The 144179-nt window shown below is 50.8% G+C and overlaps 1 protein-coding gene across 4 annotated transcripts; it reads right to left on the bottom strand.

Moving 5' to 3' along the window:
* Positions 1-24719: 24719 nt before the first annotated feature.
* ATP10A (ATPase phospholipid transporting 10A (putative)) lies at positions 24720-136396 on the bottom strand. 4 transcript variants are annotated; one of them, XM_019753226.2, is made up of 21 exons: positions 135770-136396; positions 82509-82713; positions 67096-67181; positions 60717-60823; positions 60375-60506; positions 59289-59419; positions 56996-57248; positions 55266-55465; positions 52653-52847; positions 49838-50387; positions 44874-44977; positions 44605-44731; positions 41088-41272; positions 37562-37889; positions 35006-35082; positions 31799-31924; positions 28228-28428; positions 26838-26918; positions 26655-26759; positions 26037-26224; positions 24720-25896 (listed from the first exon to the last, which is right to left on the bottom strand). In XM_019753226.2, the coding sequence occupies exons 1-21, from the start codon at positions 136186-136188 to the stop codon at positions 25335-25337; spliced, it is 4362 nt and encodes a 1453-aa protein (XP_019608785.2). In that variant the 5' UTR covers positions 136189-136396; the 3' UTR covers positions 24720-25334. The 4 variants fall into 4 exon arrangements, with proteins under 4 accessions (XP_019608785.2, XP_019608786.2, XP_074173872.1 ...); XM_019753227.2 differs by having other exon boundaries at positions 28228-28314; XM_074317771.1 differs by lacking the exon at positions 135770-136396 and adding an exon at positions 133346-133561.
* Between the last annotated feature and the right edge of the window lie 7783 nt (positions 136397-144179).

Raw genomic sequence — 144179 nt, 5'->3', positions numbered from 1 at the left:
CTCATCTTCAGTTTCTTAGAATGCTCGCGTCTACTTTCCAGCCTCATTTGGCGCAACCCGTGGGTATGTGTGGTCCGAAACCACGTGTTTCCCTTATTGATTTCACATGACGGATGTAATTCCGATGGGGATGTAAAAGGCATCAAAGAGCTACTTGCCAGCCAAGATTTATTTAGAGCTTCCTGTTGTATGCCAGGCTTAGGAATGCATACGCCCATGAATGGCACCGGTCTGTCCCACCACCTTGTCTCGGGCGTTCAGTTGTGGGGGGCTACAGCCTCCAGCTGCATGGACACAGGGCCTGGGGGAATCTGGGGCAGTCACTGGGGCTTCTCCAAGGCAGTGACATTTGTGTGAGCTCTCAGAGGATGCGTGGGAATGTGCCAGGTGGAGAATGGGTTGGCGTGTGAGGAATGAAATCTAGCATTCATAAAACCGGTTTCTTTCTCAGCAAGCCTTTAAATAAGATCCCACGTAAACACTCCACACTTGGTGGGGGCACGGAGATGGGGAAGATGTGTGGTCTGGGGCAGTCCAGGACAGACGACCTTTCTCTGCCCAGACAGACCTTCTGGAGAGCCCGGATGGAAAGGTGCTGCTGGGCTAGGGGATTCCAGGATTTTTGCATCCTGTCCTGGGTGAAGAGGCTTAATGGAAGGGGGGGAAACCAGCACTGGGCTTCCCAGGCATCGGCAGGTACGACAGAGCTTTGGAACACTGAGAAAGCCGATGGAAGCTGCAGGGTGGGACCCAGGGTCCAAAGGAAGGAGACGTGGAAATAGTGGTGACAGCAGGCCAGCAAAGACCCACCTCCTCAGGGCCCCCTGAGAGCCCCACATGTGGTCGGGGCAGTCCTTTCCGGCCCTTTAATTCTTGGGCTGTACAAATGTGGATACCTCCTTGAGGACTTTATTCTCATTTTTATTGGGAATTTATTTCCATTAGGAGGAAGTTGGAACCTCCTAATTTCTCTAGGCAGTTTGGCTCTTAGTCTGGGCACCATCAAGGCCATGGAGAAGCAGAGCAACGTGCCATGGGCAGACAGAAAGGGTTGTGATTCCTCGGAGACATCTGTGCCCTGGGCCGTCAGCCAGGGATGAGGACGCCCTGCCGCTGCCTCCAGTGCTGGGTGGCTGCCCTTGGATGGCAACTAAAGCTTCACATTTATTCATCCATCAATTCATTCAAGAAATACTTTGCTCATCTGTCATTTATAGCAATTTCAACATTCACTGAGTGCCTACTGTGTGCCCAATACCGTGTGCTGAAGCCCCAGGCGTGCCAGTGAGACATGATTGTTCCACTGAGTGACTTATGCGCAAGACCCGTGTTTTATTACCGTTCAGGTTAGTGATTGTCAGTAGCAATTGTGGGAGGATTGGTGTAGCAAATCTGCATGAGGCCTTCCTACCACCTCTCGCACCAGGTGGGACCGTCTGCTGCTATTCTCTATGGAAATGTGTCACGTTCCTCAAGCAGATTAGAGCAGAAAAAGAGTTGAGAACCACTGATTTAGGTGCTAAGGCCCAGCAAATGGAACGTGTATCAGGAACCGTAAGGACAAGAACCGTGTCCAGGGGGCTGGGCAGTGCTTCCCAAAGAGTCCTGGAAACACGGGTCTTTCCAAGGCCTGCTGTGTGAACGGCAGGCAGAGGGTTAGTCAGCAGATGTCACTTCTGTCCAGGGAGGTCAGGACAGCTTCCCGAAGGAGCCGGAGTGAGCAGATCCCCAAGGAAGGCAGGTTGGAGAAGAGCCTGGACTCGGGACTGGGACCGTGTCTGACCTGCCCGGGACTGGCCGGCATGGGTCCCCTGTGCTGCTTCTGTGTCCTCAGGGCTCAGCGTCCTCGCCTCTAAACCAGGGACTGGAGGAGGTTTATGTCAAAGCCCTTTCCAGCACCATGAGCCTGTGCTCCCAGCTGCCTGGCGGGGAATCGCGAGGGCGCTGGTGGTGTCCCCACTTCCTGGCTGAGTCCAACCTCCGCCACAGGGGTAAACGCCGTCCCTCGCCCCAGCTCACCTCCTTGGTCACAGCCTTCCTGTTCTTCCCTGTCTTAGGCAGGCGGTAGAAAGGCAGCCCTGCTCTGAAGGAAGAACTTGAATGGCAGAGAGCGAGCGTCTTCCCACCGGCCATCACTGGCAGCCTTTCCTTGAATCCTTGCAGATGTCCTCCCCGCTGGAACTGGGTGTGCTGCCGGAGGCAGTGGCAGGCTCTGCCTGGCACTCACAGGACACCAGAAGCACAGTGAGCCCACCCTCGGAGCAGCGTGAGTCTGGCAGGCCGCCTAGCCTGCTGCAAAGGCTCTGTCCAACCGCTCTGCTGACTTGGACCAGAGGTCTGTGCTGTCGCCACGCACGTGGCTTAGAGACATACATGGGACTTGCGCACATGCACACAACATGCTCTGCAGTGTGTATGCAGCATACAGGGTACACTCAGGTAAACCTTGTCACGAGCAAGGACACCTACTGGACTCGTAGACCTTTTATGTCACCTGACATTTTTTATATAAGGAAAAATCTCCAGAGCAGTAGTCCCCGCTGCCAGTCCCTGAACGGTGCCCAGTCTGGTGAGGATTTCACTGGCCTCCGTCAGAAAACTGCTGCCCTGAGTCACCGCAGTGGGGGCGTGGGTCCCGACCGAACCACGGCTCGGCCCCCACCACCTGTCCTGATGTGGCTGCTTCTTCCTGTCCTCAGATGTGGACATTCTGTTCAGCTAGGCCTCACGTCGTTCTCAGCGATGGCTGCTCCAGGCGTCGTTTTGGTGCGACTGGGAGGACCGACTATACCTGCTTTGCCATCTTGACCCAGCCTCAGATCCCTGTTCTTGATCACAAGCTTGGGGGATGCTTCTTTGCACAAATGGAAGACAGTGGCTGCTGAGGGCTGGGCTCCCTTCCTTGGCAGGTGAGGGAGAGGCTCACCTGTGGCTCTGGGATGAAAGGGTCACGGATGAGTGTGTTCCAGGAAAGTGGTTTTATTGTGGTTATGCTGACGGAGGGCTTAGGCTGGAACAGTGGATCACCTATTGGTCACACCAAGTCCCATGGTTCACTGGTCAGGAAGCATCTTCAGTTAGTACCTGTGAGGTTCTGCCCCCCACCGCCCCCAGCTTTGGCTGGTTGTATCAAAGACACACAGCCCGGAAATGCGCTCAAGGCAGCCAAACAGATTTTATTCAGAATACTGCCATAGTGGGGGGAGATTCCAGTTTACACTGAGCTCAACAGCAGCGAAGCCCTAAAGGTGACTGGTGGTTTTAAAAGAACAGAGAAGAAATAGAAAGGTGACACGGGAAGCAAAAAAATGGGGAAAGGAGAATGGGGGGCTAGGAAGACATGGAAAATTGCATGAGCAGGGTAAATGGAGAATCACTGGAAATGGTTGGGAAACATGGGACAATGTGCAGTCTGCAGCTGGCAGCGTCGTGTTCCCTGAGCAGGCTCAGCACGGTGGCGGGTCCCCTTTCGGGACATGGTCTCGTGCAGGCCAAGGTGTGCTCACGTCTCCTGTCACCCAGTTCGAGCAAACCCTTTGTGCTGGGCGGATGTTCGCAGTTCCTAGTGGGAGCAGCTGGGGTAGAGCCGGTGTTTGCATGTCCCGAGTGGGTACTGCTGCGAGTGGAAGTTTCCTTTCATACTGGACGCCTCCTGACGCTTCTTCTGGGGACAGTCTTGCAGGATCCTGACAATTACAGCCTCCATGTGAACTGCCTGCCACCACGTGTGAAGGGGAAAGGTCATATGCTGAGCCCTGAGGGGGCTGGGCTGGGCTCGCTGAGAGAGCAGCAAAGAGCACAGCAGATGCCTCTGGAGTGTGGGTTCGCATCTGCGCTCAGGGGAAACGCACCACCAGCCATATCATTTCCAGACGCTCCCGTGTGTCACCTGCTTTGCTGTGATTATCTTGCAGAAAGGGCTTCACCCGCTTTAACTTTGCTTAGAATTGACTCCAGCAAATGGTTTTGAGAATGACTCTTCGTCAGGGGACTTTAAAGATCAGGAGGCACAAGTCCTTGGTTTCAGGTCACGCGCGCGGGTGCTGTGTCCCTGACACACCGGGCACCCTCCCTCTTCCCTCCTGACTTCCCTGCCTCCTGCTCCTTCCAGCCTGGCCATCCTCCAGGACTCACTCTGCCATCTCCGTCCTGCTTGGAAAAGACTTTGCTGACACCCCTTGTCGCAGGCCTCTCCCCTGCACCCTCCACCCCCACCCCCCACTCACCTGCTCACTCGCTCTCTATACCACCCACTTGTCCTCGGCAAGAACATGCTTTGCTAGGGCTTGGGGGCTCCATCACATCTCTGGATTCTCCAGCTGCTGGACAGACAAGTCCCAAAGGGCAGACGCTTGTTATTACACTCTTCAGCCATTAAAGCTCCTGACACAGTCATAGATTTATTGCTTTTGGCACTGGGTGCGGAGCAGGCTGGTAGATGGCTGGGCTGTATCAGCAAGGCCCCCTCATGCAAGGACGTGGGTGGCAGCTTTCCAGGCCAGAAACTCAGCCAGGCGGCGGTGGGAGCAAAGACTGAGTGACATGGTCCCAACCACATTTGTTTCTGTTGCTCAGCTTTGTGCTTCAAAGGTCCCTGTGTCCAAGGCGGTGTGGGCACGGGTGGCTGTGGCTCTGAGGGCGCCTGTGGGGACAGAGACAGGAGTGCAGTTTCCAGGCTCTCGCCCTCACGTGGAAAGGTGCTGGCTCAGGTAGTAAATGGCCATCAACTGTGACTAGATGGCCATCAGCTATGGCTAGTTGGCCGTCAGCTGTAACCAGTGAGCCATTGGCCACTAATATAACTGCCGTGGCTACGCTAGCAGCAAATGGGAGCTAGCAAGAAGGTGGTGGCTGAGCTAACAAGAGCGGATTGCAGAGAGGCGGATGCCGTCAGAGAGAATATAGTGGTATGACTCCCCTACCTATGGCTCCGTGGCTGTTCCTTTTTGGCTTCACCATATCCTGCGTACCTATGTGGGGAGCGGGACCAGAGACCCCGTATGACACCCCGAATAACAGCACCCTTCCCTAGGATGCCCTGCCCAGACCCAAGCTGGGAACCACGAGCTCTTACGTAGTTTCATACACAGAGAAATGTTCCTCCTGATTTGAGCACCGTCTTGAATGTTGTGGCCTCGGCCACTAGACTTGGATGTAGGAAGGGCTCCATCTGGGAAGCGGCCAGACAGGAAGAAAGACTTGGATCTCAGGCCGAGAAGGAAATCTGGAGCCCAGCTCAGCATTCCAGGAAGAGGGGATGGGGCCAGCTGGAGGGACTATGCCAGCTGTGGAGTGAGTGGCATTAAGTGTCTTCAACATTCAGTGCAGCTGGGCTCAGGGGTTAGGGATGAGACTCAGCCTGTAGCTGAGACAGCTGAGCTCAGTTCTGGGGTCAGAGGGGGATGCACCCTGGTGCAGGCACGCGAAGTTCACGTGCAGCAGAAATAGCCTTTGTTTGGCCCACCCAACGTCACTCACCCCGCATCATTCACCCCGCATCACTCAGTGTCACACAGTGGAGGTTGACCCCTCTGCGGCCTTGTTCTAGCTCTGTGCAACCCACCAGGTTCTCTGGGTTACCTGTCTCCTCTGTGGCCTTAGGCTGGTGGCCGAAGAAATGAAGGGCTGCCTGCTTCCAGCTCAGGGCAGGGATGACTCAGGGAGGTGCCTGCACAAGGAGGATGGTGGATGGTAGGTAGATTGTGGCCTCGGACCACCCTCTAGCGCCCACTAGAGGCTCAGGGGTGTGTTGCAGGCTCATGACATTGGCCATGTTTTCTTTTCTGCCTGTTTGAGTTCTGAGTTCCTTTTTTAAAATTTTATTGAGGAATGTTGGGCAACAGTGTGTTTCTGCAGGGCCCATCCGTTCCAAGTCGTTGTCCTTCAATCTAGTTGCAGGGGGCACAGCCCACCATCTCATGCGGGAATTGAACCGGCAACCTTGTTGTTGAAAGCTCGTGCTCTAACCAACTGAGCCATCCGGCCACCCCTGCCTGTTTGAGTTCTGAAGCGCAGGGTGAGGTCTTCAGGAGCAGGGTGGAGCTGGCTGGCACTTCTTAACTGAGATAGTTTAAAAACGCAGGTCTGCCCCACCTGGCCCTTATTTGGTGTGTTAGAAGGCATCCACTGACTCAGCAGATTTTCCAGCACCCTTGGCTGAGTAGCAGAGGCAGGTCTGTTGTTCGTCTCCGGTCACTGCTCATGTTATCATCCGTGGGCTGCACGGTGAGACACCACTGCACAGATGAGAATGAGAAAATGCAAGTGTGGGCGACGGTGCGGGGCCACTGGCGGGAGTGTGCCAGGTATGGGGCCTTGGAAAGCCGTCGGGCGGTCTCCTAGGAGGTCGAATGCACCCCTGTCACGATCCAGCCATTTCACCCAGGAGAGAAGGAAGTGAGTGTTACGCAGAGACTCACACACAAGTGTCCACCACAGCACTTTTGTAATTGCTGAAAAGGGAAGCTTGCAAATGTCCGTGAAGGGGTGAAGGAAGACAGTCTTGTCTGTCTGCACAACAGACTGCTGCTTGGCCATAAGTGAATTATTGATACACGCAAGCACGTGGGAGAAAACATCTCAGAGTAATTACACTAAGTGAAAGAAGCAAGGCAGAATTTTAAATGACATGCTGTGTGGTTTTATTTATATACAGTTCTAGAGAAGGCAAAGCTATCTGCAGTGACAGAGAGCAAATCACTGCTTCCTTGGGGTGGAGGCAGGGGGGACAGATGGAGGAAACTTCCAGAAGCCATGTATACATTCACTATCCTGGTTGTTGTGCTGAAGGTTTCACGGGTGTATAGATACGGCAAAACCTGTCAGATTGTATAGTTTATAAACAACAACAAAAACCAGAGATGGGTGTCTGAATAACGTATATTGACACAGTAAAAAAAGTGTATACTTCATGTATGGTGGCGTATTGGATGCCAATTATACCTGAATAAACTGTTGAAAGAGAGAGTGTCTCTAATCTGTTGCTATTATACTTGTTTTCTGCGTTAAACTAAATGTTTTTTGTCTTCCTTAGAGCATAGATAATTTACATAAAGCGTGCAGTGGTTTCCTGGGGCTCCCATAACAAAGTGCCATGAAGCAGGCAGTGTAAACAGCAGGAAGTTGTTCCACCACAGTGTGGAGGCCAGACGGACATCTGAGGTGGAGGAGTGGGCAGGGCTGGCTTTTCCTGTGGCCTCCGTCCCTGGTTTGTGGACAGCCGCTCCCCGTGTCTCTACGTGCATCTCTTTCTCTTCACGGCACGTCCTTTCTGTGAGGTTTCTGTGCATCTCCTCACCTGGTCGCCTTGTGCCCTGAACGTATTATCTCCCAGGCCCTCTGACCAGGGCACAGGTTTTGGCAGGTCCCTGGACCTGGGTGGCCATGGGCACCTGCTCCGTGCACGGAGTGGCTGTGGGTCTCTGGGGCATTGCTGCTACGACTGTCTCATCTGTGTGCTGTAACCCTTCCTCTGGCTTTACCTTCATCCTCACAAATGAATTGCCCTGGAGACCGGCACTCAGAACGGCTCTTGAGGCCATGGCTCCTTCACCTGAAGGGGAAGTACATCTCCCGCAGGGTCGGAACCCCAAGACGGAATCTTGGATTTCTAAGCCTGATGATGGAGAAAACAATGGGGATTTTGGGAGAGAGGGAAGCTTTCCTTTGATGTGGCCCTGCACATGGGGACGTGGGGCTGAGACGCTTGTTCCCACTGGGGAGGCAGCTCCAGGAGCCCGAGCTGCCTGTGGGAGCAGGGGGACACCTAGACGACAGGACAGGTGTGTCTGGGGGACGTGAGTAATCGGTACATCTGTCCCAGAGCTTCTCCTTACTGCCACTGTCCTCCTTGGCAAGGCCGTGAGAATCGTGGCACCCAGGACCTGCTCAGCCCCTGTCAGCTTTGCACACAGGACACGCAGAAGGGATGGTTGGTCACGGATGCATGTGACTACTTGTTCCTTCAGCGACATCCCGATGGCCTGACTCAGTGCAGGGTCAGGCTGGACCAGTGTCCTCCACTCCTGCAATTAGCACCTCCCATGAAACCACTGAGCCTCACCTACCAGACTTTTTAATTTTTATGTCAGCCTACTTTTCTATTTGAATATTCTTAAAAAAAAAAAAAAATTGATGTTACTGTCACAAATGGAAGGTAATACATTGTGGGGACAGAGCCAGGAGAGCAGTTTCCAGGCTCTTGGCCTCACATGAGAAGGTGCTGGCTCGGGTAGTAGATGGCCGTCAGCTGTGACTGGTTGGCCATCAGCTGTTACCGGTTAGCTGTTAGCCACTAATATAACTGCTGTGGTTACGCTAGGGGGTGGGTTGGATGGTGGATGGTAGAGAAGCGGAAGGCGGATTGCCGATCATGTGGCTCCTGCTTCATGTGTCTCCAACCCAGCCGCCAGTGAGACTATAGTGGTATGATTTCCCTGTCCATTGCTCCGTGGGTGTTCCTTTTTGGCCTCACCATATCCTGCGTTCTTGTGTGGGGAGCGGGACCAGAGACCCCACATGACACCCCTGCATGACACACATTCAAATAAAAGATGTCTGTAACACAACAGAAACAGACTCATAGATACAGAGAACAAACTGATGGTCACCAGATGGGAGCAGCCGGGCGGCTGGATGAGAAAGGGGAACGGGACTGAGAGGGACAAATCGGCAGTTACAAGAACAGTCACAGGATGTAGGTTCAGCACAGGGAATATAGTCAGTAATATTGTCATAACTGTGCGGTGTCAGGGGGGCACTAGACTTCTGGGGGACACTGCATGAATCATATAAATATGTAACCACTATGCTGTACGCCTGAAACTGATACAGTATTGAATATCAGCTATAATTGGAAAATAAATGAACTGAAATAAAGTTCTGTGTAGCCCCTGAAAATATCCCGTGTCCCAGCAGCGGGATACACTGCCCTTTGGGAAATGGTGCCTGGTGGGTGTCTGGCCCCTCTCTGGGCTTCTGAACCCTTTATAAAGAGCCAGTTTGAATGAAAAGAGAAATAATTTTGTGGGTTCTCCTCCACGGTGATTGTCCTTTTGGGATCTGCCAGTTGAGAAAAGTATGTAACGAGCGAGCTATAATTAATTCAGAATGAGTTGTAGGATCCCCAGTCTGTGAAATGGGGGGTCAGAGCCCTACGTACTTCATACCTTTGCACATATTTTGTGAGGATAAACTTAAATACTGTTTCTGAAAGGGGAAAAAGTCTTATTAAATGTAACATGTATAACCCTTTCCCTAAAACATCAACTAGGATTCTGGGAGACAAAAGGGAGAGCAGATAAGGAAAGGTCAGTGGCGATGAGGACACTGACCAAAAGGGCCCCGTGTGACCGGCAGCCCTTCCTCGGACGGCACTGGGTGGCTGAGGCTGCTCAGCTGGTATATCACCGGGAGAGCAGCAGGAAGAGTGAAAGGACCACGTGACTCAGTGTGACGTCAAGGAGACCCAGCAGCTTTGGCCTTGGGCCTGGCCCACTGAAGGGAGGGCCATGGAGATAGGAGCGGGAGAAGGGGCTTCTCCCAGGCCTGTGTTACGAGGGAAACGGGCCAGGGCACCTGGTGGGGGGTCCCTTGTCCTCCTTTGTGGAAACCCACCAGGGCTGACTACACTGCAGCTGGCACGAGGGAGAAGGGAACAAAGGTCAGGGACCGGAGGACAGGGAGAGCCCTGCCTGCCAGGGGTGGGGGCTGGGGTGCTGATGGAAGAAAGGGCTCTCCAGTCCCCTGCAGAAGGCAGCCACCGGGAGTCAGCCTCCTTTTGTGTCTGCTGTTGCCATTCAAAGGCTGGGTTCCTCTGCGTGTGCTTTCCTAAAAGCCCCCCTCACACCGCTGGGACAACGTCTGAACACCGAGGAGCTGCGGTCTAGCCGTTCTTGGTATTCTAAACGGAGTCCGCAGTGAGACCCTGATTAAAACGGCAGCTCTGTTGGGAAAACGCAGGAAGCAGGACATTTAATATCCTGATGTCATCATCACCAGTGATCATTTTGTAGCTTTGGGCTGGGGGTGTGGGGACGGAGCATGAGTTGTGCCATCCCGGGGGACAGGCCGTCTGTCCACCACCACGCAGGGCACAAACATGGCAGCGGACCGTGGGGTTGAATTAGTGCCCTCAATATGTCCTGTAGGCGTTCTGTTTGGGGTCAACACAAAAGGCAGCAGGGGATTTTTTTTAAGCCCCTACCAGTTTCCCTAAATCTAGATTTTAGGTGCCAAGTTGAGAAGAACAGGAGGTGCAGGGCAGGGCTGCCCCGGGGGGGGGGGGGGGGGGCTGCAAGGGAGCCATACTGCACCTTGAAAGGGACAGGGGTCTGGCTGCACATTTTCCTCGGGGCCTGTCGTCTTTGTGACTTTGTAGTCAGGCCTCCCGCGCGTCCAGCAAGACTGGTTCTAGGAAGCAGGGTGGCTTGGATTTTTTTCTTCCTTCCACATTTGTCTCTCACATCCCTGCAGCGTTCAGCAGATGCCCCTTGGAGCCTGGGTCAAGTGGCTCCTGAGTCTGTCCACCTCTGGATAAGACCCTTACGACCAGGAGCCATGTTTTTAAAGCTGAGTGCTGGGATGGGTGCCCCAGCCTCGAGCCCCCATGTTGCAGCCCCAGCCCAGCTCTGTCCCAGGGCTCAGCACCAGGCAGGGCCTGCGGGGGCTTAGACTGCTGAAGTGCCCTGGTGGGAAGCTCGCTCTCCTCCCCTCCCCCATCAGCTTGTCAGTTAAGGCAGCTGAGGTGCCATGGCTGAGCTGCCACGTGAGCTGAGAGCCCTTCTGAGCTGGAACCACCCGGTCGTCAGAACCCTCAGCTCTGCCCAGTCCCCAGGTCTGCGTGGGTTAGGGCACAGCCTCTGGAGACCAGGGTCCTTGCATTCTTCCAAGAGTACAGTTGACTGGCTGGCCACAGGCGTTCCCAAGAAGTGTGCGTGGATTGGATGACTTGTGACTTCGCCAGGTAGTGACATGGGCACACACCGCGGGTGCACACATGGAGTGTGGCTGTGCAGGGGTGTCAGACGGGGTGCGGTGAGACATGGTGTGTTTCACTTTTCTTCTTTCAGCCACCCAGAAAGCCTGACTTCTCCTCCCACAGCCTGACATCCTAGACGGTGGCGGGGGAGGGTGGGGAGAACGCAGGCGACAGCCTTTCCTCCTGCCCTTGTGTCTTGGCCTCCGACCCCGGCCCCTCGGGGGCAAGGCCTCCTGTGCCCGACTCAGAGCAGCATGTGGCCGGAGGCCGGCGCCTGTAGTCACACCCTTGGCTGCCTCATCCCTTCGAATGGCCCTCAGGGACACGGCAGGCACGCGCTGCCTCTTTCCTGTGGCCCCAGTCTGGTGTCCCTGGGAGGCCACGGAGTCCAGGAAGTAGGCATGGCTAAGAGGTCCTTGGGATACTGTCCTCCCTTCTGAAAGTGCTGTTTGTCCTGCAGAAGTCTGTCCCCAGGGGGCTGAGCTGCAGGCTCACAGACCACAGGCCTTCCATCAGAGCAGGGACCATTCCACTGGGACCTGGGCAGGAAAGGCCGTGGTGAGGCTGCTCCTGTGGAGCTCAGCAGCCAGTGCTGCCCCCTGCTGGCTGCCTGGGAGGCCCTGTGGTCCACTTTCTAGAGGTTTCTGAGAAGGCCGACTGAGACTCCAGGCCTTCGGATGGCGGAGGTGGAGGTTTTGCTCTTGCGTGCGCGCGCGTATACACACACACACACACACACACACACACACACACACACACACCATATAGCTTTTGCCCAGGCTTGTCTACCATGCAGAACCTCCTTCCCCACCAGCGTTGCCTTTTAACAAACAAAATCACGATGAAAGGCAGGCCAACAGCCTTTCCTGACCCCACCGTTCCCCCTCATCTTCACCCAAGTCCTTCTGAGGACAGGCTGGATTTAAGCGATGTTGCTACAGTCATTTCACAAGTCATCAGATCACATCTGAATAATGACTGGGAGGTGAGTTATGTCAGTGGCACATTTACAAATAGGTATGTAGTAGGTGTGATCGTTTAAAAATTAATAAAAATGCATTCTAAACCAAAAGCAGGGGAAGGGCTGAGGGAGAGGACAGGGCTCTTGGGAGCACCCCAGCCATCTCTCTGGCTGTGAAAGTGTGTGTGTGTGTGTGTGTGTGTGTGTGTGTGTGTGTGTGTGTGTTTGATGAGATCAGCATTTAAATCAGTAGAGTTTGAGTAAAGCAGATTATTCTCCATAGTGTGGGTGGGCCTCGTCCAATCAGTTGAAGGCCTTAAGAGAAATAAGACTGACTTCTCCTGAGCAAGAAGGAGTTCTGTCTCCAACTCCTTAAAATAAATCTCTTTCAGTCTCTCTCTCCCTCCTCCTTTCCATCTCTCTCTGTCTGTCTGGCTCCCTCTCTTCCTCCCCCTCTCTTCTTCCCTCCCTCCTTCTCTGCTATTGGCTCTGTTCCTCTAGAGAATTCTGATTAATATACCAGCCCCGCAGCAAGTGTCAGTATCGTTCCAAGTGTGTTCAGCAGGCAGAAAACATGGGATTCTGTCCTAACATCATGAAATGTGTCCTATAAATAGTAAAACATGAGACACAATATGATTGACTGTATTTTAATTCAAGTTAGACCCTGAAGACTTCTGAAAACTTATGGGAGAAATTTTAAATGTGAGCTCATTCTATCCACTAGTTTAATTTTTTTCTGCCTGATTTGAAAGAGGGAAAATAATGTGATCCCATTTTAGCGGCAGAGATTCTGTCTGGTCCGCAGACACTGGGTTTGCCCAGGGCCAAGTCTGGGAAGCGGGGCACTAGAGTGGGGTTCTCACACTCGCTGGGTGCCACCCCCACAGGTGTGCAGGTCACGTGGGCGGGAGGATGTAGTGAGCTCCCAGGTGATTGACAGACCATCAGGATGGAGACTCGCTGGTTTCCAGGGTAGCCCTGTGCATGGAGGGGGGGGGGCTCCACATGGTACAGGACCCGGGAATCCTACGGGACAGACGAGCAGATGGCATGGGGCGAGACATGGGCGGTGACAGAGACAGATGAGTGACAAGGACGGGCTGGAGTCGGCGAGACAGGCAAGCAGGGAGCTTCTGGGCTGAGGGACATGCTCTGTGTCTTGATTAGAGTGGTTGCATGGTGTGTATTTTTATAAAAAATCATGAGCCGTGCATTTAAAACCTGTGCGTTTTACCCTATGAAAATTGTACCTCGATAAAAATGAAAGTTGTAGTGGTCATTAAGCTCCTCCCTGATGGCTGCAGACCTAGGGGGCGCTGGGCTAGAGGAGCCTGTGCTGCGGGACCTACAGCCCCCCACGGCACAGAAGTCAGGCCGCCCCATCGCTCCGGCGGAGGCTGCAGCCAGCACCCTGCGGCCCGTGGAACATGGAGCGTGGGCCCCCTGGCTCAGCCCTGCGCCCTGTCCTTTGTGTCTGCCTGCTGGGAGCACCGGCTTCCTGGGACTGGTGTGGTGCAGGGCCAGCCCCCACGTGGGCGCTCAGGGCATGGCTCTCAGTTCTGGGCAGCGGCTTTTCAGAGACTTCCTCAGTTTCTGCTGCATAACGTTTGTCTTTATTGTCTTCCTCCCCTCCTTCTTCTCCTCCTCCTCCCCCAAACAATGGATCCAGGGGTCTGTGGACTCTGGGAAAGTGAGGGAGTGGCAAGGAACTGGTGTGAAAATAGGGCAGATGGATGAAAGTGGATGGAGAAAGCCCTGGCCCCTTACCCTGCATTGCTCCAAAGCACAGTTATCCAGACAGACGCCAACACGGACTCCAGGCCGGACACTTTTCTGTCAGACCTAAACCCTGAAGAAAAGATGTAGTTTCTCTAATTTGGGGGCCCCCTTGAAACAGTCGGGTCTCAGCTCAACCAGCCTAAGAAAACCTGGTGACCTCCAATTAGGTTTTCAGCACTTTACTTTTAAATAAGTACAAACAATCATCAAACATTTGAGGAACTTTGCAGCATGAAAGCTGGAGCTTGAAACAGAGCGGAGCTTACTATCCTCAGAGAAATGGTCCATCTCTGAGAAAACAATATGGTGTCATAAAAAGTAAGGATCAAGAACAAAGTGCTTTCCAGAATGAAAAGTGAGGTAATAGGAAATTCAACAAATAAGTAAAGTCAAAGAAATATCCTAGAAAGTATAGGTTTAAAAAGACAAAGATGAAACTAGGAGAGAAAAGACAGGAAAATCGAAGTATAAATGCAGGAGTGAAATACCAGAACAGCAGTATTTCATAAAAAAGAAATGGAGAAAATAAAGGAAAGGAATTCCAACGTCAATAGAATAAGACATGAAAGTTTGTCAAAAAGAAGAGACATGATTGTCAGATTGAAAGCGTTAATTGTGTTTCTTAGGGAACCACTGAAAGATGGCCACGCTGAGGCTGTTTGTCCCTGAGAAACTTCGGCACCAGCTCTGAGAAGGGCGGGAACACTTCCAGAGAGAAGAGCCTGGACTGGGCCCAGGATGGCCTGACTCCTGAGCAGCAGCGCTGAGCGCTGGAGAGCGGTGGGGCTGGAAATGATGCTAGGCCCTGATTTGCAACCTTGAATTAATTAATTCCAGGTTTACGTCAACTATCAATCACTTATGAGTGAGACTAATAGCATGTGAAAGATCAACCAGTTTTCCTCCCGTCAACCCAGCTGGGGAAGCTGCTGGGAAGACTCCAGTTGTACAGGGAGTACAGTGGGACCTCGGTTTTCTAACGTAATCCATTCTGGAAGACCGTTGGAGTTCTGAAACATCCAAAAACAGCCGACAGCTAGGCCTCAGGATCTTGCACTCAGTGGAAGCTGCATGACATGCTCGACTTCCGAGGTGTGTTTGAAAACTGAAGCATTTACTTCTGGGTTTATAGCATTCGTAAACTGAAATGTCCGTCAATGGAGACATTAAAAAACCGAGGTACTACTGTAAATCCAAAAGATACACCTGACCCAGGAAATGGGGAACCGTGTGGTGGGTGGGGGTGAAGGGAGCCCTGGAGTAATAGAGGAAGGGGGGCAGCTGGGCAGCCTGAGGCAGCAGAATGGATGCTGCAGAGGCGACGCCCCCAGGGAAAACAGAACCGAGAGCATACTATGTGGGCAAACAGGCTGTGTGGACAAAACAACAAAACAACAAGAGGCCTTGACTCCTGACATTGCCGATTTCTGTAACATGAAAGCTCCCCTTATGCTGAGGTCAAGCTCCCAACACTTTAAGGACCTGCTTACAACATTCCTGAATATTTAACAACCAGTGCTCCCCAGCTGGTGGGAGCTGGCACCAGCCACTGTGTTGTTGCTGTGAAGGTGGTTTTCTGGATGCGATCGGCATATGAATTGGTAGTTTGAGTAAAGCAGATTACTCTCCATAGTGTGGGTGGGCCTCGTCCAATCAATTGAAGGCCTTAAAAGAAACAAGACTGACTTCCCCTGAGCAAGAAGGAATTCTGTCTCCAACTTAAAACAAGCACAGCGCTGAACAGAGACATCACTTACGACGTGTTTGTGTGCAAAATAGCATCGAGAGGCATTTTTTTCTGTCCTGTTGTTACTGGAGACTGGGCCCTTCTTGGCGTGGTATCCAGGTTCTTGGCGTCTCGAGCAAAGAATTGAACAAGACACAGAAATATAGTGGTGAAAGAGTAGTTTATTAGAAAAGATAGTACACTCCAAAGACATAGGAGTGGACCCGAGCAGTAGAGAATGGCTCAAGGGCCCAAGGTGGCATTATTATGAGAAAAAGTACACCCCAAAAGGTTTGGAGCAGGCTGAGCAAAAAAAGAGGCTCAAAAGGGGGCTGACTGGCGGGGACTTGGAGTTTTATCCTTTTTTTCTTTAGAATGGGCTGTTCCTTTCTGGGAGTGGGACCATCTGATTGACACCTGTGATTGACAAGAGACTATTACCTCATCTTTTTAGACTGCGCATGTTTCTTCCCAGCATTCAGTCTGTTATAATATTAATGAACTTCTGGGCATGTGCATGATACAATGAGGCCCAGGTGAAATGAAGGTTGTCGTGGCCTTTATTGCGCAGGTGTGAGTGACTGTTTTAATCTAGTTGGGTGTTTTGTACCCATTTGTTTCCTCATAGGTGTAGATAATTACAGTGAGAAGGGGAAATTCTGGGTGGAGAGGGGAGGTCTTTTTGGTGGTCGCATTCTGTGGGTTGTGTTTGACATGTAGGAACGCAGAGACCTGATGTCTGTCTCTAACTGCCTGCCTTGTTTTCCCCTTGAGAGACGTGATCCCCATAAAATGGGAAGTTGAGGGACAGAAGGTCTGTTCTTCTGTATCTGCTTCCTGCTGGGCAGGGGCATAGAGCTGTCCCCGCCTATTGGGGGATTCATGGAACTCTCGCCCTGTCTGATTTTAGATGACAGGAAGGAGTTTCGAGATCTGCCTGGAAGACCATGTTGGCTTCTTTGGTTGCGACCGGCAATCTTGTTGGGGTATCCTCTGTATCCCCAAGGCCCCTAAATGAGGAAAAATAGATTTTAATTAATAAATCCGTTAGCTCTATAGAGCCTGTGGCCATTCAACCAGTTGTTCAGGTGGCGCCAGTTGTCCAGGTGCTGGGCCCAGAATGGGTTGGAAAGAACATTAGGCTTCAATGATTACAATCAACAAGTACAGTAGTACAGTAGTACCTCGGTTTTCGAAAGTCTCTGTTGACGAACATTTCGGTTTACGAACGCCCTAAACCCGGAAGTAAATGCTTCAGTTTTCGAACACGCCTCAGAAGTCGAACATGTCACATGGCTTCCGCTGAGTGCAAGATCCTGAGGCCTAGCTGTCAGCTGTTTTTGAATGTTTCAGAACTCGAAAGGTCTTCCAGAACAGATTACATTAGAAAACTGGCCTGGGGGAATGTTAAAACCTATTTGGTCTCTGGGATGGAATTATCCAAGAGTTAGGTACAGAATGGCTTGGGGGATGTTGAGAAGTCACAGGCTTTTAAGTAGTAGTTATCTGAAGCAGGGGTGAGAGACATTCTGTGATTCAGGCTAGGAGCCATCTTTAGTCTAGGATTCAGTAACTGATTAGAAGAGTAATCAAAGCCGGGGGCTAAGGAGCTAAGAAACTAGGGAAAAGGAGACTTAAAATTTCTATAGTGAGGGGGCTTTCCCATATTATTGTCAGACAGGACGAGATGAATTAGGGATAGATCTTCAGACAATGAAGGAAAATGAATAATAAGCAGTTATTAACTTCAACAAAAATATTTTTTATAGTTACATAAGAGAGGAAATGTAATTAGCTCAGTAGCAGATTGGACTCAGTGTTGAAAACACAATGTAAGCAGAAAACAGAATGAAAAATGACCCAACAGAAATGGCAAAAATAAATGGAAGAATGGAGGCAGAGGACAAGGGCATGTGAATACTAGGTACTTATGGGGAGAGAGCCCCAGAGAGCAGTTTTCAGGCTCTTGGCCTCACATGGAAAGGTGCTGGCTTATAGGTAGTAGATGGCCATCAGCTGTGACTAGTTGGCCATCAGCTGTAACCAGTTAGTCATTAGCCACTGATATAACTGCTGTGACTATGGTAGGGGGTTGGTTAGTTGGCAGAGAAGCAGATAGCAGATTGCGGATCGTGTGGCTCCTGCTTCACTCAGCTGCCAGTGAGACTATAGTGGTATGACTCCCCCATCTATGGCTCCATTGCTGTTCCTTTTTGGCCTCACCATGTCCTGCGTTCTTGTGCAGGGAGCGGGAGCTGAGTCCCTGAATTACATACTCGTTTCACAGCAGGCAGTTGATGGATAATGTGTGAGGAAATCAATCAACAGACAGCAGTGTAAGCATTTTTGTTTGAAATTTGGAAGAAACTGTCGAAAGTAGTCACCTTTGCAGACTCCAATCTTGGGGGGGAGGGAGGTGCTGGGGACTGCCTTCTTGTGATCTCATGCTGTTAGTACTCAGGCTTTTTAATCCGTGCACGTGTAGTCCTTGGGGGAGACACAAAGGTTGATTTTTTAAAGGCAGTCGTGCCCGAAGAGTGGGGAGAAATGGGGCAGTCAGTCGGAGCATAGATGATGGCAGCTCTCTGAGAGGGCGACCGGAAGTTTCCATTTCATCGGTGCCCTCGGTGGCTCATCAAGGTTTGTAATCGCTCTGATGAGTTAGAGATTTCCTTTCTCTTTTATATATATTTTTATTGTGCTAAAATACACATAACATAAAATTTATCATTTTAACCATTTTCAAATTCACAATTCAGTGACATTAAGTGCATTCATATTGCTGTGCAACCATCACCACCGTCCACCCTGGGAAGTTTTTCATCTTCCCAAACTACCCATGTCAACTGAACCGAAGTCCACATGCCCGAGGCTCCGAGAGGCCAGAGCTCAAAGCGTCCGAGTTCAGGGTGAGCAAAGGTTTATCGATCGAGAAGACGGGAGACCTAGTGGTGCCTCAGATCCGTCCTGCTCGCTGGACCAGGCCCAGGCTTTTAAGCGTTTAGGGGACAGGCGTGCAGACAGACATGCTGGCGGCGAGTTTTAACTGGAGGCCCGGGAGCCTGGCCGTTTATGGTTAAGGGGCGTCAGCACCGACCTTCCTGGGCAGCGAACCCTCTGCTTCCGAAAGGTTCCGGTGTTCGATTCCGGTCGTGTCCGGGCCTTTGGTTCCGTGTGTGCGTGGTGGGGGCGAGACTTTGGTTCCGGGCGCAGCTGAGGTCCCAGTTCTGTCCTGTGGCAGCAGCTGGGGCTCCCTGACTTGTGGGCCTGGTCAGCTGTCCCTGAAAAGCAGCCCAGCACCTTGTCAAACAGGATGGGACCATTTTGAGCTGGTTCTGTGGTTTCAAGAAGATGCCCAGGACCTAGTGGCAGTGCTTACAAACCTGCAGGCCATTATAGGAGAAGATCCAATGTACCGCATGTAGCATTAAAGTAGGACATGTGTCACTGACAACGGTGGTCTCCCAGCGAGGCGTCCAGGGACTCAGCAGCAGGCGCACCTTCTCCTTCTGATCCAGAAGCACGTGGCTGGGGAGGCAAGCACTAGGCAGGCTAAGAAAGGTGCAGAGCTTATATGGTGTCTATGAACAATTAGTATTATTGTTGAACAATTAACACTTAACTTATATGTAGAAATGAGTGTTCATGGAACATTTCCTCAACCAAAATCTTGTGGTGTGACTTAAAACTCACACACCAGGCTGTCCACACTCAATGCCAGCTCTGCCACTTAGTGCTCTATGACCTCAGCTTATCAGTAACCCTCCCTGAGACTCAGTTTTCCCGGTCTGTAAAATGGGTGAAATGAGAATAAACCTAACAGGTCTTTGTGAGGGGTACGGGGTCCATCTATAGAAATCACTTAGATGGATGTCTGGTTCAAACGAGCATACTTGTGGATATTGCCTTACTTCCTTTTAAAATGTGTTAGTTGTCACATTAAGTGAATGACCTAATGGCCCTAGTGGAGGGACCTGGATCCTTATTCCCTTCCCCAGTTGGCTGATTCCAATGCTTAGAGATGTAGAGAGATGAAAAATGATGTAAAATACATTTAGATATGGGAACGCAGTATGCAGCCTCTCACACCTCTCTAAGAACCAGATTGTTCTACACACAAAAATTTGTGCCTCTGTTTCAAGAGAACCAAATTAATATCATCTCCATTTTAAACAATTCAATTAAAGCCACACTCCAGAGCACTCACTGTCCTTTGCGTGTGTTGGGGTTAGGGACAGTTTGTAAAGACCGTCCCTGCGGTTACTTATTGCACCTCCCCCCCCCACACACACACCCCTCCCCCATCACTTTCCTGGAATAGACTTAATACGCTGCTGTGCTTCATAAGTTAAGAATGTAAAGAGATGCTTTTGTAAAAAGTGATTATACTGCCTATAACATCGTACTCGGATAGATATTCAGGAAAATACAGGACAATTGTCTTCAGGACTGCATCCTTATTTGAAGACATTTCTCTTAGCCCCAGGTTGGGGTCTCTCTGTTTCCTCCACCTGGTCAGGTTTGGGAATCCCTGTCAGAGGAAGGGAGTGAGGGGACCGCTGCCTTTGCAGGGTCACTGGCAGGAAGCTGCACACAGCAGTACACCCACGTGGCCGGTTCGCGTGACGAAAACAGCTCAGAGCCTCACACTCACGGAAGCACCATTTTTCATCCAGGCTTCTGAGTGGCCTTCGGCATGCTCTGTGCACAGCCCAGGACATTGTGAACACCAGAGGCTTTGCTTTATTCTCATGTGCACACTGGAAAACACCTGGCTTTTCTGTTAACTGCTCTGCCTTTTGATGCAATCTGGGGTGTGCAACTGGGGGATGCCAGGCTGTCCATGGGGCTCGGGGAGGGGTTTGAGACTGTGAGGAGGACCTCTCCTCCAAGCCCCAGAAGGTGACTGGGCTCCTTGTACACAGGCGCCTCCATCTAGAAGGGTCACGGGTCTTAGAATGCATCACGTGGGCACCTTGTAAGGGATAACTATGCAGCTGTGTTTTTAGGTGTAGCCAAGAGTCACATTCCTTTTCCACTCGGCGGAATGTAACTTTACTTTTTTTTTTTAAAATAATGTATGTTATCTTCAGCAGTATGATTGCATGGTTGGCTCCCAGGGTACGATTCAATAAGAAGAGACCAAAAAAGGACGTTTTGGGTAATCTCTAAAAACATTGGTATTTTCAAGAAACACCCCACACGGGGTGTTTAGTGTATCTGCTTATAAACGCTAATCAAATCGCTGGTTAAAGCTGAGATTTCAACACCAGGGAGCTGGTGGTATCTGTGCCTGTATTTCTTTAAAAAGGTGAAAACCTGAGGAGCATCTCTGTGCTCCCTGGTGTGGCATGGTGCCGACTTCCAAAATCAAGTATCAAAATGATGTTTGTTAATTATGAAAATTATCCTCAATTAACTGTGAGAAATACTGTCTCCTCTATCAGATAATGTTTCTATCCCTCTCTCCATCTGTCTCCCTCTCTCTCCATCTCTCTCTGTCACTCTTTTTCCTGGGATTTTTGAGAAGAAAATTTCCACCCACTTCTCAGTGGGAAGGGGGGAGGAGGGAGAAACTAATAACAAGCAAGTAAAAAGTGGACCAGATAACGTCACAAGGTGACAACTGTGTGTGGCAGGCAGAGGATTTCTGCTTTGGGATCTGGGAAACCACTTGGCAGAAGCTGGGTGCCCCACTGGAGCTGTCCTGAGATGGCCTGAAAATCCCAGCCTGGACCTCAGGCATGCAGACCCCCAGACCAGGGTGGAAGCCCTTTCTTCTGAGAGGAGTGCGTACTAAAAATAGGAGAGCAGCCTTCCTCTGGATCGCCATGGCCCAATGTTTCCACTTCTGTGGCCACAACTCACTGCAGAGATCAGAGATTTATGGCCATCTGGTTCCAACAAGTTAGAGCTGCTGACTCAGAGTGGACCCGCTTGGTGTCATGCTTATTTTATGAGCAGATAAACCCTCAGACCATCCAAAAATGAAGGAGAGTTCTTCTGAACTGTCTCATCTTCTTATGTTTTGAAAATATTTTCATCTAAAATCGTATTCTCCAAGGTGCTCATGACTATTTAAAATTATTGTGGTAAAATACAAGTAGCATAAAACTTATCATCTTGGAGCAGCCGGATGGCTCAGTTGGTTAGAGCGTGAGCTCTCAACAACAAGGTTGCCGATTCAATCCCCGCATGGGATGGTGGGCTGCGCCCCCTGCAACTAAGATTGAAAATGGCGACTGGACTTGGAGCGGGGCTGTGCCCTCTGAAAGACACTTTTCCCCAATATTCCCCAACAACAACAAAAAACTTAAAAAAACAAAACAAAAGAAAGACAACCAAAAAATACCACTTTTCTTAACCCTTTTGAGGGAAGTTTAGTGGCACTAAGTACATTGCTGTGTGACCATCACCACCCTCCACCCATCCACAGAACTTTTTCATCATCCTGAGCTAAAAATCTGTACCTATTAACATATAACCGTTCTCCAGCAGGGGGCGCTGGCATCGCCTTCGCCTAAGAGACCAGTTACGTGGATGCCACCATGCTAGCTCAGGCTTGACCAATCGAGTGCCGGAACCTCCTTCTCCAAGGCTGACTGATCTTCGACTGTGTCTTGTCCATTCATCAGTTGATGGATGCTTGAGTTGCTTCCACGTTTTGACTATTGTGGATAATGCTGCTGTGAGCGTGGCGGTGCAAATATCTCTTCAAGTTCCTATTTTCAGTCCTTTGGGTCTATACCCAGAAGTGGAATTGCTGGAACATACATTAATTCTGTTTAACTTTTGAGGAGGATCCACCTTACTGTTTTCCATTTTCCGCAGTGGGTGTAGCATTTTACACGCCCACCAGCAGTGCCCAGTGTTCCAGGTTCTCCATATCCTCGCTGGTGCTTACTTCTCTTTTTTGGATAATAGCCTTCTTAGTGGGTGGGAAATGGTATCTCATTGTGGTTTTTTGTTGTTTTTTTTTAAGATTTTATTGGGGAAGGGGAACAGGACTTTATTGGGGAATAGGATGTACTTCCAGGACTTTTTTTCCAAGTCAAGTTGTTGTCCTTTCAGTCTTAGTTGTGGAGGGCGCAGCTCAGCTCCAGGTCCAGTTGCCGTTGCTAGTTGCAGGGGGTGCAGCCCACCCTCCCTTGCGGGAGTCGAACCGGCAACCTTGTGGTTGAGGGGACGTTCTCCAACCAACTGAGCCATCTGGGAGCTCAGTGGCAGCTCAGCTCAAGGTGCCGTGTTCAATCTTAGTTGCAGGGGGCAGAGCCCACCATCCCTTGCGGGACTCAAGGAATTGAACTGGCAGCCTTGTGGTTGAGAGCCCACTGGCCCATGTGGGAATCGAACTGGCAGCCTTCAGCGTTAGGAGCATGGAGCTCCAACCGCCTGAGCCACTGGGCTGGCCCCTCATCGTGGTTTTGATTAGTGATGTTAGGCATGCCTTGACTATTGGTATAAAACTTTAACAGAGCTCTCCTAGGTTATACTCAGCTTTGGTGTCTAGGTGGAGGCTACGGGGGAACCATGGTGTCATGCAGGGTCTCTGGTCCTGCTCCCCGCACAAGAATGCAGGACATGGTGAGACCAAAAGGGAACACCCACAGAGCCATGGACAGGGGAGTCATACCGCCATATTCTCGCTGGCGGCTGGGTTGGAGACACAGGAAGCAGGAGCCACACGATCCGCAATCCACCGTCCGCTTCTCTGCCAACCAACCAACCCCACTAGCTAGCTGCAACCCACACTTGCTAGTTTAGTCATAGCAGTTATATCAATGGCTAATGGCTAACCGGTAACAGCTGATGGTCAACTAATCACAGCTGACGGCCGTCTACTACCCAAGCCAGCACCTTTCCACATGAGGCCGAGAGCCTGGAAACTGCTCTCTGGGACTCTCTCCCCACACATGGTGTTTGGGAGGGAGAAGGGCTCCCTGGGGCAGGACCAGAGGCAGCTGAGTTTTTTTTTTTTTTAGAATACATATACACAGTGGTACCTCAATTTTTTTAATGTAGTCCATTCCTGAAGACCGTTCAAGTTCTGAAACGTTCGAAAACCAAGGCACAGTTTCCCCATAGAAAGTAATGCAAAATGGATTAATCCATTCCAGAGCTTTAAAATCAACCCCTAAAACTGCAAATTTAGCATGAATTTTACTATCTAATGATACCATAGATCCATAAAATTTACAGCCTTCGTAAACTGAAATGTTCGTCAATGGAGACGTTCGAAAACTAAGGTACCACTATATATATATCCCCCCCCCTTCTTCCGCCTTCCCCCCACCTACTCCGGTTCAAGCCATTGTTTCTCAGTCTAGTTGTGTAGGACTCAGCTCCCTGGCCCATGCTGGTATTATGAGCCATGCGCTCATGGCAGCACACAGCAGCCCAACTCCAGGGAGAGTCGTTCACAATCTTAGCTGTAGAGGGCGCAGTTCACTGGCTCATGTGGGAATCCAACCTGTGACCTCGGCATTAGGAGCACAGCGCTCCAACCACCTGAGCCACCGGCAGGCCTGACAGCTGAGTTTTGTGCAGAGGGATGACAGATCTAAGAACTACCCTACAGTCATCGCCCCCAACACAGACACGTGCAGGAACGCATGCTCAGTCACACCCCATACATCACAGTTGTGGGGGTCGGGGGAGACGACAAAAGCAAGGTCCACAGGGAGTCACCACTGAACAGATCACACAGGCCCATACCCAGGACCCCACTGGTGGTTCTGAGGTTATTTAGGGTGGGCCTTCTGCCCCAGCAGTCAGCCAAGGGAAGGAACGTGTGATCTGGTTCCAACACAGAGGGTGGGACGGGCGGCCACAGGCACCCGCAGTGGGGAGCACAGCCTGCTCCCCCACATCCTAGACTGAGCAGAGCAGGTGACAATTGCTGGCAACATGTACAGAGGGCTCTGAACAGGAAGCAGTATATCATTGCCTTGGATTTTTATCATTTTTCCTCCTTTCTCTGTTTAGAGGGACAGAAACAATGACTCATAAGACAAATGCCTAAAAATACACTTTAAAAGCCTGGCCTCTTGGCAGGAAGGGTCTGGTGGGTGTTGATGGCCTGGTGCAAGGAACTGTGGTGTATGTAACCCAGTGTCACAACGTGCAGCCTGCATGTCACCCAGCTGTTTCCTGCATGGTGTCTGAAAGTACTCGCCAAGAGGAAGTGCCCCCTCGGTGCTCGGTACTCAGAACATGTTCGTCGGATCACATATTAACAGTTTTACACAACAGTGGCAACGGGACACGCTCTCTTTGCAGAGTGAAGTTTGTTTATTGCTTGTTATGATTTTGACAGTCAAGACCCTACATAGGGACAGCAATTCCTACAAGGTGATCTTTACAAAATGCCTGCGTAGAATTGAACATTACGGTGAACTTCACATGTGTGTTCTTGGGGTGAAGTGGGGCCCCGCCCTCCCACACAGTGGGAATTGGGAGACAGACGGTGGGGGGCTGTGTGCTCGCCCCCCGCCACCTACCCTCTCCACCAGGGGTTCACTGCACTCACACACATTTACACGTGGGGGCAGCAAAGGTCACCATGTTGAAGAAAACCAGCCATACAGCATTTTCTTATAAAATGAGATGAAAAAATAAATCTAAACACACTTTTCAAGTGTCACTCTTCTTTAAACTTTTATATACATTAAAGCTCCAATTTTCTTTTTCAATATACTCTACTTAGAACTGTTAAAAAATAAACTTTCTTTTTTGGTACCTTTTGTTTCCTGTGTGATCCTTGGAAACATATAAAATACATCTCACTAGAACTCTTCTGTGCAAATAATAAACATAAATAACGTTAACATCTATGTTATAAAAAAGGCCGTTCCCAGGGCCATCAGCAGCAGTCCTGAAAGATGCTGCTAGAAGTAGTCCATGGCCTGCTTGCTGAGGCCACACAGGTCCCGGTCCGGCTGTGGGGGGTGGGGCAAGAACTCGCCATCCTGCTTGTCCACCTGTAAACTACTTCGGGAGAAGTGCAGGACACTGCCCAGCCCACTGACCAGCGACAGGGAGGAAACCCAGCTGAGAGAGCTGAAGCTGGGCAGGCCGAAGATGGACGAGAGGGGGGCTGGCCTGCTGGGCTGTGTCCTAGAGTCCCCAGGATACCTCTCCAGAGCAGCGGAGGACCCTGGGGCCTCCCTCAGAGGCACGCTCACGTCCACCACGCTGGGCTCCCCGCTGGCCTCTCGGGAACAGGCTGGCTGCTGCCGGCGCCAGGATGCCTGCCACGTGCAGTCCTGGGAGTGGGTCCTGGAGGCGCTGACGCTTCTGGGCTCTGATGGGTCATTTCTCGCTTCCCCCAGGTGGGGTCCCTGAGTCTCTTTGGGAGCGCTGAATTTCTTGGGGGACCTCTTGGCCAACTGGCGTCCCCGCTGAAGTGGGGTGGGGAAAAGGCTCCCCTGCAGAGCTCTGAAAAGCAATCTGGAAAAAGCACATAAAACAGTCAGCTACTGCCGTGGGTGCAACGTGGAGCTTTCTGAGACGGGCACAGGGCAAAAACACTGCAATGAACTGCTCTCAGAGGTCACTTAGGACTTGGGGACACCGTCCCTGATACCCACCTGGGCAGCAGTGCAGCAACGGGCGCTAGGAGACAAGTCAAGTAGAACACGGGGTCACCCATTAATGTGTGCATCGTCCAATAAGGGTTGGATGGAGGGTAACACGTGGCACAGGAAGCATTGTAAATAAAAGCCACAGTGAAAAATAAAAGGACACTGAAGCCACAAGCCATCCAGTTGAGCCAGGTCTGAGGGGGAAAGAGAAAGAAAGGGCTATTATTGGTCATCTGGAAGCGCCTGTAACGTTCTAAGGGCTTGGTGAAAATGGGTCTTTGGCACGGGTGGCAGGTGGGGGCTTGGGGAAGCCTCGGGAAGCTGCGGACCAGCCTGGACACAGGTGGGGAGATGGACATCAGGGGTGTGAGGGAAAGGAGGGCGATAGGGCAGCATGTGGTGTGTGGGGGAGGGTGGGGAGGAGCCAAGGGCTGCCCGCAAGTGTGAGGTGTGGCCTGTGGCAGCAGCTCCACCTGGGGCTCCAGGGCACCTGGCCGCTGTGCAGCATCCCAGCGCGCCGGCCTTGCAGTCCCCTGTTTGCGCAAAACCTAGATCTCATGGGTCTGCATGGGAATGTGGGGCCCACAGCCTGAGCACCGTCTGGATCATGCTCACAGCTCTTACCCAGGTCTTGGTCTCAACGCCCAGGTGCAGCAGGAAGGTGAGCAGCGCGATGGTGGTGATGGGGGTCCCCCAGGTAAACACGTCTGTGTCGGAGTCGTGGTAGGCCTGAAAGACAGCAGTGTCCGGTGTCTGGGGGTCGCTGGAGGAAGCGGGCGGCAACGACTGTGCCAGCTGCCAACTCACCAGGTAAGGAATGAAAAAGCAAACCAGGCTCTGGAAGGCAGCGTCGGCCATGTTCACCCAGAAGGTACGGGGCCGGTATTCCTGAGACACAAGCACGCGGTTAGAGGGAGGTGCTCCCTCCCAACTCCCAGGAAGCCACGGGGCCATCAGCGCCCACATCAGGCACCGCAGGGCCACGTGCTAACTCAGGACCCTGGGAGCGGTGAGCAGACACCACACACGTGCCTGCAGAGGCACGGTGCCAACAAGACTGGCTACAGTGGTTCCAGGTCAGCATGAGCACATCGTCCCCAGCGAGGGAAGGGCATCTGACATTCAGGGCATCCCTTGCCCCCCCACCGAGTTCTTCTGCTCCTGCTTTCTCTGGGTTTTACCTGCCTTTGTGGGTGGGTTCCCTAGAACGTTTCTTAAAAGTGAGCCTTTTAAAATTCAGTCATGGATGTGCCCAAATGTTAAAATCGAAAAGCTGGATACCAAGGTCAACGACGGCCTTGCTACGGCTCACGGAGCCTCCAGTATCTGGGTGACGACACCTGGACTTGACCATGTGCGTCCCTGAGCAGCTGGCCCTGCAGTGGCCACTCGGACGGCAGAGTGGATAGAAGGAGCATTTACTGAGAGCTTGAAGGAGCTGGCCTGTCGGTTCACTAACCGTAGGACCAACTGCCTGCGTCTTGTTCCCAGGAGATGAGGTTGGGGACAGGTGACAGGTGACAGGGACACCTGCCTGCCTCGGTGGGAACCCAACGAATGTCAACAGAGGTGAACAGGGGAAGTCAGCTGGTGAGCCAACAGACTCTGATCCGAGACGGAGATCCACTCCCTTTGCACAGATGACCACGAGATGCCCCCAGGTTTACCTGAGTGGCTGGCTGGCAGTAGCTGGCAATTAGCATGCCAATCCATGTGGCGTGTTTACACGTATTTACATCTGTTTGGATTCACTTGTCTTTTCAGTTTCCCTGTGGTTTTATCGTCTCATTAAATCCCATTCAAAATAAAGCACTTTTGGGGGGGTTTGTTTTAGAAGACTCTCTGCTCTGGCAGCAGCTATCCCAGTGACCCTTAGAGCACAAGTGGCCTTTCCCCGGGCTTCCACAGCCTTAGTGTGGACAGTTTCCACTTCACTATACTGGTTTTTAATCCTCCTTTTTAGCTTTATTGAGTGTAATTGCTACACAACACGACACACATTTACCTGTACACACCTTGATGGGTGTGGACAGGTGCGTACGAGTCACCTCACTCCAGAGCACAGTCAGGTAGACAGAATTCACTGTGTCCTCCCAAGGGGCAATGTCTAGAACTTTAAGGCTTTGTCCCAGGGTGTCCGCTTACAGGGAGGCCTGGGGACTCGCACTTTCCAGAAGGTGAATGGGGGGGGGCCCACCTCCATGTTCTGGCCACTCCTGTAGAGCTGAGGCTCGGTCAGCAGCACATCTGCTGGCACGTTCTTATCCAGCACCCCAGTCACGAGCTGGGGAAGCGATGAGAAGAGCAGGTTAAAGAAGATCAGGTACCACTGGTCAATCATGGCGGACGCAGAGAAGCCACAGTAAAACTGGAACCAGAACAGGAGGCCCACAAACATCTGAAAGCAAGAACGGAAGCGTGGGCACGAGGGGCTCCCTGCCGGCCTTGCAGGTTCTCATCCAAGGGGTCTGAGGCTTTGGCCGAGTTTGACTGTAAGGACTGAATTTATAGGCAGCGATCTCCTCCAAACACAGTCCACCCTGCTGCCCCTCGTCCCTCCTTCCCCCACCCCCTTCCCCTGGGCCCTCCTGGGCCCCTTGAGCATGAAGGAGCCCCAGGGGTGCCCACAATTCCCAGGGACGGCCCTTAGAGGGATGAGGTCTTGTGCCTGAAGAGCCACAGATCATTCATGGAAAACAAAATAAAGGTCCGGCTGGGTCTGGGGTTGATCATATTTCAAGAGGACCGGCTGGGTCACCCTTGGCTCCTTCCCCAACACCCAGCACCCCTTCCCTGTGACCCTCAACCAAACCTACCTCTGCTACATCCCACATCCTGCCTCCCTGGTTAGTTACATACCCTTTGGATGAGGAACGGTGGGCAACTACTGACTCCCACACAAGCATGGTGGCAGGGTCGCTGCCTTGGCTGAGCCCTGGCACCCGCTGGGCACTGGGCCAGCGAGTGAGCCACAGGCATTACTGCTGGTCCTTACAGCTACCCCCGCTTTGCCGCACAGGAAAGGGAGGACCAGGGTCTTGGGCGGCCTCCTCAAGCCCATGCTCAGTGGGAGAAGGGGTTGGGTGGGTGGATGTCTTCCCACTATTACACCATCATGGAACACCACTGGCCTGAGTGCACTTGTGTGGGGGACACAGGCGTTTAGCGACTGCAAAGCGTTCTTACCCGTACTAACTGCAGCTCGGCACAGGTCACGTAACCCCCTCTGCTCAGGGTCCTTGCCCGTGCCGGGCACACGAGTGGTACCTGCCATGTGAGGCTGAACGAGCTGGTGCATTTCGGCGCTCACCCGTGCTTTTGGTTGTGCTGTTAGCAGCACACCATTTCCTTTGTGTCCGGCTCACGCAGGGCCAGTGTGCTGCCCCATTTAGAGAAAAGCAAATTGGGGCCCAAGATGTTAAATGCCCCGACTACGTTCATTGTGTGAGTAATGAACACATGTTCAGCCCCTCGTGGGGCCTGGCCTGGAGGGCGTGGACAGTCCCAAGAGGGAATCGTGGAAGAACACCATCTGGGGGGCACCACAGGTGACGGCCTGGGCGTTGGTCTGGAGCTGTCACTGTCCACCATTACGACCTGACACAGTCACTGAGCATCCCTGACCTCCGGTCTCTTGCCCTGAAAATGGTTTGTTCAGAAGATCAGAAAAACTGCTGGCCTGTACTGATGAACCTGTGATGACACAGCCTCCAGGTCCTGTTTCAATCTACGACTCACTGCAGCATCCCCCTTCCACACTGAAGTGGGACAAACGTGGACTCTCCATGCAGTGTCCTTCTCACCCACCAGCTCAGCCTAATGAATCATCAGTGAGCAAGTGGAGTCAAGAGAGAGAGGAGGAAAAGTATGTAGACAATTGAGATTTTTTTTTTCCTGTAGTACCACAAAGCCTTCTTCCAAACCACAGTTGCTATGGAAACTTTTCTTCTCTGCTCTTTATTGGGAAGGCAGGCCAACTTATTCCTAAAACTAATGAATGTCTCACTCTGGGAGGCACACTGATTATCCTGGAGCTTCTCAAGTACATTAAGTGCTGTTAACAGGCCCTGCGTCTTACTCTGAACAAAAACAGATGCCCCTTCTTCCCGTCCTTGTCCCCTCTGTGAGGACAGATTCGCTGTGCCCATTCTAGGTGGCCACTGTGGCTCTCTTTTGCAACTGAAATGTTGAATGCCTGAGAATTTTCACTAGGAATTCCAGACAGCAGAACTCAATGTCCATGTTTTGATTTGCTTTCAGATAAAGAAACAAAATCCCTAAGGGGCAAGTAACTTGCTCAAGATGGCACAGTGAACACCTTTATCCAAAGCACCTTCGGGAGCTAGGATCCTTAATGTCTGTGGCCGTGTGCCAGGCCTCAGTGCTGACGATGCAAGGCGGGATGGGAAGGGAGCGTGACAAGGCCAGAGGTGGCATGGCACAGCCTCCCTTGGGCAGACTCGTAGTAGAACCTAATCTGAGTTAGTTTCCAGGACCCGACCTATCGAATCAGACATACCCTGACTAGTCCTGAGTGTCTGTGTTCATTTGCTAGAAGACACTTCTTAAACCATGTGAGAGTGAAGGGGCAGGAGCAGAAGGGACAAGAAAGGTAGGTCTGAGCCTCCAGAAGAAACAATCAGGAACGTGAACAAGAGGTGTACTGACGGCAGCTTAGAGTTACATGGAGATTTTAAAATGGAGTTTGAAAAACAAAGTAAAATAAAAAACGTATCTTTTTTTTTTCCTTTGCAGAAGGCTATAGGATGACCTTGACATTGGAGCATAGTAGCCAACATGGCAGGTCCATGGGACGACCTAGATGATCACGTACCCCAGAGTTTATTTTGTCTCCTGTCTGCACATCCGACCACAAGCTAGCAGAGGCTGGATGACAAGGAGCAACCTGGGAACTAACTCCTCAACAGAACGTCCAGCCCTCACGTAGAAGCAGGGCGGGTTTGGACATGGCCGTGGCACCCGTCTGAGGGCTACGGACAAACACACCAGTCTGCCAGGGGCTCAGCAAATAGGAACGAAGCCAAATGTTAGGACAACACGTACCAGATCGGGACCCGGGATCCGAGCCCTGGAGAGACAGATGGGCGTGACCTAACTGGAGGGTCTGCTGCGGAGTGAGCTGGCCCGACGCGGTGCCTCTGCCCGCACAAGAGATGGTGTGGCAGGACCGTGCTGGTGGCCCCTCCTGTGTGGGTGCATCTCGACAGAGGCCGTTCAAACCCAGCATCAGCGTGGGACTAACTCATCTAATTCTGGTTCTAAGACCAACAGTCACTCTCCTGCTTGTCATGTGGTTTCTGTCCACTCTAGAGAAAGCACGGGTCATAGGGCTGCTGTGTGTGGCACTGCAGCTGCCACTCCTGAGAAGCACACCAACAGTGGTTAGGAGCCTGGGAACTGGCCGGCTGGACTGGGGTTGCATGTGGTCTTGACCGCTTGAGCTAACTAGCTGTGTGACCATGTGCAAACCAATGGACTTCAGGGTTACCTCACTTCTCATGGTAAGGCTCTAAGTGGACATTCCACCTGTTTCCAGAACCTTCTCCCCTAGAGGTGCCCTGAGGAACCTTCATGTGCCCTGAATTAAGCTTCTGAGCTGACAGGATGCTCGGCCAGGCCTGGCAGAAGTTCACATGGGCCGAGGACGGAACCAATAAGAGGCTGGGGGGCTGGGGACGGCCCATGGCCATATTCAGGTCTCTGAATGTCACATTGGCCTTTTGACACTGGCGGCATCCAACACCTACTGTGTTTTTGTAGAAGAAGTAGAGCACCATGTTGGCAAGGCGGGAGTAACACCAATGTCCATGGACAATCAGCAGTTTCTCCAGGTACCGGAATCGGGGCAACGCAAAGTCGCTGGCCATCACTGCCTTGGAAGGGAGAGAATGTCGTTATTTGGTGACCCCTCCTTCTGCCTCACGTCTGTCTCATCCCCCCAGACACAAGGCAAAGCACAGATGGAGAAACCCAGCTCTGAACACAACATGTGTGTGATGGCCAAGGCTTATCTGGCCCTTGTTCCCTCACTACTTCCTTCCATTGAACAAAAATTCAGTCTTAGAAGCACTCAAGTGCAGGGGTCTCATTTTATGGGACTCATTTGAGATTCCAAATACATGTAACTGTTGGATTTTAGTTTTTGCCTTTTCTCTCCCACGCTTTAACAAGTCAAAAATAAAATATGGACGCTCGTGCAGTCAGTCTCCCTCCTATTCTCCACCCTCTGAGGCTTCATTCATCTAAATCACATTAGGATCTCAAGCCAACAGTGAACAAAGCTGCCCCATTTGCATGCATGACACACAGTCGGCCGTCCTGGGAGGGGCGTTTGGGTCCTTCTCCTCAGAGTGTGAAGTAAGACCAGGTCCCCGGCTCGGCTGGCCTCCATGGAACACCGTCCCAGGACGGCCACTGCAGGACACTGGACATCACCAGGAGGGAGTGGGGATGGCAGGAGTCCTCCATGGACAGGAAAGACAGCTGGGGACAGACGTTCCCTTCACTTCTTTGAGCCTCGTGCTCACTGGGCCAGGCAAACGCCATCAAAGTGACATTTTTCATGCCCAGAATAACTTGGAACCCACCCTATAATGAACTTCTCTATACGGAAAAAAATAAATCCAAGAAAATGTCAGGAAAAGATAGATTCCTATCTGTCTGCTTATCTTTAGAGGGGTATTCCACACACAAATGTAAGTTGCCTTTCAAAATTTAATTGATTTACCTATTTTCAAATAACAGCTGGAAAAGGTCACGAATGGTATTGTCCCTTCGGTGCAATAGAATCATGTCATCCATCGTACATGACAGGGAAGTCTGAAACCTCAGAACGCCTGCTTTCTGGACCACAGGTTAAGGATTTCGAAGCACACACTGCCTCTCTACCTCTTCCAGTCAACATACAGGGGTTTGAGGGCTTTGTATTCTCCAACCCCTCCTTCATTTATTCCACTATCCATCCTCTAAAAATCATTTATTAAACCCTCTCATTGCTAGGCACAGACATGGAGACACACACCATCAGCCAGCTCTCTGTCCTCAACACAGTTCGTCTAAAAACTCAGTCAAAGGGACAACCGTGGAGGGGGCCAACCCGGTGGCTCAGGCAGTTAGATCTCCGTGCTCCTAACTCCGAAGGCTGCCAGTTTGATTCCCACATGGGCCAGGGGGCTCTCAACCACAAGATTTCTGGTTCAACTCCTCAACTCCCACAAGGGATGGTGGGTTGCGCCCCCTGCAACTAACAATGGCAACTGGACCTGGAGCTGAAGTGCACCCTCCACAACTAGGACTGAAAGGACAACAACTTGACTTGGAAAAGTCCTGGAAGTACACACTGCTCCCCAATAAAGTCCTGTTCCCCTTCCCCAATTAAAAAAAAAAAAAAAAGGTACAACTGTGGAGAGAAGTTGATGAGGGGCCTGGGAGGCCACCCCCTGGCCTGTCCCTGAAGCAGCCCTGCCTGGAGACCCGCAGGTAAGCAACCCCCGCCCGAGGCCCTGCCTACCTGGCCAGCTCTCCGCCTCTCATGCCTCCCACCTCCAAATCTCAGCCCAGACACACTGCTTGGCCCTCTGTCGCGGTGGCTTCCTAAATGCTCCCAGCTAGGTGACACCATAGACACTTGTGTGTCCCTTTCTCAGCACTTACTGAAATTACGACTCTTCGTGGCCATTTAAGATACGTATCTGTCTTCCTGGCTTTTCTGGACATTCCACGAGTGCCAGGATAGTAGCTGCTCTCATCATAGTGGACCAGGCGACCCCACAAAGACCCAGCCTCTCAGAGATGCAGACTGTCCTGTGCCCCCTCTAGACCCCCACCTGGCACAGCCTTCACACCTGGGCTGCTGAGGAGCTGCACATACCTCATGCAGCCTCAGTGACTCAGCTCAGATCCCTGGGGTCCCGCCACCACGGCCTCCTACACAGCCCGCCTCCCAAAGGGCTCAGCACGGTGTCCCTTCGCTTACTGGACTGACTAGAATGCACACAGGGAAATACCTCCTGGGTGACCTGGGCACGTAGGACAGTACGGAAGGCAGCAGGCCTTACCCCCACTTTCCACATAAACAAGTGTCACTTTAAGGCTGACGCGGCCAGCAGCATCCTCCCAAGACGCTACGCCCACGCAGAGCGGAGTCACACGTGCCCTCTGGCTGGGCGAGCCCAGCATCTCTCACACGGTCCAAATCAGAGGTCCCTCCAGCTCCCGCCTGAGGAAGTGAGCAGTGGTGACAGCTCACTCCCCTCCCAGGCACATCCTCAGCCTTGGTGGCTGTCATACCAAATGGATTGCCCGGGTGCCTCTGTCTGCATACGGGGTTGTCAGGTGCTGCGCTGGTCAGCGTTTCACTCTAGGAAAGGGGTGTAATGGAGGCAACGCTAAAAGAGGCAGAAAGAATTAACTCTTTTGTCCCTGAAGTCTCCACCCCATTAAAAAAGGTTGTGATTCAAAGTGACTCAAATGTAGGAAATTGCTATAGTAACAACATCCAAAAAGAGTACATTTTTAATTAACTCATTTGTTCAACATCTGGATCACACGTCGAGAACCAACACGGTGACAAATGAAAAGGGCAGAGATTTCCATGTGCGTCAAGATGGCTGAGTTCTGTTTTTACAGAGACACCCAGTTTCAACAGCAGTTTTGCAAAAATGGTACCACTCGTGTTCAGGAACAGTAAAAAAAAATGCCTCCCAAAGACAAGGTGCAAAGCCAGAGAGAAGGCGATGACTCACCTTGAGTTTCTGGTCTGCTTCCTTCACAAAATAGGCACAGGCAGACATAGTTACCGCACAGGCTCCGCCACGTGGTCGCCTCCCACCTCCTCTTCTGCTGTGTGCTCAGCAGGTGAGTACCAGCTGCCCCAAAGGCCAGCCCTTAGCTCAGCTGGACAGAGCCCGCGGGAAGGCTTGACTGAGCCACCTGGTCACCTGGTGGGTCTTTACCTGCATGCCCTCCTGGCCTGAGATCCCCACGCCCACATCTGCCACCTGGATCATGCTGACGTCATTGGCTCCATCCCCTAGAAACAGCACAGCAGGAAGAAGCATTTGAGTTGAGGTGCAGAGTCATGTCGGCCTGATGGATCATCATGGGGTCCCCGGCAGACTGGGCCTGGGAAAGGGTCATGGGGCAGAGTGAGGAAAGGCAGTGCAGAGCCCGCTCTGGGAGAACTGAGCTAAGCAGTCAGGACAAACGTGGGCTGAGAAGTCTCAGAAAGCAGGCAGCATGGTCACCTTCTTAGTTAACGCACTTGACATAAGTGGCTTAGACACTGAGGGCGTGCTTAACACGGTGTCTGGCACAATGAAAGGCGCTCCATCACCTTCGCCATGGAGCGTCTTTTATGGAAGGACGCCAGGCTTTTCCCACGTTCAGCCTACCCGATTCAGACTCACGTGGGAGGTTTTCTAAAGAAGGAGGGTAAACTCTGCCCAACAAACGGCAGAGTTCATTTCGCACGCCTGCTCGCGAGCCCATCAGCCCCTGTGCTCCCCTGGGGGCCCTCTAAGGGTACGATTATGGACACGTCACTTTATTCAGTCAAGCTGCTGACAGAAAATATTTAGCCACCCAGGGCACAGGTCAGAGCTCGCAGTACCTTTGAGGAAAGGCAAGCAGAGAATTTGTCACTGTCACTCAGTGATGGTGACCATTCTTGAACAGGGCAGCAGAAGGACCCACATCATGGAGTGACAGGTTTCAAACATGCCAAGCGTGCAGATATACAAAGTCAGACTGACGTTATTGGACATCTCTCTCTTGCCATTTTTCTGGTCTTTCCTGGTCTGGCCCAACGTCGGAGATCAGTCAATATTTGTTGAATTGAAATTCTGTGAAGCAGTAATACTCTTTGCAGCTTTGCCCAGAATGTCCCATTTAAAATGAGATAGGGTGGGTAACAGCATTCTCTCTTATTAATCGTGGGACGCCCAGGGCTAGGTCTCACCAAAGCTTTAACTCACAGTCAAAGAAATGAGCTAGAGTCCTCATGGGTCACTACTTTCCTTTTAGATACTCTATTTTTTTTCTTTTCTTTCTGACCAGTCAGGTCTTTACCTCCATTTTCTTAAATGAATACCACACACCAATGACTCAGGGGTTGAGCCAGGCATCCACCGGGCTGCGAAAATGCGTTTTGTTATCCATGTCTTACACCAGCCTTAGGGGGGCGGGGGGGACGGACAATGTCCTCATGTTCCCACCGAGGACAGGAGCTCAGAGGACCAAGGTTAGAGGTGAGGGTGCAGACCCAGGCTGCACACGCTTCAGCCCCTGCCTCCAGCGCTTACTCAGGGAGATCTGAAGCCCACTCCAGGCACACGGGGAAAAGCTGGTCCTGGGACGGCCTCCCTCAGGAGGGGCCCACCCCCGGAGGAGCTGCCTGTCTTCCCTCAGCCTGGTCCAGAGGCCACAGCTGAGTGTGTGCTTACTGCTCAGGTCTGCGCCCATCGCCTCCCCCTCCCTCGCCGCCAGCGGTTCCCACAGCTGTCTCCATGACAACAGTGCTCAGGCCACCCCACCTCAGACCCAGCTCTACACTGGCCACAACTCTGTCCTGATGACATGCCCCAAGGGACAGGGGGGCAATCGCCATGTCAACAAGGACGGGCTGTCACGGACCTTTTGCAGAAAATACTGTAATTGTTACTGATTGGTGAGGATGCTTTATTTCAGAGCCAATGCTCTCCGAGGTGTGGATTCTATATGCAGGAAGACCAAACTGGTACCGGCAGTTTTGGGATCACCTTTCCCTGGTGGCCTGCTGTCTTGCAAGGCGCTCACCAGCAGGTGGCGCTGCTGAGTCCCTGACCAAGACTGGAGTGGTACCTACACTAGATGTGGGCGGGGCCGTGGGGGTGGGGTCGGGGGAAACCCAGAAGGCTTTCCAGGCTGACCCTCTGCAAAGACCAACCAGCAGTAGATGCACAGTGCTGAGGGAAATTATGTAAAATTTAGCAACTATTCATATTTTAGGATGAATTTAGTTAGTTAGGTGCTCGTTTTGGAACAATCAGCAAAGTTCAGCTGACAAGAGGCAATGGGCATTCTGATCACCGCCAAGTCTCTGGGCCCTCTTGCATTCTGAAGCCTTGGACCCCGGGCAGTGCAGAGACCAGAGGCCCCTGCAAAGACCCTCCTCTGTAAGTGGCCTGGCTCATGCTGAGCGTGCAGGGGCGTCTGTGGTGGCTGACGGCCCGGGGCCGGCAGATGGTTCATCTGCCACCTCCCAGGAAACAGCGTAAGCTCTGCCTTCTAAAACCACCATCTTACTGACCTCCTGATATGTGGCTCTAACTGTTGCCACTTTATTTGGTGGCTTTCAAATCTAACATTATGTATAGAACAGGCTGCCTGCTTTCCTGCATTGGGTGTGGTTTTATAAACAGAAAAAAGAGTGAGGAAGCATTTTTCCCACCTTACAGTGTGGCAGGAGGCCACCAGAGGGAGCAGACACATGACAGGGGCTGCTCAGGCTCCTGGCCGGCCGGCACTCTTACCGATGGCCAGGGTCATGGCCTTGAGCTTGCTTCTGACCAGCTTCACCACCACGCTCTTCTGGAGGGGCGTTGAGCGACAGCAAAGCACCGAGCGGCACTGCTTGGCGAGGAAGAGAAATTTGTCCTCCAGATTCTTCTCCAGGGCGTAGGCCAGACTTCTGCCATCAATTACAAGGCTCAGGCAGGGGCCGGAGGTGGCGGGCTCAGGGGGCGGGCAGAGAGGGGAGAACCCCACACGGGTGTCGCCAGTGGTCTTCTCTGGGGCGCTGTGGGGGCCCCTGGACTGCACGTAGTGTAGGCACTGGTCCAGCAGGGCAGCGCACGCCTCCTAAAATAGACAGGAGAGGTGGGGGCCGCTCAGTGGGCCACATGTTCCCCAGCACACGCGGGTCTGACAGTGTCCGGAACACCAGGCACGGGCTCTGCCCAGGCCGCCCTCCTAGAATGGGGTTAACTGAAGAGCACGCCTTTGCACAGAGAAGGGAAGGAGCTGGTCTAGCGTGTATATGCATTTTCACTTTACTGCATGGAGGTTGGAATGGAACGTCTTCACCTTAAGAGGCCTGGCCGTGTTCAGGCTGGACTACCGTCAGGTTAGGCTGAAGGGGTCCTGCATGCTTTTCTCCAGGGTTCTCTGATCCCCTTCCTCAGCCCTCTTGCTTCCTAGTAGGGACAGACAGTAGGGCACACGGCTCTTTGAAGCCTGTGTTGTGATTTTCCCTGAAGAAATGTAATTCTCCGAGCTCCTCCTATGTTCTCCAGCTGACCAGGAAAATGCAGTTGAACAAAAAGGCACGGTCACTGAGGCTTTTAACTGGCAATGCCCTTCCAAAACTGTATATGAATTCCAGAGACAGCAGGAAGACGGACAGGGAGCCCGGAGGGTCAGGGGACAGATGCAAAGCAGGGTCGACTTTCCAGGAACAAACATGCTCCAGGGAACTCACGTGGCTCCTGGTCCCCACGGCCAGTCAGCCCACTGGCTCAGTGACCAGTTTCCTGCCTACACCATGGAAATCCAGTTGTGTTCAACATTCACTGACTGGGGACCTTTTATATTTAGAAAAGTGAGTGAGACTAGAGAAAAAGAGACCAAGGAGACACAGATATTGGCCTTGGGGAGAAAGGCAGGTAGCCAGACACCAACAACATGCAAACTCATGACCAGTGAGTCACACAGCAGGATTTGCAGAAGTGTTAGTAGATACGGAGAGGGAGGATGGGGTTGGCAGTAACGGGAGCTCATGGGAGCAAGAGCGTGAGCTCCCTGGTTCCAGCACAAAGCACTGACAGGTAGGATGGGGCAGCTACACGCCACCTGTCTCCTGGCCTGAATGCAGCCACGGCACCTGGACAGAAGTCATCAGGCAGCTATCTGAAGACTCTGGCAGTAAGAGCAGCTGTCGGCCTGGGGAAAGACAGTGTTCTGAGTGCACTGAACGGGTGCTGAGCTTTCTGTTTTCACTTGGGCAGCCCTGCTCTGGCCAAGGCATCATAGAGCATGAGGAGTATTTCAGAGGATGTAGCTAAGACACTCCAATGTAAGGGGGAAAGATAAAGGGACAGAGGGAGTGGTAAGATTTCTTCATTCCACCTGAAGTGGAAAAATACTGATTCTAGGTAGACTGTGACAACTGAAGTGTGCATATCGTAATCGTTAGAAAAAAACACTAAGAAAGCTAAGTAAAGTGATGTCAAAACACAACAACTTAAAATGGAATGCTAAAAAATGTTCACTATTACTGACTTTATTCCTTATATTGTACTTTACATCCCCATGACTATTTCGTAACCAGCAATTTGTACCTCTTAATCCCCTCCCCCTTCATTCATCCCCCCAATTCTCCTCCCATTTGGCAAACACTCAGAAAAAAAATAAACAAATAAATGAATATGTTCAAATAATCCAAAAGAAAGTAAGAAAGGGAAGAGAGCAACCAAAAACGGAGAATAATAAGAAAACAAAAAACGGTAGACTTGAATCCAAACATGCTGATAATTACACTAAATGTAAATGATCTAAGAATAGCAATTAAAAGGGACGGTAAGAATGTATCAACACATGACCTATGTACCCCGAACACTCTCATTTCAAATGTAATGTGATAGGTAGATTAAAAACTGAAGCATGGGAAAAGACATACCATGCAAACACAAAAACAACAGGAGTGGCTATGTTGAACCAGAGAATAAACATTTCAGGCTTTGCTGTTGTTCGGTCTTTGTCACAACTATTCAACACCACCACTAAAGCATGAAAATAGCCAAAGATTGTATATAAAATGAGCATGGCTGTGTTTAAATAAAATTTTACTTATAGAAATAGGTGATGGGTTGGATTCAGCCTTTGGGCCATTGTTTTCTGACCCCTATTTGGTAAGAATTGAATCATGCCACCTACCAGTGGGATCCAATTAATCAACCAGCCAACAACATAGCAGAACACACAACACACTCTGTTCAGGTGAATATGAACATTCACCAAGACAGACCATGTGAGAAAGAAATCACCACATTAAAAAAAATTAAAATCATAAAAAGTATATTTTATGACCATAATGGAATTAAAATAGAAACCAATAACAAATGGACAACAGAAAAATCTCCAAACACTTGGAAATTAAAACACTACCAATTTTAAGATTTATTAAAAAAAAAAAACAACATAGGAGAGCATGGAATTGGTGAAGTGACAGATACATAGATCAATGGAACAGAATAGAAAGTCTAGAAACAGACCCACACAAATGTGACCAATCAATTTTCAATGAAGGGTAAAGACAATTCAGTGAAAAAAAGATAAGACTTTCAACAAATGGATCAATTGGACAGCTATTAATACATGTAGAAAAATGAAGTTTGACCTAAACTTCCACATTACACAAAATTCTACACAAAATGGATTATGTATAAAGGTGAGACACTAAACAAGGGAACTTGGAGGCGAAACAGGAGAAATCGTCATGGCTAGGCACCCTTGGACGTGATGCCCAGAGTATGATCCACGAAAGAAAAAGTGGATGACCTGGACCTCGTCATCCAGCTTGAGCTGCTTCGAGTGGGAGCCAGTCGAGGAATCAGAGCCCAGGACAGAGTGTCCTGAGTGAGATCGCCCTGCACACTCGGTGATTTAAACAGAGAAGTGGCTGGAGGTAACCCTCCGTGCCCACTGGGTGCCCTGAGGACGTCAGTGCACAGGGACTCATGCCGTCCCCACGTGACCTCAGGAAGCAGTGCCTGGACACTACTGACACTATGTGACAGGGAAAAGCAGCACGAACTCTGCATTCATAAAGCCCAGATGTGCGCTCCTTTGCAATGAAGAAATCCCAGCAAACCCCAGTTTCCAAGGCAATGACAAGCACACACTAAGTGCTAGAAACAGCGCAGGTGCAGACAGAGACAGTGGCAATGGCTGGTCTCACAGCAGCTGCCAGCAGGGAAAGCTCCCGGGCACCTCCCCACCGTGGGCGCCGCTGGCGTGAGGCTGCCCCGGCGGAGCAGGGTCTCGCCGGAATGCACCCACCTGGGACTCGGCATTCAGGGTAATGATTTCCTCGTCGTGGTCCAGCAGTTTGCAGGCATACGCAATGTTAATGGCCGTTTCTTGTTTGTCACCGGTGAGGACCCAAATCTGCAGGCCCGCCTGACGCAATTTGGCGATGGTTTCAGGGACTCCGTCCTGCAGGCGGTCTTCAATCCCGGTGGCACCTGGTCAAATGAGCAACAGCGAGGGTGAGCCCTGTCCTCGCTGCCCGCAGACTGTGACAGGCCAAGAAGCCACGGCCAAGGTGCGGGCGGGCCTGGAGACTGGGACCTGCTGGGGTGTGTCGGGGGGGCACACGCAGGGACGACAGCGCAGGAATGCCTGGGAGGCCCTGCCTGACCAGAGTCCTCGGTGCCTACAACCCAGCACCTCCAAGTCTAAAGCGCAGCAAACTTTGAACTTTACAGATGCTTGGAAGCAGGGCTCCCGGGAGTATGGGAGGAACGGGCCGTGTTCGAGGATGAACCATCCCACATCAGCTTCCGGTGAACGCATCCACCAGCAGCTGTCGAAACATCGCCCAGGCCTGTAATTTCTGGAAAACACCATCATCCTGAGTATACTGGCACCACAAACATGATGAATAAGAGGCAGGTTTTCCTGTGTGGGGCTCAGAAAACTGGGGAAAATCTACCCTCATGGGAGATGTGCTCCCCAGGTCTGCCTCTGCTTCTATTCCAGCTTCCTTCTAGAAGCAAAACGTTGGCTGAGGGAAGTCTGCCTGTCTCTTTTATGCCACACTGTTCCCTGTGCTGGGCCACCACTGAATGTCTATGTCCCCCTCACCCAAATTAACAGGCTGTAGCAACAACCCCCAGTGTGCTGGTGTCAAGAGTGGGGCCTTTGGGAGGACCTGGCATTGGAGTATTAGAACGAGGGTTGTTAGCGGGTCCAGGCCAGTCCCAGCATGATGCACTGTGCACCGAGGTCTGGCAGCTTCTAGTGTCACCAGAGGACTTTCAGATGACAGCTGGAGAAGCTGACAAGAATACTGGGGACAGTGAGCAGAACGCTGTCCTCTGAAGTTACGTTCTTGGCCAGAATATTATGGAAAAGGAAATTGCAAGAATGCAATGTAAATGGTGATCCATTCCTTGTGGTTCTCTGAGATTATTTAACGTGAGAACTTAAATGAAAAGCTGCAGGAAGGGGTACTTGGCTTTGCAATGTTAAAAATATAAACAGCTTACTTCTCATTTGTCACAGATGAATCTGAGGACTTGGAACCCAGCCCCCTTGGAAACAGCAGGGGTGGCTCCCCAGTGTCAGCTCAGGCCTGGTCATTTGAACCATAAACATCTCAGGGGGTTGGGATGGTGAGAGTTTAACAACTGGCTTGGGGGAGAAAGGCTGACTCGCTGCACTTGCCCATTTCTGTGCTGTAAACACTCCCCAGCCTTGGCTGATTTCAAGCTACCAACACAGCATCAAAAGGCTATTCAGAATTCCTGTACATTTACCAATAGGCTCTCACCGCCGGGCACACAGGCCATGCACCACCGGTGTCCACCGGGCCATCCAGGGGGCCCAGCTCGGAGCCACTCTAACACACCCCCAGGAAGAAGCATGTGACCTGATGACACAGAGCGTGCTGATGAGAATTCTGAGTGTAACAGCCAGGACACTGCCCTGACCCGAAGGAAAGCGCCAGCACAGGGATAAGTGTAAAACGCTGCTTTCCCACATTTACACAGTTGCCCAAGTAAAAATTACAGAATCCAAGCTTGAAAGCAATTCTTGTGAAGATCTAGGAAGGTGGGTCACCTCAAGTTCAGTATGAGACTAGGGGAGCTAAGGACTGTCCAAAACTTAGGATGTGTTAACAGAGATAGAGCAGGTGGGCTGAGGGAGGTGACGGATGCCCAGCCACCTGAGTGCACAGAAGAGGCCAACCAGATTGTAAGGGGCCCGAGACGCGCCATCACATTGCTGCTAAGTCCTGGACCCCTATGCCTGCATCTCGCTCAGCACCTTACTGCACCCCTCTTCTCACCCTCATCCTACGCCCCCAGCAGATGACGAAACTGGGATGCAGAAAACACTGGGCCACTAGCCCAGGCTCACATGGCCAGTGGGTGGCAGAGCCAGGACTGGACTCTGAAAGAAGGGAAGGAAGGCATGTCTGAAAGTACAGGTGGAGAAGGGACGGCTCGGGCACTCACAGCTGTGTCCTCAGACAGTTACGGTCCCATCCTGTGGGAAGGGGGAGAGATCCCGCTCTGCTCTGGATGGTGGGACCATGGCGCCTGGAAGAGGCTATCAGGAGGCCGATTTCACTCCATTCAGGCAGTTCAGAAACGTTGATGGGGAAGGGTGGGGAGAATGCCCCACGGTGGAGGGTCAGAGAAGCTGGTCAGGGGAACCAGCAAGATGCCTGTCTGTCCCACCGAGTAGCACATTCTACACGTGAACAGACCTAGTTCAGTAAATAAGAACCTGGCAGACTACAAAAAGCACAGCGGTTTTCCAGGTGTTCCATCTAATTCCCTCCCAGGGACCATGATCATGATGCCTGGGGGCTCTGGACCCTGGGCTGGGGCCGCGCATGGCTGCGATGACACCGTAGGCAAAACAGTATAAACCGCACGTGTGTCACTGACCTACAGACACAGAGAACAAATTGGAGGTGGCCAGAGGGGTGGGTGCAGGGGGTGTGTATGTGGTTAGTACTAGTAATTAGACATATTAGATACACATACACAGGTATATAGACACCCCAGACTCCTATGCCCAGAGAACAAGGCCAAATAAATTACAGCCTTTCTGTATTAAATGAAAGAGGAACTTCCACTTCATGCCCCAGGACTACCATCTGACCCCCAGCGGATGGGGTGTGTTACACAGCGTGCTCACAGCTGGCCCCTGGGGAGGACACACACAGCACACACAAAGGCTCATTTAACTTAACAATACTTTAAAAATATTAAGTCAATGAACTATTTTAATAGATTCAGTTAAATGTTAAAATAAATATCAAAGTAATAAATACTTCCACAAATACCGCTACCAACACAATAGCACACAGGCACATTTTAGTAAAACTGAGCCCATTTTCCATTCATCCAAACTGAATCTCTGAAACATTCTAAGCTTGTAAAATGCAGCCACTTCTGGGGCTCAACACAGTTTCTTTTCGTTTGTGTGTGTGTGCGTGGGGGGGGTAAGGTTGGGAGGGGGTAGCAGATCTTTTCAAGCATCAATTGTTGAGAAGCCTGGCTTCTCATCCCTATTTCTGGTGGGAAAGCAGAGTTTAAGGGGAGGCAAGGTGAAGTGCCTGACAGGGGATATGAGGAACCCAACAGAACCAGGCCATGGAGAGTCCATCCAATCAAGGACGTCCTCACCTGGGTGCGACGCTAGCCTCAGGCTGGCGGTTCCCTCACCTAGCCCAGCGCGAGCAGCACCACCACTGACTAGAACCAGGCCACCACCCCCTCCAAGGCCATGTCTGCAAACTGAACCCTGGTCCACGCAACACGCACTCGGAGCTAATTACCCAGCAAGTGCAGGTTCGTCTCCAGGCGAATGGCCGACTGAAAGAGGAGCTCCTCACGGTTGTCCACGGAGGACTCCGCTTCTAAGTGGCGTTGCAGCCAGCAGGCGTACTCCTCCTGACTGAGAACCTGCGCGGGACATACGGCTGAGGCGAGCAGGCGCAGAGCATTCAGGGTGCGTCCTGGTGCCCCCGCCCCCCCCCCACGTGGCGATGCACAGGTACGCAGGCGCTGAGCGCTCGGGGCGCGCCAGGGCAGAGCCCCCACTCACCCTCTTGGCAATGCACAAGGTACGCAGGCCTTCCACGGCGTACCTGTCCAGGTAGTGCTGCGTCTTGCTGCGGATTTTTTTTTGATGCCTCCCTCTGGCGTCATCTAGGTTGGAGTGGAAGCAGAAACGCGGATGAGTTAGACCGGCAGAGCTCAGTGGGATGCCCTGGAGCCAGTCTGGGAGCCTCGCGGACCTCTGCGTGATGTCCTCTTTGGAAATAATTCTGCACCAGCTGTTTACGCAGCTGAGAGCTCAGCGCTGTCCCGGATGCTGTAACTGGGAAGGAATTTCCACCCAGCTTACAGGCTAGCTTCCCATGGAAAACAGTGCTTTTTAAGGTCTCCAAAGTAGTCCGACTCAGAGACAAAATGGAATGGTGGTGGCCAGGGGCTCGGGGCCGGGGAGGAGGGGAGTTCAATGGGTACAAGGTTCAGTTCAGCAAGATGAAAAGTCCGGAGACCCGCTGCACAATGTTGGGAGCACACCTAACACTACTGAACGGTACACCTACAAATGGTTAGAGGATGACTTTGACGTGATGCAGTTTTTAACCACAATTAAAAACAACAACAACGAAGAAATGAACTGTTAGCCAGTAGGAGTTCTCCAAACATCCATCCTTGTCTGTTTCGCATGGATAAAAGACCAGCAGATTTGCTACTCACTAAGCAGCTGCAGAAGGCTGGCCACGAGCCTCACCCAGGTGGAATCCACCGCAAGGTGGCACCACCACATTCTTGGGTTAAGGAGATGAGGGGAAGGCAGAAGGCCTTCGTGTGTGCGTGATAAAAGCATGTGATAAGTGTGTTCCGGGCCAGTGAGGGAGAAGTGTCCTCACGGCTTCACCCTCGCTGGCTGCAACTGGAATGTTGTTGCAATTCATTCAGCAGGACTGTCACCAGCCTCCTTGCACTGTGATACATTCCGACAACCTCCAGTGAGGGAACCCGAAGACATCAGCGCCACTGGGTGTAGCCCAAGTCTGTCGCGCCACTTGCAAAGGGCACACACTTTTCATATAAACTCAAAGTAAAAGCGGTCATTAAAAAAAGAATCTCATCAAAATGTGTATTTTGGACTGTTCCTAATACCCCTGGTTGAAATAAGGAATTCATCCAGAAAAAAACCTCACGGAGTGACCGACCTGGCATCCTTTGGTCCAGCCTCTTAAATAGAGGTACATATTCTCCCTATTTATGAAAAATCACACTTAATAGGCATTGTGGTTTCTATCCCTAGAACATCCCTCACATCTGTTTGTGTTGTCAGAATATAAGATGCCAAACACTGCACAGAACAGACTTTTACTAAAAATATGATCTGTTCATTATCTGAAATTTACATTTAACTGGACCTTCAATATATTCTGTTTGCGAAATCTGGCAATACTGCTGACTAGTGGCGAGGACTCCGGTCTGGGAAAGGCTGTGGACTCCCCAAATCGGCCCCATGACAGACTGGACCCAGAGAAAACCTCTTTTCCGTCCCAGGCCCTGGGTATTCCGCAGAGGAAACAGCGCCCTCAAGGGGCCCAAGATTGGTTCTTGGAGGCAAAAAAAATCTTTTTTTATGTATACTGCACAGATGTACACACAACACACGAACAGATACACAGCATATCTGTGGCATGAAAATGCCATGGGGGACAATTAGGAAAAACATCTAAAAATACTCCTTAAGGGGGCAACAATGAAAAAAAAAGTTTGGGAAATACTGGCCTCGATTGCTTTAGGAATTTAAATTTCCTGAAAAGAGGACACCCAAAGTCATTTGAATTTTGACTCCCCTTTACTCCCACCATTGTAATAACATCCTTGGAAGGTGAAGACACCAATTCCAGATTCTGATTGTTCTTTGAGCAAACGTGAGACTACCTGAGGGTTGTCCAGAGGGGGGAGTGGAAGGTCGCCAGAGGCGGAAGGAGCAGCGTGCAATCAATCCGCACGATACTGCCATCAACCACATTCATCAAAGCAAAGCTAAGGGAGGGACAGGAGGCTGGATGGGCCATGCTGGGCCCTGGCTGCGCTGGACACCAGCGCGGTCACACAGGCAGCCACGCAGAGGTATTTCTCTGCGGGGCCATCCGGCATCAGAGTCCAGGGACAGAGAGCAACCAGCCCTGAGGAGAGAGAAGCAGTGACCCGGTCATGTCCCCTCTGTCCTCTAGACTGGTGAGACCGTGCTCCTGGTTCGCAGGTGCCTTCTCCAGACATTGCTGCACCGAGGGCTGGACAGTCACCGGAAGAACCAGTGTAGGGTCTGCATTTGGTGAGCAGAGGGCAGAAGGGTGCAAGGGATGCAAGCTCACTGCACACGACCCCCAGGGAGCTGGGGGGCCAGGGAGGAGACGTGCTGGGCGCTGTGCCCATGCCCCCACCGGGGCACTGCAGGCGACCCTCAGGACCCCTGAAGTGACCCTTCTACTCGCTATGTTTAGGCGTGTTTTTCAAGTGCTCAAAGTGAAATTCCATTTCTTCTATGCTTTAGAGACATTCATTTCTCCACAAGGAGTGTCATGTTAGTAAGGCGTTAAACCAAGAACGTGAGTCTGGTCCTTCGTTCATGCCTGCGCTAATGGACTTACTGAACAGCAGCAATGCGTGAAACCCTCGCTAGGTGGCGCCCTACTCTCCATACTCCATCCATCGTCGGGTGCCAGCTGGACTGAACCACAGGCAAGTGACTCTTAAGCGGAATGTACCAGAGGGAAGGGAAAGGGACGGACCTCGCGTATGCTTTATGCCTACACCACACCAGGCACTGTGCCAGGACGTGGGCAGGGGCTTCCTGTGAAGTCAGCACCCTGATTTCTTTTCTACAGATGGGCAAGTAAGGCACAGAGAGAGTGAGTGATCTGTCCTGCGTCCCCCCAGCCTGGGATTTAACCAGAGGTCTGTAGGAGGGGTGAGCAGAGTCCCCGCCTTCTCCCTGATCCCACACACCATCCTGGACTAGGACACACCCCCTCTAACCCAGTCAACGGGGCCATTAGCTCAGCCTCCTCCTGCCATTTTTAGTAAAAGTGTTGTGAGCTCTTTGAAGCATGCTGGATTAAAGCCGGAGGCTGACACTCGTGTGCCCTCCTGGCTTTATCACCTGCACACAGGTAGAGCAGCTTGGCCACACGGCTCTGCCTCCTGAGCACAGGTAGCCACCTGCAAGTCTGCCCTTCACCCCCTGCCCACCCCCCAAGAGAAAGTGGAACGATTTCTGCATAACGCCAGGTGTCACCAGTGTATGATTCTAGGTGATCCCAGAGCCATCCTACAGTCCCTCTCCCGGGAGCCCATCAGGGTCTCTGAACGTGCTGAATGCTGTCACCTGGGGTCTACATGTAGAACGGATGCATCCAATCCCATTAGAACCACACACTGCATGGAAATTCCCCACGGAAACCAGAGAGCTACACAGGCTGCTCATTTTGAAATTTTCCCCTTTGGCGCCACAATTTGGGCAACCTGAGAGTTGGTGCAATGCCATTCTTTGGCCCCAGGCTGCACATGGGCTCCCTGCACCCCTGACCTTGAGGTTGACTCTGGGTGAGAAGAGTTTTGTTTGTGATTTGCCTAGAAACTTGAGACTTTTTCTCATTTAAAAAGTGCATTGCCAGTGACGTAGTGTGGCAACTGCAGTGGCTTCTGTCCCTTACTGGTAGTGTCCCTTACACAGCTCAATGGGGCTGCGCTCTCCCACTTCTCCTGCCACCCTGTCCTGCCCTTGCATGCTAGGGCTGATGCCTGCCTTTTATCTTAACCATGACCCTTTGTTAAGTGGTCAAGTCTGAACCACAGCAGTCCATTAACCTGTCTTCAGTGCAAAGCTGTGGAACAGGACAGAGATGATTTTCCCCCCAGTAGAATGAAGTCTCAGCTAATTTCCACGTGTATCTGTTTCTCTTTTGTGCGGATGCAAAATCAAATTTCAGAATGAAGAGGCTCTTGGAATGCAAAGCCAGCCTGTGGACTGCATGCTAGGTCCCCCTAGAATGGGGTGCAAAGGCAAGTCCTGCCCACAGTGGGTCACCCCCATTTGCAGAGCCTTACTTGCCGATTCAGCTCAGCTGCCTTTGGGAGGCGACAGCTCTGATGGGAAAACAGGTCTGTCCACAGACCCTCAGGTGTGCTTTCCCACCACGGAGTGGGCCTGGGCCTGGCCTTCGGGGCCAGGAGTCCCTAAGGCGAGAGGACAGAGAGGACTGTGGGAAGCAGCTGCATCCCAGAGCTCGGGAAGGGCGTGGCCAGCCTACAGTGTTTCTGGGCAGCTTGTACCAGAGCGGTTTCCGAGTTTCCAGGATTGGGCAGGTGGGGAGGCAGGTGGCCTCCTCCTGGGAGCAGTATCCTCACCTCTGCCCAATTCACTCCCCCACAGGTCAGATGCACATGCCTTTGTCCTCTGAGTACGAGGGACGGAAGGGTGACTAGGTGTAATTGTGGGGTGCAGGTCTTCCCCCTCCCCTGTCCCGAAAGATTGTATCTGCAAACAGGTGGAAGCCCGCCCGTCTGCTCCATAAAGTGCCACTCTCTACACCAGTGGTTTTCAAACTCCCCCTTTTCAACCCAAAAGTTAAAATGGACCAAGATGGAGCTGCTGAGCCCAAAGTCAGGACAGAGGGCGCCAGTGGGAAGACAGCAGCCCGCACTCCCTGGACCCCCACTGGGCAGCTCCACAAAGGGGCTAGAAAACGTGGAAACCCAGGAAGGGACCTTCCGGAGCACCTGAAAATTCTTAACCTTCACTGTCTACACTTACACCCCGATGCTAGGCCACACCCCCAACACCCGCAAACCCACTGTGGGGAGGTGAGTTGGCAAATGAGCCCTCCGCCCCGCCCCCAGCCTTCTAGTCCTGACCCTTCCGGAGAGGGGAGGCGGGTGCGCCCCCTGGGGGAGGGCCCAGGAACTCGCCCACAGGTGGGCGAGGCACAGCGCTGGTTTCTGGGGCCCTCCGTGGGGGGCGGGTACCTGAGGCGCACGGCAGCAGCAGGTCCATTACCACCGAGTCGGCGCCCTTGGTGTAGACATTGATCTCGTCGGTGAGCGGGTGCCGTATCACCACAGACATCCTCTTGCGGATGGAGTCGAAGCCCAGCGTGTGCAGGAGCTCGAAGGTGAGCCTGCCCAGGTGTGGCAGCTCCACGGCCACCTGGTCGTGCAGCCGGCCGGCCAGCGCGCAGTTGTAGGCGCGCGCCGCGTACACCAGAGCCGCCTCGTCGGGGCTCTCGGCCTCGTAGCGCAGCTCGGGCTTGTGGTCCGGGGCCCAGCCGGCCGCCCCGCTGCTGTAGCCGTTGCTGGTGATGACCGGCGCCGGGCCGCCCAGCCCGTCCTCCAGTCTGAGCAGCGAGCTTTCGGTGGACAGAGCGGACAGGGAGCTGGACCCCGACTTGTGGGTGGCCTTGGTGATGGCCAGGTTCCCGAGGCTGCTGCAGCCCGAGGTCAGGCGGCTGGGCGAGAACCTCCGCAGGAAGTCTTCTATGGTCTTCACCGGGGACTTCAGCTCGAACCTCACCCTCACCTGCAGGAGAAGCAGGCAGCAGACAGGTGAGGGGTGTCTCCCAGAGCCCCGCCCCGCGGCCACAGGGCACGCCTCCACTGCAAGGCGAGTGGCAGCCAGAGCTGGCGTCTCGTCCTTGAGACCATCTTGGCCTCTTGCACTTCACTTAACAAAGGTTATGCCACATGCATGCTTTTAGGATGTCACCAGGGCCACAGTTGGGGCCCAAGTGACTCAGTGGTGTGTAGCTGATGGTGCCCGCAGGCTTTGAGACTGTCCCTCTGCTGGCTGTCCCCTAACCGCAGTGGGCCGCTGCTTTGCAGAGAAGGATCAGAGGAATGGCTGGCTTTTCATTGTTTAGCAAACATCCAGCTTTTTCCTTTTTTCCAATTATAAAACCACTTAACAAAAGACCAATTATACATTCCTCTGAATTATGTCCATACAATATTTAAATATACAAATAACATTCCCAATCCCAGAAGAATCGTTCTAAACAAATGAAAGATACAGACAAATTCAGGATCTAAATCATTAAACACATTTAAAAAAAATCACAATAAATTATATATCTTGTAACAAGAAATGAAAACAAAATGATAGTTATAGACAATTGTTAAAGTTTCAAAAAGCTGCACAATGGAGCAACAGAAAAACTCATTATGTAAATGAGCTGTTCCCTAATGTGGCTATAATATACCTGTCTTAATTTTCTGCTAGATGACAGATTTAGAGCAGATGCTAAAACCATAAAAACGTTGAGCCATAGTTACCCTAAATCTTTGTAATTTTGCCCACGTGCCTCGAGTTTTGAATTAGAGTAAGAGCCTCCAGAAAAGTCAGGTATTTGGTAAAGCACAGCACACAGACCAGTCTTGGTGAAGGCGCTTTTTCTTTGTCCCTTTGGTGACTTTCATGTCACCTGTCCAGGTGGCTGATTCAGTCAGCCACGCGGGAGCTCCTGCAGCCCCAGGAGCCCTTGAGGTGCCGCTCACCAACCCGTGGGAGCAGAAAGGCATCGAGAGACAAGTTCGTGCGTGGTCTGAGGGTGGGTGACAGAACATTCTGTCCCTACACGGAACTCACTGCCTGTGTGGCCATCAGCGCACAGCTCACTGTGTTGGGATCGTTCTCACTTATTCAGTAACTGCAAAAATGCCTGGGTCTGCCAGACAGCCCCCCCGCCCCCCTCATCTCTCCCAACCCCCCCAAAGCAGATACTGCCCAGGGACTCAGCCAGGGTGATGGAAGAGCCTGGGGCCAGAGCAGAGACAAGAGGCAGGAAGCAGCCCTGGGCGGGATGGCCACTCCCCCTGGCCACGCCCCCCACCCCGCCTTCCATTGGCGAGGCCTCTGCAAGCGGGTGTGGAGGGTGGGGTCATGAGGGGGCACTGCTGCCGCAGAGAAGTCTGACACACCCCATGCTCGCCCTACATCACCCACCAGTGGCCCCTTCAGTGCGGCCTGCGGAATGGGCTGACCCAGCAGTTGGGGAACGGGCCTGGAGAGCGGCTCAGAGGGCATGTCCACCACCCACATCCCGGCTGGAACACCTTCGTTTTTATCCATTTAAAGCCGGCTGGCTGCACTGTGGACACCCTGGCTTAGGTCCCCCCTTTGCCCCACGGACCCGGCCCACCTGAGGACTTTCTGAGGAGCACCTGTTACAGAGGGTCCCTGCACACAAAAACCTTACTGTCCTGGGGGGAGCCTTACTGTTAGCCCAAACAAACACCAGGGTGGTGTTGCTATACTTCCACCACCTTCGGTAAGTCCAGCTGACTCGGGACCACTTCTCCTTCAACACCAAGGTTAAGGCCTTTATCACCATCAGACACATTTACTGTGTGCCAGCCCCCACTCAGCCCTTTCCTGAACCCTCAACCTCCCCCCCCCATCTAAGACGAAGTGCCTGAGCGATGGGAACAGAAGCCGCTCAGCTGAGTAGTGAAGTCAAGGCTAGAGTCGGGGTCCCCAACCCATTCTGCCCTCTCTCCTGTGTGAATCTGGGACCCTGAGGCTCTGGGGAGGTCGTGTGGGGGACGCACCCTGTGGCCTCCGCCCCTCGTCTGGGGCTCAGAGGGTGTCCTCTCCCACTTGCCCCACGCCTGGCCCCCACCCGCTGATGTATGCCCATCAGCGCACACCTCCGTCTGTTAGGGTCATTCTGCACCCCCTTACACCTGAGAGGTGGAAAGGGAAAAGGACGGCCCTCAGGAAGACTGACCACAGGGGGCATCACTGAAGGTCAAGGGCGTCATCTCGTGGGGACACCTCAGAACTCGCCTTTTGTCGTGGCTGGTTTGGGGATGTGACCACCACTGTGTTGCAGATGGTGAGCGCGATGAAGAAATCGAAAACGTCAGCCAGCTCGGGCGAGAGGCGGGCCAGCGGGTGCTCCTGGCACCTCGCCGTGGCCAGGCACCTGTCACACTCGTTCACCTTCTCAAGCAGCTTTGGGTCGGGCGTGATGTCCTTCTCCTGGAAGAAAGCCGAGGCCGCGGGTGAATCTGACCCCGTGACCGCTAAGGGTCTTGCTGCCTATGTAAGGCACCTTGATTTTATTATAAGCTATAAACAGACCTTCCTCTCACACATACACATACGCCATTTTGTAATGAGAAATTATGCATAATTTTAGTTGTATAAGACTATCTAACTTATATATGAAATGCATATGAGGTCAGACAATTCACGAACTCATCCTATAAAAAGTGTTCCATACCTCATTGCTAAATATCACTACAGCCACCTTCGAAATACTCCCCTTGGGAAGCTATGCACCAATGCCAGTGCCTAGTCCACCCTTCAAAGCAATTTTGGAACTCTTTTTCTGGAATGACCATCTAGAGCTGTCATTGTATTACCCTTGATGTCCTGAATGTCATCAAAATGTCTTCCTTCAATATCTCCTTTATCTTTGGGTAAAGAAAGAAGTCGTTGGGGGCCACATCAGGTGAGTAGGGAGGGTGTTCCAATACAGTTATTTGTTTACCGGCTAAAAACTCCCTCACAGTGTCCTGTGAGCTGGTGCATTAACTTTTTCATGCAGCCTTTTCAGCACCTCCAAACTTGGTTAACTGTTTGTCCAGTTGGTACAAATTCATAACGAATAATCCCTCTGATATCAAAAAAAGTTAGCAACATCGTTGCAATAAGTTCACGAACTTAATTGTCAGACCTCATACACTTACATTTTACATGAGATATTTTATACATTCCCTTTGGGTAAATACCCAAATGGTAGCTCTAGTTTTAACTTTTTAAGGAGCCTCCATACTGTTTTGCACAGTGGCTGAACTAATATATATTTATTCCCACTAGTGGTACACGAGGGTCCCTTTTCTCCACATCCAGGCCAGCACTTGCTATGGCTTTTCGTTTTGATAACGGCCATTCTAATAGGTGTGGGGTAATACCTCACGGCGGTTTGATCTGCTTTCCCCTAACTTAAACTTACACAATATTTTATGTCAATTACGTCAGAATAAAAAAATATATATATAAATTGGCAGTTTCCATTTTCCCCCAAACTTGATAGTGTCTGGATTTCTCCAGGCCTGTAGAATTACAGCGTCCCCCCCTTACCTTGGGGGCATTACGTTCCAAGACTGCCAATGGATGCCTGAACCCTCTACATGCTGTGCTTTTTCCTATGCACACCTTCTCACTCACAGGAAGCACTGCACGGCTTCTCTGTGGCACATCCGAGTTGCCAGCCTCACGACTCTTGTGCTTTGGGGCCATTACTAAGTAAAATAAGGGTCACTTGAACACAAGCCCTGCCATAACCCTGGGGATCGATCTGATGACTACAGGCGGGAACGTGACTATAGGCAGGAACGTGGACATGCCGGACCAAGGGGTGAGTCACATCTGGGGCAGGACGGAGCAGGACGGTGTGAGATTTCATCACGCTGCTCAGAACAGCTCGCAATTTGAAACTTATGGATTGTTTACTTCTGGAACTTTCCCTTTTATATTTGCAGACTGCAGCTGACCTAAAGACAAACTGCAGATGGGGGCGGGGTGGGGGCACTTACTGTATTTGAAAACAGCTTTTAACAATTTCAAAATAGATGTAGTACCATAATTTGACCATTCATTTATCACTAGATCCATGTTTTCACTGTTTTGCTGATGTAAGTAACACACTGATAAACTTCTATACATGGAAATCTTTGAATCGCTAAATTCCTAGGCCAGAAAGTTTGAAAATTTCAAATACTGCTGACTTAAATTTCTAAATTGACGTCAGGGAAACTTGTTTGTTGGCTGGTCCTGCCACGTGTGAGAGCCCTTCCATGTGCCCCATACAAACCCACCACCAGGGACCGCAGTCCAAGGTCACTACCTCTAAGTGGCAGTTCCTATGCGTGTTTTGAAGGACAGAAAAGAATGAGGCCCCCACAGAGTGAGCAGAATGGATGCTCCTTCTCTGTTCCTAAAACACTGTAGAAGTGAAAGGCTCTTTTAGAAGCTGTCGCTCGCTGACTTCCGGAAACATCTGGGCAGCCGACAAGGTCAGGGAAGAGGAAGTTTTTTTTTGTTTGTTTGTTTTTTTTGAGGAAGTTCTACTGGATCTGGGCTCATCTAATTAAGACTTTTTGTTCTCATTTGGTTTTGCTTTTTCACAGCTGTCACGTTGCTCTGCTGTTTTATTCCTTTCATTTGGCAGGACAGACTTCCCTCTGTCACCCGGGTGGGTGGCTCACCGAGTCCCCCAGCCTCAGGAGACGAGGTCGAGGGGCCGCGTCCCTGTGGTGTCAGCCGGACGGCCTGGCTCACTGGGCAGAGGCGGGCCCAGCTCAGCTGTGTGTGGTGCTGACCACAGCGCTTCTGGAGGACGGGGAGGGGACAGAGGGCAGAGAGGTGGCAGCGCTGGCTGGCAGGACTCACCATGGGGCTGCTGAAGGCCGTGTGCTTGGACAGCATGCTGGCCCGCCTGGCCTCGGCCCAGCTGCCCGAGCGCCGGTGCGACATGGTGCCCGGGGCCCTGTGCAGGCCGCGGGTACTCTGGTGGCTCCCAGTGCTGCCACGCTGGGGCAGCGTGTCTTCCTCCTCTGAGTCTCCTTCCTGGTACCTGGCCAGCCGCTGTGCTGTGGGGAGAGTGACATGGGTGACATGTCATGGCACTGACTTCTCAGAGCATGCGCCGCTGTCCCTCTAAGATGGTAAGGCCACCTTTCACGAGGGTCCCACTGAGGGATGGCGGATGCTGTCACTTCAGTCAACCTGATGAGGCTGACTCATCAGGTGAGAAAACGTCACAGGTGAGAAAGCCGAGTCTCAGAGAACTTACTGAGCTTGCTGAGGTCACAGGACGCAGGGGCTGGGGGATGGGGGTGGCACCCAGGCCCGTGGGATGCCAAAGCTTGATTCCTGCCCGCTATAGCGCGGTGGCTGCCTCACCCCACAGACAGGCCAGGTGAGGCAGAGACGGGCTCACACGGCCCCCTGTGCAGGGGGCCTCGGCGGGAACGGGGTCTAGGGCAGGTGGCTGGGAAGGCCCCACCCAGAGCAGCCGGGCTCCAGGCTTCGCCCTCCTTCCCAGGGTCACGGGGCCACTTGGCTCGTGTTGCGCAGTCACACAGAAGAGATGGTTGTGTCCATCTGTGTGTCTTTGTGCACACGCGTGTGTGTGAGGGTCTGTGTGCATGTGTGTGTGTATGAGGGTCGCTGTGCATATGTGTGAGGGTCTCTGTGTGCATGTGTATGAGGGTCTCTGCATGTGTGTATGAGGGTCTGTGTGCATGTGTGTGTGTATGAGGGTCTCTGTGCATGTGTGTGAGGGTCTCTGTGCATGTGTGTGAGGGTCTCTGTGTGCATGTATGTGTGTGAGGGTCTATGTGTGCATGTGTGTGAGGGTCTCTGTGTGCATGTATGTGTGTGAGGGTCTCTGTGTGCATGTGTGTGAGGGTCTCTGTGTGCATGTATATGTGTGAGGGTCTCTGTGTGCACGTATGTGTGAGGGTCTCTATGCACATGTGTGTGAGTCTCTGTGTGCACGTGTGTGTGAGGGTCACTGTGTGCACACACGTGTGTGTAAGGGTCTCTGTGTGCACGTATGCATGTGAAGGTCTCTGTGTGCACATATGTGTGTGTGAAGGTCTCTCTGCACATGTGTGTGACGGTCTCTGTGTGCACATGTGTGAGGGTTGCTGTGTGCACACACGTGTGTGTAAGGATCTCTGTGTGCAGATATGTGTGTGTGAGGGTCTCTGTGTGCACATGTGTGTGAGGGTCTCTGTGTGCATGTGTGTGAGGGTCTGTGTGCATGTGTGTGAGGGTCTCTGTGTGCACACATGTGTGTGCACATGTGTGTGAGGGTCTCTGTGCACACGTGTGTGTGTGACAGTCTCTGTGTGCATGTGTGAGGGTCTCTGTGCACGTGTGCACATGTGTGAGGGTCTCTGTGTGCACGTATGTGTGTGAGGGTCTCTGTGTGCACGTGTGTGAGGGTCTCTGTATGCATGTGTGTTTGTGTGTGTCTGTGTGCCCCTGTGTATGTGTGACTGTGTGCACCTATGTGTGTGTGTGTGTGTGTGTGTGTGTGCAGGCTGGCACGCAGCCCTGGCTGCAGCAGCTCTCTTGCGCTGCCCAGACTGGGCGCCGTGCTGCAGACTCACCGTTGGCATCGTGCGTGTACTCTATGCCGGACACAGTGCATTTCCGGAACACCATCTTGTTCTCGGTGAGTGTGCCTGTTTTGTCTGAGAAGACATACTGGATCTGCCCCAGGTCTTCTGTGATGTTCAGAGCACGGCACTGCAGCCGGGAGCCCGTTTCCTCGTCATACAGCTCTGCATCCTGGTTGATGAAGTACACTTGGCACACTTTGACGATTTCAATGGAGACATACAGGGAAATGGGGATCAAAACCTGGAAGACACAGGCGCAGCGTGAGCGAGCCTGGGGCCTGGGAGCTGCACGGTCAGCCCAGTCGACTTAAACGACACATGACCACAACCACAAGGAAGTACTGTACCTTTAAGAGCTTAAAGAGCTGGGTTTAGAGTCAGTATTGGAAAAGTGTTAGGATATTGGCAAAGAGTGTGACCTAAGACAGCCTACGGTGCACGGCGCAGCGGAGTCCACCGTGGTGTCTGGCAGTATGGTAACCACGGCCTGGAGAGAAGCAAGCATTCTCGCATCACTAAGTCATGCTTGAGAGAAGCTAAGAGGAGAGAGAGAAGAGAAAGACAAAACACAGGGCACAGTCAGCGTCCTGTCCTCCTCTGAAAGGCACCTTGTGCACAGCGGCCCTCGCCCCCCCAGGCTATCCACGGGCTCCAGGCCACAGGGGCTGCCTGACCCTGGGACGTGACCCCACAGTTCAGAAGGGACAGTCTTTTCAGAGGCTGGTTTTGAGTTGAGGAGAATGTCTGTGATGTACAAAGAGAAGAAAGCTCTGAGAAAATTATTCACAGTTATGATTTGACAATTGCAGAATAACCACTATGAAATCAACATTTAATTTTTTCTTTTCTTTGTGGAATAACCGTGTAGGGGTTCAGAATACCATTCAGACTAACTGGTTCTCCTGCTAAGTATGTCAGTGTGACACCTACTAACTCAAGGCTAGAACAAAATTTGCAATTATAAAAAACACTGAGTGAAATAAGTCAGACAGAGAAAGACAGATACTGTATGACCTCACTTATATATGGAACCTAAAAAAACCAAACTCATAGAAACAGAGAACACACTGGTGGTTGCCAGAGGTGGTGGGTGTGGGGAAAAATAGGTGAAGGGGGTCAAAGACACATACTTCCAGTTACAATACATCAGTCCTGGGGATGTGATATACGGATGGTGACTACAGTAACAATTCCGTATTGTACATTTGAAAGGTGCTAAGAGAGTAGGTCTTAAAAGTTCTCATCACAAGAAAAAATGTGTAAACTATATGTGGTGGTCATTTCACAATATATACATAAATCAAATCATTGTGTTGTATACCTGAAATGCATGCAATCTTATATGTCAATTATACCTCGATAAAATTGGAAAAAATGTTACAGGAAACACGAATAATTTATAAAATAATAAATGAGTTCCTTGAATAATTCAGAACCTCCTATGAATCACCATAATGGTTTTGATCTCTTCTTCCATCAAGCTTTTCATGAGAACAACTAGGAAATCAATCACCACGTTGAGTTTCAAAAAGCCCCCTGCTCATTCGGAAAGTTAAGGAAGGCTGTTTCCTACTGTGTGAAGCACACGTGGAAAAGGACAGCAGAGCGGCCCTCCTCGGCAAAGGCTACGCAAATGTCCTCTGGCCACGCTGTCCCCAAGGATGCTCACTGTCCCTTCTCGACTCTACTGGCCATTGGGCTCAGGTTCCCAGGGACTGGGAGTCACTGAGGAGGAGTGTGAATGAATAATAACTGTAATGATAATTATGGTGATAATGATAATAAAAAGCAACACCGCCGAACACAGTGTGAGAGCCTGAACTGAATCCTGGCACAGAAAAAGCACAGGAGTGGGAAGCCTGCTGGAATCTGAATGAAGTGTGGCGTTTAGTTCACGGCAGAGTGTACGACAGTGACACGTTCATACTCGGGAAAGTGGGTGAGGGACACATGGGAACTCTCTGTACTCTTTTTTGCAACTTATCTGTAAATCTTAAAATGTTTCCAAAATTAAATGTAGGGGTTTTTTTTTTAGAAGTAACTGAATGGAAAAACAAAATTAAAAATAGTCAAAACAAACCCCTGGAGGCCTAAGCATCTTAAGAACTTGACAATCACCCAGGAAAAGCCCCTCTAGATAAATGAGGTGGAAGAGCAAAGAGCGGCACGTTAGGAAGGTCCATCTGTGGTCGTGCCAGTGCGAATTCCCAGAATTCCCAGGGGTGTGGTGGCGTTACGTCCCCGTCAGAACAGTGAGGCATGGTGGGCTCGGGACGGTTACCTGCAGGACTATTATCATTGTCAGAAATGAGTACACTGCAGCTGTGACTGGGGACAAAGAGCTGCCGTCAGGCTCGGGGACTTCAAATAAGGCTTTCTTCTCTTGGTACCGCTGTACCCACAGTCCGTGTCCTGCAGCAATGTTCAAAGGGAGGTGTCATTCATCCGGTGGAAATGTTAGAACACGGCTAGTGCAAATTAAAGCGAAGCTTTGAGACAATCACTCGACGCGGGCGCAGTGGCCCTCACGAGCCTGCCTTGTCACGTGAGAGCAAAGCACAGGTGTGTCAGGCACCCACCATCAGGCTGCCGGGAGGCCCTGGGACGTGGGGTCCTCACACTCGCGCGTCCCACCATCAGTACCAAACAGCACCACTGGTCCCAACATGCCACCGGTGGGAAACCTCCTGAAAGGACTTTCCCAGCGTGTGTGTCTCGCTGGCAGACTCTGGACCCTGCCCATTACTGTCCCTTCCGGGGGATGCCAGCTTCTCGAGAAACCAGTGGCCATGCACATCATTTCACCACCTGGGTCCCACCCTTGCTGGTGACAGAAGCCCCTGCCCCATCCGTATGCCTAACATCTTTTACACTGAGCTCCTAGACCACGTTGCAGGAGGCTGTGGGACCTGGTGATGGTCACTTACCGGGAGGGTCTGCACACTTCCCTCCGAGGGGCTCCTAAGGCCAGGCTGGGGGGCCATCCAGGGTGGAGAGCCCCAGGGCCCGTGTGCAACCTGACTTCTGCCCCCTCTGAGGGTCCAAGTACTTTTCCTGCTCCTTCCATGGGCTTCCCATCTGCTCCTCCTGCTCTTACTCCTAGTTCACCGCCAGGTAACTGGCGCTTCTCCCACTGGAGTCACTGCTGCTGGAGAGACCCCATCATCCTCCATCCCGGAAGTGCCGAGCCCCCTCCTCTAGGCATCTCAGTGTGGCCCCTGCCCCTGGAGTCCCAGCTGGTGACACGTGTGCAACTGAATGCCACACGTGAATGTCAGAGCATCTGGACGAGACACAGCAGCCACCAGGCTTGCATGGAGGCAGTCCCATGATGCCCATGTGATGGTGACCCGTTGAGGACACTTACCAACCGCTGAGAACAGAGACATACAAACGAGGAGGAGGACACACCAGAGGACGTCACAGTTCATCTGACGCTCGAGCCGGCTGCGCTTGTAGCGGGGGCCACTGTTGTTCAGCAGGGCCTTGGTTTCGTGTCCTGTGGGGACGAAGGGACATGGTGAGTCAGTGCCCCCAGTGAGGGGATAGGCCCCATGGACGGCCCCTGGTGAAGCTCCCAGGATGGGCGCAGTCACAGGAGCAGGGCACAAAATGACCCTGAAATACATGACAACTGTGGAGAGAAGCTAAAACACCAACAGAGGGCTCGTTGGCTCCGGAGATGGTTACACACGCCGCTTCAGCCTACCTGCATAGATGACGATGCCGACGACAGCCTCTGTGTTTCTGACGGTGCACCCTCGCAGCAGCACGTTCTCCTTGTGCAGCCCCACCTTCTCCCCGTCCTCGTGCTTGCTGTAGGGGGACAGGTGGCACGTGTCACTCACTCGGACACCTACATGCACCTCGCATCTCACAACGCTGGGGATGGAAGGCCTGGGCGGGGCCTGGGGGACCCCAGAGTGCGTGGTTCAACTCGGTGGATCTCCATAGGGCTGAGGGGGAGCTCATGCTCGCGGGCAGCTGGGCTTCTGGAAGCATCCAGAGCCTGATGTTGGTTTACTTTGCCCACAGGCTTGGGGAACTATTAAGAAATATGTGTATGGGCCTCTGCCCCCAGTTCCTGACACAGGTCTCCTGAAACGCTGTAAACAGTGGTGCTGGCAGAACCTTCTGTTCTAGCATTTAGCCTTGATCCCAGCTCCCCGCATGGCGCTCCCAAAACCCTTAAAGTTTTCTGAGTGATAAGAACACCAGGAACACCTTTTGTTCTCATAGCTGACCTCCGACCCTGGCTGTTCTGGACACAGGGCACTAACTCCCCTGGAATTTCCTGGGTGACAGGACTCTTTTGTTCTAATTAAGGTGACGCTGGCTGCGCTCCTGGATGGGGGCTGGCTACCACAGTGACCTGCACCGAGCACACGGAGGTGGAGGGGGTGTGGATGGCCCGCACATCCCTTCCATTTGGATGCTTTGCCAGAAACCGTGAGACAGGCAGTGATCCGTCCTCCTGCCTTCTGTGGGCTTCTCTAGCAAAGGAAGGAGGAGGTTGTGGGAACCTCTGATTTATCAGAAGCACAAGTGACACCCTGGACTCGCACGTGGCATCTGCAGTGGGGACAGTCTTGTGAGACTGAGCCCTTACCCTGTGGGGTCTGATGCTGTGTGCAAGTAGATGGTGTCAGAATTGAGAAACTGTGGCCACCCAGCTGGTGTCACAGGATTGCTCGGTGTGGGAAAACCCACATGTCAGATGTGGTGTGATGGCCCCAGGTTTTTCTTCACCACAGGGATGCACCACAGCCAGAGGCAAACCGGGAGCATCACCGAGCTGGGACGGTGACCACAAATGCCCTGAGGGGTGGCCTCCTGCCATCTCCTGTGCATCACAGAGAACACGTCTGCTCATCACACCTCATGTCCCAGAAATACAAATATTTCTCTACAAAAGGGGATGGTATTGGTTTTAGCAACATTTTCTACATCTCCTTTTTCTTATAAAGAGTCATAAAGTTATTAGAAATAGTAACATATTAAATTTGAAATGTAGTAAGTTCTAGGACAGAATTTTATAAATTTGGCTTCACTTCTATTTAATTCAGAGGGACAGTCCGAGTTTAAGCCACTGGATTTCAAAGTCCTTCTTTCGGCCCACTAAGGACAGCCACATCCCCACCATGTAGGACAGGACACCCTGTGCTAGGATGACACTGGGACACGTGGTCCCGGGTCACAAGGGAAGGCCCTGGAAGCTTCCGGAACTAGAGCAGGGGCTCGGCCTAACCCACACCAGGCAGTGCCACCACGGGGGTGCTTTCCGAGAAGCCACCTGCTGGCACCATCAGTGGGTAGCCTCGCCACCCCTCCCCCGCACCCACAGCCCAGACTCCCCTGTGGTGCTGGTAGCTCTCCTGCAACTAGACCGGTGGCGCTGACCAGGGAGCAGGGCTGGTCTGAGGGTGTAAGGTAAGAGGAAGCCCTCAGGGTTTCCTGTGAAGCAGCACTTCCTGCCACATCCAGACTTCCTGTCATATGTGGATGTTGGTGACTTCCTGTCATATATAGATGCCAGTGACTTCCTGTCATATACGGACGCCTGTGACTTCCTGTCATATATGGACCCCGGTGACTTCCTGGCATATATGGATGCTGGTGAATTCCTGGCATATACAGACGCCGGTGACTTTCTGTCATATACGGACCCCAGTGACTTCCTGTCATATACAGACCCCGGTGACTCCCTGCCATATACGGAAGCCAGGGACTTCCTGTCATATACGGACCCCGGTGACTTCCTGCCATATACGGAAGCCAGGGACTTCCTGTCATATACGGACCTCGGTGACTTCCTGCCATATACGGAAGCCAGGGACTTCCTGTCATATACGGACCCCAGTGACTTCCTTCCATATACAGAAGCCAGGGACTTCCTGTCATATACGGACCCTGGTGACTTCCTGCCATACTGGGACACTGGTGACTTCCTGTCATATACAGATGCCAGTGACTTCCTGTCATATACAGATGTCAGTGACTTCCTATCATATACGGACCCTGGTGACTTCCTGTCATATATAGACACCAGTGACTTCCTGTCATATACGGACCCCGGTGACTTCCTGTCATATGCAGACGCCAGTGACTTTCTGTCATATAAAGACCCTGGTGACTTCCTGTCATATGCAGATGCCGGTGACTTTCTGTCATATAAGGACCCTGGTGACTTCCTGTCATATACAGACCCCGGTGACATTCTGTCATATATAGACCCTGGTGACTTACAGTCATATGTGGTCTCTGGTCACCAGCATGAGGGACAGGGCGACCACTCCACTTCAGACACAACCCATGTTTTTCACAACTAGGGCAATGCATACATTTTGTGGAGCAGAAGAGAAGCTAAACAATAAAGTCAAGGCCAGCACGCCTCCTGGGGACACACTTCTGCAGCCTGTCACTCACTAGTGCAGAGGACACGCAAAGGGACACGCGGGGGTGGGCAGTCAGCACTAGGTTGGCTCCGCTGGCAGTTCCTGACAGAGCAAGGCTTTGCCTTACAAGAGATTCCAGCCTGACAACGGCACTGCCGGCGAGGGCACGGAGATACCCGTGCATGACACTGCACTTGAAACCTGGCTCCCGCGTGTGCAGTGCCAGGAGGCTGTGTGACACCTGGACATGGAGATATTTCTCAGGGACAGCAGTGAAGAACGGACCACTGCAGTCAGAGCTCCAGGCATGCTCATTCAAAACACACTCAACAGAGACAAGGAAACTCTTTCCCATTAAGCTTTCTGTGACACGTCACACACTTTTAAACAACTCCTGTGCTTTCTAATGGGACCAAGCCAGACCGGAGGTGATCACCAGCAAGCCCATCGGCCAATATGAGGACCACGGCCGCAGGGACAGGCAGCAGGTGCAAGGGGACGGGGTCGCCGTCCTGAGGGGAAGGCCCCTGCGTCCGACGCAGAAGGAGCCAAGCCCCACTGAGGAGTGGCGTCAGCCAGCGGGCATTCAGCATCTGCAGCACCGCCGTGGACTTCTGACAGGGGTCCCACTGGGAGCAGGACAGGCCCAGGGCTGAGCAGACGCCCACGAGAACATGAACCCATCAAGTTGCCCTCAGCGCCTGCCCCTTGCTTCTGGGTTGACGTGTGACCCCCCAGAATTTATGTTGAAGTGCTAACCCCGGTACCTGAGAATGTGATTGTATTTGGAGGCAGGTGTTTAACGAGGTAATTCAGGTAAAATGATGCCATATGAATGGCCCCTAGTGCATATGACTGGTGTCTTTATGAGAAGAAGAAACTTGGGCACAGAGACAGTCGAGAACAGTGGTTAAGACGATGTGAGGACACAGGGAGGAGATGGCCGTCTCCACGCCAAGGAGAGGCCTCGGGAGGGACTAAGCAGCCGACACTGACCTCAGACTTCTAGCCTCCAGAACTGGGAGAAAATACATTTCTGATGTTTCAGCCACAGGTCTGTGGTCAACCTGAGCAAATGGGTACGTCCTTTCCCGTTCAATCCGGGCCCCTTAGAAGGGCTCTTCTAGTTCAAATCCCCAGGCCTCCTGGCTCATCAAACCAATCTCTCCTCAATCAAAACTGTCCATAAGTGAGACGTGATAAGGGCTGTCTGCTGACATGTCCTGGCCACATGCAGGCTCCCTGGGAAATGGCAGAGCTCAGCTAATAAAATAAATATCCTGCCTGGCTGCTTTCCCAGGACATAACATCTCCCTGGCAGCACTCGCTGGTGGTGACAGTCTCGTTTCCTGGGTCCCGGAACGTGAAGGTGCTGACGGGCCTGCGACGGGGGTAGCAATCCACGGTTCAGACACAGAGGTGTAAGGGGACTCAGGACCACAGGCTGCAACACGAATGTCCAGGGATGCTGGGCAGCAGCTTGCAGCCAACTCCCACCCCAAGTCAGTCACCTCCAGCACCCAGAGCCCAGGGCCCTCCTGTTCCACCCAAGGCGGTGGCAGCACCGTCCCCCTGGCACTTGGACCAGCATGCTCGGGGGTCCTTCTAGACCCCTCCTTCCTCAGTTTTACATCCACTCAAACGTCAGTCCTCAGTGGCCCCCTGTGGGCTATTTCCTGGCCCCTGCCCCTGGGCGGCAATGTCATCATTCAGGTCCCTCACGTGTCTTCCAGAGCCTGCAACCCACCCCTCCCGGCCTGGGTGCCACCAGCCTCAGTCCCCATCCCTACCTCATATGGCCACCAGAGCATCTGAATGTCACGTTCTCCTGTGTGAGACCCTCACTGCCTCTGCTGGGCTGGGCAGCCTGGCCCCCGCTGCAGTCCCTTTGGGGGCCCTCCTTGCATAGGCATTAGACCCCGGCCACCCCACATTGCATGTCCTGCTTCCCAGCTGCCTTCGCCCAGTGTGACCTGTGCTGGCTTCTGCAGGAGGAGCTTGGCCATGCTGGGCTTACACTTTCCAGCACCAGGAGACTCTGCGTGCTGAGCTCTCCTGCACTTTCTGGTCTGCACGTCTCCATATGGGCTCCTCATGCTGTTCCAGGTTGCAGCCCTGATGCCTTCCTCGGTACCCGGCAAGGGCTGGGTGTGCAGTAAGCCAGGTCCCAACTTACACCAGAAGCTCTGAGACATGCCCACTGTGAGAAGCAGAGCCCTGCCCCATCCCCACACATCTGTGGGGCCACTCTGCCCGGCCCACTCTGCAACAGACAGGTCAGCTCGCACCTTGGAGCAGGGAGAAGGCCCTGCATTCTCCAGACAACAGGGCTAAGCCTGCGACACCTGATCAAAGCACAGAAGGTCTGGTCACATGTCCAGGTGGGTCAAACCCTCGTCCCTCAGCCTCTGCTCATGCGCCTCCATGCAGCAACCCACCACACATGCACACGCTCACACGTGCGCGCACACACACATAGACATGCACACACATTACTATTGAAATTTCAACTGTACATGAACGTAAACAGAAGGCTGTAATTACCTCCCATGCACCCACAGCCCAGCTTCACCAATGACCGACATGTAGCCAACCCTGTGTCACTGTCACTTACCTTTTGTGTCTGTCTCCTTTGGAGCAGGGGCTGGACTAGCTGACATGCTCTATGTTGTATCTTTTGTTTAATAGTTTGTTGTCTCTGTTGTCCCCTAACTAGAGCAAAATAAACACGAAGGCAGGACTCCTTGTCGGCTCCATCCAGTGCGGTGCCCTCAGAGCCTTGAACAGGCCTAGCACATAGTAGGTGCTCATGACTGGGAGGTTTAATGACTGGCAGATGAATGAATGAATGAATGAATGAATGAATGAATGAATGAGTGAACAAACTTCTTCGCAGGCTGCTGGAGTCTGGTGCCTACACTTCCTCCTACTCATGGGGCCACGTGTAGCCAGCCAGCCCCCTCGCTCCCCTCCCATTCCAGGGGCTGCTGGAGGAAGGGGAGGCAGAACACTCACTATAGGAGCCTTGACAGCTGGAGCTGCTGACAGGATCTCGCCAACTGGTTCCCAAAGCAGGCACAGGGCTCAGGTGCTGGTGACATTCCCGAGGGGCGACGTACGGTGAGGAGTATTGGATGTGTATTTCACAGTTGTGTGTGTGTGTGTGTGTGTGTGTGTGTGTGTGTGTGTGTGTACAGACAGCTATCATCTGTCTATCATCTATCTATCTATACAGCTGACCCTTGAACAACATGGGTTTGAACTACATGGGTCCACTTATATGCAGATTTTTTCAATAAATACTGTAAATACATTTTCTATTCCTTATCATTTTCTTAATAACATTTTATTTAGCTCACTTTATATTAAGAAAACAGCATATAATACATGTAACATAAAACATATGTGTTAATCGACTGTTTATGTTATTGGTAAGGCTTCCAGTCAATAGTAGGGTGTTAGTAGTTACGTTCTGGGGAGTCAAAAGTTATATGAGGACTTCTGACTGAGCGAGGGTCGGCACATGTAACCCCCATATTGTCCATGGGTCAACTGTGTGTGCATGCACGTGTGTGCATGTATGTGTGTGTGTACGCGTGCGCATACGTGTGCATGTGCATATATATGTACATGTGTATGTGTGTACAGCTTGTCACATAGAAGGACACACTCAGGCAGACGTGTGGTACTCACATGCAGCCCCGGAACCTAGTCAGGTCGTTGTTGGGTCTCTCACACTCGATCACGCTGGTGAAGGTCAAAGGGTTGAACTCGGAGACCTAAAATAACAGCACGTACACGTTAGAGAAGTCTGGGCGGAGGCTGCTACGTTCTGTTGCACCCACGGCTCGGGATTTCATGGAAGGACTTGGGCTAGTGCCCTTGGGAGTGCCAGCAGCACAGGGGACCCAGTCCCTGCCTCTTCACTGAGTCAGCAACGATAACTAAGCTTGTAGACTGAAGAGCAATCAGTAGCAGTGGTGAGCAGAGAGCCGAGAAGCCTGCTGCTCTAACGTGAAATAAGAGAATAGCAGATAAGAGCAAGGAAAACCAGTGACGATGGAAGGGGTGGCCTGGCTTTCTGAGACAGTCTAGCACCTTCCAATTTCCTACACAGATTTAGAGATGCAAATTCCATCTGGAAAATAGAAACTTACCATAAAGTATCATTTCTTCAATGTGCGCTAAAAATCCTTCACAGACATTTGATGCAAAACATTTAAATAACCAATGCGTAAGCCAGCAATTTCTGTATTTATTATTCTGCTCAGTGATAAAAACGACAGCTCACCACAAAGAAAGTCTTTCATTCATTCTGCCCTTGACAGATAGAACATATGAACAGATTGGGGATGGGGAGGAAGGAGAAAGGAGGAAATAGAGGGAATACGCCTTCAGGATAAATAACTGACTTCAGTTACTGGATTTTTAAAAACCAGCTCGCTGTGATCAGGTGTGCCGTTCTCTTTCCTCCGTCAAGTGTCACAACATGGTAAACAATGGAACTGTCTTGGCTCACACGAGGTACCATCATCAAAAAATGCACATGATTAAAAATCACAGAAGTGGCATAAACACTGCTGACCCCACTGGGTGATTATTACGCTACCACCACCCACCACAGACAGCCATCCTGGGAGCCACTGGAAAGTCAGTCCTGGCTGCTTTCCAATGGGTCGTGTATATGAGAAGGAGGACTCGCTAGGGGGTGGTCGCGCAATTCATAGCTGGAGTTAAAGTGCCATTTTCAAACGCTCTTCTTGAATTTGAATTAGCCATTAGCTCCTCTCTCCTTGAACTGCAATGGGCTCTCTGGCTCTACTTCCAGAATCAGGCTCTACTTCAAGCTGCCCTGTTTATTTAAAGCTGTGGATTATCCTGAAGCCAGTGGTTGCTTTTTCCAGTGCAGACATCTGCTACCCAACTGCCCAGGACGGTCACGAAGCGAGTGAGTTCCAGAGACACCGAATGGTCCTTGGCAGCCAAGGCGGGAGCCTTAAAATATTCTGTCTCTGTTTATTATTCTTTCTAAGAAAAATGTACTGTGTATGGCTCAGGAACGGTAGAACGTTCTGTCTCTGGGACGTCACTGATCCACTGGTAATGTCCTACCAATAGCCACGTGCCTCGGGGACATGCATGCTGCCCGGGGCCTGAGATGCTCGTGTCATCCGCTTCCTCTGGAACTGGGGAGGAAGCTGAGGAGTTTTAGAACCTGACACAGCTTTAGCGACTGCTGTGGGTTGAACTGTGTTCCCTCACCTGCACCCCCTGAGTTCATATGTTGAGACCCTATCCCCCCCATACCTCAGAATGTGACTGTATTTGGACATACAGTCTTGAAAGAGATAACTGAGTTAAAGTGAGGCCATATGGGTAGGCCCTGATCCAACAGGACTGGTGTCCTAAGAAGAGGAGATTAGGACACAGACACACACAGAAGGTTGGCCATGGGCGGACACAGGGAGAAGAGGGTCATTTGCAAGCCAAGGAGAGAGGCCTCCGAAGAAACTCATCCTGCTGACACCCTGTCTTGGACGTCCAGCCTCCAACACTGAGAAAATACACATCTGTTGTTTTAGCTCCCCCAGCCCCCACCTGTGATACTCTGTTATGGTGGCCCCAGCAGACACATACCATGTTTCCCCTAAAATAAGACCTAGCCAGACAATCAGCTCTAATGCGTCTTTTGGTGCAAAAATTAATATAAGACCCGGTCTGTCTTATTTCACTACTAAAATTAGTCTAGTATAGTAAAATAAGACCGGGTATAATATAATATAACAGTATAAAATAAGACCAGGTATAATATAATATAAATATACAGTCACATTCTGAGGTATAATATAATATAATATAATATAATACAATATAATACTGAGTCTTACATTAATTTTTGCTCCAAAGGATGCATTAGAGCTGATGGTCTGGCTAGGTCTGATTTTCGGGGAAACACAGTACAGAGACCGCCCTTTTATTTAAAAAGGGTTTCTCAGCTGGAGCACACCTTTTAGATGAGAAAATTCTACTTACATTGATTTTTCTATCTTACTTGGCCACATAGTAATACCTCCATTTGTGACATACATCTCAATATCATCAGCCACTCATCTACCCATCTGCTTCATTCCAAACTGGCCTCAAGGTCATGCCCTAGTCATCCATCAGCGACATTTTTGTCAACCTCTCCCCCCGGAGCATGGACAGAGTTAGAGGGTCCCAGTGCACCCTTCTATTTTGAGCATGCTAACTCCATTTTTTTTTTTTTTTAAGCAGATTTGCAGTTCTGGAGATAATGGGCTGCTGGTTCCAAACAAATGAACACTACAGAACTGTGTGCTTTAAAATGGTAAATTTTGTTATGTGTATTTTACCCCAAAAACCAAGTTAAGAAAGCAGAAATAAGCAAATCCTGAGAGTTGATAGTGAGAAACTAACCGTAAGCAGCAGATAGCCCGGCGAGTCTGGACTTTTCAGTATAAAGAGCCTCACACACAAGTAATTTTATTTTGTTTACCATGAGTTATGTAATTACGAAAGTAAGACTGAATATCTACACTAGTAACTCATCACAACAAAGATAAATAAGAATTTATATTTCGAAAAGTTCTGTTTTCCAAATCCACAGATGTAACTAGTTACTTCACGCATCGCTGTTTCTTCTAGAGTTTAAACTATATCCCAGTTACCCCTGCCAAGATGGTCCCAGTCGCAAGGGACTCAGGTTTCCCTGCGAGACGCTCCAGTGTACCTGCCCCACCCGGGCCAGCCGCTGCCCAAAGGATGAAATCTACATCCTGACACAGCGGCCAGGCTCTGTCCAGGGTCCCGGAGCTGCCCTGGTCCACTGCCACCCCAACACCTGTTCCTGCCAAGAGAGGAGCCCCGGAGAGTCCCACACCCCCCACGCAGCTTCCTTTGCCTTCCCCCCACCCCTGACTCTACCTGGCTAACTGCCCCCTGCACTTCTGGTCCTGGCGGCCCCTGGCCTGGGTAGGACAGACGGATGCTGCTCTGAGCCTGTACCGCCCCCCAACCTGCCTGGATGCAGCTGGTTCCCCTGCCCCTTCACTAGACCTCAGGTTCTCTGTGATCAGGAGACAGCCTTGAACACACACAGCCCGGGTGATGGGTGCTTATTCCGGAAGGCTCTCATGGACCATAAGCTTCGGCTGGGCCCTGGGGGCCTGGACCTCCTGCTTGCTGAGGGCCTGTCGCCGGCCGCTGGGGCAGGTGGGACAGCCAATGAGGCCACGAGGGCCCCTGTGATGTCCCAGAAAGCACAGTCCCTCTCCTGCAAGTGTAAGCACATTCCACCTGTAGCAAAATAAGATGATTTATTCATAGCCTCTAATCCAGCTGCTTATTTGTTGACTAAAAGCAAAAAAAATCTGACTTAATTTAAGCAAAGTATTTAACCCAAGTGAATGAAACAGTGACCCCAACATTCATTTTGCATTTTCAATCCAATTTATATTTACTACCGTGCTGCGGGAACTGAAAGGGGGGCAGACAGCCTGATACTGAATGAGCGAACGAATGAATGTACGGATTTACTGCAAAAGTTGTATTGCCAAATCAATATGTTCAGTTAGTTAACCTAAAATGTGAAAGAGTCTGTCTTTTCCACTGTGGTGTCCCCTGGCACATGTGGGTGCTCGATTCATATTTATTAGATAAATAAAAACCTGAATGAAACTGTAGGCGTCTTGGTACTGGTGGCAGGAGATGTCAACTGTGTGAGAAGCCTTAAATCAAAGTATCTTTCCTGCAATCAGTTTTATAGATTCAGTGTTACGCTGGGAATTCATGCCCCAGTACAAATAGAAATAGAATAGGAATGATCACAAAACACATTTCCGTGACTATTTAATCTACAATTGCAATAGTTGTGACTGCATTATTTAACGTGTCCTAAATATACTGAGCAGGAGAGCACAGCAGGCCACGACAGAGCACTGGGTGGCACTTAACACGCACAGGACCACGTCTGTGAGTGGACACCCACCCCGATGGCGTCAGTATCTCCAGGGGAACAAAGCTGATAGAGACCACGGGACGGACAGCAGGGCCTCCACGGGCCTTGCAGGGGGCTTCCGGAAGCTCCATGCCTTTGACAGCTCAGGCGAAACTGATCAAGAGATGTCTGCTGTCTTCTTTTCCTAATTGCACATTTTCCTGTCACGAGCACACGCTTCAGAGACCAGGTATATCTATCTTGGTTTGAAAGTAGAAAGCGAGCCTTCCTCTGTAAATCTGACCTGAAAATTAAAGTGCCAGCTGTGCCTTCTCCTCCTTTGTTCCCTTGCCCCTTTGCTGTTTCAGTCACAGCCTTGAAGCTTTACTTCAGATGGTGGCAAAATTCAAAGGCTCAGAGTGCCGGCTCTGAGCCTGAATTCTCAGAACCAAATGCCTTGCATTCATTCTCTCCAGCGACAAATGCTTCATGGGCTGTGATGGCCAACAGAGCCCCGCTTTTTCTTTTATCGGATGTGTTTAAGAGAATCTAAGGACTGGCTATGCCTTCAGACAGTGAGCAGGAAGGGCTGCTTCACAGAAAACTGACTTCAAAACCTACACGAGCTGTTCTCTAGAACAGATAGCCCTCCTAAAGGATCGGCTCTTACTCTGACACGGTGCCAAGCATGAAACACTCTACAGGATGCTGCCGGGCTCGTGTGCACCGCCAGCCTCCATGTCAGCCGTCTGCTCAGCATCCCTCTCCACCACTGGCGAGAGCAGACAGGGCCGCGGTGTGAGCCAGTCACGTCTGGGAAATCACTGAGAGAAAAGGCTCCTCCTCTTACCAGGCAGGCGGAAGGGGACAGGATGCATTTATTATGAAGCGGGCCCTAGGGACAGGCCCCCTGGTACCCACGCAGGACAAACTACACCTACTAGTGCGGGAAGGAAACTAGGATGGAGGACAGAAAGAAGAGAGGTCTTGTTCTTACTGGGGGAATGACTCTGAGACTGAAATGGTGGCACGATCATGAAACTCTAAACCACAACCAGACAAACTGAGTCATCGAGATGCAAAAAGAAAACTGTCCCGCCCTGAGGACAGGCAGTTTGGACCCAGCATCCCGCTGAGGGCCAAGAGAAACACTGGGCAAAATACTAAACATACCTGCCCGAAGCTATCAGAGATTAACCAGAAGGTAAGAAAAAATAATCAAACCAAGATCTAGAAGAGACAAAAAGGAAAGCAGATCAGGTAGAACCAAGTAAAAGTAAAGATGGAAGCATCACACTGAAACATACCAATGACACTAAAAGTAACCAAGTAAAACCTTTTAATGAAATTCTACATTGGCAGAATGAATAGAAAAATCCTATGTAATGTTTATAAGGAATATACCTAAAACATACAGACACAAAAAGACAAGGTGAAAAGAACAAAAAGATGTATCTGGCACCAGTAGCAAAAAGAAAGCTCGTGTAGCCATGTTAAGATTAGACGAAGTCACGGAATCAGAAAGCACTTCTGTATAAACAAGGGTCTGTGCCCCTCCTGAGTGGCCCTGACATCTAAGTCAGGCGTCTTCCCCAAACAGCCTCAGGGCCCTGGAGCAGTCAGTCTGCCCACAGGCGGAAGCTGTTCCCATCTCCCACACAGGCACAGGAGGGTCCGCCCTGGTGACCTCTGCCAAAGACAGGCGTCCAATTTCAGCTGAGCTGGGTAAACATCAGGGTTCTGGGGCAGACACCTCCTAAGGGGCAGAGCACACGTGCCAGCCACAGGAGTGTGTTCATGCCTGCAGCTTGTCTCTGTATTTTAAACTTTAAAACCCAAGAGTACTGGGTTTTCTTGGGCATTGTTGGACAGAAGTGGTGCCCGGGCTGCTGCGGCCGCCACAGCTCAACACAGTTAAGTGTGGACTTTTTCTGAAAGGTGTAATCGGAAAAAATGGCTTCCTTTGCTTAAATAAGAGCAAATATTTCCCACTGCACTCCTGTCCATCAGAGGCACGTACTCCAAGTGGAGCAGGAAGCCACGGGCCAGGAGAGGCCGTGGGTCATACTGTCACCCGTCTGCCCCCGCCCCCCCCAGGTCTGGGTCAGAGCCTTGTAACAGAATGACTATCAGAAAAGCTCTCTTTTTACTACTGATGTAAATCCAGTCCTGGGATCCCTTTTGCAATGGAAATGGACAGGTGAATAGGACAAACAGGCTATCTGCCCAATGGAAATGACATTGCCCTTGAAGGAAATTCTAAGATCAAAGGATTTCCGTCAAGGGTGAATGGTTTTCCCTAGTTCTCAGGGCGATTATTTAGGAGAAAGGATTTCTGTCCTGGCATTGCGTTAACTCTGAATACCCTGAGGTACACACATGCACACGCGTGCACATACACATGTGCATGTGTAAAAGAACTGGAAGCAAACTTGAAATCTGCCCCATAGTAAAACTCTTGCTCTCTGTGATGCACTGTCACTCACAGCACTTTTATATGCTGTGTATTGAATGTCCGCTTCCTGGCAGGCTGCAGCCATCCCGCCTGGCTGGGCCTTCGGCCAACATCTAGGGCCCCAGTTTCTAGCGCATTGTCAATAGAAAGCCCTTGGACCCTCCCGGGGCGGAGGGTGGGGGGCGGGGAGGGGTGCGGCAATGGGCTGCCTTGAGATGACCAACTTTGAGCTGCACTGTTACAGGATGAATTGTGTCCCCTCTCCAAATCCGTCTGTCCCAACCCCCAGCACCTCAGAGTTGTGGCCTTCCTGGGAGACGGGGTCTTGTGAGAGGCGGTTAGGTTAAAATGAGGCCATATGGATGGGCGCTAGTGCACTGTCACCGGTGTCCTTACAAGCGGAGAGTAGGACACACAGAGGGACACCACGTGAGGACACAGAGAAGATGGCTGTCTCCAAGCCAAGGACAGAGGAGTTAGGAGAATCACCAGCCAAGGTGCTGAGTCCCTCTGTGCCTCTCCGTGACATGGGAACAAGCCTCAAGAGGATCAGAGGACGCAGTGACAGGTGGGGCTCCGAGAGCTTGGTGCATAGTGAGGGCGAGGGAGGGTGAGCTGGTGCTGCTGGGGGGGGGGGTTTGGGGTCCCGCCGTCACCACCAGGAGGGTTCCGGGCTTTCTGAACATGGACACAGAGCCCCTTCCCAGGTTCTGGGCGGTGCCACCCCGGGATCCTCTGTCACAAAGACCCTGGCCCCCAGGGACACTCAGAGCAGGCATGGCGGTTGCCGCCTTGTTGACACCCAGGTCCCCTCAGCTCCAATCTTTGATGCCTGAGACAGTCCAACGTCAGCTATGGAACCCACCCGGCATGTCAGCCTTGAAAGACCCACACTCAGGATTCTGGACAAGGTTCCCGTGGCCATCGCCGGTCTCACTGGGCCGAGCGCAGACGCCAACCTCACAAGGTCTGTCCTCACAAATTTCCTGCCTGATGGTCAAGGCTCCAAAACACTCGATAAAAGCCGGATGAGCAAACCAGCTGTTTGAAGTTCCATCCAAAACAAACCTAAATCCATAATCCTTTGAAGTTGGTCGCTTTTACCGCCCAAATGAAAGGGCCCATTTTTGGCCAACGGGGGTGCAGCCTGCTGAAAAGTCAGCCATCACAGGGGAGTGAGAAGTATTTTACCCTTTGTTTTTCAAAGACACACGAGTGACACGTACACCTTTTGTCGGAGTAAGCCTTGTGTGCGAATGATTTTTAAGCTTTGGCTCAGTTCTGAACTTATGAAACCCTATCCAGACACATCTAAGTATCTGCTCTCTGGACCCCACGGGAAGTCCTGTCCCCAGTGGCAATGACACCCTTTTTATAGTGGGTCGGGGCACACCAGGCATCCTGGCAGACAGACTGCAGGAAGTGTCTTTACTGAAAACCCACAAACTGAAGAGTTTGCTTGGGGCCTGATCTCAGCTGGGTGACATCTCCAAGTCACGTCCCAGCACCCCCCACAGCATGGACTATTCACAGCAGTGGCAGAAAAGACCTGATTTATTCGATACAGAGTTAACCCAACTGGAGGTTAAAATTCAGTCGTCAGGAAGCCTGCTGGGTGACAGTGTTTTCTGAAGCTCGCCTCCCTTCAAGGCAGATTCTGGTTTTCGTGGCTATTATCATGAATGTGCAAATGTGTGAACAGATCCCTCTGCCTCCGTGTCCCTCGGCCGTGGCAAGGCGAAACTCTCACGACACTAACACCAAAAGGAGAAGCAACGTCCTGCCTTCCACTGACAGCACTCGTCGGCTTCCCCTGTCATTCCCGATGCAGTGGGGAAAGACTCTCAAATTCATAAACTTAGGGCAACTCAAAGAATTCAAATACTGTGGAGCGCAGCGTGGGGACAGGTCTCATAGACACAGGGACACTCCATCTTGTTGGGGGTTCTGCTCACAAAACAAGTAGGAGGGAGACAGCATGAGGCACAGGCACCCCCCCAAAAGTGCACTGTCCCACGGACTGCTGAGCTGGGGCTGCACCACCTGGCCCGGTCATCTAACGTACGAGGTGCACAGGAGGGGTTCAGTCACCAGACTGAGAGTCCAGATGCTCTGAAAACATGCTCTTGCACGTCCGCCTGCTTCTAGCACATCATGTCTTAGCCCAGGGAAGAGCAGCTATCCACTCCTACAGCTCAAGATGACAGACAGTTGCAAAAGCAACTTTACCTCATTCAGCTTTCATTTGCTTCTCACTCATACGTGCACGCACACACACACACACACACTCATGCACGCACACATACACACAGCCTCCAACCCTTTGCAATGGCTGACGCAATTCAACTACATTTAGCAAAGTGGGAATTTAAGTAAATTCCTTTCTTTTTACAATGAAAATATAGCCAAAGAGAAAAATAGTATTTTGCATTGTATACTACACACACACAAAAAGAACAAAAACCTCTTATTGCTCTGCCTTTTTCCCAGAAAAAAAAAATGACCACTTTCAACCACACAAAATGTGCGAAGTTAAACACACACAAAAGATTGTTCAAGTTTCCATATACTGTAAGAAAATCTCTTTGGATAACTACTTCCATTTAGCCTGAGATTACCAAGGTCACAGCAGTTCGCTGTTTTCTGTAACATCACAGTGTTTTACTCTCTGTAAAGAATCGTGAAAAAGTTACCAGGACGAGAAACAAAAAAATCTTATTATACAACCAAATTTACATTCCCGATAAAGTAAACGCGGTGGATATTCTAAGGCACAGCATGCCTCAGGAAACTGTATTACCTACCTAGCCGAACTGCTATGTGGCCACACTTGCTGGAATTAAAATTTTAGTCTAAATACAGTTATTGTCTCAAAGTCTTTCCTGTTACATATTTAATATTCTCTGACAAAAATAAGTGAATGTTAAATTTGACAATGAAAACACCCCACAAGATAAATTATGGCTAAACAGTGACTTCAATATGCAAAAAGAAAACCATGGCTCTTCCTGTAAAGGCTTATTACACTGACCCGAACTATGTAACACACTCAGTCAGCTGTCCGTGTTTTCCTTTAGAGGGTACAGTGTTTCCTCCTTCAACTCCATAGCAGAGAATGCAACTAATTTAATTAAAGACTAACAACCTGAAAAGCTGAAGGGAAAAGCTATTTTGGACCAAGAATTATCTTGCAAACCAGACTTTTTCACCTCTCATTTTCTTGTGGTAGAGAGCATTTGGGGAGCATGTGTAGGTAAAAACAAACTAAAAAAAAAATCATACTTTTTCTCCTATATATTTGGAATTTTAGTCATTTTTCTAAGCTCCTTGAGCTCTGTGAAGTACCTTGGGGGAGGACGGCCCCTCCCTTGTAAAGGCTGCTGTGCTTTGTCACTGCCTGAGAATGTTGGTGGGAATGTAGTAAAAATGTTTGTGTAAAGTGGCCGGCCATCACTATCTTAGAATCGGGGCAGGTCTGGACACGAGCTATGTCTTTTAGGGCAGTGCTTCTCAGACCCCTGCCAGCCTAGGGCAGTTTCCACACTGGTCTCATCCCCCTTCCTCAGTGGGACGTGCCCGAGGCACACACACGTGCACACGAGCGTGCACACACCCACACAGCCTGGGAACAGCTAGCTTCGGCAGGCTCGCGGTTTCAGCTCTTCCTGCAAACTTCACCATCATGGCTCCAAACAGATGGCCTCATGGGTGTAGCCGGGGTTATGGCCACTGATCCCACAGGCCCATCTAAGAGACAAACTGCAGGAACTTTTTTTCTTTTTTCCTTCTCAGCCAATCAACTAACACAAAAGTCACCTCCTAGATGTCAGGTGTGGGCTCTGGCTGTTCTCAGGGAGGTCGGCCTGCCACCCCCACCTGCAATGCCAAAACCTACCTGGCAGGACCCGCCCCGTTTCTGCTTCATCCTCAGCACCTATGGCTGGTCCGCCTTTTGCCTGCTTTGCTGTTTGCACAGGTCATGTCCGCACACAAGGGAGAGATGCTTGCCTGTTGGGTCAACAAATTGCCCAGAATTGCGTTTGAAGCAGGTAGGAGCTCAACAACTATTTGTTAAAGGAATGAAACAGTCACAAAAACGAGTCTCTGAAAAACAACTTTGATGTAAACCCATCATCCTAGGGCGCTCCCAATCTGCAGAAATGACCATGCAAATGTGACAGATGAACTGGAAACTTCTCCCCACAGAAGTGGCTGGACGCAGCTTCATGGGGGGAGGGGGAGGACTGCAGGTCTGAACGAAAGTGCACATGAAGTGACCGCGGTGCCCAGTGCAGTGGGCAGGACAGGGATGCTGGAGGCCCCCGTGCCAACTCAGGAGGCGACAGGACTAGGAACCGGCCCCCGACCACCCTGATTCAGGGGCGAGGGTGTCAGGGTGTCGTGGCAGCATCTCCTTGACTCCTGACTTTCTGTTTCTCATCCATAAAAGGCTGTGACAATCGTCACCTCACAAGATTGATATTTAAAAATTCATGTGGTTGTTTTTAAATGTTAGCACTACTACAAATGCGAGAGGCCTGAGAAGGCCTGGCCCCCAGGAGGCCTGAGCACACGAGCTGCTGCTGCGACAGCTTCACGGTCCACGTCAGGGTCCCTTACTGCTGCAGAAAGCCAGCTGACTCCAACTCTTACATCAGGGCTTTCTTTTGAAGTCCCAAGACCTGTGTTTCCTTTGCCCGAGGGTCCTGCAGCCATCACCCACCCCACTCTTGTTCTTGGGTTCGGGGGTCTGACTGGGGGCCACACATGCCGCCTTCCTGCTTCGAGCCCCTCAATTCCAGACAATTTGTCCAATGCTCTTCAAGAATTACATGTATTATCCTACTGCCACCCTTGGGACACCTTCTGACCTGTGTCATTGCCTAAATACCTGGCAGCCAAACCCTCCCCCTCCTACCCTTCAGAATATGATTCAAGGCCTCCTTCTGGAAGCCTAGCTGACCTCTGGGACCAGGTCCCTCTTTCTTAGCATCCTTCCCAAGGAAGCAAACTTCTGGAAAGGGAGAGGACGCAAAGTCAGGTTTTTGCCTGGTCAGTAGAGGGCGCTGGAGGAACGCGGCAGAAGGAAGGGGCTGACCCTCAGGTGGACCGGTGTGTGGATTTGTTCTTCACTTCCTGGCCCCCGGGGTTTCTCCAGGAGAAGGACACAGGGGCACAGATTTCTCCAGGGCTCGTGGAGCCACAACCACTGGAGCCACATGCGGAGGGTGGCACCTCTAGTGCCTGGCTCCAGCAGAGCCCAGGGGCATGTTGAAAGTTTCCCACCAGTACCTATCTGTGGATGGCTCCCCTGTGCCCTCAGGGCTGACTCTGGCTGGCCCAGCCACTCAGAAGTTTTTCTGCCATCCTGTGAGTGCAGGACTCAGCCTGGGGGGCTGTGCCCTGGGCACCATCCCAGCCCCGGGGATGGGCGGCTCCCCACACCAGCTATGTCTGTATTCTGTACTTCTCACCACCCAACCCCACCAGAGTTCTCCACATGAAACCTTGCCTGACTGTATCACGAGGGCTTTCTCCTCCAGGCTGGGCCCTGCCAGACGCACCCAGCCCGCCACTAAGGCCAAGGTCCCCTCTTTTGTTACTCAAGTTGTGCAAATCACTTCTAACGCACGTTTTCCTAGGAGCCACCACTCCCAATGGGCCATTTGTCCAAGTGGCCACGTTGCACTATGTATCAGACAGGAACTAGTTCTGCCCCTGAGACTCTTGCCGATGCTCTCCTGTGAAAACCCACTAAATACAGAGGACTGAAATGGTCTCGACATTATAACCTTGCAGACGGAACCCCGGCTTCTGACTGTTGGGCTTTTAGAAGCCAGAGACCTCCTCTCTATTTTCCATGGGATGGCTCACACATTTAATAATAATAATAAATTCCAGAATAATAATGTAAGAAGGGGAACCAGGAAAATGTTTTCAGACATTTAGGGAAAGAGGGAAAAAAACAGAAAGTGAAAAAAATACACCAATGACAGGTACGAGGATGTGCCTGCATATTGAAGGGTTGGACGTTGATACATCTTTTTATAAGAACTGAACGCTGGTTAATTTTGGCCACACTGACTAAATTATAGCTTGATGCCATTCACATCCTCAGGCCTAAAGGAGGGAGACACAAGGTGTGACAGGCTGCAGCCCCCCTTGAATTATTTTTTTTAAATTTTATTAGTTTCAGGTGCACAAGACAAAGCGATACTTAGACGTTTATCATTTATATCCCTCACACTGTGTGAACCCCCCCTCCCCCCATCCGCTATCCCTCTGACATCGCACAGAGCCATTACATTTCCACTGTCTCTATTCCTAATGCTGTACTCCACTTCCTGTAACCATATATATATATAAAATTATAGTTGACATTCATTATTGTTCAGCTTCAGGTATACAGTGCAGAGATCAGGCATCTACATCATCCCTGAGGTGGTCTCCCTAATGAGACACGTGTCCATCGGATACCCTACAAAATCTTTACATTATTGATTACGTTCCCCAAATTAATTTTCAAAACCCCGTGGCCATCTTGTGGTTACCGACCCCCTTGAATTTTTCATGTCCTACTTACAAACAGCATTTACATAAAGTACCACTGAGCTTTGAGTGTCCCAGCTGTTTGGGAAAAGACATGGGGGGGACAGGCTCTACAGGCTCCTGGGTTCAGCTGCGAAGTACACTGAGAAGCTAGGAAACGAGGAAGTTACTGTGACAGCTGACAGACGCAGGTGGCTTTCCCCAGCAACTGCACTCGGCTCTGCAGTTCTGAACTCTCACCCAATGTTCCTCCCACTTTGTCCCAAGTTTCACCCGTTAGTTATTCGTGTGCATTCACGTAGTTTGTCACCTGCCGTGCCACTGCTGCTGCTCTGGAGGGTGACACTGGAGCCTGTGCCGCCTGCTGCCCCTTGTAAGCCCGGGATGAGATCAGGGGGGCCGAGAGGGTAGCACAGGCTCCTCGCTGATTTCAGGTCAGTGCACACGCCGAGCTGCGTCCTGGACAGGACAGGCAATGGGAACTCTCGGTCTGGGAGACCAGTGGACACACCTGGGAGTGCGGCTGACCTTAGGACAACATGCGAAGGTGTGGTCTGGGGACTTGGAGACAGAGAAAGGTGGGCCCACGTTTACCACCAAACCCTGGAGCACAATCACTGTAGAAGCTGGAAACCAATGGCCCGGACTTGAGGGGTCCCTAACAAACGCTTCCACCAGCTCCCCTAACCTGGGGTGAGAGCACCCCATTTTTTAAAATCCTGTGTTTAATTGTTATCTTTGCTTTGCCTCCTTCTAAGAAGGATTTGAGGCAGCTCACTAACACATATTGGCACGAAAGGTCAAAATGAGGACGTGGTTGTGGAAGTGAGTGAGGGCTGGTGGGGAGCCCAGCACGCAGTGGGAGGTAATGCGTGTCAGCTCACAAGTCCCACCAGCCAAGGCAATGGGGAGCCCCGTGTGTGGGTCTCTCTGGCCTTCTGTGCGTAGAGGCACTTTCGGCTGCCACGGTGACCATAGGTAAGCTGCATGGACCCTCACGATCAGAAGGCTGAGACGCTAGCCCCCAAATCATGTTGCTCAAGGAACCCCTCCCTGCCCAAATGCCAGCAGTGCCTTGGTGACATCCATTGGCTGCAAGCCAGCCACTGCCCCAGAGACACCACCTGGGCCTGACCCCAAGGCCGGGCTCCCCTGCGGTAGGGCACAGAGAGGCTCAGTGGCAGAGGGAGACAAGCCCCAGTGTGGGACACCGACACACAGTAGGTGACACTCCCCTGGGGCATCCTTCCTGGACCACAGGGACTCACTGCCTCGGGCAATTCTCAAAGCTTCCTTCAGTCCTGGCTGAGGGCAAGACTCCAGGCTGAAGGAGACTCCACAGAGCAGGTACTGAGAGGACAAGTGACCACCAGCCCACCCCCTCCAGACACGTCCTGGCCCCGAGGGTGCGTCCTGGCCCTGAGGGTGGTCCTGGCCCCGAGGGTGCGTGCTACTGAAATTTCACCTGGCGTTCGCTCCCCCTCACCCTCGCACAGACCTGGGGGGCAGGGAGCGTGGACAGAGACGCCAACAAGGCTGGAGTGCGGGTGGTCAGAGCCCACCCCCCTTCCTCCTCCTCATTGTGCACATGCGGCTTTGAGGTGGGGCCCTGGGGTCAGGGGCCCTGGGGGGCCCTGATGGGGGGTCCTGGGGGCAGGGCTCTGGGGGCGGGGCTCTGGGGCCCCTGGGGGCAGAGCCCTGAGGTGGGGGGGGGCCTTCGGACAGGGCTTTGGGGCGCGGGACTTCCACGCTGTGTCTGACACGAGGCGCAGAATTCAGTCACAGGAGACCTGATGCTCAGCTCAGAAATACCCTGGAGAGAAGAGGCCATCACCTCTGCGGTGCTACCATTTAGTGACTTAGAGAACAGCTGAGTCAACGTGGACGTCAGCTGGTCATAAGTGTCCCTGGTGACTTTAAAGGGGCTGCAAATACTGGTCTGAGAAACTGGGAAGTGTAGAGGGTAAATCAGTCATCTAACCTGGGTCCTGCTCCCCACAGCAGGCCGCTCGTGGGCTCAGGCAGGTCGGGGTCCTCTCAGACCCTCAGTCACCCCCTTTTACTAGGCCAAGCAGCCTCGCCCGATGGAGGGGGTGCTCTGGCGCCTGGACGCCAGGGAAGCGCGGGGAAGCCTGGGTCACTTACAAGCTCCGAGAAGCCGCGCACCACCTGCCGGCGCTTCAGGTTGGTCTCCCCGTCCAGGTTGGCCGTCTCGATGTGGCACAGCCCATCGGGGTCGCTGGAGGACAGCAGCAGGATGTCTGCAGGGATGATCTCGTTGCAGCGAAGCCGCACGAAGTCGCCCACGCGGATCTCTTTCCAGAACCGGGTCACGTACCGCTTCTCCTCCCTGGGGAGAGAGCGGTGTTAGCCAGGTGGCGGGCGGCTGGCTGCGGAGCCCACCGAACGATGCTTCCTGCTTCTGGGCGTGCGGGAAACGTCATCGGCACAAAGGGTTTTGGAAAGAACATTCAGGATGGCCACATACAGTGACTCCATTCATACGAAATGTCCACAACAGGCAAATCCAAGGAGACAGAAGGTAGGTGTGTGGTTGCCCGGGGCGGAGGAAGGGAAAACACAGAGAAATTTTTTTCTGGGTACCAGTGTCCGTTTGGGGTGATTAAAATGTCTGAACTACATGGTGGGGATGGTTGCACAACACTGTGAATACACTAAATGCTATTGAATTGAACAGGAGAACAGTTAGAATGTTCACTTCTGGGTACGTACCCCCAAATTACAGGTACTTGCACACTATTCACAACCGCCAAAACCTGCAAACAACCCAAATGCCCAACAGTAATGGATGGATACACAGATGTGGTCCATCCACACAGCAGAATATGACTCAGCCATGAAAAGGAAGAAAATTCTGACACTTACCACAATATGGGTGAACCTGGAGGACATTATGCTGAGTGAAATAAGCCAGACACAAAAGGTCAAATCCTGGAGAATTCCACCTACATAAGGCACCTAAAGCAGTCGTATTCAGAGAGGCAGAAAGCAGAGCCTTTGTACACTGTCCTCATCGGCAGTGGGTCCAGAGGTTGTGGACTGAGTCAGCCACGTCTACCTGACACCTGAGCTTTGGTGAGAAGCACCGAGAATTTTACACGTCTGTTGACCCCACACTGTGGATCTAAAGGAACCCAAAGCAAACCTCCTGGGGCTCTGAGCCATCAGCTGCCCCAGATGCTGAGAGGGAAGCATGCCTTCCTATCTTATGCCACCATTTTCTTGTATTCCTTGAATTCAAAATCCACCAAACCAATCGCATGCAAAGCACAGGTTGGTGGCTATGGGGCCAATAAAGATCAATTAGATACAACTGTCCTAAGAGTGAGCGCAGGGTGAGACCACGCCTCTAGGTGGCGCCCCGTGGGGGCTGCAGGAGTCCAGGCGACAGCACAAAGGTGTTCTTCCCAGACCAGCTGAACGCCCCTGTCAAGGCCAGGAGATCCTGCAGCCTGCTTCTCCAGCTGTGACAGGCCCCGCAGGTTCCCACTAGAGGTCCCCTGGCTCCGAGACAAGCAAGAAGGGCACTCAATCACCTGGCTGTCCCACCACTCACTGACCTGTATGCACTGGATGGACAGGACACACAGCCTTGGTGTCTGATGGATGAAACACTTAACCGTATTCTTACTTCCTTTTGCCAAGGTCACACCTTGACTTGATAATATGGCAAGCAGTAGCTCCATAGCCTTTCTTCCTGGTGGGTTCTCATGGAAAGTAGTACAAAAGAATTTGAAAGGGTCTGTCCTCTTCCAGAAGAGACTTTCTAGAAGCTAAGTCCCGGTTTCGTCACAGAGGGCAGTGCATGCTCTGCAAGTGAGCTGGATGGGCTTTGGTGTGACGGGGCTTGGTAAGAGGCCGGTGGTCCCCGCCTGGCCCCGGGATCATGGGAGGAGAGGAGGGGCACGACGCTGTGTGCTCAGTTTACCTGAACCACAGTCCATTTACAGAACTCATAGAAAATACGGCCGCTTTCCATCTGCCTTGTAATCTCAAAACATGAGCATACTTGCCCCATCAGAGCACGTTTTTAAAACAGACTTTGGTGGAGGTACTGGAGCCCCAAAGGAGATGCCGACACAGCCCCCAGATGTGCCCTCAAGCAGCCAGCGACAGCGAGGGACCTCTGGTGACAGTCCTGGTGGGAGGACCCACAGGAAACATAGACCTGGAAGCAGAGTGTCTCCAGGACTGAAAGCGTTCTGGCTTCTATGAAAAGGCAGCTCCCAGAAATCCCTCCAGCAGTAAGACCCTTGAAAACACGGACTGGGGGATCCCTTGTGAAAGAAGACCAGCATGGCGGAACCTCACCTGCTTTTCTCGTATTGAATTTTATTATAGTAATTATATCATACATTTGATAGACTATATATTACATACACTATATTGTAGACCGTATTGTATCTTATATATGTACATACATGTAATATATACTATATAATAGTATATTATTTATAAATAATGTATAACAATTATAGTTATGTATAAATCATAAGTAATTGTATATTCTAAACAATTTTAATAAAATATAATTATATATAATAAAATAATATATAATATGCCAATATATTACATATAATAATACGTTATATATATACATTACATGTAACATATATATAAGTAGCTCTGCTTTTCAAGAGGAGGGTCTACTCTTTATTTTTTCCCAGCCACTGTATTTAGACAGAGGGTCTTCTAGTAAGTTGAAATGAGGCCATGGGGCAGGGCCCGAATCCAACGTGACGGGTGTCCTTTTAAGAAAAGGAGAGACGATGACCTCGCAGACCAGAGAGAGGCCTTGGGAGACACTGGGCCCCGCCCTCACCTTGACCTTAGACGTGCAGCCTCCAGAGCTGCTAGACAATTGTCTGCTGTTCACGCCACCCAGTACGGTGCTTTGCCGTGGCCTCTGAGCAGAGGGACCCCGATTAGCTGCATTTCCCATGACGCCCAGGCCGCAGGGACAAAAGGACAGCGGCAGAGGCAGCAGACGGGGAGCGGTGCCTCGCCAGGGGGTTCAGCCACAGGCCTGTGTCCCACCCCCACAGCTGCACCCAGTAAAACACCACGGAGAAGACACAGCTACACCCACTGACGCGACCTCCTCCTAACGCTCTTCTTCGGGCTTCTGGACGCAGCAGGTACACGAGTTGGGTCTGCCTTCGCTTTTCCCAGGTCACTGTGGGTACATTTCAGGGTAGACAGGATGGTGACCCATCCCCTCCACAGGACAAGTCTCCAGGGGTGCACCTCCGGGGCAGCCCTGCAAATGCCTGAGCTGCAAGCCCTCCAACCCTCCCAACGCCCCCCCGCCCCCGGGGCAGATGCCGGCCTCCCCCGCAGCCAGGCTTCTCCTGAAGTGCATGAGTCGTGCTTTTTGGAGAGTCAAGGTTTTAAATCGTCTCAGTCCTCAGTGCTATGGATTTGTGTGTAGAGATCTCAGGAAGGAGCGCTGTTTCGTTTGCCCACGTGCTGCCCGTCTAAGGACAGGTGCCACCCCATGTGGCAGCAGGATTCTGAGATGGCCCAAGAGCTCCACCCCGAGTGAGGTGGGGGCTGTGAATGTGCTCAGAGGCACCCTGCAGGGTGACTGAGGCCACCAGTCAGGGGGCTAGGAGCTAAAGAACAGGGGACCATGGGTGGGTCTGCTGGAGCCACACAAGCCCAGTCAATCTGGGCCTAAGGCCAGAGACAGGAAGTCAGACACTGGAAGTGTCAGAGGGCATTGGAGGGCTAGTGGCTAGGGCCAGGAGCTGAGAGAGGCCCCTGGCCCTCAGCCAGCAGGAGCACGGGGTCCTGGTGCAAACAGCACCCGGGCTGAGTTCTGACAAGAACCCGAAGGAGCCTGGAAGAGCCCCAAGCCACAGGGGACAGCCTGGCCCGACCCAACCCAACTGTGCCTGGACCTCTGAGCTCCAGAAACAGTGAGATGACACGTTGGTGTCGTTTTCAGCTGCTGAGTGGCCCTCACGTGTTAGACAGTGGAGGACACCAACACAGCACTCCCATGTGCACAGAAGCATGCGCTCGATGTCTCTTGCTTCCTGGCCCTCCATCTCCCGCAGCGTGCAGCTAACTGAACATCTCCTGACTCTCAGCTTTCTAATATGCAAACCACAGAGAAATTATTCACCGGAGAATGTAAAGCGAGGCTGCTTAAAATCCAGACGCCTTTCCTTCTCCCCACGAAGTGGAAGCCCATTTGAGGGCCTGAATAATGTATTAAGATGTGGGGAAACCCTGAAAATGTGTAGTCTGGAAATATGGGCTGTGTCATGAGCATTGCAAATATGGTGCACGATTCCGCCACAGACTCTGGGCATTGATCCAAGAATTCAAAGGTCATTGGTGGGAAGTGTCATTTTTCTGACACAGGGTTAAAAAAAAAAAAGCAAGAACAAAATTTGGGAGGTCGGTTCTTAGGCCAATGTGAAGCTCTATGATTAGCTTTCCTCTTCTAGGAAAATCTGTTAACAGCATTTTATAATTAGTCATGCTAAGCTTTGCAGTTCTTATCCGAGTCTTTTTTGTGCAAAACAGCACAATGCAGGGGAAAAAGAAAAAGGAAACCTCAGGATGACGAGTGATACATTTTACTGAAAGACAAGAAGTAAACAAACAGTCACGTGTTTCGGCTAAGTTACACTATCTATGCTAGTTACGTTTTTAAGGTTATTAAGCAAACGATTTCCTAAGAGGAGATAGCTGACTTACAGAATGCACAGGAATTCTTCTAAGTAGTTGAAAAGCATGTTTTTGCGCAGACATCACTGTTACTTTCCTGCAGCTGGCCGGAATGCAGGGCCTCAGGACTACAGCTCAGAAATGTTTGTTAATCTTGCCACAGGGCAGGGAGGGAACCCAGTGGTGACAGCAGAGCACCACCTGGGAGATGAGAAGGGTGGGGAAGCCAGCAGGGCGGGGCAGGGGTGGGGCTGGGACAGCTGGTGACCAGCAGCCACAGCTCCCCGGTGCTCACCCCAGCACCAGCACCAAGCACCTTGGACACAGGGCAGGCAGGGGTCCTGGGCGCCACCCCTCCTGCCTCCACCCCTCCCCCTTCCCCTTATGCCTTGTGTTGCCAAGTGGACACGTCGGGACATAGTCCTGGAGTGTGTGCACAATCACTGTATTTTTACTTCCTTTTTTGAAACTGCAACATTTGGGGGCGCACACCTGAAAATGCATACCATTAAGATCACAGGTCACCTTTCAGAACATTCCAGGTACTTCTTTCTCCCCCTCCAAACCTGTTCACCACTCAAGCACATTTCATGCCCAGCTTGCATGAGAGAGCAGTCTTTTGGAAGACCGAGGAATGTCGCCCGGAGTGGGGCTCCTGGACAAGCCTCCGGGGTGCCCAGCGGTTCGGGACAAGTCTTTTGGCCAACATCGGTGGGTATCAAGACATCATCACCATCTCAGTAACAACAACAACAGGACAAAAGGTGCAGCTTCTCTCAGCACCACTTTATCTCAGAGTCCTACACAGTCCTAAACCTACACTCCCATTTATGGATGTAGAAACTGACCTGTCCAGTCCCATCCCAACTGCACGGTAAGGACCAGATTCATCTATGTGGATCCATGGAGCTGGTTTTTCAAAGTCATCTGATCTGGTGGCCTAGCAGAAGTCAACTTTGCAAGTTCTAGGCCAAAAACTCTTCATTTTTTCCCTTTTCAACCACGCAATTCAGAGACCACTGTGGCCAGAAAAAAAACTCCCACTACGCTTGGAAAAGGGTGGGGAGGCAGCCTGTCCCAGACCTGTGCAGTGTGTGACAGGAACTGTAGGTTACAGTCCATTTGCCAAAATGCCTGCCTATTTGCAAACCACCAGAGGGCCCGTCCAAGGCCGAAGTCACCCACTCTGGTCTTTGCTACAAACTGGGAAGTGTGCCCTGTGGGCCCTGGCAGACTAAGACCACCTGTAGCCGGGACCCTCTGAGTGGCAGCAGGTAGATACCACCCACCACAGGCCCTTGAACTCCCTCTGGGGCTGCATGGTGGCAGGTCGGCTGTCATTGGGGCAGGAGAGCAGTTTATTCTTAGGGCTTCGGGATGACTCAGCAGCATCGAGAAGTGCTCCCAACTTGGGGGCACAGCTGACACTTTGGGAGCAGGCTGTGGACCAACTGGTGGGTTTACAAACAAGGCAGCGTCCCCTGCAGGTGCTTCACAGGTCACTTCTGCACACAGCTGCCCCACCGTTACTCAAAAGTCCCTCCCCTGGAAAATAGTTACAAACAGTACTAAGCAGCTGGTTCTGGAATGATGAAGGCGAGGGATGGTGTCTCAGATCTGGCCAGTCTCTCGTCGAGGGTCACGAACCCGGGCACACACATCACGTCACCGAATGAATGACTCACTCTCAGTAAGAGGCCCCACGGAAGGCGAGGGCTCAGGGCTCAGGGACCTGGCGTCCAGTGCCTCGGGGTCCCGGTCTGCAAACAGGGGTCTGAGCAGCCTCTCCAGTCTCCTCCAGCAGACACGGCCAAACCCCGCAGCCCTTCCCACACCACAGGTCCGCTCAGTTGAGTGAGGCTCTGTTTTGACTTCCCTTTCCATTTTCTTGGGCTCGATTTTTCCCCACTGTTTTTTTTAAGTGCTTGATTTTGACTAATAAACTCAGAAATACTATCACGTGCCATAGAACAGCATTTCGGTTAACAATGGACCACATTTACAAGTTGGTGCCATAAGATTATAATGGACCAGACAGATTCCTATTGGCTAGTGACTGTAGCCTTCTTGACATTGTAGCATCACTCGTGTGTGTGTGTGTGTGTGTGTGTGGTGGCGTTGGTGTACACACACCTACTGTACCGCCCGTCGTGTAAAAGCACATACAGTTATGTTCAGTACAAAATAGCTGATAATGGTAATAAACAACCATGTTCCTGGCTTACATATTTACTCGGCGATACTTTTTATCGTTATTTTAGTGGTCTCTTCCTATTTATAAAAAAGTCTGCTGTAAACATTAGCCGTGTTATGCCAGCAGCAGCCTCACCCATCATTTTCTCGTGTGTGATTTTATCTTGTGCTGTTTTGTGCAGTGACGTGCTGTCTGTGGTTGTGACCCAGGAGCGCAAGGCCCAGGTGTGCAGTGGGCTGGGCCATCCAAGTTGGCATACGTGCCTCTGTCATGTTCACACAGTGACAAAATGGCCTAAGGACGCATTTCTCAGGATGTCAGCCCGTCATTAAGTGGCACCAGAAACTACAAATGAGCAGCAAGTGACATCTTACATTTGACTTGTGGGTTTGTGGTTTGGAATCAAAGTGCGAGCTGCTATTTTGTTATCTTAGAAGACAACTGTAATTGTTCACAAAGTTAAGTGAAACATAGCACCTGGTCGGGCAGCTTAGCTACAGTCCCTCTGGAAATGAGATTACACAGTTAGCATCAGTCTATACTGTTTCAGTGACACAGAACAATTCAGCCTGGGAAAGAGAAAGCTCTTTTACGAACACCAACTTGATTCTGGCTTACCAGTTAGTTTATCGCATTTCCTGTTGCTAAAAAGTCCCCTGGATAAGTCAGGCATGTCCCAACTAAAACTGTGTTTCATTTAGTGCATCAACAGAAACAGAGTTGGCCAGATGTGGCCAGAAACATCTGGACGCTTCGTGTCTTACACACAAGACAGCTGAATGCATGCTCTTTTCCTCCAAATGGCTCAAGGTTGAGGTAGGTTCAAAGGAAGTATCTAGAAAGATCTACAGACCACATTTAAGAAAAAGGGAAGACCATGGAACTAACCTAACGTGCGAGCCTAGCAAGACCTCCCAGGCATGGTCAGACTAAAGAATGCCTCTGGCACAGACGGAGAGAGCTGCACAGCACTTTCTTAAGTAAACAGAACAAACGAGAGAAACCGGGATGCAGTGGGGCAAGCCCTAAGTGGGAGGCTCATGGCAAGAGAGCCAAGAATCTCGTGGAGCAATCCTTAGTGCCAAGGCCTGATGCCTGGAGGATAAGAAAACCCTTCATGAAATTTACGACTATTTTTTCAGATTGTGGACAAATGAAGGAGTGTGTGTATATGTGGGAGGGGGGAGGGATACTGAGAGAGACAGAGATGCAAATTTTTCACAGCACTTTGAAAAGACCCATCGAAACTCTAAAATTACCCCCAGTTTAATATACACTCATTATACAACAGGGAGAGAGATAATAGCTTTAAAGCAGGATTTCTCAGCCCTGACACAGCTGACATTTGGGGACAAACCATTCTCTATGTGGAGGGCTGTCTTGTGGGATGCCCCATCCAGGAGATGCCTGCATTGTGCCCCCCACGTTGCCCAATGCCTCCTGGGGGGAGAACTGCCCCAGGCTGGAAACTGTCGCTTTAAAGCACCCAGGACAAACATTCGGGAAAATGGAATATTAAAGACACGTTTACAGGACCAACATATTTTAAAAAGTGGGTGAGAACTCAGCACTCAAACAGAAATGGCAATATCTGCAGTATGAACTTAACCCAAATCTGTTGTGAACATCCAGAAGGTGCTTCCTTTCCATCCAGAACTGAAGCACCAGCTACCCATCCCACACCCCCAGACAGGCGGATGAATTCTGGAGCCCACACACGAAGGCGGGGTCAGCGTGAGAGGTCAGGGCAGTGACTTTCTGGGGTGGGGCCCTATGGTAGCCAAACGACCAAAGGTACAGTAGTTTGCACCATTGCACAAAGAGTGTTTCCTAAAACTTTCTCTTCTAGATGTCTCCTAAAAGCTACACACTCTAAAAAATGGCCCTGATGGGTGTGGAAAGCACATGTGTGCATGGAACACAGAGCTCAAATGAGCCAGGATGGATAGAAAATCCTGGCCCATCGAGGGGAAGTCAGAAAGGACTGCACACCTGCACACTGTCACAGCAGAACTGTCCCCAGGTTACAAGGGCATCTGGCTTCTGCAGAATGAAGACAGGAGGACAGGTTGCTCAGCCCGATGTGTCCTCTGCGAGGGCCACACATCACTCACTGAACGCACACTGCACACTCACTGAATGCACACCGCACACTGAATGCACACTGCAACTCAATGAACGTACACCGCACACTCACTGAACGCACACCACACACTGAATGCACAGTGCACACTCACTGAACGCACACAACACACTGAATGCACACCGCACACTCACTGAACACACACTGCACACTCACTGAATGCACACCACACACTCATGGAATGCACACCACACACTGAATGCACACTGCACACTCACTGAACGCACACCACACACTCACTGAATGCACACCGCACACTCACTGAACACACACCACACACTGAATGCACACTGCACACTCACTGAACGCACACCACACACTCATGGAATGCACACCACACACTGAATGCACACCGCACACTCACTGAACGCATACCGCACACTCATGGAATGCACACCACACACTGAATGCACACCGCACACTCACTGAACACACACTGCACACTCACTGAATGCACACCACACACTCATGGAATGCACACCACACACTGAATGCACACCGCACACTCACTGAACGCACACCGCACACTCATGGAATGCACACCACACACTGAATGCACACCGCACACTCACTGAACGCACACCGCACACTCACTGAACGCACACCACACACTCACTGAATGCACACCACACACTGAATGCACGCTGCACAGTCACTGAATGCACCGCACACTGAATGCACACCGCACACTCCCTGAACGCACACCACACATTCACTAAACGCACACCACACACTGAATGCACACTGCACACTCACTGAATGCACACCACACACTGAATGCACACTGCACACTCACTGAACGCACGCCGCACACTGAATGCACACCGCACATTCAATGAATGCACACCTCACACCTGGGGAATTGCAGTGTCTGAGCAGCTTCACCAGGAGCTGGATTGCCCAGCGCCTCCATCAAACCCACAGAGCCTCTAGGTGGGGGTCTTCGGTTGCATGGGTCTCCCCACCTTCCCACCCCCACTCCACAGAGCACCTATGAGTCACCTACAGCTTCAGCCACAGCCCTGTTTCCACCAACGGTATGAGAAGTCCCTCCTTTGTCATCTTTGTAAAAACGTCTTGGCTATAGTAGGACATTATAGATTTTATGGCCGTTTCATTTAATTCCAAGAGCACCTTTCAGAAGAACTGCCTCACACAAGCGCACGTGCTCCTGGGAGGGCTGGCACCGTAGCGGCACTCTCCACCCACGGCCACGGGAGCTTCTCATCGCCTGGTGCTGGCTTACATCCTTCAAAAGGACACGACCATTTTCTTTTTAAATTAAATTTACTGGGATGACACTGGTTAAAAATTATACAGGTTTCAAATGTACATTTCTGTAATATGTCATCTGTATATTGTATTGTGTGTTCACCACCCGAAGTCTAGTCTCCTTCCGTCACCATATATTTGACCGTGTTTTCCCTCCCCTCCCCCCTACCCTTTCCCCTTCAGTCACCACCATACTATACTGTTGTCTATGTTTGTGAGTTTTTGTTTGTTTGTCTTGTTCCTTTGTTGTTTTCAGTTTTATCTCCCACATGTGAGTGAAATCATATGGTTCTCGACTTTTTCTGACGTCTTTTACTCAGGCATGATAATCTCAAGATCCATCCATGCTGTCACAAATGGCACTATTTCATCTTTTCTTATGGCAGAATAGTATTCCATGGTGTATATAGACCACATCTTCTTTATCCAATCATCTATCGAAGGACACTTTGTTGTTTCCATGCCTTGGCCCCTGTGAATAAAGCTGCAGTGAACATCAGGGTACATATAGCTTTACGGATAAATGTTTTCAGATTTTTGGGGTAGATCCCAGAAGAGAGATTGCTGTGTTGTGTGCCGCGTCATATTCTTAACTTTTGGAGGACCTTCCCAGTTTGCATTCCCACAACATGGCTGTTTTCTTCATGAAGGTTCTGCGCCCTTCTCGTTAAATGTATGCCTAGGTGTTTTATAGTTTTTCTTCCTGGTTTCAGAAGATGATGGTCCCCACTTCCTCTCTAGGTCCTCACTGCTCTTTCGGTCGCTGTGAGCAGTTCCCCTCCGTGTGGTCACAAGTCTCCCGCAGCAGCTCTGCTCCGCCGGGTGGGAGTTCCCACGGCTCAAGTCACCTTCCTGTCCCTGGAGGCCAGGCCCCTCTGGAGGAGATGGTCACTATTCTTGGTTAGCAGACACGGGCTCTGCACTGCTTTCTAAAGCGATGGTAGGTCCCCTCCCTGTGGGGGGTGAAGTGCCACCCCCACCCCGAAAGTGAGGAGCACGAAGCTTCATCCAGACATCCCTTGCAGCCTCTGCCAGCATCAGGGCTAAGCAAACACCACCCCCGGAGACAGAGGGCCTGTCACCCTTGCATGCACCAATGGCCACCTTCCCCACTGGAGGCCCAGGGACCTCTGCAGGTGCATGCTAATTTCCAAGACTGATTTGTGGGACGCCTCCAACTCCACCAGGGCTCCTGATGCTGCTCTCCAAGGGGAGTTGGCACCAGAGCTCTCTAGGGACCCAGATGAAATCGAAGTCGTGTTCCAGATGCCCAGAGACCCACTGGGCTCAGGCTGGGGTTGGGGATGGGGGGGTGGGGGTCTGCTTGCAGGCCACCCTGCTGTCTCTGCATCAGAACTGTGAAGGTGAGCGGCTTCGCTGATGACAGGGTCCTCCCAGTTACATCTGAGGGGACGAGGAGCCAGAAAAGCGGACCAGCTTTGGTACTCGGCGGGGGCGGCAGACCTGGTGGGCACAGCCTTTCACTGCTCATTGGGGAGCCGGCCTGAGGCTCAGTGAGAAGGGTGCCCCCACACCAGCCCCACCTGACACCCCTAGCCATCTCCACGCAGAACTGGAAACCGTGACTGCAACCTGTTCTGTCTACAAAGCCTTCCTCTGCACGATGCGTGATATCCCTGTATCGTGACAGCACAGAGAAAGACCATAGACGGGCACTGCCCTGTCTCAGGAGACGTGGCCCCTGGAACACAAGGAATGCTAAAATATGGATCAACGCTGCTATGGTGACGCGACAGGTTTTGATGTAGTCTGTGTGGTGACATAAGACACCTTGGGTAGTCAAACCAAAATTTTCACCAGTAAAGCAATGGGCTCGGAAAATTGATTTCGCCCAGTAGTTTTCTGAGGTTGACAGAGGATGCTGGAACTGAGAACTAACAATTAACTCTTTGCTTTCCTCCTTGGGTAAGAATCCAGGGAGGCCCCTATGCTCACAGTCACCTTCTCCTGTGTGCCAGGCACGCCGGCCCCACAATGGCTACTGCAGTCACGGTTCCATTGGCCTTTGCCCCTGTGAGGTGGTGCCATTCTTGTTTGAAGGATGAAGATACCGAGGGTCAGAGTGCTTAAGTCAGTGCCCAGAGACCCACAGGCAGAGGTTGGGACAGCTGCTCCGACCAGGCACAGAAGAAGACGGGGGGAGCTGCTGAGGAAAGGGAATCGCTCATTTATAGATGTTCTTGCCTGTCTTCATTTAGAAACAAATATAAAAGCCATTCTTTTCCTTTGGGAAATTCACAGGTTACAACTGGTGATATCCAAAGTGTCTTCCATCAGCACACAAGCACACAAAGCTAAGCAGCACAGCCTTCTGAGGGGCTGGGTCGCCAGGGCTCCCAGCACCTCAGTACCAAATGGCCCTTGCACAGCTGAGCCCCCCACGAGGCCGGGTGCCACATGTGACTGTCACACAGGGCCCTGCCGTGCCAACCTGGCACCTCTGGCCCAATTTTAGACATAATAATAGTGACTTTGGTCCTTCGCTGTAGACCACTGAGATGAGGGGGTGACAGACCCCTCCTCTAACCTTCCCCAGTGACTTGCGGTTGAAAGGACTTACGGACATAAACAGAAAACTGTTTTAATGTTACTGGATTTCTGTTTATCTTTCTAGCCATCTGAACGCCATTGCCTTAGAGTTTTGACTCTGCAATGTGTGACGTCCCTGTCGCCATTATGGGTGGTGTTTATTTCCCCCCAGTGTGCCAGGTAGGCACTGCACAAAAACACTTCTTCAGACGTTTTAGTCCCTAACTCCGGAGCCGCGTGTCATGACATCCACTGGGAAAAGCCTGGCCTGTGCAGATGGCAGGTTTCCGCGCTTGTGAGCCTGGGCTGAGGGTTGGTTGGCCTGCTCCACCCACACTGTCGTGTGTCATGACCCATGTGCTCATGGCAGAGCCTCAGCGCCCGGGGGCTCCCGCAGCAGGGTGCTGCCCGGGAGGTTAAAGACGCCTTGTTTATGCGCACTCAGGCAGGCAGTCGTCACGGGACGGTGGGCCCCTCTCCACGGGCAACGTGCCCCCACAGCGATGGATGTCCCCACCGGGGGCCCTGTAGTCAGGCGGCTGTCCTGGGTTTGGCCAGAGCCACATGCGGCCTGGACGGTGTTCCCTGCCTGGGACCTGCCTGGTGTCCCAGCTGGGCTTCTGCACTGCGCGTCCCCGGGCAGATGGCCATGACTGAGCCTCACCGTGCAGAGGCCCCTCCCGCAGCAGCTGTGGAACGTGAGTAAGTTGGAAATGCTGTCTTTTCAGAAAAGAATTTACAAAGCACAGCCTTTGTATATTAGGACTTCTCAGAGGCATGAGGAAAGGCAGCTCCCTGGGGAGGTCCCCCCCCACCCCCGAGGCCAGAGCTGCGAAGGCCACCTGCCCCCCCACCCCGTCCCCACAGGATGCCTTCCAGGGGCCTGTGCTCCTCTGACCTCAAGTCTCTCTGACGTCTCTGTTTTGTGCCGGGTTTCCATTGAAATCGCGGACTTGCTCCTGATGGAGATGGGATGCCCTCCAGAGGGTGAGCAGGTGGTCAGGCCCCTCCAGTGGGGACAGCCCCACAGCCACCGCTCTGCCCTCCCTGGGGCCAGGCCTGGGATCTGCGCCCTTCTGGGGCTGCAACGTCCTAACAAGAGCCAGCCATCCTCAGGGGTGGGAACAGAGGTCTCAGCACAGAGCAGATGGGCGTCCTGACATCACCCTCGGCCGCATCCAGGGAGGTCCACGGGGTTAAGCTGAACATGAGTCACACAGAGATCACCACAGAGCGCCGTTTTCTGGGGTCAGAGTTAAATTAAGACTTCCATGGCTACTACAAACCTAGTCTTAAGCTTCAAGACAGAGCCGGCCAAGTGTCAGGGCCACAGGTCTGGGAAGGGACTTCATTAATGGGCACAGAAGGCCCCAGCTGTTCTGCAGCTGCCTTGTCCCTTCTCTGTAGTTTATAACTTACTAACAGGCTCCTCTAGTTCACTGACATTGGACAGTCCTGCCCAGGGTGGCAGTGTGGGACCCCAAAGCCAAATCATGAACATATCTTGGAGGCAAATAAACGCTCTGGGGGAGATGCCAGGTGCAGTGTGTGCTTTGTGCTTCAAGGGCAGGAATTATCGAGGGCGGCAGTGCTCCTGCGTGACAGGCACTCAGCCCTGCCACCGACTGCCCCTCTGCCACCAGAAGAGCAGGGACGGGCGCCCCTGATGCCCGAGATACAATCTCATTTGTCACAGTGCAGGGGCCAACCCCACAGGCTCAGATGGGTGACAGGATGGGCACCTGAAGTCACAGTGACCCTCACAACATGCTGGGGGTCAGATCAGCCCGTGGGCCTGTCTGCGACCCCTGCACAGAAAAGCCGAGGGCACATCAGGAAAAACGCAAAACAGGAGGGGCTTTTCTCCCTCCTGCAAGTGACAGATGCTTCAGGGGAAAGAGCCTCAGGGTCCCCACAGCCACCGTGGGCAGTGACACTCACACACTGAACAACAGGACACACTCAGGTGATGGGGGCCATGCCTGAGCCTGCAGGGGCTTGCTACCACTCTGGCTACCTGCTCTGCCCCCCTCAGAAACGCGCGGCGTGTCACCTGCATGGTGTGTCATCTGCACGGCGTGTCACCTGCACAGTGTCACCTGCAAGAGACAAGCCCTGCAACGCCACACATAGTGCAAGGAGCCCGCTTTGGTGTGGAAAGGTTTGCCCACAGCCCACTCTGGAACGTTCCCTGAGGCTTCCCACCACCCTAATCAAATCTGCTTTATTTCCAAAACCAACACTTGCAGTAACTCTGTTAACCATCTATTTCTTATCTCATTTAATGTTTTATTTTCCGGTTTGATTTTATTTTACTACGAGTATTTCCACAACCTTGCAGGCTGTGTGTTTCTATGGGAGTCAAATCTGCTCCCTTGTCTGTGACATTAGTTGAGGACATTGTCCTCATGCTGTCCCCACTTAGCACTCCAGCCCCAAGGCAAAGGGATGGTGACTCACTCTGGGTCCAGGAAAATGTGTTTCCTTTTTAACTAATTTGATAAAAAGAAAAGCCTCTGGGATGACTACCTCCCCTTAGCCAAGGGCAGTCTGTGCAGTGTCCCCAGAGGGACAAGGTGCATTTGGGGACTCATCTTGTGTCCAACCCACACTTGTCAGATACACACTGGGATTTGAGGGGGCCACTCAGCTAGCACCCCTGAGGCAGGAGCCCATGCACAGCGGGCAGGGACACCCGGGCGCCCAGCATGAGGCAGGTAAGCTGAGGAGAGATGCCCAGAGGGGGACCAGACCCCCTGGGCCAAGACCCCAGGGTCGGCACTTGCCAGCTGCACAGCCATTCATGTCTGACCCTCAGTGTCCCCGTCTGACCCTCAGTGTCCCCGTCTGACCCTCAGTGTCCCTGTCTGCAAAGGGGGGGACCAGTGACAGAGCCTGCACCGTGGGGTGCCATGCTGAGCTCGCTGCTGAACCAGGGCCCCTGTGAAGTGATTTCCTGGTGGAGGTGCAACCACTCAGCCTGGAATGCCATGTCCTGTCCCCTCCACACAGCGACATCTGTCACCCTTAATTCCCAACTCATGGGCCTCAATTCCCTTATTTTGGTAAAACTGGCCACTGTGGCATGGAACAGCTTGCTTTGAAGGAAAACATATCTTCCAGTTCCGTAAAGCACCTGACCTTGAGGCTGCTGCAGGGGAATGTCACCTGGTGCTGCCCTGTTTTACCACAGTCCCCTTGGGGAACCCCTGGACTGACCTCTGAACCCCGACAGAACGCAACAGCCACGTGGCAGTGAGCCTCCGTTACTGACTGGTCACTGAGATGCATGATCAGGTGGGTGAGATGGTGGCCACGGTTCCTGGGCCAAAGGCTGGAAACCTCCTGACTTCCAAAGGGGGGGGGTGTCCTCAGCACCTCATGGCAACACGGCCTGCACCCCACATGACCGCTGGAGCCCACTGACACTCAGCACCACACACAAAGCAGCTTCTGTTCGCCAGGCAGGCGTTCATGAGATTTTCCTGTTTTAAGTCGGTACAAGGTTGCTTTTGGACCAAAACCTTATTTGGGAACTCGCTGTCTGGAAGCTCTTCTTCCTAGAACAGGACAGACTTGGGCAAAGGGTGGTGCAGACGCACTGGCATGTGCCTGTCCCCACAGACGGCCGTCTTCACAGCGCAGACACAGGCTGGCCTTTGCTCTTTGAAAACTGAGGTGACCACGCTGACACGTGTCCAAGCAGGTCCCCCTCTGTGGGCCGGGTGACGCGGACAGTCTCCCACATCAGACCACAAGGATCGTGGACCTCTTCCTAATGGAAGCTGTAACAGGGCGCCCCACACTCTGTGGTTAGAACCCCCACGTTTATGATCTCTCAGTTCTGGAGGCCAGACTCCCAACACAGGTCCGAGGTGCTGGGGGCTGCAGCCCTTCCTGGAGGTTCTCAGGGGAACCTGTTTCCTGGCCTTTGCTGGTTTTAAGGGTGCCTGCATTCCTTGGCCCATGGCCTCTTCCTCCACCTTCCATCAATGGTGGCCAAGTCACTGTCACTGAGCTGCCATCGCTCCAGCTCTCTCTTCTGCTTCTTTCCACCTTACGGACCCCACGTGACTCTGGCCCACACAGGTCATCCAACAGAATGTCCCTATTTTAAGGTCACCTAATTATCCACCTTCTCCTGCTTTACCATGTAACCTACAATAGTCACAGGATGTGGACATCTTTTTAGATTTGCTTAAAATTATAATCAATCCTGGGTAGGTAGATGCTCTTAGTTTGGAAAACAGAAAGGTAAGGATGGAGGAAGGCAAAAACTCCCTTTTGAAACACAGACAGTCCCTGACTTACAATGGTTTGACTTCTGATTTTTCAACTTTACGATGGTGCAAAAGCAATACACAGCCAGTGGAGAATATACTCGGAATTCTGAATGTCCATCTCCCCCCGGGCTAGTGACATGAGGTGCGAGTCTCTCTGGTGATGCTGGACGCGGCCACTCCCCCCATCATGAGGGTTGTGTCACACACGCCCCGCCCGCCACACGCTGGCCTTGGAGCCAGCACCTCACAGGAGACTGAAACTCTGTGCCAACTGCATGAGTTCAAGTCCATTCTGGTGAACCTGAGGGTCGAGATCCAGGAGAAGAGATGGTGCCTTCATTAAAAAGACAGAAAGTCCTTTATCATAACCAGTTGTTCAGTGGTAGCGTTCACAAAAACACGTACCCTCTTTGCGTCACATTTCAGGCTCATTTTCGTGCTATCTCCGAGTTTGAATAGTCATGAACCGGCTATGTTGATGGGAAAAATTGCATTAACACGTGTCAGCTTCCCAAAAAGTCAGTCTCATAGCCTGAAAAACATGGGTCACATCGATCCCTGGCCCCTTCCTGGGCTCACAGACGGAGGCAGGACACAAGGAAATGCTAATTCCACACGTGAAAAAACGGAGGCTGGGCTACTCTCTTCCCCAGACTCACCTTACTGGGGATTGTCAACCATTTCACAATTTGCTTCATAAAATCAAGTTTCTAACTTTACCAAAAATTAAAGAGAGAGAAAAAAAGCCTCTAATTCCCAAACAGAGAATTATGGAGAAAAAGGTATTTTAGAATCAAAGATGGGAGGCACATCTGCTATTTATTTCAGGTAGTTCTCCCAGGACATTTGCCTTAATTATTACAAAAGCCCCTTCCTGCCTTGAGAAGAAGTGACGGAAAACCGCCAACTGCAATGATTTTCCAATACAGAAGCTTAGATGCCCTCTGAGCCATCCATCGAACCAGTGGTTTCTCATTTGTCCCAAGCACTACACAAAACAGCCACCCCGATACATTTTACCCTCCTCCTCCTCCCACCACAAACATCTCCTGACCCCAAACCACAATTAATTCTTTCCCCCAGAAATAACGGAAGGGCCGGCACACACTTTCGTCTCGGCATCTGAGCCGTGGTTCTGACCATGGCTTTCACCTCTCACATCCTGCTTCTGTTACAAGGACGGGCCTCTCCCACAGCGGAGAGGGCAGCTTACAAGCAGGCAATGCAGGATGGGACGTTCTCAGGACTCTTCTGTCAGAAAGCCCAGGGTCCTGGGTCAAGTGTCCCCCACGTTCCCGTGCCCGGGACAGGGCGGCTGCTACAAACACAGCGGGGCTACCAGGCGAGGGAGCAGGAAGTCAGGCAGGCTGTCACCCTGACCACCCGAGCCTGGGGGCCCTCATTGCTCATGTCCACAGCTCTGACGGTGGCCCAAGCGTAGACCATCCCCTGGCCTATCTTATGGTCCCCTAAGTCTGAGGGTGTCCTAGGAAAGGGACACCAAAGTACTTAGTCTGTTTTCAAAGTGTAGCGATGCCAACAGGCCTCTGGGCACACAGACTGTTCTGGGAAGGTCAGAACTCCATGGTGAGAGGCGGCCAAAGGAAACAGCCGCCAAAGGAAACAGCCGCCATACGAGACGCAGGCTGTGTGCCCGACGGGGCCGTACCTCTGCCTGCCCACATCAGGCTCCACGTCCACAAGGCCTCTCTGTACTACAGTCAGGGGACTGAGCAGACAGTCCTGGGATGTCACGGCCCCCACCGGGCGTTGAGAGATGTGTCCTCAAAGCCAGAATACCGTAAATTATGTCTAAAAGAGAAGTGGAGGGCCTTCCCTCGCTGAAGCCAGGAGAAAGTAAGGAAGCCATGGTCTGGGGCCTTGCAGCTGTGTGACGACGCTGTGTTTCAACGAGGTGTGTCAGCCCGCAAGGGTGGCAGGTGACTCCTGAGTACCTTAGTGGGAATTTTACTTCACTGGATTAGTGACAGCCGTTTAACTAAGTGCCCTGACAATGGTCCAGCGAGGGAGGGACAATGCCAGCAATAGGGACGCTTGCCAGGCTGGCTCGGGCAGATGTGGACAGCCGGGGCTCTTGCAGGCTCTTCACAGGGGCTGGAGGTGGGTGATTAAGGAAGAACGAGGCAGAAGCAAACTTTGTGGATGGTCATCTCTTGGCCACCAAGAGAGAGAAGCCCTCTACTAAGACATAAGGCAAGTTGGGAGAAGAAAGGAGAGGGAGAAACTAGGGAACAGGAGACGATGGCCAAGAAGGGAGGCAGAGGGGACAGACAAAACGAAAAGGTCGGGCATGCCAGAAGCCCTCCCACGTGCCCCGTGTGGAAACTGCACCCAAGGGGCTGCTCAGACTCTAAACACATGGGCCACCCAATACAAGAAGGAGCGTGCACTACACATGTGGCATCCTGTCATCTCAGCCACTTCTCAAGTGTTTGTGGCCAGCCCAGCGCACACGTGGAAAAGTGACCTGAACATGCACAAGACAGCAAATGAAAGCGCACCTGTGAGACTGAGGGGCAGCGAGGGAACAAGCAAGCGTGAGGCCAGCACACACGGCCTTGCTGACCGTGAGGACCGAGCTCAGAGCTGCCCAGGGCCTCGGTGGCCCCCGCCCGCCTCTGTGCATCCACCCACGCCTGGCTGCATCCACCGCCCTCCACGGCACAAGGCCGACCCCGGAGGCCGGGGAAGCTGAAGCTGCCAGCGGACTCTCACTCGGGGAACGTCCTGTGCTTCTTGAAACAGACACAGACAAGGGTGACAGCTGTGGTCCCCGCCTGGCACGCTAAGAAGCTGAAGCCTAGGAGTTACAACCAAAATGACTCTGCGTTTTAGCTTTTTCTCAGTTTCCCTCGTGTCCGAGTATTCTCTGGTGAAGAGCGTGGTATCAATCACACTTAAAAATAACAAGTCAGGAAATAGGAACCTTGCTCAGACTCCTACTGGCTAAAAACGCTTTTGTAGTGTGGATGCCGGGCCCTGGGCGAGTACAAAGCCCCGTTTCTTTCTGCTTTGTAACCCAGACTGTTATGCTCTGTGCCTGCGACACAATCACTTTGAGGAAGCATTACTACTGAAATAAATAAGTTTCTCTTTTCATTCAAAGCCAGGGAAAATAACAGGGCGGCCTCAGCACACCCACAAACCTCTTCCAAGAACAGCGCTATTTGTTCCTGGGCTGGTAACAATGCTTTGCTCGTGGTATCAAAGCCCTTTCATTTATCTACGATCAACCTGACTTAAACACAGAGGAAAAAATATTCATTTTGTTCCACGGTAAAGTCAAACAAGCCATTTCGTGGTTCCTGGGCTGTCTTTATTTTTCTTTGGCCACAGGGGAATCCATTATTCTCAAACCCTGCCATATTATCCTCTCTGGGCCGAAGACAGGCCACACAACATATCACTAATCTCAGGGTTGCAGTTTTAGGAACTAGAAGTACAATTCCATTTTCAAAAAGGATCGCAAACATCCACTTTTGACCGAGATAGAATAAAAAGGTATGGATATACCCCCCTTTATGAGATAAGTTGGAAACTGAGACAAAACGCCTTCTTAAAAAATGGTGTTTGGGGAGGCTGGATGGCTGTTGGTTAGAGCGCGAGCTCTTAACAGCAGGGTTGCTGGTGTTATTCCCACATGGGCCAGTGAGCTGAGCCCTCCGCAACTAGACTGAAAAACGACTACTTGACTTAGAGTTGATGGGTCCTGGAAAAACACACTGCTCCCCAATATTCCCCAATAAAAATAAAAAATATGGTTTTCAGATATTGGACAGCAGGAAGCACAGGGTGATGGCCCCTGTGAGAGGGGGACAAACACGGGGCACCCCACACCTGTCTGAAGAAAGTCACTGGGCTGCAGGCAGGACTAGGAGCCAGACAGGACCCCAAGTCTCCCTAGAGCAGGAGACAGAGTTCAGGGTCCAGGGAGACCAAGGCAGGTGCCCTCTGCAGGGCGGGCCACCCAGGGAGCGCGCAATGGAGGTTGACGGAGGGTCCCCTTGAGTTTTTGCTGAGTCTTGATCAGTACACGCATGAGAGGAAAATGGCTGAGTCCAAGTAAAGAGCCACTTGAAGAAAAGCAAAGGAAGGGTCTCTGGATCTCACAGTGGTCCCCAAATAGTCCTACTGGCACCAGCTGGGACAGATGACCCCTCAAAGAGTCCTGTTGGCACCAGCTGGGACAGACAAGTCCTTACTCGAAAGGGTGCCAGGCACTCTGACGGATAAGGAGAAAGCGAGCCTTACACCGAAAGCTGTTGCCACCCTGCCTCCCAGACGTCATGCATAAGGAAGGCTCTGTGGGACCCTCCTGCTTCTGAGAACACCACTGTACTGAGAACAACGCTCAAGAATATTCTTAGAAACACAAAAACGTCCAACACCTTTAAGGTAAAAAATAACTGGGCATGGAAAGAGGCAGGAAAAAACAACCCATGATGAGGATGAAAACGAACCAATACAAACAGACCCTGAGCTGATGCAGAATAGAATGCGTGGTGGCATTAACACCATGGGGATGACCTTGACCTCCGTATGGAAGGAGCTGCAGGAAGCATTCAATTGTTAAGGGCATGGAATGCGTTAAAAAGAAATCAAGACTTATATAAAACTTCTAGAGTTGAAAACTACCAAAACTGAGACGAAAAAAAAAAGAACAGTGGATTTAGAGACATAACAATAGAAACTATCCAACATGAAACATTCATTTTAAAAAATGGGCAGTTAAGAAGAGGGTCTGTCAGCTATGAGACAACTTCTAGGAGCCAAATGTGTCTGTCATTGGTGCCTGACGGGTGAGGCAGAGAAAAACAGTTGGAGAAATAATGACCAAAATTTTTCCAAATCTGATTCAAAACACCCCATAAGACCTAAGCACAGGAAACAAGAAGAAAACAATACTGGGGTTCATCATACTCAAATTGCTTAAAATCAATCACAGAGAATCACAAAAAGAGAAAAAAGACATGCTACTGTACACAGAGAGAAGCAAAAATGAGAACGATCAACTTCTCATCAACAACAAGGAACATAAAGACAATGGAGCAGCACTTTTAAATGCCAAAAGAAAAAGAATGTCCCCCTACGGAGGAGTCTACACCTAGTGAAAATGTATTTTGAAAACAAAGGAGACTTACAGCCTTTTTCAGACTTGGAAAAATGAGGATTCCTCACAGGCAGAGGGCACACAGGGAAAGCAGAAGGAAGATGATGTCACGCGGCCGTCTGCACGTGAGAAAGTGATGAGGCACCAGGAATGGCTTGTGGCCACCTGCTGGGTCTCACCAATGATGCCTGTAGGTCAATGCTTTGGTCCGGGCTCCAACCTCACTCAGCACTGCCCAGGCCGACTGGGGCCTCATTTTCCTGTGTTTCTTTAGTTTCTCTGGAAAATCCATGTTTCCTTGTGAGCCCGGAGGCAGCTGGGAGGCAGTTGCTTCTAAAGAGACATGAAAAAGCCTTCTTAAATTTAAATGAGGCTACTTTGGATTTCCCTTGGAACTATTTCTGGCTTGGGATCTCATTTGGTGTATAAGAAGAGGAAGATCTTTTATCTCCAAATTTGAGAACAGACAGAAGAAGATAAAGGCTTATCTGGGGCTGTGAAGTTTGTGCGAGTCTGTGACCAATGTTTACAAATTAACGGGAAAAGCACAAATACTTGGCTTTCTGCGGAGGCTGTGTACTTTCTAAACACGAGACGTCCAACTGGCTCAGGAAGAATGTGTATATCAGACAGTTCTCTCAAGACACCAGAATGTCCTTTTAAGAAGATATAAAGTCAACTTTAATTGAATAATAAAACTTTAAAATGATAAAAAAGACAAAAGATAGTAAAATGGCGTTTCCCACTGGCTATAAAAATCCACTTGATTGCACTGACCTCCCTCCACCCCAGGCCCCCTCCACCAGGTTCACACCGAACCCCGGGCATTCGGAAGTTAAACCCCATCAAACCTACAAGGGTACGTTCTGTCAGAACCAGAAGAAAAACCGAACAGGATGCTGAGTCACGCAAACACTCCCATCAGGGGAGGCTGTTACTGCTCAGCTGAGGTGCTCAGTGCCCGAAACGACGAACAAAACCTCAAGTTCCAGAACAAGAGGCACCTGTGTGGGGTTCTTGGGAGGGGTTGCAGCGAGGTGACAGGAAAGCCAGAGGGCTGTGACCACACACACACAGGCCCGGCATACCGCTCTACGCAGACTGCTCTCTGCACAAAGGGGAGACCAGCCGTCCAAGGCCTCCAGGCTCTGTTTGGGGCACTTCTAAAGCAGCAGTGGCTGAGTGGATGGACGACCTGCCCTGTGGGAGGGCCGAGGTCCCAAACCACTGGTCTCCAGGAACCTCCGCTCTCAGCGTCAAGAGAACTATAAAGAGACATTTACAAAAATCCCAATGTCTAGCTTGTGAAACCAGCCAGCACTGCATCTCCACGGGAAGGGGCCGAGCTGGCTTCTGTGGTCACAGGGAGCTGTCCATCATGGGGTGCCTGGGTACCCCATGGCTTGGTCAGCACCTCCATGTGGATACACCTTGCTCCTGGCCTCCTGCTTTCCTCAGCACCCCCCACCATGCCAGGAGTGGCCTCGCGCGGCAAGAAGATGGAACACTTAAATGCATCCCCTGTCATATTTATCAGTAGATGACACAGCCTAAAATCATATTCAGGAAATGAACTCCACCGGAATATTCTACTAAACTGGCTGTTGTAATGATTAGACTTTCTTCACATGTGAAAAACGACTTTTCCCAAGAAAATGATCTTGTGTTGGAAATGTTAGAACAAAAGATGGGCTTTATTGATGAACCGTTTCAGAGGACATGTGGACTGACTGGCCACAAGCTTCGCTGCTTAGGACAGTGGGTTTTTGCCTCAAATGGGGTAATGCCTTCATGCTTTAAATTGACTGTTTTTACTTCCATCTCTTGCTTATGAAAGGGAATTTTACCTATCCGGTTCTAGGCTGATAATCTGAGAGTTAATTTCACATTTTGTCTTATAAAGAAAGGAGTAAAATTACTTGTCTTTTTTAACCAGAAATTTCCATGGCAGGGGGATCTAAATGCCTGTAACAATTACCTACAGGAAAATTAAAAATATTTCTAAAGGAACTATACTTGTTCCTTTACTATCAACAATCTTTAAATTTAGAATTTAAAATGTTTAAAGTTAGTGAATAGAACTTGTAGAGCCATAAAACTTATTATGAATAAATTAACATCTTATGTTGCGTTTCTGGCTTTGCTCTTAAAACAAAAGTAGAAAATATATGGAAAACCAAATGAACTCAAAGGTTTTCCTTTCTGACTGCCTAAAGAATAAAGTTGGTTTACATAAGGTAAAAATTCAGATTTATTACATGATAGGCATGGCAAAAATATATGAACTACAGAATTCTGTGTAAGTTTTGCTAGAGTACAAATTGATTTGATGTTTTCAAAAATTCTGCCATGCCTTTAATATTGCTTTAAAAAGTAACCATCAACCATACTAAGAGTTCGGCCATGTCTGTCCCTAACCCTGCAGTGTTGACATCATGCTACGTAGTTTTGAGACAGTATGATACTACAAAGAATTAATGAATGAGAAAGAAATGGAATTTTTTTTGTCTTATTCGTGTGAATTTTTAAAGTGTGATCTATCTGCAAAGTGAGAAGATTTTACAATCCCCATGTTTTTTTTCTTTTTTTTTTAACTGGGGAATATTGGGGAACAGTGTGTTTTTCCAGGACCCATCAGCTCCATGTCAAGTTGTTGTTTTTCAATCTAGTTGTGGAGAGTGCAGCTCATTGGATCATGTGGGAATCGAACCAGCGACCTTGGTGTTACGAGCACCACGCTCCAACCACTGAGCCAACCGGTCACTCACCGGCGGCTCAGTTCCAAGCTCAAGCCATTCTTTCTCACTGGCCCATGTGGGACTCGAACCAGCAACCTTGTTAAGAGTTCGCGCTCTAACCAACTGAGCCATGCGGCCGACCCTGATCCCCATGTTTAAAGTATCATTCTCCTTGTTAGAAAGGAGACTTACAAAGAAAAAGGCTGCTATGCCGCTATAAGAACGGGTGTGAGAATCCCTGCTGCAGCTTATACTTTGGCTACAAAAGGTATGGGGCCCTATCCTAGAATTTGATAATGTATAGGGAAAAAAACCTGCCTTAATTTTACAATTTAGCTAGTCTGCAATCTACCATCTCCAAAGTAATTTTCCCTCTGTAACAAACAATGCAGTATCCATCTGGAAAGTAAAATTGTTACTTAAATAGATCTGTTTGATAGATCGATTTCCCGTTTTGAGAGTGTAAAGACTTACTAAAGTGGAATACTATCAATATTGAAAAATAAAAATTCACTTAACATAATCTTATCAAAGTGTCTAAAAATGGTTGATTTAACAATTTCCTCAGAAGGACAGCTGCCCAAATGCACATAAAATGCTCACTCTTCCTTTTCCTCAAACTCCCGAGTCTACTCAGAGCACAGCCAGGAGGACACTAATGAGTCACCCCAACTGAGTAAAAGTGATGTTCAGCTGTTAACAGCCAGGCCAGCTGCGCACACACCCGCCCTGGGGTCAGATTCTGTTATCTCCAGAATTCGAAGGTACCATCCAGGGCTCTTTCAAAGACGAGATCACTAAAGAATTTGAAGAATTCCACATAGAACGCTATGACGATGGTGATAAAGTAAAACTCTTCTTATAATGTGTAATCCTTTAGATAGAATTTATGAGGTTGTAGTCTTTTTTTGTCCTTCACTATCAACTAGTTTTAATGTTCTAGTAAATTGAATTTGCATGGAATTTGTTTGAAATACCTGGGAGATAAAGTCACAAATATAAAAAATCACCTAGAAAAACATAAATAACCCATATCATTATTTACTTGATCTTAAATTCCATTCAAATGATCCTTAGGGATAAGCTAAATTGCCAATTTAACTTTACTTTTATGCAAACAATAAATGAAAATCAAATATTGACTCTCTGTAGGAGAAACAAAGCAAATTGAAAACACTGTGGAAAAATATATGAGAAATTCATTTTAAAAAAACAGTAAATTAGTATTAAACAAGTATTTTTAAACAAAAGATATTAAGAGATCATATTATAATGATAAATACAAATATATATAGATAAATATAAATATGATAAAACTACTATGACCATAATTTAAAAACTTCAATAAAATGCATTGGCAATCACTGCTTGAAAATCTGGGGGAAGGGTTTGTCCAGGGAAGGCGGTCCACTCACAAATGCACAAAAATTACTAACATGAAGCCATCAATTTTAAAATTAATATGCAGAATGTATGTAGAGAAAATGGCAGTGCTTTCTGAACGACTTAACAGGAAAGTTGGGCAGGTACAGAACCCCCCCTAGGCGCCCAGGAGGAATCACTCTACACCACAGCAGTTTGATTCTTTTTATATAAAAGCATCCTCAACCAAAACTGCAAAAGGGGCTTATTTTAGGGGACTTGAAAATAATTCTAATATTTACATGGAAAAATAAATAGTTGGAAATACCTAAGATAACAATTTAAGTGGAGTGATTTTTCACCATCTCATGTTAAAATGTTTATAAACATGCAGTGTAATGTGCCAGATAAGATCAGTGGGCTGGAGTAAAAAGATTAAAAAAAATGAACACAATAAAAGTAGAATTTTAAATTGGTGGAAAAGAGGGAAATCAACAAATCTTTCTTTGGAAAATTTATTGTATAAATAAATACATCTCTACCCTCACAAAATAGACCTTAAAAACTTTGAGAGAAATTAAAACAGAATCATAAGGCAAATAGAAATGAATAAAGTTGACTATTTGCATGACATTTAAGGGCTTAGAAGAACTGTTTCAGTTAAAAAATATCAAAAAAGAAAAGATTGATAAGACTTGACTATATGAAAGTTTTCAACTTTAATGGGTCCTCAAAAAAAATTGAAAGAAATAATTAAATGGGAAAAATACTTGTAACATATATGCCGGATAAAACTTATATATATGGTGGTTGGTATATTACCTATACACATACCTTACAAATTTAATGAAAAATAAATACTATATTTTTTAAAAATTAGCAACAGAAACAGGTGATTTAAAGAGAACAAACACATGTGGCTAGTAATCTTAATAAAGTAATGTTCAATATCACTAGCCATCAAAGAGACACAAATTAAAACAAGAAAATGACTTTTTTTGCCTATTGCTGGACAAAGACCGACATTAAGCCGGTGGTCAGTGTCAGTGAGGGTGGGAGGCCAGCCGCTGTGGTATCAAATATTGCAAGGGGCTTGCCCTCAAGTCTTAGGAGACCCCTGGGAATGTGTCCAGAAGGGTCCACAAGGCTCACACAAGGATGTACAATCAGCTCAGAAATTAATGAGCAATGAGGTAACTGGTGGCAATCCTTAGAGCAGAAACTTTGTATTCTTCAAAAATCATATTTTTACAGAGTATTTCATGACACAGGAAACATAATAATGAAGTGACAAAACTAACGATACACCACAATGACAGCAGTATCTCTGAGTGGCAGAAAAGGTTGCGACATTGTTCTTTTCTTCTTTCTGTCCCAAACGACCTCTAGCAGACATGTATACATTTTAGAATCATATAAATGTGTTATTTACAAATATACATTGTATGATGCTAAGTCGTTACATAGTACTTCTGAAAATACAATTAACGACACTGAATAACCTACGGTTATTACAGTATTATACCTAACTGTTAGCCTTGCTATGTAACTTTGAAACAGTGGCAATATGATTTGTCTGGCCATGCGTTGTCTTCCTATCACTGTGAGCAGGCACGTCAGGAGGACCTGACATGCCTTTGCATGTCAGGCTGTGCGGTAGGTGATATTCCCATTCTAGAAAGAATCGTGGGCTTTCAGTATCATGCCCCAATTAACAGAACCCTCATCTAAGCAAAGCTGGGGCCAAAACCCAGGCCTGTCCTACTCCAAAGGCATACAAAGTCCTGCAGTCTCTCATACAAAGAACCTACAGCTTAAAAAAATGTCAGTAGGGAAAATGGTTGTGTATTACAAACTCCCCTCACCTTTAACACCTTGTACAAAACGGTGCATTACCAATTCACAGCTGAATAAATGTTTAAATGTTTGACTGTGGTAATCCAAAAGTTAAAGCCAAGCTGAATTGCTAATTCCCACCTAAAAACAAAACAAACCTAAATTCCTACACAATGCCCTTCTTACACTAGATTTTTCATCTGAAGTTGTAAATTCCACCTTCTTAACATGTTGCGTAAGGCGGGGTTTAAATCCCTCGTGAAGATTCTCGTGATCCATACGCAACGTGTTAAGTTATGAACATTTAACCTAAATAAAAACTTTTGATGCCTCTGCAATGTGCAAAAGTTCAGAAATTGAATCAAGTATTTAAAAAAACAACTCATTTTTTTTTACATATTCTAGTAGACTTTGAAGTTTAGAAACCTCAAGGGTAAAGGAGAATTTGAGGTCTGAGTTTTTAAAAGCCTATAATATTTTTAAACTAATGGAGGGCTTAACAGTTTTTCTAAAATCTGCTTTCAATGGTATGCATTAACAACAGAAAAACATCTCTTTATTATATCTTTATTATACATTAAGAACAGTATTAGTAATAATAATAGTTACAGTTCTGTAGGTCTTACAGTTTATGAGGGATTGTCACACATATAATCTAATTTAATTCACACAGCATTTTCAGAAGTTTGTATTTATTTAATAGGTGACAAAACTGAGGCCCAAAAGGCAGTCACCTGTACAAGTTCCCTCAGCTGGCTGGCCACTGAGAGCTTGAGGACTTCCTCTGGGAGAACTTCCGTGCCTCACGCAGGCATTCCTCTTTCTTGGGGTCAGAAATTCATAATATTGCACTAGTCATGATCAAACAATATGGTGAATATTTAAATAAAAAAATGTATTACAGTAAAAGACACATTGCCATTAATCCCTCTCAAAATACTCCCCCTCACTTTTGAACACACTTATCCCATCATTCTTGCCACTTTCTGAAGCAGTTCTGGAAGTTCTCTTTCGTGAGTGTCTTTAGCTGCAATGTCATGGCCGCCTCAATGTCCTGAATCATTTTGACTTTGGGGTAGAGCTAGAAGTCACACGGTGCCAGATCCGGAGACTAAGGTAGGTGAGGACACACCATAATGTTCTTATTTGACAGAAACTGCCATGTACCAGAAGTGATGTGTGACACAGAACATCGTCACGATGGAGGATGATTTATGGCACACTTTAAAACACACCTTCTCTCAACTGTAGCTCATACCTGACTGACTGCACAGAACAAGCTGAAACTTGTCACACACTGTTACTAAGGTTCGACACGCTGCTTCCCGTATTGAAGATCCTGCCTTTCTGGTGGATGGAACTCGGCAGCAGCATTTACTGTATTTTGTGATCACAATGTGAAAGGCTCCGTGTCACACATCGCTTCTGGTACAGGAATTTCTGTCAAATAAAAACACTACAGTGTGTTCTCACCTATCTTATTCACCAGACCTGGCCCGGTGCAACTTCTGGCTCTTCCCCAAAGTCAAAATGACCATGAAAGGTACACGTTTTGAATCGATTCAGGACATCGAGGCAGCCACGACAGAGCAACTAAAGACACTCACAAAAGAGAACTTCCAGAACTACTTCAGAAAGTGGCAAGAAAGATGGGATAAGTGTGTTCAAAGCGAGGGGGAGTATTTTGAGAGGGATTAATGGCAATGTGTCTTTTACTGTAATAATATTTTTTTTTATTTAAACATTCACCATATGTTTTGATCACATCTCGTATTTCAAACACTAAAATTAAAGAGACTGGACCGATTTGTTTCCAGGTACAAGATTTTTCAAGGAAACTACTATACAATTTATTTAGAGCACAAAAAGCATCACTTGAATTAATTCAATTATCATTGACCTTTAACTTCTATAAGGCAAGCAAAAGAGGTCCACAGCATAGAATTGCCCACAAGCAAAAAATTCTGATGGATTCATTCCTGACATCAGGACTGTGAAAATAACCATATCATGACAAGTGAACTTTACGTTAACATCTTTCCCAATGCATCGCTCTACCAAAAGAATTTAACTTAATATGGCTACTTAACTATATTCCAGGGGTTGGGACACTTTTCTGGAAGGGCCTGAGAGTAAATATATTAGCCTTTGTGGGCTATATCATCTCTTTGCCACCAAGTCACCTCTTCCACAGAAAATACACACCATACAAATGGGAACCAAAACACAAAACAGACTTTAAAACAAAAAGTGGTACCAGAGCTCAAAAAGGATATTTTATCATGACGCGTGGGTCAGTTCATCGGGAAGCCATACAATTATCAACATAAACGCACCTAACAATAGAATCCCAAAGTGCATGGCGCAAAAGCTGACAGATTTGAAGGATGAAATAGACAATTCAGCGAAAACAGTTGGAGACCCCAGTACCCTACTTTCAAGAATGTATAGAACAACAAGCAAAAAATCAAAAGGAAACAGGAGACCCAAACAACAGGAAAAATGAACTAGGTCTATCGGAAACACTCTGCCCGCCAAGAGCAGAAGGCACGTTCTCCTCACGGCACATAGGACAGTCTGCAGCAGAGGCCACGTGCGAGGTCACACAAGAAACCCGAAAAAGTTCTCCAGCCACATGGGGTAGACTTAGACATTTGGAATCCAATTTGGGAAATACATAAAACAACACATGTTTGAGTAACAATGGATCAAAGAGAAAATCACAAAGGGAATGACAGCACACCAAAATGTATGGGGAGCAGCTAAAGCAGCACCCAAGGGGGAATCTGATACCCTATATTTAATGCCATTTGGGTCACTTACTTATATTCATTTCTATGTAATTAAAATGATTTAAATATATAACTTAATAAATACATACTATTCCAACAAACAAATGCACCGTAACATCTATTATGCTAATTCGGCAGCATAACTTCTATTTTTTCTGTTGTAAAAATGGACTATTTAGGGGCACATTAGTCTTTGCATTACAGATTATTTTCCATAGACTAGATTGATATAAATCGAATGTTCACTTCAAATGTAGGCGTTTCTAAGGCTGATGATATCTGGCAACTGTATTTGTGAAGCTGTGTTCAACATCATATGAAATGACGGAGATGTTTGGGAGAAAGGCAGGTGTAGATATCAGGTCCAACATGCTTGCGAGAACCCACATGGTGGGGAAAGAGGGGGCCCGGCCGTGTTCCCTCCTTCTCTGTTTTCCTTGTAATACCATAAGCACATCCAAACAATGATTTTTTTATAAAAGTTTTATAAAGCTTGGTCACACCTGTCTGGGGTATGGGAGGGCATCGTCACATGTCTTCGCGGCTGTGCAGTGATGTCACCAGCGATGATAAAGACCTCAGGCAACACCCACTGGGCAGTGACCATCTGGGCTCTGCACTTGTGTAGCCTAAACTTGTCCAAAGGAGGTAACATCGGTTCCATTTTAAAGATGAGTTAAAATGGGGTAAAACATTTCTTAAATAAGTGAGTCAGTGAGCATTGCGTGTTGATTTTATTTGTTTTATATATATATATATATATATATATATATATATATATATATATATATATATACACACACACACACACATATATATGTATATATATACATACATGTATATATATATTATTTTAGGAGGCAGGTGTCGCTGTACTCTGGGACCCAGGCACAATCACACAGGAGCAAAATTCTTGCTGACATTCTCATGGGGAAGGAGGGTTGCAAAACAGCTAAAGGCACAAACAGGTAAAAGGTGAGAGGGTGGTAAGTACTGACAATGTGACTCTGGAGTGAGGGAGCAGGCAGAAGGTTCCAGAAGGAGCAGCTGGTCTTCCCATTGGGCCCTGAGGCGAGCACAAGCAGGAGGCCAGAGTGGCCTGTGCAGGACGCGACGTGGGGGCAGCAGCCAGACCTTCACAGAACCCAGCAGCTCAGGACCCAGGCCAGGCTCGGGCCTTCCAGGGAGGGAGGGAGCTGGGCAGCGAGGCTTCTGAGCAGAGGTGTGTGGCTGATATTTTAGGCATCGCTCTGGCTGCGGGATGGAGGGTACGTGGATGTGCTGGTGGCAGGGGCCGAGGCAGGAGCTGGCGAAAGGAAACCCAGGGAGGCCAGCGAGGTGACCATGCTTATTCGGGGTGTGGGGGGGAGACGTGGGGTGGTAGCTAGGTCCTGTGGACACCAGGAGCCCAGCTCAGTCTGCGAAGGGCGTGAGGCATGAAGACGGGCACCCACAGCACAGGTACACCGGGGCTAAACGCAGGGGTGCCCCCAGCAGGGCCAGGCCTGTGCCCACGTCCTCAGCTTCACCTCACGCCCAGGGTGTCCCCAGACACCTCCCCGCTCTTCAGCCAGGCCATCGTCCCCTCAGCATGCCCTGGCATCGAGGCCAGCCTCTCTGATGACACATTCCATTCTGCTAGAGAGCAGCAAACGCTGAATTCCCACCACAGTGGCCTGTCGGGTCCCTGCTCACTGAGTACCTGCCTTGGGCTTATTATTGCTTTCCTTCCTTCCGGAAGTGACCAGGCTACCAGATCCAGGGCCCGAAGATCCCAGCACTGGCTCAGACCCCCCCCCTTCCTGGTGCTGAGCCCCCAGGAGCCCCTGTCATGACCTCTCACCGACTCGTCCTGTGTGAGCCTTCTATCCTCTCTGTGATCTTAGGGCCTTTAGCCCCAAATTCCAGGATTATAACTAATTTTCCCACACGGAAGCTGGCCCACGGAGGCATGACACTAAGATCATCAGCCTTCACTTTAGCTATTAGACCCTTTAAAACAATAGCTTTGGAAACCTGTCACCTGGGGAGACCTGCAATATTGAACAGCTCCTGGGCATTGGCATTTCAGATCTGAGGCGTTCATTTCCTCAGACCACAGAAGACACCGAAAGCCAGTGAGCTGAGCTCACAGAGTTCTCGCAGGAACACAGCCACGCTCGCCCAACCTCAGCCCCATGCCCGGCCAGCCACGATTATATTTGGGGTGAATGACGAATCCGCCATGACACACAACTGCCAGCCGCCCCCCAGCTTCCCCAGCACACCAGCCTCGGCAGACGGGCTGGTCCCTGGCCCGACCCAGCTCGCCCTCCACCCGTCTGGATGTCTGGAGCCGCCGCCCACACCTCCGCCCTTGTCAGGGAGCCTGGTCATTCCAAAGGCTCGTGGCTGCGGCCTCCATGGGCCTCTCCCATGGAAGGTACTGGAAACGTGGGGGGAAGTTCCTGGAACTGTGACGGGCTCTGCCTGTCTCTGCTCCTTCAGACACGTGCTGCACTGGCTCACAGACGCAGTTAATCCCAGTGGGCGGCGGTTCCTAGCAGGGCCGGACCGCATCTGGGAGCTTGCTAAAAATACACGCTCAGACTGCAGACATGTGAACGTCAAGCTTTTCACAGAGTTAAAGGACTGGTGCTGATCTAACAATAGCCTCACAGGACTTGGCAATCAATTAGAGCCTTCCAGGATTTTTTTCCCCAAATACCATATGGATGAAGGTGCCTTGTTTTCTGAGTTTCTCTTTATCCACAAAGTCTAACTGAGCTGCTGTGCCGTGCTAGGCGTGGTGCCAGCCCAGAGAGCCGTGCACAGAGCAGGACACATCCGTGTGCTTGGAGGCTCGGCGGGCACCTGACCACCGGTCCAGGTGGAGACCCGCTGCTGGAACCCCACACGGCATCTTGGCCACCCAGGTTGCTCACAGGCAGATTCTGGGTTTTATGATCTTGCACCCTATTTAAAATGGGTCCCAAATTTTTTTAAATACGTTTCTTCTGCATCAGACTCACGCCACTTCCACACACTACATGTAAAGCAGTAAAACAAAACAAAAATGGGCCACAGCTAGCCTTGTGCTTCAAGGAAGGAGATGAAGGGAGCACAACACACACACATGCTGGCCAAGCTCTGCTGAAGTGGGACCCTGACGTCCCCATGGAGCCTGCCGATGGGAGGACACCTAGGTCTGGAGCCCCAAGAGGACTGGTTAGAGACCAGCTCACGCTGACTTTCTTGTTATAACCCTTGGTTTTCGTTTGTAAAGACTCAGTCTACAGCAAAATCTGCTGCCAAACATTTCTCTTCACTTTGGTGTCAAAAAAATAGAATAAGAATCCATGATCTTGGGTCCTGCTGATTCCCACAGGGCAATCAATATGCCCCCAAGTGGCCCCTACTTGTCACAGTGAGCGCAGGCCTGTCTGGGCTGTGGGAGTCACGCGGCCTTCACTGCACAAACGGGCCCCGGCGCGTTGTCACGGGCCCTCTCCTCGTCGCCTCCCGCTCTTTCTTCCCTCCTGTTCCCGTACTTCCTGCTGCAGCCTCCCCACGTACGTCTCTCCGCGTCTTTATCTCCTCTGTGCCCTTTTCTCTCTGCTCATTCTCTTCCCTTTCCAACATCTTTTCTGCCACTGTGTGAACGAGCAACCCCGTACGTCCTGCGTGGCAGAGGATACCCTCCCCAGTCACAGAGGTGGCCATGCTGACATCACCGTGAGACACATCTAAGGCTCGTGGCATGTGCTGAACGTGAAGTAAGAAACTCAAGTACAGATGTGTTTTATCGAGCTCCTGTCTACCTGCTAAACCCCACAAGTCCCCATGCAGTCCTGCCTCCTTCAGGAAGTCTTCCAGAGCTGACCACCGACCTGCTGTCTCAGAGCTGTACTCCCATCTCTGTTTAATCAATCAATGCACCGATGGGCCAGGAACCGTCCGAAGAGCATCACAGGTAAAGGTGAAGTGCACTTTCCTGTGCTTCACACATGCTGTGTTCTTTTGAGGGTTTGTGGCAACCCTACACCGAGCATGTCTAGCGGCGTCATTTTTCCAACAGCATTTGCTCACTCTGTGTCACAGCTTTGGAATTCTTGCACCATTTCAAACCTTTTCATTAGCGCTGCATTTGTCATGGTGACCTGCGATGGGTGGTCTTGGATGTTACTAGAGCAAGACCTCCCAGCAGCAAAAAGATCCCGATCACCAGAGGCTCAGGTGGCGGCCAGCACGTTTCAGCAGCAAAGTATTTTTCCAAGGCAAGTCTGTGGCTTAGCCACACGCTGATGCACACGGCACACTACAGCTTACATGCCCTGGGAGACCCAAACATTGGAGGGACCCACTTCATTGTGAATGCGCCTCATAGCGGAGGGCTGGGCCGGACCCCGTGGGTGCCCGTCTGGCTCACATGCGCTCTCCCCATGGCGACCACAGACGTGGGTCCTATTATCACCTGTACCTCACAGAGGAGGCACGTGAGGGCAGAAGTCACTTGCAAAGAGCCACACATGTAGCAAGGCCACCTCTGAGCCTCTTCCAAGGCTGTAAGTCCCTCAAAGGCAAAGACCAGTGTTTCACCTTCATGTCCACAGAGCACCATGAACTCGGCTTTCGATGTGTAGATGGCACTGCTGACTGGAAAGGCAGAGCGGAAGGTGTAGACCGCAAAGCTCTTTAAGCTCGAAGGACTTATTATTTAACACCGTGGGCACCGATGGGCGAGGCACCAGAGAGCATGCACTCACGGGCAGCACTCGCCTACCAGCGTCCCGAGCTGAGGACACGGGCTGGCTGTGCGCAAACTGAGGGGGGGCAGAGAAGTCCTGGCAAAAAGGGAAGCCGGGCTGGGGAAGGTGGGCCAGGGGAGGGCTGGACTAGGTGACAGTGCCCTTGGAAGGAGGACCCTGCTGGGGACACTGCTCCTCTACAGCGTGAGGACAAGAGGAGAGGCAGCTGGGGCACCAGCGCCTGGGGACAGAGAGCCCAATGTCAGCACGCGGCAGCACCAAACGGATGACAGCGCCCACCGCAGACTGACCCACCTGGCCGGGATGGGGTGTTGGCACGTGCACCAGTGACACATCCCAGGCAATGCCAGGGACGCTGGGCCAGGAGGTTCCAGCTGCACTTCAGCAGAAGGTGCTCTAGGCTTTCTGTGAAACCGCACACCAGGTGTCTGTCATTGGACCCCGAATGGTGGCAAGTCACAAGGGGGTCTGCTGTGGCCTCCGGGGACAAACCACAGAGCTCTGCCTCCCAGAGAAGAAGGGCACTTCCCGTTCTGTCTGCCATCCCAACAGCGCTCATGGGCTCTGTGGGCAGGAGAAACCCACGGGAAGCAAGCAAGCCTGTCCCATTCTAAGTCCTTCTGGGAGACCAGTGCTTGCAATGGGCGCCAATCAAGGCAGGAAACGAGGCAGCGTGAGGAGAGTGAACATTCACCTCGGGGAAACAAACACCTTTGACAAAGCCGCCTCCAGGGGACTCTGCTCTGGGCTCCCCTTCAGTTCATGAGAAAGCTGATTGGAACGCATTCATGTATACGACTGCAAGATTCGCTGCTTATTGAAAAGCCAGGCATGTTGAGATTTCAACTGTGATCCATTTCGTTGACTATGAAATGGTCTTCAACTGTTACAGAAATGGTGATAATAGAGAGGACTCATTTATTTTATTACAAGGTCACCCTTCAAAGTAAGAATCTAGGGAGTGTAGGAAAACATATAAAAAGTAAGTACTGTGATGCTCCAGGCGGGTAACCAGTGAAAGAAAAGAAGGCTGAGGACACCAAAGGCCAGACAGCTGAGGAATGCTGCTCTGACTGGTACTAGGAAGAGAAGCCTGCAGCTGAGTGGAGAGCGAGAGACGGGATTTCGGAGGAAGGAAGCACATCTGGTTCTCCAGGAAACTATCTCTATTGCACATGGTGACAGACTTTCCAGCGTAGTGCCCAGATCTGCTGCAAAGAGTGTCCTCGCTGTGCACAGATCTGTCATTAGCATCCCACATGACAGCAAAGGCTGGTACACGTACACACACACACACACACACACACACACACACACACACACACACCTCTCTTAGACATCGCTGAATGAATGCAGCTTCTCTCAACATCCCACCTGAACCTCCCATCTATTCAGATTTCATTTGGGAATCCAGAATAGAAAAGGTCCTTTGGGGACAGTCCAGGAGAGCTCATCCCCAGTTTGGGGACAGATGCACGGCTTCGAACGTGAAACCACGATGTGAGCTATCCGGGTAAATCACAACATGCCCACAGCTTTCACCACAGATCTACTAATTCTAGAAGCTATTTCTGAATGCTCTTTCCAGTCGACACAAGAAACTCTAAATCCAAGACCACTCCACGGGCACTGTCGGAAGGACTGGAGTCTCCTGGCACCTGTGTCCTCCTCCTATGGACTCAAAGCAGTTTCGAGGTATTTGTCTAAAATGACAACATCACCCTCTGCCAAAACTATGACACAGCCAGCACACCATCCACTCCTATTCAAGACAAATCAGGTGGAGCTGACACCTTACTTTAATATCCCATCAGGTAGCGCGAAGAAGCCGAAATATGAGAGACAAGTGACGCATGGCACATAGGTTGTGACAATGCCTTGGTCACAAACTCATTATCCCAGCTGTAGTATGTCACTCCATTGCAATATGAACATTTTCAAAAAGAAGGGAGAGAGTTTGCCGTTCAGTAGAAAAGACCTTGGGATAATGAGACTCGTGTTTCTCCCCACACCCCACCTCTGAGCCAGCTGGCCCCTCCACAAAAGGGCCGATTCATAAAAGGCAACCTCCAGTTAAGTCCCGAGCAGGTAAAAGGAACTTCCATGGTCTGGTGTAGGGTCATGAAGGGGAAGAGACGGGTTTCTACCTGTCACCACATCCCTAGCACACTCGTTTTGAGGATGTCTTCTTTTTAAAGATACTTAGAAATTTCTCAGGTAATCCAAAGGGAATTCAATGAGTGAAATTATTCTTCTTTGAAAATAATTTCTGTTATCTGAAAGCTTTTAAAATGTAGGCAGGGGGCCAGCCCAGTGGTTCAGGTGGTTGGAGCTCCGTGCTCCTAACGCCAAAGGCTGCCGGTTCGATTCCCACATGGGCCAGTGGGCTCTCAACCACAAGGTTGCGGGTTCCATTCCTCAAGTCCTGCAAGGGATGGTGGGGGGCTCCGCCCCCTGCAACTAAGATTGAACACGGCACCTTGAGCTGAGCTGCCGCTGAGCTCCTGGATGGCTCAGTTGGTTGGAATGCGTCCTCTCAACCACAAGGTTGCCGGTTCGACTCCCGCAAGGGATGGTGGGCTGTGCCCCCTGCAACTAGCAACGGCAACTGGACCTGGAGCTGAGCTGCGCCCTCCACAACTAAGATTGAAAGGACAACAACTTGACTTGGAAAAAAAAGTCCTGGAAGTACACACTGTTCCCCAATAAAGTCCTGTTCCCATTCCCCAATAAAATCTTTAAAAAAAAAAAAAAAAAAAAAAAGAAGCCAGTATGGTCCCCTTGCCCGTGTGAGAGGCAGAGGCCATCTGGGGGACGAGACTGAGGTGACAGCTCGGCCTCCTCCCACAAAACCACTTCTCACTCTGGGGCCAGCCCATGTGGCCAGCAGGGCTGCCTGGGGTCTCAAACTCAAAGACAAAGAGCAAGGAGACCACAGAGGAGCACGTGACCCGGTCTAAGTTGACAGCCCCTCTCCCAAGCTCCGTGGGAGGACAGGTGTGGTGAGTAAACACCTGGCCAGGGCCCCTGGAGACGCATCTGTTGGCAGTGCCACCTCCCGTGAAGGGGCTGAAGTCACCTCCCCCGAGTTCATGAGAGCCACACGAAAGCTAACGGGCGTGAAGACCCCCCAGTTGGTGCTGCCATCGTCACCATCCCTGCAGCAGACATTTACACACCCAGCAGCATTGAGTCACAAGAGCCCACATGTGGAGCCGCCCACACGATGGAGAAACTCAGCCCTGAACATGACTCAGCCTCCAAAAGCTAGGAAATCCTGACACCTGCTACAACACGGATGGGCCTTGAGGACACTGTGCTGTGTGAAACCAGTCAGACACAACAGGACAAATCCTGTCTGATTCCCTGTAGATGAGGTTCTGAGAGTTGTCACATTCAGAGGCAGAAGGGAGGATGGCGGTGCCAAGGGCTGGGGGCGGGGATGGGGAGTGAGTGTTTAATGGGGACAGAGCATCCGTGTGGAAAGAAGGAAAAGTTCTGGAGCTGATGGTGGTGACGGCTGCACAACAGTGAGAATGCACCTAATGCCACCGAGCTCTCCACTCAAAAACAGTCACAGCGGTAAATGGCACATGGAATTTACCCCAATAAAAATCTTTTAAAAGTCAAGCACGAGAAAGAACGCGTCCGAGGCAGGTGGACAGCACGACACAGCTCTGGCTGCCAGTGTGTAGGGGCAAGCCCACGCAGCACACGGTCTGTGCCCGGGGTGACCCACCGGGGAGTGAGCACCGCCACCCTGCAGCTCACGGGCCTCGCCCACCAGACCTGACCCGTCTGTGCACACGGGGCGTCAGTGGTGCCCGGGTTTCCTTAAAACTCCCTAAGAGGCCCCGGATGAAAGAGAAACTGCGAGAATGAGCTGGATCGATGTGCAACGTGCTAAGTGTCCTAAGACGGTGTCACCACACAAAGCTACATGAGGGGGCTCGAGGGCAGCGGTCCCCAGGGGCTATGCGTACGTGAACGGGACACCACTGGTAGGTGCAGGGAATATCGCAGCTTTCATCTGCAATCGCTGTGTATCTTGTCATTGACTGATGTCTCTATCCATGAGCTGCATGCCTGCTTTATACATCAACAAGTGCATACCGAGGTCACATACTCAAGTCAGTTTTACTGGTAAGGGCGCGCAAGGCCAAAATCGTTTGAACCCGCGCCCCCAAAAAGAATTTCCATGACAAGATTTAGAGTTTTCTAAAAGCATCTCTGTCATTTATCTGTGCTCAATTCTGGGTCCTGGCATGTATCAGGGTAACTACTTGGTTTTAAACACTTTCTCAAAAATCTGAAATTCTTAAAGAGCTGGATCTTATCTACACACAAATCCAAGATGAGAATGGCCCAGGATGCTCACTTGGGCCAGCACATGTGTGGCCCTGGGTGCCGTCAGCTGGGGTCCCAGAGGGCCCCCTGCCCCCCTCCCCAGCTGCGTCCCTTCTGAGCCAAGACCTCGGTCTCTGAGGGTCATGGGAGCCTTTACAAGTGCCTCGCAGGCCCGGCTGGGCACGTCGCCGTACAAGTTCATAAGAACTCTTCCAGTGCTAAAGAAAGGTGTGACGGTTTACCATTAAATGTTTCAGCTGAAAAACAACAAACACCTCTTCTCCACCGTATCATCTTCATGGTCCCACTAAGCAACGCAGGATTCTTGTGCAGGTTCAGCTAACTCAAACAGCTAAGATGGTTTGAACGGAAACTACACAAATTAATAGCAACATACACAAAGCTGAGGTCAAGAACTTGGTGTTTGCAAGACTCACCCGTGAATGTGGGTCTTTTAGTTTCCAATGGCTGCTGTAACAAATTACCACCGTTCAGTGGCTCGAAAGGACACATGTGCTCCAGTTCTGGAGGTTGGGAGTCTGACACGGGTGGGTCTCCCAGAGATGACATGGAGGCCTGCTGAGTAAACCAAGGCCCCTGAGCCTTCTCTCCCTCTGGGGGCTGGAGGAGAGGGTCTGTCATTGCCTTTTCCAGCGCCTGAGGTCCCACATTCCTCCCTCTTCAAAGCCAGCAAGCCTGTAAGGAGTCCCGGTCACAGGGCACCTCCTTGCCCTCCCTTCTTCTTTCAAGGATTTGTGACAGATGAAGGGCCTGCCCCGATAATCCACGATAATCTCCCATCTCAAGGTCAGCGGATGAGCAACCTCAAGTGCCCTGTGTCACTTGACATGTAAGCCCAGAGTCACAGGTTCTGGGATGGAGACGAGATGCCTGGGGGCCATCATTCTACCTACAGGACTTGCCGGGCCAGGCGTGATTTAGATGCCGCGAGGATTAGCTCACTGGTCCGTCTGCTCATTCGAAGGTGCTGAGACCCCACTCCAGGGTGGGACCCCAGGGACGGTGAGGACCAGCTGGCCCCAGAGCAGCCCTAAGACAACACAGCTCTGGTGGTGACAGGGGGTGGGCAGAGGGAGGCGCTGACCAAGGCAGGAGGGGGACGCAAGGAGGGGCTCAGACACCCACGAAGGTGCAGAGGCCTGAGGGGAGTGCGAGGGGGTCTGAACACGTAGTTTGTTGTCATGCAGGTGTGCTGAGGCCAACAGAACAGGAGCCGGCCGCCGCCACTGACAAGACAGTTAGTGACTCACAGCTCCCCAGAGGAGCGGCCACGCCAGGACACGGGGCCGCACGGGGAAGCCCAGGGTCAGTCAGGAGGCAGAGGGCGTGGGCACGTGGGCACGAGCCTCTGGGGTTCCCACGGGAAAGAGCGGTGAGGCAGGGTCAGCTGACTTAGGAATCATTCCAGGGGGCTATGGGGCGTACGGCTGTCCCTAGTTGTCAGGGCCAGAGGACAGTGGCCCTGAGTGTGAGAGCCTGATAAAGGTGTGTCTGGGGTGGGGGCTCTGCGTTGGCTAGTTTGCACATGAAAGGTGCACTCACAGGGGCACCCCTTACTCTCCAGGTAGCGGCTACACTTGGGAGGGGTGGACCTTCCAGGGCCAGGAAGGCCCCAGACGTCCAAGCATCATAATAAGACACGGGTAACATGGGACTGAAGGCTCAGGACGCACGTAAGTGGACCTCGTGCAGGGGTGGGGAGCAGAGCCAAGCATTACAGACATGGCTCCCTCCGCACGCCCACATCCCCTTCTCCCCTCCCCAGGGGCGGTGGCACCGTGAATGAATCCCCGTGACAAAGCCCCGTGATGTGCCGCCAGGACTTCACAGAGGAGTGAGCAGGGTGACACCGAAAGAGTAAAGGAAGAAAGTGAGCCAGAGGCAGGGAGGTTCATGGTCACGAGTGCTGTGTCTGCAGAACCCGTGAGACATCAAGCTGCCCGTGGGGCAGCCACAGCTCTCACTCAGCTCCGATTCCAACTCCTATGAAAGACCCTGGGGCCCTGCAGGCAGGGTGCGGGCCACAGCAACACAGCGACCAGATTTCAGGGGATGAAGCAAACTTTCCATTCCACTTCAAAGCAAAGATTTTCTTTCCAAAAAAAAAAGTAAGTGGAAAATGTTACAGTGCAAGCCACCATGTCAGTTCAGTGCCAGGAAAAGGCGCACACATCTCATCTGACCAAAGTCTGTCATGGCAGAATGAAGACGCGAAGAGTGAGGAGGATGACAGTCACAGTACGGAATGTTGTTGCCTGGGTTTCTGCCCACCGTCGTGAGGATCAAATAAAATACCACAGCTAAGGAGTTCTCATGCGGTCTCATAAAAGCAGGCTTTCTCAGAAAACGCCCTGTGTGCCTGAGACTTTGAGTGGAGAGGGAACGTCAGTGGCCCTTATTTGTCTACAGGGGACATTCTGAAAAAATCACTTGGGTTTGCGTCTATAAATGGCTTGTTTGCTGGGAGAGACAGAGCTGCGGGCTGAGTTAATAGATTTCCCGAGTCACTGTGCATTGAACGTGACCGAGACAGACAGTGGACGGACGGGTTTGTAACTGAAATGAGAATGATTTCCACCCTGGCAGAGAATAGTCTGTCTGCCGGGGCCCTGGAGAGGAGAGCACACCACAAGCACACGGCCAGCGGGTGAGTCAGCACAGGGCACACTCTCCACCCTTCACCCTATTTGGAGAACCGCTGGGTGCGCCCCGTGTCTGGGCACCACCCCGACCAGGAACCAGAGCGTCACAGATGGGAGACCGTGGAGTGCCCACCATGCTGCCTCCCCTTTGCACCTGACACATTCTGCACGTAAGAGTGCCAAGGTCACATTCTGACAGAGGACAGAACTTGGACCAAAATGTCACTCTCCTGAACTTGATTATTTTTTAACTGCTATTGTAAGTACAAGACAAAGGGCGGGATAAAGGAGCCACGGAAGTGTTTAAACTCAACAAAGGACTCAGTTCAAAGGTCTGGGGACAGCTTGGACTTCCTTCCATGTCACTAACCTCTCAGGTACTAGATTACTCTGGGGGCAGAAGTTTCCGGTCAGACAAGTGCTGGTGGGGAAAGATCAGCGGGAAGAGAGGCTGGGAAAGGGGGAGTGGGAGAGGCAGGGAGGGGGGAGTGGGCGAGGGGGAAGGGGGAAGTGGGAAAGGCTGAGGAGGGGGAAGTGGGAGAGGGCAGGGAGGGGCCACCCTCCTCCGCTGACACCCCAGAAAGAGGCCAGCCTGATGCAGGAGGAAAAGTGGGCTAACCCCCAGCTGATCTGATGTCCCCACTGTGCTAAGACCTCCGGCCCAGAGCCCATGCGCCACTCTTCTGAGTGACCCTGCACATGGGGTACCTGTGGGGGAAGCCACACGACTTTGTAGTTTCTTTTTATTATTTTTATAACAGACGATAAGCAAACTTGAGAATTCCAAAGACACCATGAAATGAGTCAATATAGTCAATTTTTGAAGATTAAAAAAAAAAGTTATTACCAAATCCAAGTATATTTATAAAACACGCCACACTGATTTTTGATAAACAAATGGCGCCTTAATGTTACCACTTCCTCACAGTGCTTTTCTAGTGAAGGGTGTTTCTAAGAAGATACTTGAACCCAGGGTACCCGGGATTATTGGGGGTTCATGGACTTAGCCATGGGAGTCCACCAGCTATTTTCAGTATTTCAAAATACTTTTCAAAAACTGTCCAGTAACCCATGATAAAATGGCACAGGCTAAATGACACTTGAAGGTCTTTGTGTTGTTTGGAATTGCATCTACTTTTTGTAATAACGATGTTAAGAAACACTTTGACCAAAAGGTCTTCACAGTGACGATAGTAACACTAGCAGTAACGGGCCTAGTAACGAGCTGCAGGGAACCTCTCACTCACTTGCCTGCCCGCCTGGCGCTGCTCTGCCCTTTCCTGCATGACCCCAGTCCCCAGAGGCTGCTGTCCCCCCTCCTGCGAAAATGAGGACACCCGCTGCCCAGCGTCGACTGCTCACGGGCTCAACCTCACTGAGGGGCTTTACCTGTCATTGACCGACTTAAAATGAACAAGGAAATGTGTTATTACCTAACGAAAATAGTTTGGTGGGCAAAGTATTTCAAAATACAGTATCCCCAGTGGAAAACTAACCAGCGGGTATGCGGGGGGCAATGCATACACACTGTCCTCTGGGAAAATGCAAAACAAGTCAACATGGAAAACCAAGCTGGGAACATTCTAAAAAAGCAGAAACCAAAATAGCCTCAGCATTTTCCCTGTGAGCCCTTTCAGAGCACTATATATAGCAAGGTAAGTCTTGAACAAATAAGTACACTGGGCCGCCCTGTTATGGGAATTCAACCAGAAACAAGACCACCTCAGTGTGAAGGCAGGCCTGACTGTCATTCAGCCCCTCTCAAGCTTCCCAAGTCAAGGAATCCAGAAATGCAAATAAGCTTGACTTTCAAATGGTCTTCAAAGTGCTTTTTAAGGAGGGCCTGACTGGCCTTGGGGACAGGGAGGTTCTTTACGGGGCAGGACTGCCCGTAACAAGGGAGTTCACATACCATTCAGCAGCCTGGCCCAGGAGTACCAAGCACCAGGAAGACCAGCAGTCTGTGACATCTAAGCATCACACCTGGAGGCAGTTCTGGCCCCCAGGTGAGACGCCTGACCCCTTCCAGGAAAGACGCAACCTGTGGAGTTGATGGCCACCATAATGAAGGGCCCTCAGATAAGGACCCAGTGAGACCACAGCAAGAAAAATAAGACTCATGGTGTTTCCACTTGACCCTCCCACCCGCCTCTCCCTAGCTCTCCAGTGCCTGTGAAAACCAGCTGACTTGATGCCACCAGAAGGGGAAGGCTTAGTTTGGAGTTCCTCAAAAAGCCCCCACTCCAAGACAGAGTTGCTACGGCAGCTGATCTGGACCTCACTCAGTGGGAGAATTCCTACACCGAGGGCAATCATGGAAAACAATCAGCGGCAACTGTTTAACACCAAAGTGGCCTGAGGCTGTTACACCAGTTGTGGCAAAGAAGACATGGATTTTTAGGTAACTTTTTTCTTCTCCAATCTGGAAGCAAAAGACAATTCCATAAATAGCAAGTATAAATCTGTGTCAATGGACTTATAATGCATAAAGATGTAATTTAATAGCACAAAGGAGGAGGACAAAACAGAACTCCATTAGAGCCAAGTTTCTATATACTATGAAAATTGTTAGTATTAATCTGAACTAGATTGTTTTCAATTAAGATGTTATTTGTAATCTCCAGAGCACCATTGAAAAAATAACTAAAAACATAAATATAGTGAAAGCAACAAGAAGGAATTAAAATGGTACACTAGAAAATATTTAAAGGCAATAATGGAAGAAATACAGAATAGAAACACATAGTACATACAAAAAACAAAGAGCAAATTGGAAGACATAAACCCTACCTTATCAGTAATTACATTAAATGTTAATAAAATAAATACTATAATCAAAAGGCAAAAAAACGGCAGAATAACTTTTTAAAAATACATGACTCGAGTATATGCCGTCTAAAACATACACATCAGTTTCAAAGACATAAATAAGGTTGAAAGTAAAAAGATCAAAAAAGATACATCACACAAACAGTAACCAAAAGAGAGCTGAAGTGGCTATATTAGTTTTAGGCAAAATAGACTTTAAGACAAGAATTGGTAGAGACAAAGTAACGCATTTTGTAATGATAAAAGGACCAAGCCATCATGAAGACATAACAATTGTAAACATATACGCATCTAACACATGAAGCAAAAACAAACAGAAGTGAAGGGAGACATAAACAATTCAACAATAGCTGTGAGATCCCAATACCCCACTTTCAATAATTACTGGAACAATAGGGAGATGATCAACAAGAAAATAGAAAATGTAAACATTTTAAACCAACTAGACCTAACAGATAGCTAAAGAACACTTCATACAAGAACAGAATATACATTTTTTCTCAAGCACACATGGAACATTCTCCAGGATAGATAGGCCTCAACAAATTTAAAGGATTGATATCATACAAAGTATTTCAATAGAATGAAACTAGAAATCAATAACAAAGAAATTTGGAAAATTCACAAATACGTGAAAGTTAAACAAGGCACTCCTAAATAACCAATGGGTCAAAGAAGAAATCACCAGGGAAATTAGAAAAGACTTTGAGACAAAGGAAAATAAAAACATAATATATCCAAACTTATGGGATGCAACTAAAGTTCTTACAGGGAAATTTATAGCTGTAAACACCTACATTAAACAAAGAAAAGGGATCTCAAAAAAATAACCTAACTTTTCACCCTGAATAACTATAAAAAGAGGAGCAAACTAAACCCAAGTCAAACAGAAGGAAGGAAATAGTAAAGATAAGAGCAAAAATAAATAAAATAGAGAATAGAAAACCAATGGAAAAAATCAACAATACAAAAAAGTTGTTTTTTTGACAAGATCAGCAAAGTTAGAAAACCTGCAGCTAGAATGACCAAGCAAAAGAAAGTGTGAACTCAAATTGTTAAATTTATTAATAAAAGAGGTTACATAACTACCAACCTTACAGAAATAAAAAGGAATAGAAGGGAATATTATAAACTATATGCCAACAAATGAGGTAACTTAGATAAAATGAACAATTTCCTAGAAAAACACAAAGCTACCACAACTGACTCAAGAAGAAATATAAAACCTGAATGGGCCTGCAACAACTAAAGAGAATGAACTAGTAATGTTAAAACTCCCGACAAAGAAAAGCCCAGGCCCAGATTGATGTTACCTTCAATGATGAATTCTTCCATTTAGTGAAGAATTAATACCAATTCTTCGTAAACTCTTCCAAAAAAGAGAATAGTAGAAACACTCCCCAACTCATTTGATGTATTTTCCGTACTGCAAAACCAGACAAAGATACACACACACACATACACACACACACACACACTATCCTATATGAATAAAGATGCAAAAATCTTCAACAAATTCTAGAAAACCAAATCCAGCAAGTTATAAAAAAGATTATACAACACGACCAAGTAGGATTTATCCCAGGAAGGCATGGTTGGTTCAATGTACAAATATCAATCAATCAATGTAATACATTAATTTAATAAAGGACAAAAGCCACATGATCATGTCAATAGATGAAGAAAAAGTGTTTTAAAAAATCCAACAGTCTTTCTTGATTAAAAAGAAGTATCACTCAACGAAAGGAATGGAAGGGAGCTTCCTTCACCCGACAAAGACACCTAAAAAAGCCACAGCTGGCACCATACTTAACAGTGAAATACTGTTTTTCCCCTTCAGATCAGGAACAAGACATGATTGTATATAGAAAATTCTAAGGAATCCACAAAGCAAGTATTAGCACTAAGAAACGAGTTGGTGAGGTGGCAGTCTACAAGATCAATATGCAAAACACTGACTAATACTCATTAACGCATTAAGAGAAAAACGGTTTAGATCTGAATAAAGAATGTAGTTTAATTAAGAACTTCAGGCTGATGTGAATTTCTTAGTTCTGACTACTGTAGTACAATTAAGTAAAATGTTAAAATTAGAGGAAGGTGGGTGAGGGGTATACAGGAATTCTGTACTATTTTTGCAAGTTTTCTGTATGTCTAAAATTATTTCAAAATAAAAAGATGAAAAGTTTTAGAAAGGCAGTTGGTTTCCATTGGAAGATGCTAGTGATCCAAGTCAAGTATTTATCTCTTCTTTCTTCTCTGTCTGAGTTGCACCACTGGGAAACCAGGCAGTCGCTGAGGGGAAGTGTCTTTTTTATAAAAGTATTCCCAAAAACAAACGAAAGAATGAGAGCACCACCATTTCACAAACTTGAAGGAGTTAATGGGTGTAGGCAACATCATCAATGGCTGCTGCCATCACAACAGGAGGGACAAGGGACAGTATGGAAGTGCACCACCACCTATGAATGTGGTTTTGGCAAAAAAAGAAAAAAAAAATCAAACGTGAATATGATGAAGGTCTAATGAGGCATCCAGACCACACCACCACCACCACCACCACCACTTCACAGAAATTACAGTGCAAAGGAACATGTCACGTGACACCGCAGGAAAGGAATCAGTAATATTCAGTCTGTGGGAAACCCTACAGGACAAATAGCTCAGTTTCTTCAAATAAATTGCAGGGGGAAAAAGAGAGAGGAAGAGAAAGGGAATTTTAGAGGGGAAATAGAAAGATTAATGGAGACCTAAAAGGCATACCAGCCAATTGGAATATGGAGACCTTATCTGGATCTGATTGAAACATACAAATTAAAAAAACAAACAAAAAAGAGCATTTACAAGGGGACATTTGAACAAAGATTAGGTATTTGACAATATTAAGGAATTAATATTAATATTTAAGTGTACTAATGGCATTGTTTACCTAAAATTTAATTTAAAGAAATGTTTAATTTCTGAAATGTTTGCAGAAGACATGCCAGGATGTCTAGACCATGCCCCACCATGATCGGGGGAGAGGGAGTGGGTGGGAAACAAATAGAACCATGCTGGCCGTGGGCTGCTAACTGGAAACTGGATGGTGGGTACACAAAGGTCTATCACGTGGGCACTTCTCCAAGTGTGTGACTAGAACGAAATTAGGACTCAGTAACAGAAAGAAACTTGGAAAATTTGTAAAGATGTGGAGCTTAAACAAGATATCTCTCAACAACCAATTGGTCAAAGAAGTCACAAGGAAAGCAGCAAATACTTTGAAATAAATAAAATGTTTATGTTTTAAACGAAGCCTACTGCTGTGGGGGAGGGGTGACAAGTAGGAGACTACCAGGAACATGGCATCACAGCAGGACGGCTCTGGGCTCCAGCTGTCGAGGGCTGAAGCCTCAGTCTCCGCAACTGTGAAGTGGGGATGTGAAACCCTGGCTGTTGGGAGGTTCAGATGGAATGGCTCCCATCACTATGCAAAGAACAGCCCAGGGCCAAAGCTGCCTTCTGAGGGAAAGAAAGCTGCTTTTCCTACAACTTGACCCCATGAGCCCAGTCATACGTGACACATGACAGGTATCAAAAGAAAACGTGTTTCCAAACACCACGGGAATGGCAATGTCCAAACATTCTCCTTGAGTGCTCCCTGCCGCGCACACCTGAGGGACATCCTGCTGCAACAGGACTCGCGCTATCCTGGGTCCTGTCCTGATGTCTGTGCGTTTGCAAACCTTTTACTCCAAATAAGACAGAGATGCAGCGCTTCCCAGGGACCAGGTGTCCCTGTGGCTGTCCGGGGGGGGGGGGGGGGGGGGCGAGGGGACACCAGATGAAGGAACAGAAGACAGATAAAGGAGAACTGTGTTGGGTCTCATTTCAGGCACTGCCAAAGAAACAAACGCTGAAGCGCAGGGTACACAGGTTGGAGATAAGCCCAGAGAGTTGGAAAAACGGGAGCGAGAGTCAGAGGAAAGACACGGAAATTAGCACAATTCCAACATAAGCATCAGAACAGCCCCTGACTACCTGCTTTCCCAAAAGACACAGGATGCCACACTCGAAACCAGGAACGGGGCCCAGAAGATTGGGGGAAATGTCATCGCGGGTTATTTCATGCAGAAACACTGCTGTTTCCATCATCCTAGAGAGACACTGAAAGGTGTCATCACAAACGAATGGAAGCAAAAGGGGAAATAACACAGTGACCCAGGCAGGGACAAGAGCACTGGCCCCTCCTGGGGTGTGTGGACCTGAGGCCAGCACTCACTTTACAAGTTAGGAAACAGAGGGCAGGCGAGGCAGGGGGCTTGGGCCAGGCCCCTGCAAGGCAGGCCTGACCCCAGCCCATGTCAGGCTGTGCCCTTCCAAGGTCCCCTCCATTTCTGCACGTCCCTGCTTTCTCCCTTCGCCTCGCCTGGGTGACGTCCCTTCCAGGAATGTTTCTCCCTCCACTTCCTCACACTGTGCTCTGATAACCACTCTGCTTTGCTGCCACCAGAACCACCTCTCTGTGGGGACTGCATTCCTGTCCATTGTCCTCCTCAGCCCTGCCAGCCTTGGGCCCTGTGGTCATTCGCTGCCCCCTCAGCCCTGGCCCCTGCTGGCCTTGTCCCAGTGGGACGTCCATGCTGGAGGCTGTGCCCATCAGTAAAGTGACGTCCAAGCCCCACCAACGGGAACCTGAGCTGCGTCACCCTCGACTCCTGCCAGGGTGCATTGGTGGGGACATGGGACTCAGATTCCCCTTTTTTCCCCCAGTGGCCCAGAGGGAGGTGGCTTCTCCCAACAGCCTTTGCCAGCACCAAGGAAGCTAACCCTCCCACTGGGTGGGGGTCTCAGGCAGGACCTGGTCCCCCAGGAACACCCACAGCACTGTCTCATCCCCCTGGGTGTGGTTCAGGGGGATCTGCCTTCTGGAACCCGTGTGTGCAAAGGAAACCGTGATGCAGACACCAGCTGCCCCACCTCCAGAGGTTCAGCAGCCCGGGAGGGAGGGGTGCCAGCGAGGCTGCATTTCTAAGCAGCTTGATGGGGACTCTCACAGAGAGAGGACCCACAGCCCACACCACCCACAGACCACACAAACAACGGCGGACATAGCCACCTTGCAGCCTGCTGTCAGAGTGCAAAAGGGGGTCTGAGAGAAGCCACCGTCCGGATACGGTCAGTGGGCAAAGCTGCCCCACTCAAGGCTGCTGTCACTCTGCTTTACATACACCTGGCACACCAGAGCAACGACACCACACAGAACAGACCCCGACTGTTCACAACTGTGCTTCCTGATGTAAAACAAGTCAGCTCCCCCCGCCAACCCTGGGCTTTGAGCCCGCACCTCACCCACACAGCTGCAGTCTCAGGCCTGTCGCATACCTCCTCCCCCCCCAACCCTGCATTCCCTTACCTGTAGCATCTGCCCTTCTCACCCCTTGTGTGGCCATCCTCCCTGGGCCTCAGACTCATGCCCTCCTGTGGGAGGCCTCTCCTGACCTGCATCCTGCACCTGTGGTCCCCACACTAAGCTCTGTGAGGTTGATCCCCACACTAAGTTCTGGGTGACACCCAGCCTTTCCATCTCCAGGACCCAGCCAGGATCTGGCTCGGTGAGACGCAGCTACAGGCTGCCTCGAATGCAATGGCCACACAAACCACTCAGTACCCGCAGGGGACAGCGGAGGGCTGAGAGACCCACACTCTCCAGCCCAGTCCTGGAAACTCCGATGTCAGAGCTCCTGGGCCTGGAGGAGTGTGACTTGGCTTCTGGACAGCTCCCGCCTTGCACACGCCTGCTGGTGCACCCACGGACCCACCCCAGGCACAAGGGCGTCCTCTCCCGGGGAAAATATTCAAGGAATTTGACCTGGGAGCTGGGAGGTGTGGGGGAACTTCTGAAAACACCCTAAAGCCCCAGGACCCACCCCCGAGGGCTGCTCTGATCCTCTGAGAACCCAGGTTGGATGAAGGTGGGGGGAGAACACGGACGGCTATGGTCCAGGGGGACGTGCAGGTTTCCAAATCCCATGACACCTTCGAGGTCATGGAGTCATGACAGCTGCTTGGGGTTCCATTCTCACTTTTCCATGTGCGTGTCGGGGTGATGGCTGTTACAAGGGTCAAATGACAGACTGGGTTGAAAGCACTCTGTCAACTGAAAATAAACCGTATTTCCTGAGGCCCAAGTATTTCTAAAAAGAAGGCGCAGGAGCCAGTGGCTCAGTAATAATAACAGGAAGTGTCGGTATAAAGACTCACACCTGTGGTGTAGAAGGCAAACAGAGGGGACACTAGGACATTTGTGTAAAGGGTGTCCCCCTGCCTTCTCGGCTTCTGGCCTGTGGTGAACAGGAGCCAGGAAACCCCACAGCCCTTTCCGTCAACACCATGCTTGCTGATGGCCAAAGAGCACCTCTGAGAGCAAGCAGGGCAGCACTGCTCAGAGGGGGTGCAGGGCACTGTACAAGCATCACCTGTGTGATAATCAAATACTCAGGTCCCTGGGCCTAACCCCACGTGTAGGGTCAGAAACATTGGGGATGGAGCCTGACAACTATTATTTTTAATGAGTGACTCATATAAACTTGAAAAGCACTAGCACAAGAATATTGGAAAAACTGTGGGGTCAGGAAGACCTTCGTCAAATTTCAGTGACACTGCATCACAGCTGTATGGCCTTGGACAAGTCACTTAACCTCTCTGAACCTCTGATTACTCATTTGTATAATAAGTATGAAGCACAACCAGTGTTGTTGGGAGGATCAGAGATCCTCAAAGATGGGAAGGGGCTTTCACAGTCTTCATCTAAGCTATCCTAGGAGGCAGGAACACAGGGAATTCCAGGAGGGAGGCCGGAGGGGCCAGTGTCCTCCAGCTGGGAGTCCCATATCAGTCCCTACACTAGGACTCAAGCAAAGTGAGCAAGAGGGAGAGACGGGTTGAGGGGTTGAGCTTTGGATGGCAGCCAGGACCGTTGACTTTCCTGAGGGGTGTGACCTTGAGCTGGGCTCCACTGACTAGACACAGCTCCTAGAAGGACCTGCAGCTAAGTGGCTCTCTTGGGGTGGGGAGAAGGGACAGCAGATATCCTGGACAGGCCCAGCCTGAGGGTCCGCAACTCTGGAGAGGTGCAGGAAGACAGAAGGAGCAGGAGCCCAGCGGCACCACGCTGCCTGGTACTAACTAACAATAGGCAGGACTCAGTCTTTCCATCTGTAAGCCCGGGTTCATTTTAAGAAAATTCAACAGTCAACTGTGGATGGTGCCTGCTGGGTAGTCTGCTCACAGCATACAGAAACGGATGGACGCTTCTGTTACTACCCCCGCCTTTTTATCTGGCATGTGCCCAACACATCAGAACTTGGTGGCAGTTTCACCTAACTGAGACTTACATTTCTGTGTTGGTTATGAAAAGTGTTAAACATCCTGGGCCACGGAGCCTGACGGAAGACTGAGGCGGGGACTTCAGGCCAGGACGCCTGGGAATAGATTTCCCTCCTTTTTACTTAAAAGGCCGGTGCGGCTGGGGATGAGGACGCCCAGCGGCCGCTGGACTCGTCCTGTGATTATTCTGGTTCAGAACTGAGGTCTGAGTGACAAACCAGGGTCTGAGTGACAAACCAGGACAGGGTACCCCTGCATCCCCACATCTAAAGTTTCCTGCTCTCGTGCCTTGGCGCGGAAGGCCCTCGCGCGGCGCCGTGACCTCCCCTGGCCCTCGAGGCGGGGCGCTGGGTCCCAGTCCGGCCGCTGTCCGGGCCACCCCCGCCTCGTGCCACTCAGAGCACGCGCGCCCAGCGCCAACTTCCCGGGAGCGCGCCCCCGCCCAGCTCACCTGCTGAAGACGAGGCAGCCCAGGTGATTGATCTCATGGTCGGAGCGGTGGCGGCTGTAGTCCTCCCACAGGTCCTTGAAGGCCGTGACCGCCAGGATGAAGAGCACCGGCGCCAAGGCGAGGCCGGGCTGGAAGGCGTTCACCGCCGGCACGAAGTTGAGCAGCGCGATGAAGACGAAGTACACGTTGGCCAGGCGGTGGAACTGCTCGAACAGGTTCTTGGGCAGGAAGGACAGCGCGGTGTACTTGGTGGTCTTGAGCCGGTTGTCGGCCAGGTGCCGAGCGCCCTTGGCCGCGGGGTCCTCGGCGCCCGGGGGCGGCTGCAGGTTGGAGCGCACCGTGCGGGTCCTGCCCTCCCGGCGCCGCCGCCGGCGCCCGGGGACCGCAGGCTCTTCGGCCGCCGCCGTCTCCCGCTTCATGCCCGCGTGTAGCCTCGCCAGCCTCCTAGGTGATCATCGCCGGCGGCCCGGGCGCGGCGGCGCGGGCTCCCAGCCTGCGGAACGCACGGACACCGCAGTCAGTGCCCGCCCCCGCCGGGCCCCTCACGCCACAGGGCCCCTCACGCCGCCCGGCCCCGCCTCGCGCTTCCCGGCCCCGCCGGCTGCCAGGGCACCTCGCACCTCCAGCCCCGCCCCGCGCCTCCTGGCTCCGCCCCGCGCCTGCCCCGGCCCCGCCCTGCTGCCCGGACACCTCGCACCTCCAGCCCCGCCCCGCGCCTCCCGGCCCCGCCCCGCGCCTGCCCCGGCCCCGCCCTGCTGCTCGGGCACCCCGCACCTCCAGCCCCGCCCCGCGCCTCCCGGCCCCGCCCCGCGATGAGCGGGAAGCACCAAGCCGGCCTGGGAACTGTAAAACTGCCTAGTCCCGTTTCCCAGAACTTTGCAGGCGCGCCTGCCGGGGTAGGAGAGAGGACGCTGCAGAGAGCTACAGGCAGGGCCCGCGATCGGTCCCGGCCCTGGACGTGGAGCGCGCTCGGGGACGCTGGTTGGGAGCCTCCGCCTGGAATCAGCCAGTGTCAGAATCCACCCAGCGGCGGCACAGCAGAGCTCCGATTTCTCAACAGGCTTTGGGGACACCCGCTGCCTTCCCTCGCTCAGCCTCCACCTACTTTCACATTCCCTTCTTGGATGGACTAGACCTTTTCTTTTCTCTGATCGCGGCGCCCTTCCTGACTTCCCTAAATAGGGTTGTTGTTTTTTAATCGAAGGGAAGAGTGTTTCACTGTGGCAAAGTCAGGCTTTGGCTTGCGGGTATTTCGTCTCCTTTCCTGTCGTGTAAACTCTGAGGGCCAAACTCTCCGTTCTGTGCCGTGTCCTCAGGGGAACTCTGTGACCCAGACAGTGACAGGAAACTGAGGAGGGGTGTTGAGGAGGGGAGAACCAGGAAGGTGTCTCCGAAGTGGTACAAGTGTAGTCCCTTGGTATTCATGGGGCTCAGAGAACGGAGTGTGTGGACAGCGGCCTGTGGGACAACATGGCCTAAGGCAGAAGGTGCGGGGAGTCCCCCATTTCTTCAGTAAGACCCCCCCATGTGCCACGGAAGGTGCGGGGAGTTCCCCCATTTCTGCAGTAAGACCCCCCAGAAGTGCCACTAAAGGTGCGAGGAGTCCCCCATTTCTGCAGTAAGACTCCCCAGATGTGCCACTGAAGGTGCGAGGAGTCCCCCATTTCTGCAATAAGACCCCCCAGATGTTCCACAGCTCTGAGGTTTGACTCCCCCACTTTTAGAAGTACAGAGATGAGGAGCAGGCATTTCTTGGCTGTGGATATGGGTGAGAGGACTTTGGGGTACTGCCTGTCCGGATTTGGGGAGCTGGTGGCCTCCTCCTCCAGCAGTCCAGCCCCACATTTCTCTTCCTGCCTTAGAACCCTATGTCATCTCCCAAGAGACACATCAGCAACTTCTGGCCCTGGATTCCTTCCTGGGATATGCCTGCTGACAAGTCACTTCCCTAGTTTTGTCAAACCACTTGCCTCTTCTCCATGACTCTGTCAGGATGGTCCTCACCTGGCTTACACCCAACCCAGCCCTGCCAGGGTCTCACGTCTCTACAGGGAGCCTTGCCACAGACCACAATCTACCAGAATCCAGTGTGAGTCCATGCCACAGGTGAAGGCCCCCACTCCCGCCATTCCCAGGAGTACAGCATTGGTGTGTGGAGGCCCAGATCACAGAAAGTTTTGGCAGAAGTACCTGTCTTTCCAAGGAAAGAAATCAGACCTCTCAGGGGACCTGTGGCGTCCCAAACTGAGGATGGACGTGAAGGACCCCTGTCCCGGTTTCCATGACTAAGACCTTGTGGATCCCCGTTTCCCTCCATCATCCAGCCCAGTGAGGCTTGGACTCTGTGGGCTCCTCCATTTCCTCAGTGGACTCTGTCCCTATGGTGCCCCCAGGGTGCCCCAGAACATCCAGTGGGTCCCCCTGCCTCCCAGCCAGTCCACGTGTTGCCAGAGTGGCTACTTGGCCCTTCATTTCCTTACCCCAGAGCTTACACGTGTCCCCCGTTGCTTACAAAGTCCAAAGCTGACTCCACAGGCAGAGGTCCCTTGAGGCCCCCAGGGGACTGTCACCAAATGGCTGTTGTAACTTTGCCCACCCCTCTGGGCCCAGCCCCAGGGCAAGGGGTCTCCTTACCCTTCTCAGAACAGGCCTTGTTCATGCCCATCTACATTCCGCTCTAAGGTTCCAAGGTTCCACAGGTCACACTGCTCCTTATATCTGGAATCTTTCCCCACCTGCTCCTCACCAATCCAGTATTTCCACTAAGGCTTGTTCAGCTGGCCTCCCAGAGGGACCTACGTGGAATTGCTTCTGTTCTGACTAGTGTGCAGTGAGGGTACCAAACCTTAGATTGCTCCACAGGGTCTGAGCTTGGATGTCTTCTGCCCGCTCAACTCTTAGACTCTTGACTGCCCCAGCCAGGGCGTGGCTCAGGGGGCCCTGGGCAGTCACTTTAATTGTCTTCCTTCAGCTACTTGTTCATCACTTGCTGTGTGCCTGGCACTGCTCTAGGCACTGGGGGCACAGGTGATACAGGATAGTTAGCATGTCCCTAGGTAGACAGGGAGGTCCCTGGTGGAATAAACAAGACAGCCATATCCTGAAACTCCAGGTTTTGAAATCACTCCTTTGTTCCAGGACATAATGTAACAAGGCCTTGAGATTAATCATAAAATTCCTTTTGGCCTGACAAATGGAGCAGATCTGATAGGTAAGAGTGGGTTACTTTGCTAATTCCTTTAGGATGAGCAAGCAGAACAAACCTGGTAGATGAATTCCATTAGAAGGCGCCAGTTCCCTTCTTCAAACAAGTTCCCCTCCTCAAACAGCTCCCCTTCCCCAAGCAGGCAAGGGAAGGTATAAAAGTAAGAGCTTTTGCCTCAGTCACGGGCACCCCCATTCGGGACCCCCTCCCGCTCGGGAGCTTTGACTCTTTGCTTTCAATAAACTATCCTCTTTTTAAAACTCTTTACCTCTCCTGGGTCCGTGTTTCCATTCTTTGGTCTCATGAGACAAGATCCCAGCCTACACCCAGAAACTGCAGACAGATCCAACATCATCTACATCATTTGGGGACTCACAGGAAAAATATTCCTCTGTCACAGGGAGAATTGTCCACAGCAAGATTGTCTCATGGATGTAACATTCCAGCAGGAAGAGACAGTGTGCTGTTGTGATTCATAGAAATGTATATTTGGTGTTGGCCCCTGTTTCTGGCACAGAGCTCCTACAACCCTTGGAATTTCCTAAGTGATGAGAGGAGGTGTTAATGAGCTGACTTTTGGAAATCATTTTAGGATGAGGTTTGGTTGCCAAGGGAACAGTCCATTTGATTAGAAGATTGGAATTTTCAGTCCCATCACCGGACCTCCTGGGAGGGGACTGGAGCTGCAGGTTGGGGGACACGCTCTGCACGCCTCCCCCACACCCCGCCCTGTGCATCTCTTCCATCTGAATTTATCCTTTATAATAAATTGGAGACCTAATGTGTAAAATGTTTCTCTGAGTTCTGTGAGCCACTCCAGCACATTACTAGAACCTGAGGAGGAGCCTCTGACCTGTGGCCCCGTCAAACAGAAGCACAGGTGACATCCTGAACTCGAGATTGGCCTCTGAAGTGGGGACACTCTTGTGGGACTGAGCCCTTACCCTGTGGGGTGTGACACTGGCTCCAGGTAGATAGAGTCAGGATTGAGTTGAATTGTGAGCCACCCAGTTGGGGTCGGAGAATTGCTTTGTGGTGTGAAGACCCCCCGCCCCCAACCACACACACACTGGAATTGGTGTGCCATAATATAGGCAGCAGCTGGAAACACCACTAAATCCCTGCTCTCAGGATCGCATGTCCTCCTGGGCACATTCCGACAAGGAGGGCACAGGGGACCTGGCGGCGGGCTCTGCTCATGCTACTGTAGCTAGGGCTGTTGGAGGGGGCCCCAGAGCAGCCCTGAGGAAACACGCCACACAGACGTCTGGGGGAAGACGCAGCAAGCGCAGGAGGCTGTGGAGTTCCAGGCCCAGCCCAGAGTGAGTAGAGGCATGGCCCTGATGTCTGTGCAGGCCTGGATGACCACAGCGAGGGCTTTGCCTTCGGCTGAGTGACAAGGGGCGCCCTGGAGTGTTTCGAGGGGAGGAGCCATGTGACCAGCAGGGCTGCTGTGTGAGTAGGAGGCAGAGGAGCGAGGCCAGGACAGTGATCCTGGAGAGAGGGCACCTGGCTTAGGCCGGTGGCCATGCTGGGGTAGGACGCGATCTGCAGGAGCCAGCGGGATCTGCTGTCGGATTGGACCTGGGGTATGAAAGGAGCTACGGAGTCAAGGACAGCCGAGCAGATGAAAATAGGAGTTGCTGAGACAGAAGGACAGTGGGAGGGCCAGGCCTGGAGGTGGTTACAGGAGGGAGGCAGGGGTACAGTGTGGGGAGCCCCAGCAGGATGTCAGCCTGGGCTCACAGAGTGGGTCTGGGAGGAGGGGAGCATAGCCGGAGGGGGAGGGGGCGCGGGCCACCAGGCCTCCAGCTTCCGAAAGGGACAGGCCTCGGGATTTGCTCCAAGTGAAACAGGAAGCCATGCAGCGCCCCGCGCAGAGGCACGAGGTGAGAGGGTCTGATTTTCCCTTTTAAAGGATGGAAGATGGAACAGGCAAGTGATGAATTAGGAAGCAGGCCGGTCCCAGGCAGTGGACGGACAGAGCGGGGCAATTGGAGGTATGGCCCCCAGGCAGAGTCAGCACACTGGCCCGCAGGGTCCATGCTTGGATGAGGAAGAGGTGACTCAAGAGGAACGCTTAGGAGTTTAGTTAACGACGTGGGGATGAGGGAGACCAGAACATGCCACCCAAAATGTGCCACTTGGGCAAACTGATTATTGTGGATTAAAGGTACTTGAGAAACAGTTGGTGCAGGAAAGACACTCTGACCCCTCCTTCGTCCCCCCCGAAAGCAGGGCATCCCGTCCATGTGAAAGGTGCCCTCCCAGTACCAGGAAGATAGAGGCGTCCTTATCACCAGAATAGGAATTCAGGGCCACAGGGCCAGAAAAACAAACCTTGTTACTCTTCACTAATTTACTAGCCTCAGCCCAGCCCCTTTGTTTTGTTAACTCTTCACAAATTTGTTTCCTTGTCTCAAAGGTATAAAAGCTGCCTGCCTGGGTCACTTCTTTGAGTCTCATATTTTTATGAGGCTCCTGTAAATACAAAATGAAATTTGTTTTTCTCCTAGTAACTCCTGTGTCAATTTAATGATTAGACCAACCAAATAACCTAGAAGTGAAGAAAGGAAAACTTTTCTGCCCCTACACGAAAGAACATACAAAGCTAGCCTCAGACATCTGAAGTCTGAAGTGGGCTGGGGCAGAAATGCTAGCATTACAGACGGGCCAGTACAGAGTGCACACCTGGGTGAGGTCAGGAGCCAGCTGTGATGCAGAGCTGTGCGGTGAGAAGGTCATTCCTACAAGCAGAGGGCAAGCAGAGTGCACAGAGGTGACTCTGGACGTTACTTCTGCATGAGAAATGTGGGGAAGCGGACGAGACAGTCACGCATGCTTCCAGCTTTCACGTACCAAGAATCAATTCCTTTGATGGTGTGATGCTTGCTGAGTAAATACCCTGTTTCCCTGAAAATAAGACCTAGCCAGACAATCAGCTCTAACGCGGTTTTTGGAGCAAAAATTAATATAAGACCCAGTCTTATTTTACTATAATATAAGACCTGGACTTATATAGTATAATATAATATAACATAACATAATATAATATAATATAATATAATATAATATAATATAATATAATATAATATAATACTGGGTCTTATATTAATTTTTGCTCCAAAAGATGCATTAGAGCTGATTGTCCGGCTAGGTCTTATTTTCGGGGAAACACGGTACTTATGGGATAAGCAAGAATGACGTTCTACAACGTTTTACCCTGACAGCATTTGTTCAATATTTACACTTGTGATTGTCCCTAATTTAAAAAAGGCATGAGAGATCCTGAATTTTGTAATGTGTACAGCTAGGTGCAGGTGCTGTCCATTAATTAACAAGGCCGTGATAGTCAATTAAAAATCGTAAAAGTATAGAGCTGTGAAAAATTACATTAGATTAATTGGCTAATGAACAGTAAGCGGAATCCATGATAATGCCCCACATCCCAGAAATGCCAAATTCTGGGGACTTAATTAAAGATTTCTATTTTAGGATGACTGCCTAAGCACAATGGTTCTCCTCTTCTTCAAACTAAATTCCCTTTAAAAAGACAGACACTATTTTTGTAAAGGATAAATGCAGGGTTATGCTGAGAAACTGGAGAAAGTATCTTCAGAAGATGAAAGATGGTTCTTGAGAAGATCGTGAGGGATGCAGAAGTGGATTGGCGAGAAAGTCTACTAAATATAAGGAAATACATAACATAGTTAAGTAGGCTGGGACACTTTAGAAAAAAAAAAGTGAGTTTTCCGTACAAATTCCCCTGAGAAAGCCCCATATCAGGGAGAGCAAGCTAGGAGCATGAGCCATTCTGGGTCAAAATGGAAAGGTTTTGGAAAATGCAGGCATTCACCCAACAGGGTGGAGTGATAAACAGCAAAGGGCACTGGGGTCTGGGGAAAGGCCACGCAGGGCAGGTGCAGGTGAGAGCCTTGCCCCTGCCACAGTCTGAAGCCCTTCGGCTGTTTCCGGGAACCCTTTTCGTATCTCTCCCCAGGGCTCTCACTGTGGACCCCTGAGCCTGCTCCCCTCCTACCCCCCAGACATGCACCTGTTCCATGGTCCATGCGTCCACTTTGTTTACTGTTTTCCTTTCTCCATCACCCCCTACCTATTTAAATATCAAGTCTGTGAAAAGAGGAGGTTAGGAATTATGTCTGCTTTGTTCACACCTCCAGCTCCACTACCTAGGACAGTGTCTGGCACACAAGCGTGTTGTCAGTAAGTATTACGAGAATGAAGAGGTGAGAGGGTTGGGAAAGGCGAAAAAGGAGCTGGCAAGCTGAGCAACACACATCCATCACCACCATCCTCATCAATATGAATCTGAGAGAAAGGGCAACAGAGGGTGGGCGTAGGAAGCAGGACTGAAGGAGCAGAACAAACAGAGCAGACAAGACGGAAGGAAAGAGAGTTCGGGGTAGGAGGAAGCCAGTGAGAGAAAGACCCCAAAGGGTTCCCTCAGCCCCTGTGCCCTGGCACAGCCCAGGGGCCCTTTTCCTCTCTCCTCCCTCTGGACTCCAACATCTTGTCAAATCTGGGTGGTGGTCTTCCCTGAGGTCTCGCTCAGCAGGTTTTCTCTGCCACAGAAGTCTGATTTGAGAATTCAAGAGCTAGCTAGGTCTGCACTGTTCTCGCCACCGTGTCTGAGCTGGTCGAATGAGATTTTCCAGGTTGCTTCTGAAATGGGAAGAAGGGCCATAGGAGCATCAAGGTGTTATCTCCCCATGCAGGTGTTTGTGAGCATGTAGACGTTTGCTCTTCTCCATCCATCAGGAAAGGCAGAGAACAGGGGGTGGGGGATGGGAGACATGGAGCACTGGTGTTGGTGTTAAAGAAACAGACCAGTGGGGCTGGAAGCTCAATGCCTCCAGTGGAGTCCCCACCCCTTCTCCCGGTCCCTTGTCTATGTTTCCTCCCGCTCAAAGTCTTGCCCAAACTCCCTCTTCCCTGCCAGCAGGTCTGAAGTCGCTGTTTCATTTGGGAAAATGTTTCTGATGTTAGGGAGAGGACATGGGGACCACAAGTGCACACACCAGAGCACCAGCCCTGGACATGGGGCTCGCGAGCCCGGGATTGTTACCAGCATATATATGTTAGCTTATTAGGGATAAAATTACACTCTGCTGCCTTAATACATTTGTATTACCTGCATTTTTATTACCTGTAGCCGTTTTTCCTAATGGCTGTTCTCTTGCTTTG

This window comes from Rhinolophus sinicus, linkage group LG13 (genome assembly GCF_036562045.2).
Source record: "Rhinolophus sinicus isolate RSC01 linkage group LG13, ASM3656204v1, whole genome shotgun sequence".
In the NCBI taxonomy this organism is placed as follows: domain Eukaryota; kingdom Metazoa; phylum Chordata; class Mammalia; order Chiroptera; family Rhinolophidae; genus Rhinolophus; species Rhinolophus sinicus.
Note: the sequence above shows the minus strand (reverse complement) of the source record. Positions and strands in the feature narration are given on the sequence as shown.

What these genes read in the sequence shown, in the direction of transcription:
- ATP10A (XM_019753226.2), bottom strand. Translation starts at nt 136,188, where the DNA reads ATGAAGCGGGAGACGGCGGCGGCCGAAGAGCCTGCGGTCCCCGGGCGC. An exon ending in CAATGATAATAGTCCTGCAG is followed by an intron (nt 57,249 to 59,288) that starts GTAACCGTCCCG and finishes TGTGTCTTCCAG; the next exon opens with GTTTTGATCCCCATTTCCCT. An exon ending in CCCTGAATGCCGAGTCCCAG is followed by an intron (nt 37,890 to 41,087) that starts GTGGGTGCATTC and finishes TGTCTATTTTAG; the next exon opens with GAGGCGTGCGCTGCCCTGCT.